This window comes from Anarhichas minor, unplaced genomic scaffold (genome assembly GCF_050575085.1).
Source record: "Anarhichas minor isolate MPS153535 unplaced genomic scaffold, ASM5057508v1 ptg000010l, whole genome shotgun sequence".
Taxonomy (NCBI): domain Eukaryota; kingdom Metazoa; phylum Chordata; class Actinopteri; order Perciformes; family Anarhichadidae; genus Anarhichas; species Anarhichas minor.
This window is the reverse complement of record NW_027466456.1, coordinates 16,253,647-16,390,334: the sequence shown is the minus strand read 5'-3', so window position 1 is coordinate 16,390,334 and position 136,688 is coordinate 16,253,647. Positions and strand designations below refer to the sequence as shown.

The window sequence follows — 136,688 nt, the reverse complement described above, 5'->3', positions numbered from 1 at the left end:
TAACCCTGCGTTCATACTGCAAGTGAGATAATCAGCAAGTCACATGGAAAACCATAAATTTCCTTTAGAGCTGAGTAACCAAACTTGGCTGTTGTGTGGATGTCACACAAACCCTTCAAAAAACAGAAAGTTGGCCACGGCGGAACTTCTCTGAATCAATGGGCCGTCAACAGCCAATCAAATTATCACACTTCGCTGTAACACCATCACTGTAATTTTGTTTCATGAACAATGGCGGGTGAAAAATGGACGAGAAGCTGATTACAACCATTCAAAGCTTCCCAGTTCTCCACTACTTTGATTTGAAGGGCTACAGAAATGAAGCTATGCTTGGAGAAGGGCTGCTTCCATCATTGAGGTCAATGTCAAAGCATAACTCGAGCGTGATTGAACATTTTGCTCATTTCCTGCTTTGTCCTCCAGCTTTGCATCATGACACAGTGCTTACTCTGCATCGCATTGGGGAGATCTCTTGTGTTGTTTCAAGCCCTGGTGGGATGCAATCCAGGAAGTTGTAATTAACAGCAACAGATCTGTGAGTTTAAACGCCTATCAGACAGCAAAACAGCAGTTTATGCTACTGAAAGACAGAATATCACAACCCTGGACAGTTATCCCGGTTGCAATCAGTTTCTTTCGGCGTGACGATCGGGAGGTAAACAGTGGAAATATGGCTTTTAACTGACAAAGTTATGTGCCAGGAAAGTGTATTCTTTGCAGGAATCCTCTGGCTTTCCAACGCTGCGATGTCAATGGACTGACCTCATTTTTTGAAAATGCAGGACTGACACGTTTGATCCAGCATTTTTGGAGATTGACCCATGGATACCCAAACCATTCTTTTAGGGTGATTTTTTTTTTGATGGGGTAACATTTGTAAAACAGAAAGCAGAAGTAAATCCTCCCTTATTGTCTCTTGCAGTGTTCTGACATGAGCATATTAATATGAATATCTTAAAGGTTTAGAAGACAACTAGCCAAACTGCATCTGCTGATGAAGATCATTTGATACGATCGACACCACAGCAGATCATTTCTCCTCTGGTTTATCAGCTGGGATGTATAACTATAACCTGTCCAACTCACTAGTCTGAGTCTGCCTTCAACAGTCAGAGTGACTCACTCAGGGTGGAGCTATCTCCTGTTGCACTGTTGTTGGTAACCCCTGCCTCTCAGGTGTCATCATTTGGAAAATCCCACTAAGGCTGTTGACTTGCCAGATAATAGGACTTTTAAACGACTACCACATGCTACATGCACTGCATATCACGCTGCTACACAACACAGCATCAGGAGATTATCCCCTGGCGTACAATGAATCCTTATCTCTACGTTGCAGTCAGGATTAGTTTGCTCGATGTTGTGGAGGCACCAGTAAGAAAGGAGAAAAAAAAAATAGACCGGACACGTACTGGAACTCTATATTACCAAATGACTCTCCAGTACACCCAAGTTACCTGCAATAACATTCGGCAGATTCATTTATTTTGTTGGCATGATACAGAAAATTGGCACAACACAAGCAGCACTGGATTCCTGAGCCAAGAAAAGCTTCTGCCATGGCAGCACATCAGGTACCACAGGTGACACAGAGACGTCCTGTTAATTTCCACAGCAGCAAGTCTTAGATGCCCGCCAAACACACACTGAATCCACTTGGACTGAAAAGACTGGTAGAAGTGTTTCAATCCAATATGCATAACATGCACAGGATAATTAGCGTATTTATCAACTTCTGTGCACTCATGTGCATTCTTGTGTGTATGTGTGTGTGTGTGTGTGTTGCACAGAGGGATTCTTGACTCCCAATAGATGTCATTATTTTCCTCTTGCAAGCTCTCATCTCAGCATGAGTGCAGAGGTATTTTCATTATTCCGTCTGTGTTATTTTGTGTGCGTGCTCATGCACACATGGATGAGTGTGTGGTAGAGGAAGGGAGGGAGGGAGGGCGGGAAAGAGGCATGTTTTTGTGTACGTTCGTGTGTGGGTGTGTGCTTCACAAAATTGATGTCTTCCAAAAAGTTACAGACACTTTCTGGTGCTTTCTGGTGAGCTGAAACCTGCGGAAAATCTAATTTCCAACTAAAATTCCTGCAACAAAGAAGCTATGGCGCATCAAGTGTCACAGTGTCAAGGGAATCGGTTCAAGTCACTGGCACAAATACAATCTTTCATCTCGTTCAGGAGCAAGCTTTTGAATTAACTCCGTATGTGGCATGACTGTCTATCAGGCTGGCAGGCTCAGGGCTCATGTGTTGGAGAGGGGGATGGGGTTCACCCCAGGAGAAACGAGATGACACGATCAATTACATCAGCAAAAAGCTTGCAGGAGGTGTTAAAAAGTGCTTTTGTGAGTGCTGCACCTGGATAAAGGCAGTCAAGCGTTGCTGTCAGCACCACGAACAGCACCCTGCTCGCTGCACCATGACCTGAGGTCTCATCACTGATATTATCTAATGTTTGATCAATTAGTCCATGTAGATTAATTTAAGAGAAATTTAATTAATGAATCTGAGATCTCAACATTGGACCCCGGCTGGTGCAGAATCGCCCCGCCTATAACTCGGATGATGTAAGTCTGACAAGTGGAGGGCAACTCAGGAGGTTGTCAGTTCTAATGCTGAAAATGTGGCTGAGTAGAAGAACTGTAACATTAGCACAGCGAGTCGAACCCGAGTCAAGCTGTGATGTGTTGACGCTGACTTGTTAAAAGGAATGGAGCTTTGAAAACTCACATTTCAATCAAAATGTCTTACACTGTTGAAAGCATAGCAGCACTATACAATTATATTGTAAATGCATTTCTTGCTATTTTGTTCAGGTCAGGTCAGGTTCTATTTTTAGCCTAAATTAAATTTTTTACTGTAATTGTATTCTCTGATTTTGCTTATTTTCAAAATTCACATTTCGTTATTTTTAATGATGCAGGTGGTTTCAGCAGAGTTAAGCAATTTAAATTTAAGACATTTAATACCACATAGAGTATTATAAAATACCTGTTTCACAACTATTCACAACTAAAACCACAGGGGACAATATAGCCTATAATGTTAAATTTGTTTTTCAGTATTTCTCATCTTAAATCATATAGTGAATTTAAATTAACACGAATTGTGATTGACAGGAAAGGGATTGATGCAATAATCAAAGTTTTTTAAATCATTCATTTAAGTTTTTGCTGATATATTACATTTGCATATTATGAGTAAATGGTGCCAACACCCCACATAAGATGATGTCAGCACACATTGTCCTCTGCAAAAACAACCCTTTTTAAACAATGCAATCAGATACAAAACAATTTATGTCTTAATTGCTGCCTGCAGCAGGGAAGAGAAAATATTTAAGATTTAGTCCAATTCAATTTAAGAGTTCTTTGATGCCTTTTATTGAGGAATGCAACGCTTTATAAGACTTTGCAAGACCTTAGGATAGCCTGTATAAAGATTTAAAATTTCCAATTCCTTTCCTAGTTATCAAATTTTAGCAAATCAAATTAGGTGAATTTCCTAGCAGACCAAATGCACCCTGTGCTGTCCTTTCTGTCAACTTGTATTTGAATCTTTTGTATCTCAGGCCTAATAGCTTAATAGTTTGTGCTAAAAATCATTCCCGCTTCCTGCCATACAAATTAAACTCTCTGGTTTCATTTCAGTTAAAGTCAAATCAAATTAATTAGGTTCCCTGCTTTTCACAGTCTTATGTTTATGACAGCGTCGGTGCTGACCATTTTCTATTAAAGCACCTCTATGATTCAATGAGTTCTTAACATTTTTATATACAGTAGATCTCCAGTAGTAGATCACATTCAACAGTATTTCCCAGGAGTGCAGTATGTTGATTTGAGTGTTGACTTTCACGACCCTTTTCTCAATAAAGCTGTTATTCTACTTCACTTTTCATCTTCATAAATCATTTGAAAATATAAATTTAGATGTGAGGAAACAGAAAACATACAGATGGGTAATGCCCTTTCACCATCGCCCTACTCTCTCCTCTGTTCCTCTCCTCTTTAGTTGTGAAAACTGTGACTAATTTGATGCTGAATACCTCCCTGCAGCATTGAGTGGGATAGAAAAGAGAGGGAGACAGACAGACAGACAGAGACAAAGAGAGACTGGGAGGGCAGAGAGATGAAGACAGGAGTCAGCGGAGAGAAAAGTAGAAAGTGAGACAAAAGAGAGAGGCAGACAGAGAGCGAGAGAGATATAATGAGGACAGACCAAGCAGAATATTTCAACACTGAAATATTTCACTTTTCACATAATATGTCATTCTTACCGTCAGATTCCTAGGTTTGAGATTCTACCCAGGGCGGACAGATTGACAGACTATTTTTCATCAGCCATGCTTTTCCTCCCCGGCTCCTGCAACAGTAAACCTCTCCCTAAATGACTGCCATAAATCCTCCACAAATCCACATATATTTCTGTCATATTTCTGGTGACAGATGATTATTTCTGCAGAGGTTAATGTGTGTGTCCACAACGACCAGTGTATTAATCTAAGTAACACAATTAAATCGATGGAGCCATCATCGCAATTGTGTGTGTTGATTCAATATAATAAAAAACAAAAGGCTCATTTAGAAATCAAAATAAGTTTCCTGACCTGAAAAAAACATAATCATTAATTTAAAAAGTTACTTCTTGATTCATGAAATAATATATTTAAAAAGGTAATAATTATGTCGGTCCGGCTATATTGCCCATTCATAGTGTAGTTACTTCATATATGCAGTTGACAGAGAAAACAATATTTATACGAATTATTGAAACCTGTAAAAAAAAAAGAAAAAGATCTTTGATTACGTCAGCCTGACTCCATGTGAATCCAAAAAGTCAACATGCTCAGTTGATGATCCACAATCTGGTCCTTGGCCTCACTTTAAACAGATACACTGTAAAGTCCACTTCTGTGGCCTATATCACCACCTTCCAAACCTTTTCCATAAGATGGGATTCACAAAATACAGTCAGAAAATATAAACATATGTTTGAGTTAAACAAATCCATCCATCATAATAGCAGAGTGAGATGATTATCATGAAAAGCTGTTTTGTATGACCTTTGACCCTCATTCTAGCTTTGAGGCCACAATATCCCCGGAGTCTTCATTATACCGCTGGAAGAGCAGCATTAGGAATAACTGTTTATATTATATGTCACATAGTTTTCTAAGTGAATTGCAGTGTTTCAACCTACGGTACATCCCCCACTCTCTTTCTGAGGAGTGGTGAGACCTTCATGACAGCGTCATGAAATTGTTTTGTGAAAAGGTAGCTCCTCTGCAATACATAGGCTACACTTGAAAATACAGGTGCTATTTAAACATCAGTCATCCTGTCTGTGCGACACATTCCCACGGCTGTTTGTGAAATAGTCATGAAATGCAATTTATTGGTTTCATGCTGGAATTTTTAAATTTATTTCATTTTATTTATTTTCGCTCAGCACACTTATTGATTGTGCAGATGATCAGGTAATCCGAGCCCTGCACCGTTGATGCTCTCACTGTAACTCAAGGGCATGTTTCCCAAAAACAGAAACTTTAAATCCTGTGAAGCAACACCTCCTCACGATAAAGACGATGTTATCTTTTACTTTACTGAAGAGGATAAACAGCTGGAAAGTGATTTTCCATCTATCTTCCACTCCTCCTACCATCTGCCTTTGTGATAAACTGAAGTGTTCATTCTGTTTGTGCATGAAGAACATTAATCTCTTCCTGGTTTGTGTCATAAACCAAGAAGTACAGCTCTCGTCAAATTTAACTGGGCAAATAATGTAAATTGTAGGCTAGCGTCCGATAGAGGCTGAGAGTTGGTGCACTCACCTGTGTTCTGGCATCAAAAGACCAAATGTTAGCCAGCTCTGGCCCAGATATGGCTGCCAGATTTGGCTAAGATGTTGCGGTGTAGGGTTCGGCTGAGAAACAGCTCCAGCACTCAGCTGGTGTCAACATCTGGAAAAGGACCAATGAATGAACCTGTGAAGAAACCAGGCAAACAGGATTTAAGCAGCTGTTGGTTCGGGCATTTTTGGCTACCTGTGTGTTCTAATGCAGTGAAAAGCTTCACATCTTACAGTAGCTTAAATACTTTAATTAAAGTCCAACTGAAATTATTTTTTTCGGGCCACAACAAAGAGATCTGATCTGTAAATCACATGTCCTGTGTTGTCCTTTGAGAAAAGATCAGAAACTAAATGAGTCATTTATAGTTTTCATTTTCTTTCTGTTTTTAGCATAAACCAGTCGGAAAGCTGCTGGTTCTCTGCCTACGTAAAAGCAGAACTTGTTTTCATCGTAAAGTACATTTCCTGTAAATGTATTTACTTTGTCTCCTGCTCCCCTGCTGGGATTCAGTTTGCCCCCTTGGCTGTCAATCAAACGGAAACGCTGTGTTTGGTTCAGCAGGAGAGAAGCATTAAGACCTTTTAATAATAGAAAAAAACTCTCAGTGATGTAGAAAAGAACTGCATTTTATAAGAGATGATTAATTATGTTCAATAAGGGGCATGATTTCTACAATGTAACTCATATTTTAGGCTATTTTAATTGAAATTGCAGTTGAACAGAGAACCACAACATGTGAGCGTTCTTCACTGGCCACCTCACAGTCGCTGCCATGCACTGCACTCGTACGACGATTACAGCCGATAATGTCGACCCAACCGACAGTGTCGTTTGTAGAGGCGTAGCACCCACCCTCCAGTTCTCTCTCAGGTAAAAAGTGTTAGCTTTGTCTGCACGATAGCCGCATTTAGCACCGTTAGCTATGAGTCGCCATGTTGAGAGCCGTCGAGAGGCAATCGAAATGCTCCCAATCTCGGATCTTGCGCCTTTAAAGTGTTTGTTATCTTGCATGGCAATGAAGTGTGGCACAGTGCTGAAGAACACAACAAGGGACCCACACTGCAACAATCAGTGCGTCTCTAGCCGTGCCCTTGGCTGGGCTGGTTAGTATGGAGATTTGTTGCCGAAGGTTAAATGAGGAGAAGACTTTCCTTTGGGGAGAAAACCAGGCGTCTGCTCTGGCTTCTAACCATGTGAAATATTAACAAGGCCGGGGACTGTACAGCAGCTGCACAGCCCTGGCCTCTGCCTAACGTCAGGACAGAGGTGGCATTAAAAAGAGACTTTGTTCTAAAGAAGAAGAATATAAATAAGAGAAGGGAAGCCACAGTGAACCGCTATTTTCTGAAGCTCCAAAGGCTGAAAAGAGCTAAAAGTGATAGAAGTACAAAGAAAGAAAATCTGTGAATACTTAATTGAGGATTCATGGCTAAACGGAGTCCTCTGATAGATTCCTTTACAGACTGAAGCGTTAAACAGGTAATCAATGACTGATTGCAAACGGATTATACTTTAAAGTAACCTTCTGAGCCCGACTGCTTGTGAGTCAGTCTGAGCTCAGCACTTAGATGAACTCCAACATGATGCAACAATCCTGCAATGGAGACACACACAGAGAAAATATGCAGACTACACAATTAATATATGCATGTCTTCTGTTTTTAATATCTTTCCTCATCATAATGTCGGTCGTATTAGTAAACCAGAAGACTCATTCTCGATGTAGCACAAAGGCTGCCCCCTCGAGAAGTTACAATGATGCTCATATCAGCAAAACTGTAACCTTTGTTAATCGCTGCAAGCAGAGACCAGAATTTAAATTTGCACACCAACAAGATGACTTGACATTTGTTCACTGAATAATGGGAAACAGGGAAAAGCAAAGATGGAGATATGGGTGAGTACGGGAGAAGAGGATATGAAATGCAAACAAGGATGCAAACTGAATTTCAATCTGCCAATAATTAATTCAACTTTGTCGTGTTTGTAAGTGATTTAGTTTTTTGTTTTTAATCTTGACTTTTCACCACCCGAGTTGCAACAAAGCATCTCACCACTTAGATATTTAATTTACTCTGTGAAGGGACGCCTGGACCTCTGCAGGAAGCCGCCTTTGACTTGAGAGCAGAAGTATTCATTGGTACACGAGGAGACAGGGGCCAAATGAGGCAGGCTGATTGCTATTCTGAAATGTGGCGTTGTGCAGGGAGAAAGTCTGTACCCTGACAAAAGAGGAAGAAGTGAAGGGTGTGTGTGTGTGTGCGTGTGTGTGAGTGTGAGAAGGTGTGGAGAGAGGCCACAATTACTGTAGAGATTCATTCTCATACTCATCTCTCTCTCTCTCTCTCTTGCTCTCTCTCTACCACCCACACCCACACACACACACACACACACACACACAGTGACTGAGAACTCTCTTCAAAGATGATTTAAAAAGATTAAAAGGGAGAACCAGATTTTTCTACCGACCTCGTTGCTACGGCGATACAAAATAGAGTCTCTCTCTCTCTCTCTCTCTCCTTCTGATGGTCAGATCATCAAATCAACATGTGGGTGCAGTCCTGAACACAGAGGCAGGCAAACTGCAGGGTGTGTGTGTGTGTGTGTGTGTGTGTGTGTGTGTGTGCTGTTGTTGTTGGAGCCTGAATGAATCAGACCGGTATGATCTCATGTTAGCGGACCTCCTCGCACCACCACTGCTGCTGCTGCAGTCGAAAAACCTCGTATCTCCAGAATGGATTTGCAATAACAATGAATTCCTGCTAAACTGGAAGTTATGGATCATAACCTCATGAAAAATATATACTGATATACCTCAGAGATCACCGATCAAGTGACAGCATGGACTGCAGTGTTTCTTTCTGACGTCTCTGTAGGTGACACTCTCTTTAGCCATGGTGATTGGTCATGCTAACACAAAATAAACTTAATTTTACTTGCACAAATTTTATGCTGAGTTCTGGAATATTCCCAAAATAAATTCATTAAATCATAGCATGTTTCCACTACAATTATATCAACATATTAAATGTGGCAGGACAAGAACACGTACTTATCAAGTAACTTTGAGACATGAAAGCATGTATTAGCTGTTTCTCACCAAAAATGGCATTTGAGGTTTTTTTTAAGGAACAGTTAAACATTTTGGGTTTGTAGCTTATTCGCTTTCTCTACAAGAGTTAGATCAGAAGGCCAATACGTCTCTTAGGCCTGTGTGTGTTAAGTTTGGCTCTAGAGCCAGGATGCAGTTGGCCTAGCTTAGCATAAAGACTGGAAGCAGGGGTAAAAAGCTAGCCTGCTACGTCCAGGGACAACCTCTCAAGACAACTTGCCTTTTTTTTTTTCTGTTTGTGAACAGATTAAACATATGAGAGATAATGTCAGCTGGAACACCTAAAGAATACAAAAATACAACATTTCTCATTTGTTTCTTGTGTTAATATCTGTATAAACACAGCTTCATAATAAATGCATGGGGTTTACTCACTTTTCAAACGATGGCCTATACAAATTACCTTCGTGGGTCATTCGGTGCTTCTTGCATATCCGTGTCCCCCTCCACCTCCCTCACTACCCCACCCATGGCAGCAAGTCGCTCATCATGGGGGTTGAGCTCCGGTGTCCTCCTGCCCCCGCTGTGGCACAATCACTCTTGCACACCTATGCACCTTTTGGCTTTGACTTTTATGTTGGACCACTTCTTTTATATTTCGGAGACGGTCCGACCTTCAGAGCTGGCAGAGGGCTATTCACTGCTTCCATCACATGCTGCCAAAAGCCTTTTGGCATTTGTGTCCAGCAAACAATATATTTTTCTTGCCTATACCTTCCCAACAAGTACTTCAATCTCACACTGGGTGAGGTGAAGGTGAAGGATTTGCCATCCTTCTCTGCATGGAGTCGGTATCGATTAATGGTTAGTTGGGGGCGTTTCACTTACTTTGTATGGGCATACCGAAAGGGTGGGGCAAGAAGCTCAGTCATGTGCGGCAATTTTCAAGTTGATGGGATCTATAAAGGGTATTCGGCATGGGACCTGGGTTATAAATCAGAATATTTGTGGGTGTAAGCACTTTTTAGTTGGGCCAGTAAGCAACTTGTGAATTCTAAACACAGTTTTATAAATGAGGCTCCAGGATAATTTGTGGCCATGAGACACCGAGAGAAACAGAAATATATAAAAATATCTAATAAAATAAAATAAAAAATGTTCCACAAGATGAAATTCAAACCTTTAATGGCTGAGTTGCATGCAGTTGGGCTGTGTTAGTTTTAAAGCAGAACTTGGTTTGGTCATGTTCATACTTTAAAATATCCTCAGAAGAAGACTCGCACCGTGAAAATAAGATTAAACTGAACTACTTCCTGCAAACACTAAGTGTGTCCTCAGAAGTAGTACTGATCCCTCCAGAAGAATCACTGGCTAAATATAAACTTCAGAGGCTTCAGGGTAGAAAAGAACAATGGGACGCAGGAAACAAAGGGGGGAGAGGAAGGTAAAGGGGGGGGTAAAGGTGGAAGGAAGGAAGAGATGAAGAGGCTCGAAGAGGAAAGAGGAAGAGAGAAGTGTGAATATGCAGACAGACCGTAGGATAGCATGGTGATATTTTGACCTTTGACACTGATTCAAACTTTAGGTTTTACTTGAGCCACTAAAAATGAATATTGCTATTAACTTAGAGTTATAAGCAGGTAAGTACATTCAAGGTTTAAATATTAATACAATCTTAATTTTAGATTATTCTCTCGGCACAAAGAAGCTGGCAGACAGTCTGTGCGGCATTGAACCACGTTGAAGACAAAGTTGTTTATCTTACCTCTGCGTCAACTTCAGGGAAGACTTACGAGGATACTAAGTTTAGATGAAGTTCAGAGAGTTGAGCATTAAAGTTACATTTGATCACACTTTTTAAAATGAAGGTCCTCAGAGCTGAAGAATGTGTTCATTTCATCTGGATGTGGTAAAACAGCAAATCTAGTCAAAAGGCAAGATGATACTTCCTGAATTCATTAATAGCACAGTGCAAAGCAAGGACAATTTAGTAATGAATTGCTCAGTCGTGCACTTTGAATATTAATTCTTTATTCTATGGCACAACGCACCCTGGAGACTTTCCAAAAACGATGTGTGGGATATTTTGTATATTATGGTGCAGCATTTTTTTGTTAGCCTTATTGTTTACATTGAAAAGGAATCACCATACTTGTAGAGAAAACAATGCATGATTCAAGAGAAGGCTACATTTTAAGACATTGCATACCAGGCCAAACGTATACTAAACCCTCAGTAATGTTATATGACCCTGCTGTGAATCACTGGAAGCCCTTTCTGTTCAGCTTTGACATGATGAGGTCAAAAGGGATTTACGTCACAAGGCAGTTCACAGTTCAAAGAGGCAGGAATGCCATAAACCACAAGTTATTGTTTTTTTTAGAACAAGGTGTTTACTCCCTGCTTGGGTCGAGGGCCAACAGACATTTATAGCACTGTTGCTGATGTTTCTGGAATTTCCTGGACTGTTTAACACTTGCTCCCTCGCCTTCTCCACAGAACTTCATCTGTTCTTTAAGGTTTGTCATCATGTTTGATATATATATATTAAAGCTGGTGTGATGATACATTGATTCATGATCATGATGATGATACATCTACTGGGTAAAGCGTGGATAAATGGTTGCAAGAGATGGACGGGATAGAGGAGGAAGATAAGAAAAGAAAGCAGACGACTGAAATTAATGAGAGAGAAATTGAGGTTGGAAAAGTCAAGAAACGTAGACGGGTCTTTGAAACAGACTATTTGGTCTGTTCACTGCTTTCAGACCTGATCATCCACCTGGACGAGAACGGTCTACGCTGTCATTCAATTAATGCACACAAACACAAATAAACAAAGAGTGCCTTCAGGGTTTTATGTTTGAGCAGCCAGGGAACCAACGGTCGCTATATGAGAGAAATACCTGTTGTTGCTGCCGCTCACAATCAACCAGCCTTTTATCTCCATCCAAATGTTAACTATGTAGCCTATTACACTCGTGTTTCTCTAGCTGTGTTGTCAATTGCTAGTGATATACTTTCTGTTATAGTATAGCTTGATTACTCAGCAAAGGGACAGGACTATTTTGTTACAGAAATGATATTGCTGGTAAGTGACAACAGCTCAGAAAGGTGAACAGATTCATATGTATTTATAATGTAACTGCAACATTGTAAGAGCTTTTCTTTTCTTTCATCTCAAGTCAGGTATACTAGAGAGTCCATGTACATGATTGAAAACAACTTCAACAATTGCCCAGTTAATGGCAATGACCAGATAAATGGCAATAATCACATCAATCTTCAAGCAGGCTTTCCACTGTGCCTGTGTGTTGATTGGCAACCATTCAGCTAAATGTCGCTGAAGAACTACATTGTTTGGCGGAAGAATGCTTCGTTGTTGTCAATTAGATTATTGCTCCGCGACGCCCCTTAGTTGCTTTAAAATCACTGTAAATCACGGCCTCTCGTGGCCTTTTGCGTAATTGTGGTCTGACTCTGTTCTATATTTAAAGAGCAAATTGTCAAACTTTAGAGCCCAAACTCCAACGCTGTGAATCTGGTTGACATTGAGCTTTCTGCACACATTTTGTATTCATTACAAATTAAAGTGATTAGCCTAATGGGGTGCAATAATTAAAGGTCAAAATCTTTACCTCAGACGTGATCACTCAAGACACTGCGGGTCTGACTTTGACAAAGCTTGCCAGGAATTCAAAAAATGGCCGTGCAATTACAATTTGGTCATAAGTACAGTGGCACGCTCAGTGTCATCATGTCAAATCAACAAGGCTGCTGGGCTGTGAGCGGATACAACACGCCATGAGACAGGACTTCAAACCTAACTCATTTCATGTTTACGAATGCAAGTTCTTGAACTAATCCATAACCAATCTCAAAAACCGAGATGGTCAAACATTGCAGATATTAATAAACAAATCGAAATAATGACCCTATGCATGTTCTGTTTGCACATGAAACATCAAACACAACTTATTACTCATTCACTTTTACATGATCACATACATGTTGATATAATTCCTGGAAATATAAGGAATTCAGAGCATATCTGTCGCCTCCACACTGCCCTCAACATGGCGATGGCTGAGTCGGCGGCTCACAGCTAACGGTGCCAACAACAATAAAAGTGCAAACAAAGGCAACAGTGCTGACGGAGCTAACATGTGGAGGAAGAGCTAACATGTGGAGGAAGAGCTAACATGTGGAGGAACCGGAGGCTGAGCCGATACGCTTGTGCAACGATGCCGTGGGTTGGGAGGGCGTTGCACTGGAAACATGACAAAACACAATAAGATCTGCATTGATTGCACCAACAGGGGACACCCTCATAAGACGGGCTACTTCAGAAAACAGCGGTGGCATTAACTTGACGATTCGCAGTAAGCATTAAAAAGTCAACGGAAAGTGCTTTCTATATACGCATGAATATATGAATTGTCTTTCTTCATATTAACCATCATTGTGGCATGTCCTGATAAACCTTACAATAAAGGAGTCAATACATCCTTGCGAAATAATAAATAAGGTCTGGTGATTCTTAATCACACGTGTTCTTGTCAGTCAGGAGGCGTTGGTTTAAATATTAATAGATATCAACAGTCTGTGTAGGCTAAAAAAAACAGAAGGCTAATTCTCCTTTACAATAATTCACTAAAATCAGGCAGGCAAACTTATTAAAACAATATTTAAGATGTCAGAGTGAAAATAGTGGCAGTAGAATGTGTCAGAGGCCACCACTTTTGGGCTTTTACGGCCCACTGCACCTCCTAGCTGGCTTATTCCCACTGGTTGACCACCACACACCCTTGTGTGTATGTAGTGAAACCCTGTTTATCAAAGTGGGGTTTACAATTTCATAATGGCATTTTTTGAAGGTAGCCTATTCATCACGTTTCGTCTCTCTTAATATTACTTGATTCCCTCTTACTCATAACACAGCTTCAGTGTTTTTAGGGAATGGCAGGTGTGTGATCATTTGTGGTGGACCTGTTTGGGCTAAGTGACATCATTTAATGACATTTATCAGAATTAGCGCAGCTCTCTCTGGAGCCACAAAACGCTTTATACAATTATTATCACATATGCATGATGTACTCCCATTGACCTGTGAATAGACTTGATTTGTAGAATTGACTTGAAGTCCACAAATCTGCAAGTGCAGAGGAGTACGTGTATATTTAAATTTACCCCTAAGATTGGCCTTCAAGCCAACACTGCATCGTGTTAATCCAACGACTTCACATTCATGTTAAGATCAGCCTCACACACCAGCTCCAGCCTCTGATGCCCAGAGAGGTGACATTACACGTTCTTGCCTCTTCACTGCCAAGTCCCACAATGCCCAAATCTGTTTCCTGATCCCAACTCTGTACCTTGCAGATGGCAACTCCACAAGGTAGTGAGTCAGTCTGGATTTTCACCTGCTAGTATCACCCCAAGGACTTGGCTCTTGGGCTTCTGTGTTCCGATGTCTGAACAAGGTTGTCTCTTCAACCAGTCAGAGGTGTATTTAGGAAAATCCAATGTCGCAAAATTATCTTCTATTTAGTGCTGTAAAGCAACAGTGCTCAGAAGCAGATAGGTGAACAGAGCAGGTCCTGTGGATTAAACTTAATTGAGGGAAACCAGACTTTCCTAGTTTTTAGGAGACATGTTACAGAATGAGCAAACTAATTAATTAGAAAGAAATAATTAAAAAAAGGGCAAAAGCAGCAGGGAAAAAACTAAAACAAGCAACGCAGGCAACACAGGGAAGAAGGCTGGAAAGCACCAACAAAGAGGCAACACAGCTCATCAGGTAAGCTGTAAGTTTCCACATGGAGAGAATGCTGTATATACTGCGGTAATTGACTAACAAGGGGCATGCTGCAGACTAATCAGGTGAATGACGACAGGAAGCTCATTGTAAGCAATTGCAGGACAAGTGGGGGACAGGGTCTAAAATGACTGGAGGAGTTAGGTGAAATAGACACAGTGGATTTAGGATAAGTCCAGTTCAAGTGAAATACTGCATCGACATGTAAATCTAAAGAAAGAGAAGCAAAACCACCTGAAACAGATTCACAATGGTGTTACCAGAGTCCCGTTCACTCACTCAGCAAGAGAGTTGTATCCAAAGACAAGCAAAACATGTCTTTATTTTCTCCATTTTTAATGTTGCCACACACACAAACATTTGATTTAGTTGCTTTGAGCTATTGTCTTGCTCGGGTTTTGCTTTTGCTTTGCTGTGTAACTCACGTGTAACTCAAGAGCACGAGAGGGCTCAGTTCAGATCTGTGCAAATCTCTCCAGTGCTGTGTCATATTTATTTTAGCAGCCTAGTTAGAGATAGCTGCTGCTGACTGCTGCTCAATAATAGATAACCATTCATTCCCTTTAAAAAAAGAAAAGAAATGCGCTCACTATTCATCGTTTTCCTGCAGAGAGCTCTGTGAGGGAAAGATAGAGGCGAATGGAAAGAGAGAGAGAAACGGAGCCAGAGAGGAAGAGAAAGAATCACGTTGTCTCATCTCCAGGAACAAAGTCGGGAGAGCAGAATGCCCCACACCAGTGGACCGGTGTGGGGTAAGAGAGAGTCAATTATGTATCCAGGGGGCTGTTGGGGGAGGAGAAAAAGACAGAAATGTGTTAGTGAGGTTGTGTGAAGATGACTCACTCTATGTCACACACACACATTCCCCTCCCTCCTCCATCTTCTGTCTCTTCACCTCCTTCTGTCACCCATTCTTTCCACCGGCGATGAAGTCATGCCACCACGCCCGGTGGTTGTGCCCCCCTCTTACATTGCCTGACCAGACTTTGGTTGTTACTACTGAAAGCTATTAACCCTCGAGTGTTGCGGCAACACGCACAGTATCATCCATAAAATATGAGCTCTGGGCCGCTTTTTCTAAACTAAAGAAGCCAAAGAGACACAGGCTGCAAATATGTGAAGAATAAATGAAGATGTAACTCTGGATTAAGTTTTGAATTTCATCAATGCAAGCTTAAAACAGCTGTTTGCGTCCTGTCTCTTAAAAGCGGTAGACATTGGTTTCCTTTAACCACAGAGGTCTAAATTATTCATTATTATTTGTTGGGGACTATTTTCAGCTGCGGATTAATACAAAAATCGACAGCATGCTCTAGTGAGTATTTAGGGCAGCAGGTTGGTGTATTCGACTCAAAATAAACCACAGCGCCCATGTCCACGGTAAGAAAGGATAGTGTCGCCAAGTGCAATGGTCTGTCTCATTCTTTTAGCTTTTCATAGAAGAAAAAAGCTGTTAATTGTTGGTTTTGATCTGTTCCTGAGATTTGTTGACAGTGTCTTATCCTTTAATCACAGGTGGCAGATCAGTTAAAGCATTTATGAGTTGTTTTTTAAATGGTTGTTTTAGAGGGCAGGTTCATATGATGTCGCTGATTAGCTGTATGGGTGTTTGACTTGCATTTTCAATTCAGTGCTTCAGTGAAATAAATGTATTTAATACTTTTAACTCACAGGCCACATTTTATTGTAATCAAATTTAATTTCCTGTCACTTAGCTACAGTTAACGGTTTTATGTCAATTGCGCTCCTAACGTGTATTTATGGCACTCATTAGCAATTTGCAATAGTTCCTGTGCTGTTAATCTGTTTGGTATGAATTGATGGGGCTCTCACTGCTCTGAATAATACACCGCAGCAGACTCCACAGTCAGGTAATGGCTTTCTTTTATAAGTGAATCTAACTTTAAATGTGATTCAATTTAGCCCGCCTCGTGGGTTTTTGAGCTTTTGTAAATCTTTTGTCAGCTCAGCTGTGTTGAACGCCTCGATAGCGCTCTGAAGAACTACAGTGGATCATTCAAAGTCGTCCTCTCAGGTTGTAAACTTTGCCATTTATAAAGAAAGAGTTACAGTCAAAAACACGAGACTCGCACATTTAAAAAACTGACTCACACTCCCATCAATGATTAATTTAGTCTTCTGGCATACAAGCGGAACTCATCACAGAGTTTTATTACCTTTTTTATTACTTTTCAGAATGCAGTTGTCTTCTATAATCTACGAAGGAATTTATTGCATAGTGTGTAAGGTATGAATGTGAATGTTGCCTCCAGAAGAGAACATCAAGCAAAAAATATTGAATTGCCCTTATTATTATTATGCATTATTCAAATTATTAACAATCTGACACACCCAGTTAAATGTGTAAGTGTCTAACACACTGATAGACTGCTTAAGAACTATTAAACTCCAAAAACAGGAATCTGATATTTGGGATTTGCAAGGGAAGTGCTGCTAAAGAAAACAAACTGATAATCTGTAGAGCAGATACAAATCCATTGTATTTTAGGTTTTTATAGAGCGTCTTTAGCTTCTGTACCGCGACGTATTCCCCAGTGAAACAGAATGTGGGCGGGTTCAAAATGAAGCGCAATACGGAGCGACAGAGGACCGAGACTCCACACACACTTCTCTTGTTGCTAAAAGTTGCAGATGAATTGATAGATGGATGTCATGATATTGTTGGTTGAAATTAGTTGATACCAGTTTACGTAATCACACGTAAGATGATTGGATCGGGGATTTGATCTCTTCAATTTACTCTTGACTTTAATCGTGTTTTACAGCTAACAAACGGAAGTAATGCATCATTATGAAATGTCATCTAATCAAGGTGATTAAACAATGTTAAGTTTGTCTTATAAGTTGTTAAAGAAATAGTTTGACCCTTCGGGAAATATGTTTATCCGATTTCCTGCTGAGAGTTCGATGATCGATATGTCTCTCTTTTCTGAACGGTAAATGTGAAGCTACCAAAGCAGCCGGTTATCTTACCTTATAGCATAAACACTTAAATACCAAAGCTGATCAATGTGATTGATTTGTCTTCTTTATTGACAAACAGTGCATTGTAAATGTAAGACTCAGAAAGTTAACAGCTACAAATTCACACACGCACGATGTACAAACATTTAACTGCACACTGAACAGCACACACACATTATATTACACACACACACACGCGCACACACACACACAAAAGATGCACAGGCGTGCGCATACTCACATTATATTACAGCATTATAATACATTACAGTGGGATGTTCTGACTATATGAGCAGTAACACCTAGAACAGTATTGTAGGTAAACAGAGAAAGGCAGACTACAGCTGATTACTGAGCTGTTTTTTTTTTTTCAAGAGAAACCAATATACATTACATACATATTGAAAAAATGGCAAGCAATATAAAATAAAATAAATAGAAATGTAATAATTAAAAAGGAGGCAAAAGAAGACTTTTGTGCATTACCAGAGAGCGTTTACAGCCAGACTGTTGTAGTTCAGGTTAGTTTGATGAAACATGTCTAAACACATGGATCGAAGGCTAAAATGAGACGACATACCCTTCATTTCTGGGTAGAAAAAAACCTTTACTTTCATAGTTTCATGATAATTGCTTCTGAAAACCAACAACAACACACTGCAGGTTTTTCTTTTGTGTGTGTAAAAGTGTTACTTTGCCAATACATCCTTAAAAGTTAAAATATTAAAATGTTTGTGAATAGTTTATCTAGGAATAAAATGAGTGCTGAACTTGCTTGCCTTTGAAACTGTGGAGATGCAGACTGGAAGCAGATTGAGTTGTACAGAGAGGTTGTGGGCATTAGGAGAAGAAAGAGGACAGCCGGGGTAGAGTAGGGAGAGAGAGGGAGACAAAAAGAGAAAGAGTAATCTCTCCACACCCAGGCTCATTTTTATTCAAACACCAGTGTCAAGCTTTGCCTCTCGCCCATCCCCCCCTCCGTTTTTCTCTCTTCTTTCCTTCTCCTCTGGCTCCTTCTATTACCTATTCCCTTTCACTTTTTCTCCTCTCATCTCCAACCTCACCTACAGTATCTATTAAACCAGAGAAACGGGAAAAGAGAGAAGCAGCTGAGTCCGTCCAGCTTTCAGAAAAGAGAAACTGCAATTAAAAGATAAATCCACCCTAAAGCAGGTACAGGTCCTTCTGGAGACGCACCTTTCATTTCTGGGCCTATTTCGTTGTATATTGGTATATTTATCCCGTTAGAGTGGTTGATTGGCCAAAGAAAATGGGACATCATGTTGATATATTTTCATCACAGTTACAGTGGAGTCTGAATGGAGTTCTCTATCTAACACATCTGCACTAAATCTGCAGGTTTTGGTGTCAGTCCCGAGCGAGGGCTTTTGTGTGCAGCTGCCATTTGCACCGCATTCAACAATAAGGAATTCATCATAGTCGTCCCCATTGACAGTAATCCCAGCAGACTAGAATGCATGAGTTTTTGCAGAGAAGAGAGACTGTGGTCACAGATATATAGGCCAACCTTTTTTCAGAGCAGCAAGTTCCCACACAACACTAAAGTAACATGCAACACATCATAACAAAATGTCCTAATGAACACCACGTACTACAAATAGAGAAACCTTAAAGGATATTCATAGGTGGATCTTTCCTTTAAAAGGAGTAACCCACCTAAAACAATGCAGTAGCTGTGTCCCAAACCGATACTATATCGGGATGTGAAGTGGGAGGAGCAATTTCGGTGCCTCTGGTTTGCAAGTTAAAGGCTTATTCATTTTTCCAAAAGACAATGACCCAAGTTCCACCGCTGTGTCCGATCTCAAAAAGAGCTGAGTGGAAATGCGACCGAGAACCATCTAAGAAAGATTGGAATGAGATTGTTCAAACCAACTCTGGGAGAAGGAGGTTGTCTCACTCATTAGGTTTTGGATGGTTGTTAGCTAACACCAGCTTAACTGTTGTTGTTGTAACTAACTGGCTGAAGTGCAAAAGTTCTTCTTAGCTGTTGGCAGTTACGAAACAGCTTCAGCTTCGTTACCACCTCCTTCTTGACTGGAGGAGGCCAGTTGATCTGCAAGTAGCCCAGTAAAACCAAAACAGATTGTGATCAGTGCAATTTAAAGTGTCTTGAATCACATCGGTGGTCAAAAACCACTCGTAGCACTATGGATTTATGTGTGTATGAGTGGTGGTTCTTTCTTCACATACATGGGTGACGTGATTCACATTCGTTCTAATGGGTTCACATTAATACACCAGCAAAAGGTGAAGAAGAAGAAGAAGAAGTAGTAGAAGAAGACTGCGTGGCAAGTAAACAAACAAACAAACCTACTGTGTTTTATAAGGAAAGAATTACTTTCAACATGCTTGTTAGAAATCAAGGATTTAAACAATAGGTTTTGGTGAGCAACACTAAATAGATGCATGCCAGTAAAACTGCAACTTTCAAATGTCAAATATCCATTAACAGCTCACAAATCAAGGTCTTTTTTTGAGTTAATACACGTTTTCAGTGTGACTGCACTACTCCATCTATAGAAAAACCTGCTAAGATTTCAGTATGTACTGTAGTATGGAATTAGGACACAGCTAATGTCTTAGGTAAATATTGGATTTAAAAAAAATCTGCAGTAAATTAGCGCAAGATATGTGTGTAAAATAGTTTTTAAAAAATAGCAAAGAATGGACTTTCACTGGAAGCTTGGTTATTTGTTATTTAACAAAAAAAAAAGCAAAATGTGAAACATTTTAAAAGCATAATGTCAAAACGTCTTACTTGCAATAAAAAGGATAAAAATAATCTAATTTAGCCTTGAACTAGAAAATGTGCCCAGAGATTCAGCACTGACATAATCAGAAAGTGTATTAACTCTAACTAATGTGCATTGCCCAACAGTGTATCTCTTTGTTTCTTTGTGTAAGTGTCTTGTCCACACACACAAATAGAAACCTCTCAAAGGATTTAGTCAAATGTTCCCCTCTTTTAGGGGCTTGATTCTGGGTGGATTTTACTTTTAATAAGCAGTTCAGAAAACTAACATCAAACGCAGTTTTCTCCATGAACTCTTAAAGCACTTCATCTTGTATTAACCTTTTCATGTAGTGCACGATTAAACAATAAACGACCCCATTTTATGCAGCAATGTGGACTTCACTCACATCAGTCGTGTTCCTGAGATATCCTCTCTGTGGTGTATATTTCTGCTCAAACCGATGCGTCATAGTATAAATACAAGACGTCCTTCATTGTCTTTTCACAAACACTGACACGGGAAGACGTAAAAAGCCTCCGAAAGCTCACATCTTGTAGCTCACATCTAATCTCGTTAGAAAGAAGAAAAACAACATGAAGCAAAGTATTGACACATCATATGTAGCTTCAAGTTACGTAATGTATTAAGAAGCCTCTCTGGGTTGATCGCTTTTTTTTTTTTTTTTACCTGCATGACATATTTATTAGATGGCGTTCAATATGAGCTTTTAGGCGCACACGTTGTCTCACTCTTTGTTAAAAACCCCCGAGCCAGCGCTGAAACATTTTTTCCACAGACATCTATTTACAACGAATTATGCCTCTAAACCACTTACGCCACCCCAGTTGATCTCAATACTCTCTGAAAAAAGGTTCAATAAGCTATCGTTCCCGGGCAACAAATGCAATTCCGGCCAGTTTTTACAAAACAGTGGAAAAAAAATGAAATGTTTGGAGGTTTTTCTCAATATCACAACGTTCATAAATAAAAGAGTTTGGGCCATCCCAGCAGTGGAGAGCAGTGGTGCGAGACAAATGTCCTGTAGGACATGCCAGCAGTAAAACGTGTTGAAAGCAAACAACTAAATACTGTCGCTTCTGTTATTGTGAGCACGGCTCCACGGGGGTGACAAATAAAATCACGAAATACAATGCAGGGCTGCAGACTGGTAATCCTTGGCATGTGGGGGCACACGCATGACCAAAGGTTTGGGCTAAAGGCAGAGCGGGCCTGCTGTTGTTTCACAACTGGTAATCAGCCCGGCGCTGAGATAAAAGAGATCTCTCAGCGCTTCTCCACCAGTGTGCCCCCCAGAGTAAGATCAGAGTGAGACCCCCCCCCCCCCCACCGCCAGCATTTTGTATTTCCCTATCTTTGCTTGTTAGATAATGTCTCTGCCATGTCTGAGAAATCAGTCTTTGTTGCTTGTAAATGGGTGTTGCGTAAGCACCCCATTGAAAAGGTTGCTCTCCACAGATGTGCGAACGTGGATAGGTCACTTCATGTCATTCCATCTGCAAACTGACAACAGTGTTAATCACTGATGTCAATCGGGAGGAGACGCGTCTGTCAAAACAGACTCCGAGAACGATGACATATTCAGCAGCCAATGAATACAAAATTGAATTGATACAAAGGCCCCTGCCCGCCTGCCTGTAGAGTGATTAACATCTGGAGGGCAGCCATACAGTTTTGACAGAAATGAGATTTGTTTCATGCGTGGACACAGAACACGAGCATTGGATTGCTGGTTTGTTCATGCGTTGTATTAATGCCTGACTGGCAGTCAGCTTTAGGATTTGCAGCCAAATCACAAGAACATTGGATGAGTATACCTTTTTCTGCCTTCGTGTGTTCACAACATTTGCCTCTCAGCAGCTAGTAACGACTCACTATCTACATTCTCTTAACATGTTTTTCCTTTTTCCTCCTTACTTTCATGTCTGCAGCTGCTTTATAACTTGGAAAAAAAGACTTATTACACTGCAATGGTTTCATATACCTTTATCTGATTTTGCTTCCGCTTCCTGGTCTGTAATTGCCTTTACTCTGATTGTTAAACTCCATCCATTATGAGTAACATCTGAATTAAGTATTTTAAGTAGGCCAAGCTTTTCCAGCTCTCTGCATGGAGGAGTTTATCTTTTCCTTTTGTTGCATGGAAAGTACAAAAAAATAGTACTATTAAACCTATTTGTTTCTATCTATTTTGTCTGCAGTCCACAGCACTTAAAAGTTTGCTCCAGTGATGAATCAGAGGAAGATAATCATAGAGAACTCACACAATACTCCAGTGGCAATTAACATGTCCGACGTTGTTGGCAAAAAGTGAAAGCAAATAGGAAATAAACATCCCATATCATAATATGTACAGACTCTTCAATATGAAGATGGATTCACAAAGTCCCATTTAACTGTTGGCTCTTATCTGGATTCAGATGTTAGCAATTCAGTCTCAACAAAAACATACCGGAGATAACAGCAAAGCCTGCGATGGGTCTCCAGAATCACGGTTTTAAATCACCTTTTGTCGAGCTTGTAGTCCAGTTTGTGTCCCTTCATATAACTGTCTGTTCAGTCAGTTTCCTCTTCACAGTAGCATGTTTGTGTGATTTATCCTTAACTAAAAACCAGGCTGTTGAATCAAACAGTCAAGCTGGTGAAAACTGGTCTGTCGAATTCAAAGATGGACGTTATCTTGCGGGGAGATTTTAGGGGAGAGGGATTGTAAGACCAGACACATCATGTCTGCCTTGTTATTCCTCATGCACGAACTCTGCATTGAATTCCCTCCAAGAGGCATTTAGTTCAAATCAATTTGCTAAATGTTGTGAAAGAAGTCTGTCCAATGACTGAAGGATGACCCGGTGACTGCTGAGGCCACGCAGACACACAAATGGCTACAGCGATTGTTTAAAACACGGTGGTTTAGATCTCCAAGAGCGGCACATTGTTAAGGTGTATGAGGGTAAAACAGAAGTGTAAAGGTGACAGCCTGCTCGTTCGGACTGTACACTTGTCAAATATTTCATACTGTGTCACTCCCCTCTGTGGTTACACAGATTCAGTCGGAGACTGGTCATCGATGTTGTGCCTCATCGATTGAACACTGGTCAGGATTTTCTTCTGGTGTCCAGCTAGAGACACTCCAATCCTCTGAAGATCTCTGGAAAAACACAGAAAGAGGCACAGATATAAGGTTGCTTGATCATCACAAACATGGCTACTTTTAGAGGTGGTATGTGACTCCAGTAAATCTCTACTACAGTCATCATGAGTGGTGCTTGAATTGGAATCAAAGAGGTACCTGTGCTTTAAATTAGCACAGAGAGCACATGCTGGGTAAGGACTGTGTTTGGTTTGATTAAATAATGACTCAGTAGTAACCTACGCTTAACTCACATTTTCTGGAGAGAAAATAAAAACATTATGGAATATTTCGCATAGTTCTGTCTTAGCTTTTTAATGTAGAGATTTATTTGTAAATAAACTGCTTCAAGGATTAAAAAGAGCAAAGAAATGTCTTATTTTTTCCTATTTAAATTTCTATTATTTTACTGAATTTGCTTTTAACCACTATGAAAAACAAACCTATCCAGCCTATATAAGCATAGGATCTAAAATGGGCCTGTATTTTAAAATATAATTAAACAACACATCATTAATTTGTCTTTCAATGCTTAGTCTATTTTCAGGAAAAATAAATCAGAAAGGTGCAGCGTCCATTTCCCCCCCCCCTGCATAGTCGTGTCTCATCCATTGAAAGCCTTTTGAATACAGTTCAGTGGCTCATAGCCAATTCTGTGTGGCTCTATATCTGCTGTCTCAACACTGGCTCTATGTTAAAACATACTTAATTAATCCCTGTGTGGAAAATGATCCTATATGTTTGACCCACAGTGACGTGCACAGGGACCAACTCCAGTTCTGAGGTTGGTGCCTCATCCAAGGATAATGGCAGGAGCAGGAGCCACACCGTGTAGCTCTCAGACAGAAGGAGAGGTGCTAATTTGCCTCCTATACAGGCTTGTTTAGGCAGGAAAAGCAAGAATCTACAATTCTTTGAATAGCTAACAACCAAATTCATTCCACTGTGCATTATACGAAGGAAATAAAGATAAACTCTTAGAATTTATCACAATGGCATATGGTGAAAGGAGTGAAATTCTGATTAAAACACAGTCATTAGAGTAAAAGAGAGAACAAACCACGAGCAGAAACACTAGGTATGCCTGGTATGGGAAATAGCTGCATGAAAGCTTTAAAGAAACAACAGCATCACACATAGATTCTTATTATTTTCACTGGTTCAAATCCTTTACAGCAATTACAGTTTATTTGACAGAGTTGTTTTAGTGTTTTGTGATTGTCATATCATGATAAAAAGAACTAACAAGACACTGACCACCGAGGAAGGTAGAGACAGACACACAAAAAACGGAGAGGCAGTTAAATGGGTGGACTTACTCGGCTGTGATTTGTGTGACGAGCGGCAAAGAAGTGAAGCCTGAGCCCAGGAAGGAGTCTCGATACTGGGTCATCTTCAACGCAGCCAGCCAGTCTTCCACAGAGCTCACCCTGCTCAAGTCTGGAGCCCCACGGTCTAACAAGGGATGATGGGAAGGACTGCAGAAAGTAGAGATTATAGGAGAGACAAGGAGGTGTTCAAAAAGAGAGTTTGTGTATGTAAATTTGTATCTGTCCTCACCCGGGGGCGACGATGTTGGTGCCGGCTTTGAGAGATGCAGGGTTGCGTATCATTTTGTCCAACATGCTGACAATATCGGCGAATTTGGGCCGTGCGTTCCTGTCTTTCTGCCAGCAGTCCAGCATCAGCTGGTGCAGCACTACCGGACAGTCCATGGGAGCTGGCAGCCTGAAGTCCTGCTCGATGGCATTAATCACCTGGGACACAGCGAGAGAGGGAAGGAAGGGAGCAGAAGCAAGAGACAAACCCACAGAGAATTAATAGCCGACTCTCAGCTCATTTATTTTGGTTTTACAACCCGCAACTGAAGTGTTTTGGTTCAGTCTCACCGCTCTCATTGGTACTTTGCAGGTCACCAGATATATGACTCTAAATAAAAAGCTAGTTGTTTCTTTGTAGCTGCTGGATGTGTAAATACAAAAACTGTTTATTAACACATTCATTACTACAACTTCATGCAAGATACGTTGTCAAAAATAGATTTGCAGAAAGAAAAAAGATAAGGATTGACATGCATTGGATAAAGAATGAGAACTGGAAAATGTGAGATGTCCAATGACTAGTGGAAGAAATGTTTTTGAAAGAAATGTGTTATTTGTGATCAGACATCAGTAAATTGCACTCAGCATGGTGCTGGTCTATGATGCTGAGGATATCAGACGGATGAAAGAGGCAGAAAGATGAAGAAGTAGAGACCTGCTGTCTCGCTGCTGTTTTCGGGGACACTATATCTCTCTCTCAAATTTTGATTTGTGACTTCCTGTTGGCAGAGAAGAGTTCAGTCTTCTCTGTTATAACTCCTTTGTGATGTTGGAAGGTGTATCTTTACAGAAGAATCCTGCCTCCTTCAGCTTTAATTAAAACTACAAAAAAAAAAGAAGAAAACTTGGATTAGTTAAGAGGATTCAATTACCATTTGAGAACTCCATCCTGACACAGCGTGCGGTCGCACAGTATATCCAGATATTCATCGCTAAGCAGCGGTGACGCCTGCTGCCGTCTCTGATGTCGAGGCAGGTAGTTTTACACCGAGGAGCTTTTGATTTCATTATGCCAACGCAGATATTGAGAATGATAAGCATCTGTCAAGGCTTTTCTGTGAAAACTTTTCGGCTGAACAATTGTATTGCAGAGAGGTTGTGCTAAATACGCCAGCATGCCTTTGAGTGCAGAATGTAATCATCCGGAACATCACAGCATTCAAAAACTCCTTTGACTGAAAGAGTAACGAGCTGCCTCGCCACACAACAACAAAAGAAAAGAAAAAAATTAAGGAAAGGAGAAAGTTCTGTGATCATTATCTCAAATTAGTCAGCTGTGCCAGGAATGTGTGAATATTCTTCTTAAATGTCACCCAAACTCTAATTATGATAGTTGTAATGTGTCAAACTCACATTGTTGTGTAACCCGATTGCCTTGCTTTTAACTTCTTCTGTCTTTGTAAAGACTTCAGATAATATTTATCTTTCATCTTTCTTCTTGCCCTCCACACTCTATCCTTTAGAGGCCCAATGCATATTTTTCATGTAAACAAACCCTTTCATAGCATCAGGAAACAGGGGGGCTGCAACACTTTTGTAATGACAACTGTCTGGAAGCGAGAGACGTGGCAACATCAGTTTCCTTCGATTGTAATCATGATATGTGTAGTATGGGGAAACACTTTCGAAAGTACTATTCAAACCATTCATTTATGTTCGAAGGAAATGTTCGACATGTTTGGATTATTTGCTTATTTGCTTTCTTGGCTAGAGTGAGATGAGACACGACTGATTGCGCTCGGTGTACAGTAAATATGAAGCTAACAGCAGCAGCCTGAACCCAGCCAAAAAATAGTCACACTCACAAACCCCCATTTACCTTTTACACTTCAGTTGTTGTACGTATTAACCAAAGAGATATAATGTGTTGACTTTTTTTTTTTTTTTATCTTTAGAGGTGTTGGGAGACAGCTTTTGTTACGTTTGAAGTCTTTGTGTGCAGCAAGAAAGCAAATAAGCTTATTTCCCAAAGCGTTAAACTATTTCTTTAAATAAATGTTGCCGTCACAGTCAGATAAGCCAGGAGTTATAGGAAAATGAGTTTAAGGTCAACACATTCTGGCTTTCCTACATCTTATTTGAATGTTTTCTGTCTGCCGGTCACTACCCTGCCATTCCCTTAGTTGTCCCCAGTGTGTTTCTCCATCACATGCACACATGCTCATTATTCCCTATTTAACTGATCTGAAGCAGTGCTCTCTCTATGTTGCCTTTTTGGGTCCACACCTCGCTTCAGACTGTGACTTTAGTTTCGAGTGCTGCTGCTGCGTTTGTAAAGACAGATTCTGCCTTTAACAAAGCAGATGGGCCGTTAAATTCCTTGAAATAATACTTCCCGCACTCCCCGTAAATTTAAAGTTACCAGCCCGTGTCAGTGTACTTGTAAGCCTACCTAACAGTAAGCTGAGGGAATGCGAAGCTTCGACTAAATTCAGCGCCGGGGATTTGTCTGCTCGCTGAGTGAACTCTACTTGACCCCGACACACTTCTCAGGCTTTGTGCCGCATAAATTCTCTCTAAGCACCGCTGTCAATCAAAAATAGCAGCGAGTGTAGTAAAACATCACAGGTCTCTTTCATGATTAATTCATGTCGAACACAGCACCTGTGGTGGCTTCTGCTGACAATCTCACCGTTCTTTGAAGTGTGTATGTGCCTTCATGCATGTCTGCCTGCATGTGTGTGGTTCGGCTTCATGTGTATAGCATGTGTGAGTTTAGGGTGTGAGGTTCATGCATAGTTAATGCCCCAGCAGACCCTCGTTAGCTATAGTGGTAACACACACTTTCCCCATTATTATATACTGTGTGTGCCATTATAACACCGTCTCTGTCATTAGACTGACTCTCTGTCATTACCGCTGCAGAGACGGCTTCCATTTCGGAGGAGCAACCGCAGGAGAACGAGGGGTGAGGCTGCAAGGGAGGAGGTGAGGAGAGACAGCAGGGGGGAGCCAAGAGAGAGGGGAGAAAGTGTGAAATAACGGGAAAAAGAGACGGTTTAAGTGATGTAGATGCTAATGCAGGGAAATGGTTTTCTGCTGACAAAAATGGGGGAATAATTTATTTCTATCAGTTAAAAATGTGTGTCTGTCTTACAGTTAGAAAGACATCTCGCTACTGATTACCTCCTCATCCATCGGACAGGTAACCAGAAAGAGGAAACTTCCCATATAGTCTAAGTTAATGAGGTCTGAAGCAGGTTAAACATTGCTGGAGTGGAGCTGTGTGTCTGAAAATGTTACTTTTTTGGGAAAGTTAAATGATGGCTATAAATAATTCCTACTAGAAAGTTATTCCGAATATTTTCCAGGTGATAAGCACGACTGAGGCACTCAGCAATGATTTGGAAGATTTTCTGAAGCAACAAAATTCATTTTCAAGTTTAAATTCAAGACAAACTGGAGGCTTGTAAAATTCCCTGGTTCCTCTGTGTCAGAGCTATTATATATATATATATACTGTATATATATATATATATAGTTTCAGAAAGCAAGGATTGAGATTTAGAGCCTCATTGCTTTGAAGTGGGTTTTAGTGCCAAAACTAACTATAATCTGAGTATCACATTTCTTCTCGGAATAGAAACCTAAAAATAAAAATGTCAGCAATCCGATCTTCTGGAACCTCCTTTTACATGTACGGTGCGTGGTCTCCCTTAGGCTTAACAGTAAAATTGAATACTCAGCCAAAAGAAAGGATGAGAGTGTTTTTTACGACACAGTTTAACTCAACAATAGCAGAGAAGTGAACACTTTAAAAAGAAAATAAATGCCAATCATTTCTAGCCCAAACCGCACAGGGATGAATGAAACCTCAAACCACTAAGTAACATCATTGAGATGCCAGCAAAAAGAAATAAAAAGGTATCAAAATGCTGCAGCAAATTGATCATACTGTGAAGTTAATTGGAATAAAGTTGTCAAGACAATGAGATATTCCCTGAAGAAAAGATCAGCTGCAAAACCAAAATCCTGATGCCTTTTGGTCTGATGATCCAGGAAACAAACATTTCTGTGACACTTAAATTGATGCCCTTATTTTCAGTGTTTTTCCAAGAACTGCAGACACCCGCTGTGAGAGACGGCAGAGAAAACGAACATGCACACCCCCAACCCATACCCACCCACACACACACACACACACACACACACACTAGAAAGGCAGCGTGTGACAAAAAAGGGTAAACGTATACATTCCAAGACAGTTTTCGAAATCAATGAGAACAGAAGAAAACAAGACAAAGACTCTCTTTCCCATTCTCTCCCCTTCCCTCCCTCTGTGTCCATCTGTCTGTCTGTCTGTCTGTCTGTCTGTCTCTCTCTTACACACACACACACACACAAACACACACACACGCAGTGACTCACATCTTGGTTGCTCATGTCCCAGTAAGGCCTCTCTCCATATGACATCACCTCCCAGGTCACGATGCCATAACTCCAGACATCTGAGGCCGACGTAAACTTCCTGTAGGCGATGGCCTCTGGAGCCGTCCACCGGACTGGGATTTTACCACCCTGAGAGAAAATGAAGAGAAGAGGCAAGAAGAGAGAGGAAGATAAATGATGGAAAGAAAGCAATGGAAACTCATTTGCTGTTTAGTTACACTCTGGAAATGAACACCTACACATGCATCTCACAGTACTAAGTCTGATAATGCCTCCTGTGAGACAATTTCATCTTGGTGTGCGAGTCCTTACCAGTGAGCTGGTGTAGGTGGGGTCAGAGGTGTCCTCCTCCAGATACCGGGATAATCCAAAGTCAGACACCTTACACACCAAGTTACTGTTGACCAGGATGTTCCGAGCAGCCAGGTCCCGGTGAACATAACTCATTTCCGCAAGGTACCTGTAACATAAACAAGATTTATTGTGTGGATGTGTGTGTTATCCATCGCCAGCTACCCGGGCTACAAAAATAAGCAAATGGGATTCAGTGTGCGGGCGTGTCAGTGTGTGTTATCACTTCCAGCCACCTTTGATGAAATAGGAATGGGATTTAATGTCTGTGCACATGTACACACATTTGTGTGCTATCACAGCCAGATACCTGCAATAAAACACAGATAGGATCTAGTGAGTGTGTGCGTGTGCATGTGTGAGCAGTTTCCAGCTGCCAAGCCAATAATTTGTGGCACTCCTATTGAAATAAATAGACTTGTGTTTGTTCATGTGTGTGTGTGTGTGTGTGTGTGTGTGTGTGTGTGTGGGAGAGAAGAGATATCTGCTGACAGACCAGACAGTGTACGATATCATCACTTGAAATCTCAATATCAAGCCTATTAATAGACCCTAAACCTAAATGATATTGTAACTCATTTGAAAGCCTTGTTCTTAATCTGTCACACCCAACCTTGAAAACACTACAGCCAATTCTATTTGTTACAGTGTTATTCTGAATTCCTATCGACATTTTCAGAGTTCTTCTCAAGTTTAGTCCTTAAAACAGATAAAGTGATTATTGAAGGTGATTTTAACATTCATGTAGACGTCTATAATGACAGCCTTAGTACTGTTAGTACTAGTACATTTATCTCATTATTAGACTCGATTGGCTTCTGTCAGAGTGTACAGAAACCCACTCACTGTTTTAACCACATCCTCGACCTCGTTCTGGCATATGGCCTTAAAATACAACATTTAATAGACTTTCCACAGAACCCTCTTTTATCGGACCATTACCTAAAAACTTTAGAATTTTTACTACCGAGTGTACGCCAGTAAGCAAAAGCTTCTACACTAGATGTCACTAGAAAGCACTCCCAAAACTTTAATTGTTATGCAGATGATACCCAAATATATCAATCGATCAAGCCAGATGAAACCAACCAGTTCAATAAACTTCAAGCATGCCTTAAGGATATAAAAATCTGGATGACCTGCAGCTTCCTGATGTTAAATTCAGTTAAGTTATTCTACACGGCCCAGAACACCTCCGAAATCAATTATCTAATGATCCAGCACCACTGTAAAGAATTTCTGAGTTATCTTTGATCAGGATATGTACTTTAACAGATAAACACATTTCAAGGACTGCCGTTTTTCACCTACGTAACATTTTAAAAAATCAGGCACATCCTGTCTCAAAGCCATGCAGAAAAATGTGTTCATGCATTTGTTACTTCAATCCTTCTCCTCACCTGCAAAGCCCTAATTGGTCAGGCAGACTCACCACATTTAAGAGTAGGCTTAAGATTTTCTTTTTGAGAACGCTTATAGTTAGGGCTGGCTCAGGTTTGCCTTGAACCAGCCCCTAGATGTGCTGCTAGAGGCCTAGACTGCCGGGGGACTTCCTAGGATACACTGAGCTCCTCTCTCCTCTTCTCTCTCTCCTTCTGCATGAATTCATGTCCCATTAACTCACATTACTAACTTTGCTTCTTCCCCGGAGTCTTTGTGCTTTTGGATCGTGGTTATACCTGGACCATGGTCGTGCCTCCTGCCGTGGCCCTGCTGACACCCACTGCTACTATCATCATTATTAGTCACATTTCTATGACTATTACCGATACCATTAATGCTTTTGTTATCATTATTAATATATTATATTCACTGCTGCTGTTATTATAAGTAGTCGTAATTTTTCCATCATTATTCTGCCTATTATACTCTCATTACATGAATCATTACATCATATGCATTGAATGTGTTGTAACTCTGTTATGTTGTTCATTCTGTACACATGACATCTATTGCACTTCTGTCCATCCTGGGAGAGGGATCCCTCCTCTGTTGCTCTCCCTAAGGTTTCTTCTTTTCTTTTCTTAAAGGGTTTTTTTGGGGGGAGTTTTTCCTGTACCGATGTGAGGGTCCTGGGACAGAGGATGTCACATGTTTACAGATTGTGAACCCCTTGGAGGCAAATTTGTGATTTGTGATTTTCGGCTAAACAAAATGGATTGGATTGAATATGGTAAAATTGGTATTGTTAAATAAAAAAATGTAATTTCATTGAAATGTTTGAAAAAGGTTTCTTCTTCATCTTTATAGTAAATATGGATTTCTGTAGCAGCAGTGAGTGTGAGTATGTGTGTGAGTATGTGTGTGAGTATGTGTGTGTGTGTGTGTGTTTTTGTGTGTGTGTTTTTGTACCTCATTCCAGACGCGATGCCCCTCAGCATACCAACCAGCTGGATCACTGGAAACTGCCCGTCATTTTGCTGCAAAACCATGAACCGTGACAGGATTATTTATATTTTTCCGTTATCAGACTTTTTCACTTACATGTAGTTATTTTGAGAAAGTCAAATATGTCAGCATTTCACATACAGGAGTTATAACAAACAATTTTGGGAGGAAAAAAGTACCTTTTTTTTCAAACCAGATGACAGCTACATGTTACAACATGTGGCTGTAATGTGATTAAGGTGACGTGAAAAAGGAGCATAGAAACACAGTCTGCAGATTGCTGGTAGTGTGGAAATGTGATTTTCATGTTTTAACTTTAACAAACAGTATTACATTTTAAAGATTCAATATACCACTTTCTATAATTATATAACTTATTATAACTTGAGAGACAAACTGTCGTGACAGTAGCAACTTGAACTTGTCACAGCATATGAAAGCCGATTGCTATCACCAGAGAGATAATTCATTCATTATTAAAACTGATTCACCAGATCGTGTGATGTGCTGATGGCTTAATTTCCAGTCAACAGCAATGAGTGAACAGGCTTGTGCTGTGCTGTGACTGTAATGCTACACAGTGGTTACGGAAAAAAATAAAAAACGATAGACGCTATGGCGTGAGGCGAGTGAGGGGGTCTGATTAGAGGGCATTAGCATTATTTTATTTCATGATTAGTCCCAAACGGTCGACTCTATCTCAGAAAATGGCCTCGCAAGATAATTAAGATTTGAGCCACTTTCAACCATGAAATGGAGATTTTTATAAATGTGATGAGAAATGTCAAAATGAACACCCGCATTGATGTGTTTCACCACGGTACAGTCATATCATTTAGTTTACAGCTTGAAAAATATGTATAAGTGTGCAGTCACTCTTTAATAATGCTGTTTCCCCTTGAAGAATATTTCAGTTGGCCAAAGATGTTTTTTAAGCTGGAATTATTAAACAGGGACTTTGATAACATTCATTGATAATCGTTCACTGTCCTAAAGATGTACAGTATTCAATATGATGTAAAAGTGGTTCATCCTATAATCTGAAGACTGGAAATCAACAGAAAATAAACACACATTTCGAGGAGCTGGAGGCTTGTTGTAGTTAGGAGACACGTTGACCTTTTGGCTATTTTATTCTTTTCACCTTTGGGCCAAAAAGTCTCTTATAAACATCCCTGCTGACATACTTTCAGTCGAAGGTGTGTGCGTGCGCCTTTTAATTCACTTTGTGCATCAAACCTCGCCTTTGATGCTCTTCTAGCCTAATCCTCTGCAGGCAAAACCTTCTTCGGTACACACACACACACGCATGCACGCGCACACACCCACACAAACACACGCATTGATCCTCTGGGTCTTGTGCCTGCAAGATGGTCACGCTAGGACAGCAACACCAGTGAGATCGATCATTGTGTGAGTGTGTGTGTGTGTGTGTGTGTGCATGAGTCAGCGGATGATTTCTGAGTCAAAAGGGGTCACGCTGTGAGAACCAAACATCAAAGAGTTTCTCTCTCTGTCTCGGCACCTCGGAAGGAGGCCAGGATCAAAGAGACGAACAGACTGACAGACAGACATCCTCGCAGGATGAGGAGGAAAGAGCGCAGGACAGAAAAGAGAGGAGAAAAAGAAGAGCAGGAAGTTGTTTCTGTCTTTGAGTCCCATTCTCAAAAAACTCCCTCTACTCCACATCTGTCTCTCCGTTTAGGTATCTATGTGTTTGGACAATGGGTGATTTTGAACTGAAGAAAAGTGTGTATATAGATACTGTAGGCAAAAACATCAACACATACGTTATGTAATGTTTCTAAGCTATTTTGCAAAAATGATGATATTGTTCATATTAAATAAAGTTCAGCAGGACACTGTTAAAATATCGAATAGACATGTGCGTGTACAGTATTTACCCTGAGAAACGAGTCAAGTGCTCCATTCTCCATGAATTCTGTGATGATCATCGTAGGCCTGCTCTTGGTGACGACGCCCTCCAGTCTGATGATGTTTGGTTGGTCAAACTGGCCCATGATTGACGCCTCGGACAGGAAGTCCCTCCTCTGCCTCTCAGAGTAACCAATCTTCAGGGTCTTGATGGCCACAGCAATTTCTTTTTTCCCAGCAGGCTTCAGGCGACCTCTGTACACCTCCCCAAACTCACCTGAAGAAGAAAAAAACCATTATGTGGCTGACATTAAAGCTTTAAAGCGAAATGAAAAAGGTACAGTTTACATTTAAAGTTCTTCAGAAACAGTATGTGACTCAGCAGGAAAATACAAGTCCATTATTGGGGATGGCTTTTCTTCTCATGCTTCTCTGAATTCAAAATGTTGAAATAAATTATTACATATTAAAATTGGTGAATAAATAATTCCATTTCAATCTCATTTTCAGATGTAGAAATGAGTCACCAGGCTGAGAAATCAGGTGGGCTGAAGTTCAAACTATTTGGCGACCATTCATTATTAAAAACTCTACATCGATCAAACGAGAAGGAGCACATTGTCCTTTGCAGCAGCTGAGTTGGGCAGTAGCGAGAAAGGTAAAGACATAAACACTCTCTCAGTCATGGGAGCTGCCCTCTGCGCCCTAATGGGCAAATTCACAAAGAATACATTGCGGCCACCAATAGCACAATGAATGAACCGCTATCTGCCCCCATACAGCGCAAAGACATCCATAAAGTTTTGCAGCTCAGTGCAATTTTCCTGTTTTTGCATCTGATTGCAATTATCTATGTGGCAAAGTATAAATGTTACCTTTGCGCTAAGAACACAGTAGGCAGAAAAAAGAGGCCTTCCTCAAAACATCAAGCAAGGATTATAAACGTGGCAGGGCTTAAATGTACTTCGGCCTATCGTCACTGATACCCGATCGAGCTATTTGAGTTTCTTTTTGTCTTATTTGTGCAGGTTTAGTGACTGCAAAAGCCGCCCCTCGGTCTCATACTGATGTCCTTTGAGCAGCTTTGCTCAAGCAGATTGAGGTTGAGGGCTTTGGTAAAGGGGACATTGATGGTATTTTTGTAGTCCGAAAGAACAACAAAAATCGAATCCCCTCAATAGCTCCTCTCGGGGGTAATAAGAGGTTTGTAGCAGGGGTGGCAAACAAGATAAAAGGGACAATGCCTTTATTATTGCAAAGGTATTTGGCTTTGCACACCACACCTTAAGTTTCCTCTCGCAGTTTAAACAAAGGAAGCAAGGTGACCTCATGGATAAAGAGACAAATGTTTATATGTTCAATCTCTGCCTGCAGTTTAATTTAATGTTGTAGGCTAAGCAGTTTTCTAAGTCTGTTCATGTTCCCTGGTGCATTCATTACCTGTACTGAGGTCCCTGTTGTCGCATAGTATGCCTTTTGTCAGCTTGGTAGGCTAGTTAGCTATTTCCCAATAATGACACCATCTGTTGTTTTTTTTGTCAGACTTTAAAAAAGATCCACCAGCGTCAAAGAAGACTTAAGGGTCGGGTTATGCTAAATTAGAACTAGATTGTTGTAGATAGTTGTACTGAACAGCCATCTAGACAACAGATGAAAAGATGGGTATCATAGTACCATAGAAGGGTGGCGATGTCATTTAAATACTGGAATTATGACGCACATTTACAGACATTCATAGTATTGTACTCGTTTGTTCACTGGAAAAGTGAAAGCAGAGTGAGAATGAGAAAAATAGTTAGAGGGAGAAATGAAACTGTGATCCAGCAGGTGTCCCATGTTATTTATGTTGAACTGACATTGAATGAGACACGTTCTCATTTGGATCTGTCAGTGCAATGTCCCACAATGCACTATGTTAAAAAGAAAAGCAACAAAGTGTGGAAGAGACTAATGCAATCCGGTGCAAAAAAATGCATGCTATGAATTGGTTGGTTGTAGTCGGTTACAAAGCCAAAGATATGTCTTGAACTTGTTCAATGTACAGACAATTTCCTACAGTGCTGGAGACACATATGTCTTTTGTCAAAAATAAATGCAGCCATATGCTGCTTTGGGACGTGAAAATTGAATATCACTTCAAAATAAAAGTCGTCATCTCAGAGATATAAATCATGTGTGAACAATGGATGAGTGATGGGAATTGGATGACAGGCTGTGTCGTCCTGTCTCACTGTGATCTCTGCTCCACATCTCACTGCTCATTAAAAACGATCTATTGTCACTGTTGTAAATCAACCTGAAGTAGAGATGGATGGAGGACAAAATAAGAGGGAGAATGGAAAGAGAGGATGGGGCGAGGAAGGAGGGATAGAGGGTGAAGAAATGAAAGAGCGATGGATGGAAATGAGACAGTATTTAAAATACGGGAGAAGATGGAAGGAAGTGTGGAAGGAAGAAGATAGAGGCGAGATCAGGTGACATGTCACTTCCTATTTTTCTAAAATAGAGGTGGTCAATGGGAAGATGGAGCATTACAAGAATTAGTCATTGGTTTTATTCTAAAATCTTGTCTTAAATCTCCTGTATTTCTAAACACAGTCTAAGTAAATTAACTGGCCTGTCAGGGGAGATGTTATCGCTCGTTTCTATTGTAAATTAAAGTGTTTCAGGGCTTAAAGTGCTTTTTATGAGGAACATTTACGAGTGATAGTAACAAGGAAAGAAAAGAGAGAAGTGTTATCACGGAGAGAGACAGAGTAAGAGAAAGTGAGGTGAGATATTTTTATCATCTCCTAAGGGTGCCTTCCTCTTTTATCTTCCCTCTTCAATCTGTTGTTCTGCTTTTTTCCCCCCTTGGTTCTTTGTTTTAGCATTTCTCTCTACGCAAACAAACTCTAAAACTCCACAGGGGCTGAATCACAGAGAGATATGAAAATAAGAGGAAGTATCAAAGAAATACAGAAGGAAAAAGAAAGGAGAAAGTTGGAGAGGGGGAAAACCATTGTGTGGATATATTTTTACTTTCTACCGCAGCAGAATGGGAGAGATTCAACAGTTTAAGGGCTCAAAGTCCAGCCACATCTCATATCACCCGGTTCATATTTTCCTCTCCCTACCCGTTGTTTTCATCCCTCCTCTGTCACCTCTGGCTGAGGTGAGAAACCTTCCCCTGAGAGAAATAAAGCGAGAAACGGAGGGATTACAGAAAGCCTCTCAGAGCGGCTCAACAGACCAAAGCCGAAAGCACATACTCACGGCGGTGAGGGTCTGAGTCTAGTTCATGACCTTTATCACCGAGAGCTCCATGGCCATTTGGGTTAGATTGGTTTTGGTCCAAAGAAAAAAAAATCATATTTGGAGTAAAAAGATTCCTCTGTTTATTGTGGATCGAGATATAAGACAAATATCCCTAATAATCCAAAAATGTGCTCAAGATGATGAGTTGTTTATTAGTTAAAAATGCACTGCAGACGGATGACGGGGTCGAACTTTCACTTTGTGTCAATTTTGTCTTTGCCTGTGGATGAAAGTGGTAGCGTTTCCGAGCACTAGAGTCCCTTTAGAAAACCTCTCATTTCTACTGTGGCAGGGTCTGCCAGTCTGCTCCGCTGACTCCTGGTTCTTCTGTGCCAGGAGTGCCGCGATGTCGGTGTTGGCTCCCGGCGGGGACCGGAGTAGCAGAGGGTCGAAGCTCTGCTCCTGGCTGGAGGAAGAGATGCTGCTGCTGTGCGCCGAGCTCTCCCGCTCTGGCCGGAGCTCTGACTGCAGGTCGAAGGCAGCAGCAAAGCTAGACCTGGGGTCTGTCCGCGGCAACCAAGTACCAAGGTTGTTCTCAAGTATTTTGCATTCTTGACAGACACATTTTTCCTGCATTTTGAGTGAAATGATTGAAGATGTTGCACAGTTGCAGTACTCAGGGATCAGTGGTAAAAGAAGGCATTTCATCTTAGCAACTTTAAAATATGTCCGTATTTTTTGTACCTTACTTCCATCTTTTTTCCCATCTGAAAGCAAAAACTCTGTCCCCCCCAAAAAATTCAGAGGATGCTCTGGGACTCCATTTCACATCCAAATTTCTCTATTTGCCAAACTTCACACAGCATTTTTATAGTTCAGATCAGATAGCCAAAGAGAATGCACGAAGGCAGTTTTAATGTATTCCTGTGAAAGTTTTCAGCATGAATAAAACATCTCTCCTGACTTCAAAGGGAAAAAATAAAGCAAAATAATAAACTAACATTGCATGTTTCCAGATCTTTTCCATTGACACAAATGTCTGGCACAGTTGAAGAAATGTATTAATTTACTGTAGACTATCTGCTGTTTCAAGTGACAGTTGGTCTCATTAGAAGAAACCAGGGTTTTCTTTTCTATAATTTCGATTTTGAGGCAGTTTATAACATATATGAACATGGACCGTACATTTGATTTTTATCTTACTCTTGAACAAAAGCTCTTGTGAATGAATTCACAGTGATAATTGAAACATACTGAAATAATCATCGATTTTCATTTCAGGTAGCTGTTGAGTTAATATTGAACACTTTTTAGAAACAACATGAGAGAGAAAAGAAGGGCAAGCCGTGGGTCAAAGACACTAAGTCTATGAAAATCTCTACCTGATCCGATGACCTCCTCTATTTTGACACAGGAGGGGTCGATTTCCTTGGCAAACTCCCGAACAGCCTCGTTGGGGTCCTCGTAGGTGAAGGGGTCGATGTAGATCTTGACCCCCGGTGAACTATGGCCTTCAGACATCGTGGGAAAGGTCACCGTGGGGGTGGGACCACTGAACATGTCAGGCCTCAGAGTCACCTCTGAGGAACATAAACGCTGTTTTAGAAGTTTGGTGTGTATAAAGGTAAAGTTCTATTAAAGTTTCAGTGCTGGTCGTATACCTCCTCCTGCGTTGTACTGCTGCAGCTTGTCACCGTACACACTCTCCTTACACTGCCTTCTTCTGCAGTCACAAACACAAACGGAGAGATTTGGGAAAAAAGGGCAAGCAGACAGAAATGTTACACAAAAGTTAGAAAAGTTAGATATGCTAATTGGTTGTGCTATATCTGAGAGGTCGTGGGGTCACAGAAACTCATTTTTGTGCAAAGCCATGTTGTCATTGTTCAAAAATTGCAATTTTAATAATTACAAATTTTATTATCAACTCATTTTAAATATTTGCCATGTCCAGCTTAGAAATACTTTCTCCTACAGGGGCATTTTCATCTGCATTATATTAAAACATTTTAGTGTAATGCATTATAACAGTAGGTCTTATTTAATGTGTACGCAAACAGTATCAATGACATAAACAATAATGTAGCAATAATAATGATTGATGTGAAAGTTTAACCTTGATCTTGGTGACATTATTATGGACAATAAAGCTCTTAACTCAAGGTGCACTTACTACCTGTCATCCACGTCTCACAGTGTTGCTTCTCATAGAGAAGGCTCAGTTATAAACTGACGGCCAAAGTATGTAGCTTCACATGATAACAGATGGTCGTGTGTTTGGGGCGGTGGGGATTCTACACCTGCTATCACGTGACTGAGCTTCCAGGCCGTGAGGTGTGGTTGAAAAAGCTCAGGAAAAAGCTCGTGAATGAAATCTGAATTAAGAATCATCGTCACAATTTGCGTCAATGAATGATGGGTGAATTCCAATTTAGCTGCTTCACTTTCAGGATTTGGGTATTGTGCATGCTGGCTCACTGTCACACTGCCAGGACGTGCTATGACACTTGAATAGAAAGGAGCCACAATGTTATTAGTAACACCTGTGCTTTGCCTACATGACAATCAAAATGTCCTCTGTGAAAAGGGCCAATACGTTGTTGGGATACAGAGTGTTGACACTGCAGATAGCCACATTTTCACACCTTGTTATTTTTTTATATGTGTGTGTGTGTGTGTGCGTTACCTGGTACAGATGATGGCGATAGCTACCAATGAGACGATACACACTCCACCCACTAAAGAGCCGGCAATCAGGGAGAGCTGCTGTCCCAGCTCTGACTTATACTCATCTGCAGAAACACAAACACACACACACACACACACACACACACACACAATCAGCCACAGTATTATCTTCCTATTTTTTTTTAGACTCTCTTACATAAACACAACTGAGTATTTCTGGAATGGAAAATATACACACAGTTTCTCTCTCTCTCTCTCTCTCTCTCTCTCTCTCTCTCTCTCTCTCTCTCTCTAACACACATAAATTAGCATTTACATGGCTCATTTTACATCACTGCAAGACCCAAATTCATGCACACACAAAGTAGGGCAGAATTGAATTACTTCACCACCAGATTTTCACTCTTGCTCCACCTCGAACATTCCTCCTCTCAGTCCTGCGCTCTCTTTCCTCTCCACCATAAAACCCCCACCAACACACACACACACACACACACCTCCACACACCACCCACCCACTTACCGTCGGTGAGCGTTTGGAAGAGCATTTCCTTGCTGTAGGATCCGTAGCCGGCCACAGTGCGGGCCCTCACCTGGACCATGTAGCCGGTCCCCGGCCTCAGACCCTCCAGAACAACATTGGGTGTTTTGCTCAGGACCACTGAACTGTTCTGCACTGACGACAGGGACTGAAGAGGAGGTTGAGAGAGGGATGAATATGTCTCACAGCAAGCCAAGACAGACCATAACACTTCATCAGTCACTGACTGAGAGGGACTAAATTTAGTACTCAGTTTTGGCCTTCAGCTAAAACAAGATTCATTATTCCAAAGATTTTTCATTCATCTTGTCAAACTATGCCAGCCTCTATCACATTTTTTTGTCATTGTCCATTTCCAACAGTAAAAAAGAGCAGTCCAAATACCCTCAGTCAATTTTGTTTCTGAGTGACTCATCCATCCATCCATTTGTCTCAATTCACACCTTAAAGGGTCAGTTCACACACTTACCCTTGGTTGTCAATTCATAGAATTATATTGGGTTTTATTTGTCCATATGGAGACATCTGCCTTCACACCGACACAATGTAAGAGAATGGAATTTTGTTTGTGGTGCTCAAATAAAAAAATAAAAAAATATTATAATTTCTTTTTTTTTTTTCAAAAATATTGTCCCAGTTCCTCAGAATAATCCACAAACCTCATCATTTTCTACTGAAGGAAAGTCATGAAGAAAACAGTTCACAGAGAACTGTGTAGATTATCCAGAGTGACATTTGACTCAACGTACTGGGGTGGGGCAGGAGTTTCAAGAAGGGGCATATCTTAAAACCTCGGCATATAAACACCACTGGCGTTGAGTGATAAAATATGTTTAATATTTACTGTCCTTGCTGCTTTAATGTTTCAACTCTGTTGCGCCTCTGCTCACATCCAGCATCACTGATGGGTGTGGCCAGAAGATTGCATCTGATACCACATCTAACAGTCATTTCGTGGTGTACAGACATAGGCAGGAGTTAACTTCTATATCAGAGCAGCAAGGTGAGAAACCACTGAAGAGACATGATTTTCAGCTCACAGCTGCTGGTAACTAACTCTATAAGTGGTACCTTGCCATGGTTTAAAATGGCTTTTAAAAAAACTCAACAGCAAGTTGTCGTTGCAGAAATATTGTACATCTTACTCCGGCTAATCGAGCCTTGGTGTGAAAAGCTTTCATGTGAACTACAGTCTACTAAATAAGTTGTTCCTATAAAAACTGGTAAAAGTAAGTTCAGAGATACAGCACACACTTGTATTCACTTCCATTTTACTAGAGTAGTGACAAGATTAAAAGCCTTTGCACCAAAACCTTTTGTAATGCAAGACACCACTTAAGTTGAAAATAAAATCATCAATCAAAGTAATTTTGTCCACAACTACTTCTTCATACTTTGAAAAAAACCTCTTAAATCTCGTCCTCTTTTACCCGTTCTTTCCTCCATCTCCTTCAGATATAACAAAGTGATAATTAGTTATTGCTCACAGACTCCTCCTCCTGAGGTAAATTTGGCATCAGACCTATCTGATGAAGCCAAAGCTACAACCTTTTACCTCTATCATTCCAGGCCCTCCTCCTATGCTTCCTCTCACCCATTCCTTTTAAATAAAAAAGGTTTGTATTGCAGCAAGATCAAAACTGTCCAGAAGGGAAGGACAGATATGGTGTGGTGATGGCATGAAAGGATGGCGGAGGGAATCATGCCGTGAGGATGAAGGAGGTGGAGGGGTCGACGGGAGAGCAAAGAGGAGAGGAAGAGAGATGATGAGGCGGAGAGTTCAGGAGGGAAAAGAGCTGAAAGAAAATGAGGGCTGGGGGTGGAAAGAGAGAAGAAGTGGGAGGGTTTTCAAAAGAGGACATGCACATGAATAAAAAGGGGTTAAAGATGGCTGAGATTTCATTACTGTTATCATTATAATTCTTAATAACATCGTCTTAGACAATTTGTTGTTCTTCTGGATTTTTTCATCTTTTATTGTTGCTTGTGGCTGTCTTTTTTGTTACTATAAAATATGAGATGTCTTGTGTCATGTAGTATTGTTACCTACAGCATCTTAATATACTGTATTAAACATCATTTTGCTCTGATTTCTTTAACTGCATTATTGATATATTTTTCCACTATGACCAGGCAGATTCCTACTGTCATAATTAGGACGCACAACACAGGGACAAGTACACAGTTTGCAATTTTGAAACCTGGGAGATAATAATAGTTATATTTGGAAGAGGCCACAGAAATTGGGGTATTGTGTTGGGGTGGGGTTTGGATTTGGAGATGTGTGTGTGTGGAGGGGGCTTGCCACAGTGAAAAGGTTAGAGGGCAACCCATCTGGGAAGGTCTGGAAGCCAGAGATAAGTAGTGGGGAAAAATCCAGCCTCACTGTGCCATATCAAATATACAACATTAAAACCTCATTATCTATAGAGTGGCTATGAGGGGAGAGGAGGAGGTGAGGGAGGGATGGAGGAGATGGGAGGGAAGGCAGGTGGAGAAAAGTATGAGAAAAGGAGATACAGCACAGCTGTCTGGTGAAACGCTCTCTTTCGCCAGGCTTATCAAACTGCTCCCCGAGGAATTCTTCACTTGAAGCCATGAGCTAAAATTAGTCACTTTAAGTGGTTAGCTTGTAAAATGCATTATTTCCCCCTTCATAAGATGTCTATCAAGGAAGAACAATGAAAAGAAGAAACAATGAAAGAACTTAACTGCCAGCTTTTGATTCTGGGTCTTTATTAGCTTCCATGTTAAATAATGTTAAAGCAAAGGCAGCAGCAAATAAGGCCGGCTTACAGTAAAGTCGCTGCCCTGATTTCGACAATGTAAGTGTTTTATCTGTGACTGTCAGACTGCAGCTACAGTACATCTCTCTAGTGCAGTTCTTCTCACTCTGTCCTAAACTCGAACTCGAACTCACTCTAATTGCTCTCCGCGAGGCAGAGTGTCAACTTTCTCTTTCTCTCTCTGTTAATCCCTGGAACTTTTACACAAACTGTGCAAAGTAGCACCATCGACGCTAGGTGCAGCACCCCCCCCACCCCGGGGCATGCGTTTTTATTCTTACATGTTTTACACGTCACACCCCTGTTACCCACAACATCTTTTATTTTTTTGCTATTATGTTAATTATCGCTGGAAGCGTGAGCTTTCTCGATGGTTTCCTATAGCATTGTGCACAGGGTCCGATAGATTCAGTCTCTGCAGCATGAACATAATATTCATGTTTGAATGCAGTTTTTATCCAACAGCTGCTCTTCAAAAAGCACGGCATTGCAATGAGTGGCGACTCGGTGCAGATATCTTTATGACTAAAGTACATGTCCGGAATTTGCCATTTTCATGTTGACATACTGACATAACCGCACCAGGTGCAGTAAAAATGAGATTTACAATGTTGCAAGGGCCCCGTATTGTGCTTTTTTGTTCATCTAATGTTCCAATATGTGATTTATTAAGTTTAATTTCCCTCTTTTACCCAAGTGGCTTTTACTGTGCACGATCATTCCAGCCCTTATGTGACAACAACACAATTGTTGTTCAATGCCTTCTAAAATGACTGTTTCATTATCGTCATTAGAGTGTATTCTGAGATGCCACCTCTATAGTTGAGGTAAAGGACAGAAACCAGTCTTGGCTGTTGGTCGGAGAGACTGTGGTTTCTGCTGACAAAGACAGACACTTTGCACAGCCAACTTTCCACCTTAGCTTCTTCCTAAAACAGCAAAATAATGTCAAGCTACTCTAAGAAAGGACAGTCACTGTTTGCAATCATCACAACAGTTTAGCTGTCAGGAGAATTCAAACATCATAAATGTTTAGGAGCTTCAACAAACAACAACGCTGCTGTTTATCTGGTGAGGACAGTCGACGCTTAATATTTGAACTACAGCGAGTTCTGCAATAGTTCTTCTCTGAACACACACCACATTCTGATAATGACATGAATGTATTTCAGTAATTGCAATAACAGTCAATGAGCTCTGAAAGACCTTTTTGAATCGCACTTCACAAAAGAAAATCAGTTACGAGGCTCGTTGTGAGAGGAAGACAGGAGAGAGCATGGTTTGAATATAATCTGTAATCATAAATGAGGCAATAAGGGTAACATATCTGTAGGATCAAAACACTATACGAAGCATACTTAATGCATATAACAGTATTAATAAATTATTACCTGATTTGGCTGAACATTGAATATTTACCAAAAGCATCAACATACATAAGGGCAAACTGAAAACGACACACGCTCTCGCTTTCCCTTGTGCAGCACAGTGAACCTATAGCCACACACTACACCGTGCTGTGCTGTAAAATTGGAATCTGTGAGCGAGCCCTCTGGAGTCATGGACTCTGGAACTGTGAGAGTTGACAACAGTCCCGAGCATTTACAGTTTGTAGTTATGATTGTATCGAAGAATTTTAGTGAGTTATGGAAGCACCAACTCACTGACAGCATGTATTAAAAAGAAAGAAATGAGCACAGGGACTAGCAGTGGTATCCCAAAAAAATGCCCTAAACTATTTTCTTCTGCTTTGTAAAAAGGGGGAAAGCTAGATGGCAGGAAATCAAACGTGGGCTGTGGATGAGGAGGCATGTTGTTCTTTTGGTGTAAGTCACACAATCCCTTGCAGGTGCTTTGCTCTTTGTTTTTAATCTGTCTGCAGTGAAAGTCTAGCTGTTATTTGCGGCTTTTGGCTCAGCTTCAGAACAGATGAGGATATTCTTATGTTTAGCTTTGGGTGATAGAGATATGCTTTTAATTTAACTTTCAGTCCTTCCAATACATTGCGACTGAATTATAAAGAAGACAAGATATGTCCTTTCTTTGGAGTTTTTTTCCTGTCCTGGAGCAGCAGTCTTTATTGGGAAAGCAATCAGGTCCTGCATGTTTCACCCCTGAATCAGAGGCCCTCATTGGTGCCCCGGGTTTGTGCAGGCTAGTTTGATCACTGGACCCTTGCAGTGAAGTGTTTTATGTCTCATTCTCCTGGTTCATACACGCTAGGACCTTGTCCACTACAGGACAGCTGGAGGCTTCAGTCAGACACTCTCACAGAAAAGCGTGGTAGGAGTTTGGATTTCAGCAGCATCCACCAGCGAATACATTTGTGCTTCGGTCTTCTTGTCTTTAAGTGATTCAGCTCGGAGGCGCTCACACATCTGGAGGGAGATCAGAGCAGAGTCGCTGTTCCTGTGCATTAAAAATGAACCAGTTGAGGTGGTTTGGGCAGCTGTTAAGAATGCCTCCTGGGCGCCTCCCTTTGGAGGTTTTCTGGGCACGTCAAACTGAAAGATAACCCCGGGGAAGACCCAGAACACGCTGAAGGCATTATATATCTCATATGACTTGAGAAAGCCTCGGGATCCTCCAGGAGGAGTTGGAAGACGTATCTGGGGAGAGGGGAGGTCTGGACTACTTTAACCGGCCCCGGAGAAGCAGAGAGAAATGGATGGATGGAGGAGTAGTGGAAGTGCCTCTTGCACAGTGGTCCAAGGTGGGAAGGATAAAGCTAACTTCCAAATAGTTTGGTAGAAGGACATAATGGCACTACTCAATAAGCACCTTTCTGTCCATCAGTCATTCAAGATTCATATTCAACACTTGACTCAATAATTAAAAAATCAAACCAGGCTTTTAGTTTAGAATTAAACCTTCATGTCTGTCTTTGACTATGGAGCTATTCTGTATTGCCATGCTGCCTCATCAACACATCAGCTGTTAAACCCCTTGTATCATCACTTTCAGACTCATCATTGTTCTCTGTATCATACGGTTGGATGGACCGCATGTCAGTCAAGACAGTCAAGGAGAAATAGCCATCTCATGTTCTTTATCTATAAAGCTCTACTATTCAAGCTTCCAAACTACCTCACTGCTCTTCACTCATTTAAATCTGGTACAGGACACAATCCAGTATCGACCTAGCCTTGGCTATCCCTCAAGTATGCACCAATGTTGGCAGAACTGGTTTCAGGTACTAAGCACCTTTTTAACCTTTTGTGCAAACTGTCCTCAAACTAGAGTCTGACATTAGCCTTGGAGATTTGAAAGCTTCATTATCTGATGTTTAATTATTATAATTCTTGTAATTGCTTTTAATTCCTGATTATTGTGTAGTGTAGTTGTGCTCCTTCTGTTCTGCTGATTGTGTTCTTGTTAATGCTTCTTGTGAAGTAAAAACATTTTAATCTCAATGAGACCGCCTGATCAAATAAAGATTAAATAAATAAATAAATAATCTGATGAGCATTGTCAATTGCAAAGAGAATAAAACTAGTCATTTTGGATATCTATTGTTTCCCTTCCACCTCAGCAACTTGAGACAAACAGATCTTCCTGCAGAGATGTGCTACTCTCTGTGGTGGTGAGTCTATCTATTTGGGAGGAAAGACTCTACACTTCATAAGTAAAGCTAACCAATCGGTGGCCTGGGATTCTTCTGGCACATAATGAGACACCGAAGTCAACACAGTGCGTTGAAGGCCACATCAACAATGAGTTGAAGAGTTGACTTTAAGAAATTTCACTCAACAAACAATACGGCAACATTGGCAGCTGCAGTCCACAAACACTGTTAACATTCCTCCCTGTGTACTTTGGAATATGTGCAACCATCAGCATGAAGAGCCTACAGTGAAGAACTGCATCCAAGCTGTTCTTATATAAACATAAGACTTATATTTATATAAAACGGCTATAAAACATATAGTTTCATCTCCTGCAGTCATCAACATATTTAATAATACAGCTAGGATGGAAACAGAAGTAAATGTTTTTGGTTTAATTTATGTTCGTCTATATCATTGCCCATAATCGTTTTTTTTTTCCGTCTTCTGACTAAAGTGTGGCCTTCACAAGTCACACAAGATGAGTTACTTGACCAATAAAATGGTTTTAATTGGATCTTCCGGAGCCAACAGATCCTAATTCAATTCCATATTGTGTGTTACAGCTTATGGAGCTTTGGCACCTCAAACTACATCAGTGGTTCATGAGAGAAACATACACAGTTTTGTAGAGTCAATAAATTAATACATGTTTCTTTCACAATGTAGTTGGAGTGATGTAGTCTTACAGTTGACAGAATCCCGCTGTAGACACTTATTAATGAACAGATTGCTGCATGACTCCGATCAACAATTAATGTGTGGTGGAATAAAGAGAGGCTCTGAAGATGAACATACCAGCACTGAGCGAGACAGCACGCAGGAGGTTCACTTTACAGTTATTTCAAGCTGAAGTACTTGACCGTGTTTGAAGCAGTGAGACTGTTGCTGCACGTCAGTGAGTCCTGATAACAGACGACTTCGATGTAGCCGATATTGATTCGCCCGTTTTATCGACTCTAATGGAGTACCGCCTGTGACCATAACACCAAAAAATCAGACGGACACAAACACACTCACAGACGTTCATCGTCCCACTCTACCTTGTCACAGTATCGTATCTCGTAGTCGAGGATAATTCCGTTGGGCTGCTCGGGCGGTGGCCATGACAACGAGAAACTGCGGCTCGTTGAGCTCACTTGGTGCATTATGGGAACTAGTGAGGGAGCTGTTAAAAAACACACGCAAGTACACACAATCAATTATCGATAGTTAGAAGATTCGCAAGCATGCTTAAACTCCGTAAATATGGAAATATTGTGTGTAATGTAATGACACATTGCCGAGGATTATTTACACCCAAAGGAGGTAAAATGTTTCCTCAACTCAGGCTCATGAAAACAAATTACTGCACTTGTCACTGATTGGAAAGCAAGAGTTATGTCTGCAACACATTTTCACCCATAATTTTAGGAACCAGCAGCTCTTGGCTATAACGTATTTCATGGTTTTTGCCTCCTAGATCTTTTTATGGGATGGTTTTCATCACATTTGTACTTCACGTCACAGCATACAGAGAGGAAGGAATCAAGACACAGAGATTGATACAACACCAGTAACAAGTATACAATTGATCAAAGTTATGTTGTGAAAGTATCCATCTTACACAGCTGAGTCATCAGGACACCATGGGGCTGCCATAATCCTCAGTAAATGCTGCGATACCTCATCTCCCTCTGTTGTCATAATTTGACAGAGTGAGCGCGCTGTACCTGGAAAGCTCAGTCATTTTTAATATTGCCACAATTGACATTTTATAGGGTTCTCTACATGTCGAGTGAGTTTCATATCCTACGGTCCCATGAAATACGCTAAAACCTATTGCATAATTCCCCCCCCCCCCCCCTCAATGCAGTCAACCTGAAAATAAATCAGTTTTTGTTGAGTACTAAAAGATTTCAGGGATAAGAGCGTTTTTGCATCCGCCAGTGGTAAAAAATGCGCTCAGAAAGCGGCCGGGTGACAATGGATCATGTTTCGATTAGGAATGAGCCTGGGTTGCTGTAGATGAGGTAAATGATGTGTTTTCCATCAGAGCAAAGCGGCTTTTAAATCTAAATTTGGGTAGCGGTGAAGATATCACTTGTGTCTGTCTCTATAAAGTATTGATGGAGCGGTAACTCGGCTCACTTTATAGTCTCTAAGAATTACACTGTCAGAGACGGAGAGAAGGGGGACATAGGGGGGAGGGCAGGGAGAGGGGATGAAGGCGAGAAAAAGAGAACAGAGAGAGAAAGAGAAAGAGAGAGAGAGAGAGAGAAAGGCAGAGGGGGGGAAAAGGAAAACAGGATGAAAGCTGTGGATGTGTAGGAAAGACAGAAAATGAGATAGAGATAGAGAGACAGAGGGAGAGAGATGACACGCTTATACCATGTTTTATGAATTAAAAAGCTGTAGCTCAATTTCCTTTATCCCCCTTGCCATCCCTCCCTCGCATAATCCGCTGTGCCCCAGGGTGTGCTTACACACACACACACACACACATACACAGATGCATGCACGTACATGCACACAGAGTTTGCACTCCCCACTCACCGGCCTGATTGGTTGTAATGTTGATTGACAGTTGCTGGGCGGGATAAGGGTTCTTGTTGGAGACTCCGTTGACTGCCTGTGGAGTAAAAAGTGTAATGGTCAGCTATTCCACCCGACAGACATTAACCCACATATTTGCTGTTGCTTGGCCTGTCAAGCTTTCTGTTCTCACACAGCACATGTGCACTTTACAATGTTACCGGTGGCAGATATCACACTCAAAACTCTCATAAATTCTGTAAATAGGCACTTGATTTCAGACAGAGGTAGACAAAAGCATGCTTCTCATTTCTAACCAGCAACTGATTTTAGCTGAACAAACAATTCAGTTGAGACCAGTGTAACTGGGGGGACTGTCCATTGTTCCGACGGCCCATTATTTCAGGACCCCAATAGCTGGAAAAGTGTCCCATTGGATCGAAAGCCCGTCTGTGCGTCAGCCTGTTATCCCCAAAAACAAACGCTCATTGTTTTCCGAAGGCCCATCGCTCCAGAAATACTTTTTATTTCTTATTATGGCGAAGTCATTACCTGCCCTACACTGCCTCTGACTGGCTAGTACTCGTTGCCTTTGTTGGTTAGGTTGGTTGGATTTAGGCATGAGGAGTGAGATTGGTAAGGGTAAAACATCGGGGTAAGCCAATCAGAGGCAGAGTAGAGCGGGTCATGCCTTCCCTCTCATTAGCATAATAATTAGCCATGTGTTCTGTTTGTTGCAGGGAGAGTGTGTAGTTTTGGAGCCATGGGCCTTCGGAAGTATAAACATTTTGTTTTTGGTACAACAGGCTGTCAGAAACATGGGATTTTGGTTGTTTTGGACACTTTTGGGAATATTAGGTTTCAGAATAATGGGCCGTCTGAACAATGGCATGGCACCGCAAATGGATCTTAAATATGAACTCAAAGGACATATTCATTAAAATTGTGCTAAAAGAATAAGGCTAAAGCTGCATGTCCTGTTGATGATACATGGAAATAAAGAAACAGCATTGTTCTTGTATTTCACTGTAAAGCTCTAGTTCTACAATTATAAGTATGATAAGGAAATGTAACATCAAACTGTTATTTCCTTTGCTTATTTATGTTTTATATTTTTCAAAAAATGTTTTATTTAAATATGACAAGCGAAATGCTTTTAGGATGAGTTTTTAAGTGGTTAAGTTTTACAGAACAAGACAGACTCTGACACTGCTAAGCTATGATTAGACAGTCGCTGTTCAGGGGAGGGATTCAACAACAAGTAAGTTTAACAGCAACAATGAGATGGTTTCAATGTCAGTATAGAGGCGCTGCCAATGTCTTTATCAAACTGTAAAGTCTCACCGTCTGTCTCATCTTGCCAACACAAAGACACAGTTAACAGGTTCCGAGTGCATTTTAAAGACCACCCAATTAGCTGCCTGATATTGTTTGTCATGAGCTTAGTTAATCATTTTGACGGCCAAAACAATGTCTTCAGTCACAGCAAATCATTAAACAAAGACGTGATAATTAGTGACGCTAGCTTAATGGCTTACTCCAAGCTCTAATTCTATGTTGTTTTCTTTCTTTCTTTCTCATTTCACATTTTATTTTGTGTCTTTCCTTTCCTTGAGATTCCGAAGATTAAAAAAATATCACTATTGGCAATATTTAAAAATGTTTTCTACATTTCATCAGTGACTATTTGCTAGATACACAAATCATTTTACTATCAAAAACTAATTTGGTAGGTTAAAGTCTTCAGAGGATTCCTAACTTTGACGGCACCATCCATTTTGTTAAAAGCAGTTTGTTATCAGTGTTTTCACTTGTTGGATAATTACATTTCTGATGGATATCTTCATGGATATTCAGCAGTCCTTAACAGTGACTGCTTTCAGTGAGCACATTGAATAACAATCAATACTTTCACAATCTGGTCATTGTTTAAGTCATTCATTCATACATCATTATTGATCCGCCCGTCCCACAACAGACTGCATTTAAAATGGATCAACTCATGTATTCCTTTAAAAAAGAACTTGTTTATTATTAATAGGTCCATCAGACTTTGACAGAAGATTTGGCCACATTTACATTCGATGACTATGAGAGATTTCCCAATCCAGGACTGAATGGGGAAGTAAAGTAACACACTTCCTTCCTTCCCTTAGCAATTAAAACGTTGGTGTCCTTGATTTGGACACCCAGCCTTGATGGTAAAGGCGGCCAATAGCAGGAGATTGAAGGTCCACCACCGTCCTGGCTTTATATTGCATCAGAGTGGCCTTGAGGTTTGATGGAACATAATATAACTGGAAACTGTGCATAAAAGCCTCCATGTCGGCAATCAGCTATATGTAGCCTCAGTATCCTTGAGGACCACAGTGAATATCTGACAGCTATTTGCATATTAACACAAGAATTGATCCAAACCTAACTACAGAAAGGACAAGTTGACTTTCAACACACATTTCAAGCCTACGGGCAGTAACCGTGTGATAGTCGAGATGAAGATTTCCATCTGAGTATTCCTTTAACAACACTGTACAGCAGGCATGTTGAATAAATGAAGCTTCGGGAAGGAACTTCGGTGGACAAACCTGTATTTCGAAGGTGTACGATGTGTGGGCGCGCAACTTGCTGATCGCCACGCTCGTTTCCTTTAACCCTTGCTTGCCCGAAACGAAGGCCACGCTGTCGTCACATGGCTGACACGCCCGGCGCTCGCTGCTGTGGCACCGGCGGCACACGACGTTATACGACAGGTCGTCGCGGTGCCCGATGTCCCGTGGTGGGTGCCACTCCAGCTGCACCGATGTCTGGTTGACGACTGAGACCACATTGCGAGGCGCTGAAGGGACACCTGGAGAAAGATAATGGCACGTTGCGGGGTTGACAACATTTTTGCAGAGTTTGTGTCAGTCTGTCAACTTAAAGTGAATCACTGCGCCACACCTGGATGCTATCAAACCTCATTACGGTAAGCACTTGAGAAAATAATGTTTTTTCATTAAGCAGTGCCTACTAATGGCTTACATATGGACACTATTTGTTTTTTACTATCACAGGATGTCTGGTATTTTATAGCTAAGCAAGCTGTTGTATAAGCAGCGCATCATTTTACCCACAATATTTTCCACAAGCAAGTCTGGCCCATTATCGAACTAATGTAAAAAAAATTCAACAAACGAACAACCACAGTACAGTTTGTGTCCCATGGCTCAAGATAAGATATACAAATACTCTTTTAAATTGAGGCTGACAAAGAAGAAACATCGCATTACTGACTCACCTCCAAAACATTTGAGGCGCAACTTTGTACAACCCGAAATATTTATCTAATGGCAGTATAGTTACTAGCTCTTTTTTAAATAAAGATTTGACAAAAGAACAAAAACGGTTAGTCAGTCCACAGAAAATGAAAAGGACAACAATCTTAATAAGTGATTATTCTTCAACTTTCAAACAATTCTTTAATACGGATATTATCATAAGCTGCACCCTCAATTATTCATACAAAACATAAGATTAATCTAAAGAAGCTAAATACTTCTTACACCCCTTGGGGCTGCAACAGAAAGGGGTTGGGCAATATATCAATATTAGTTTGATATGAGACTAGATATTGTCCAGATTTTGGATGTAATATTGCAATATGGCACGAGTGTTGTCTTTTTCCTGGTTTAAAAGAAAGCGTTTCAGTAAAGTCATTTCCTCTATGTTTTTTTGTAAAAGCAGCAATGGTCAACCCTACAATATTGTCGCAGATGTTGAGGTATTCTGTCAAAAAATATTGTTACATTTGATTTTCTCCATATCGCCTTGGCCCCAAGGCGATATGGGGCCTTGTGTATTTGTGGAACCCTTAATTCACTATTTACCAGGATTATATTCTGCATTAAAGTGCGGACAGTGGTTCACACTCCTGGCCATAGAAAAACTTCTAGAAAAGAGATACAGAAACAGGACATTTCTTCTAGTCTGACTCACCAGATGTAAACTTTGGTTAAAACCCTGCCATTGGTCGCCTATTTCAGTCGGCATCTATTGCTGCATTGTGGGCCAAGACTATTGTATTTCTTCAAAACAATCATAAACACGCCAGGGCATTTTTTTCCCCCATACCAGAATGTGTGGAGTCAGACTTTTCTTTAGCGCTGACACGTCGCTGTGGAGGTACGTCTGGCTATGCAAGAATAGTTTTCTGCACACTGACCAGTGAATATGAGGGTGATTACTTTACTTTTACCTTACTGGCAGTCAGTGCTGTAATAATTCAGCGAACCCTGTCTCTAACAGTCAGAAGGTGACCTAACAGCTCACCGCCAGCCAAAGAATCTCTTTATCTGTCGCTCTTCACTCAGTCAGTCAGTGTCCCTCTCTTGGTGGTTCCCTCTCTTTTCTGTCAGCTCATCTCTTTGATCTGAGGAGAAACTCTGGCTTTTAGGGTGTTATAGTGCGTCTTAAACGCACACCCAGAGTTTTCACAAGGTTAAACCTAGCGGGTTCATCTCTCCTCGACTGTTCACACACATCACACAGACCCGAGACCCACACAGACACATCCACAAGACATGCTGGAACAAGAAATGAAATGGGTATTCAACCTTGGCTTATGTTAAATCAAAGAGTCATAAGAAACGTCTAATATAGCCCTGTGGAATATGAATATGTGTGTATTACACCTACACTGCAGAATCAAAGTCAAACAATCAGTGACGGGTTGAGAATCTAAGTGGTACCATTTTATAAACAGAGATAGAAACTGTGCATTATAATCATACTCACAATAATCAACACCGATATTGAGTCAATCTTACTTTTGATGTGAATAGCATAAATCAAAAAACATTTTACAGTGTCAGAAATCCACCGAGTTCACAGCAAATACAGTGAACATTAAAATGCTAAACAAGTAAGAAAAGTCGTAATGATCATTTCTAATTGTCCGTTTGAACTGTCTTAAAAGTGTCTTTCGCAGAATCAATCTGACACAAAAATGCACTTCACAAAAAACAACACACAGATACAGTAGACACACACACACACACACACACACACACACACACACACACACACACACACACACACACACACACACACACACACACACACACACACACACACACACACACACACACACACACACACACACACACACACACACACACACACACACACACACACACACACACGTCCTCCGTACCTATGCGGTCAATGAGGCAAGCTAAGGGAATGATTTTCCGTCAGGCCGGTTATTCGCACACTGCACGCTCACGCTTCCATCTCACTGATCAGATTTTATATCGGATTTTTTTACCAAATAAAAATACATTGAAGCTCTTTCCTATTGTTAAAGTCTAACCCTTCTTTTCCAGTGCTTTTGTTTGAAAAAAAACTTGTGACTAAGTGTGTTTTTTCCCTTGAATTGAAAGTACCAAGTTAATTCAGAAAGCTGTGTAGGCTGAGTAAGGTGACACCTTTTCATTGGAAAAGTAGATTTTTTTGTTTTTCTTCATCTGTCAGCATCAATTTGACAATGTGCTGCTGCTGGGTTGAGGTGAGGCTTTTCATGCGATTTCTCTGTTGTCAGAAAAGGATAACCTCAGAAATTGTTCCATAACTACTGAGGCAAAATATTTGTTATGTTCCCTCTGTAATATACTGCAATACATCATCAGTATTGACACGGTTTGATTGTGCAATAACAGTAAAGGAACAAAAACTATTAACTATATAAATATTCCAGCATGTAGCCCCAATATAACAACAGTAAAATAATAACTTTAAACTGGAATACATCTATTGATGACAAATCACATCATTTATTGCCTCTATGGATTTTGTCATGGATCATTATGTCACTATTTTTAAAACAACATTGCTTACTGTGTGCCTCAAAGCCTATTTTCACACCTAACCTCTGGTGCATTTCAGCTGTTGGTTCAATTCATATAGACTGGAGAGGAAACTATCGATCAAACTCCGGGACAACTTACAAAGAGTAAGATTGAGCTTCTCTGTGCTTTGTTTATGTAGCCGGTCCGTCTGCAGGGGCTTTTAGTGCATGCAAGCCCATGTGTGTGCTAGCCTACAACACCAGGCTGCCGCTCATACGGCGGTAACCGCAGATATTGCCGTTGCTTGCACTATTCGTGTTGTTAGCGCCGTACTATGTTGAGAGCCGTGTGGAGGCAAGTTTGGTTATTGGTCCCTGATCACAGGGTGGTCCGCTATTATTAATATATGTTAATACTTGTATTGATAATAATAATTGTATTAATGTAAATAGTTTAGTTTTCATACTTGCTAATAACCAAACCTGCTCCAACCAGATCCCAACAGTAGACAGAGATCAAAACTAGTTCTAAAGTGGAGAAACAAAATGGTCGCCAATATTCACTGTCATAATTCGAACATTGCACACGTTCCTACACTGCAGCAAACAGTTTTCAGGTTACTTTTTATACATTCTCCTGTCAGAATGTTGCAAATTCATTCATGAATGTAAGACAGAAAAATAATGATCCGCCCACGAATGAACCAGAGCTTTTTATAGCCTTGAAAAACATTACGTTTTATTCAGGTCACCAGGGCGTGCACGAACACGGGCACGTACCGACACACCCAGACTATATACACACAGTTTCACAGTTTGAGACTAGCTACAGAGACAGTCTAAAATGATTCATGTCTCAACCTACTTACACCATCTCTCTGTGGAACACAGAGGCAGCGTTTTTCAAACTCTGTGCCTCGTCTTGCATAGCAATATAGCCTCTTTGACACACTAAACACATATTCACTTCAATGGAAAGCCTGAGGAGTGTGGCAGTGTTATTACTTACTGCTCCCCAAATCCCCAAACAAGGACGGGAACATTGCGGCACACCAGCTCTGAATGAGGTGCATGGAATTAGGGTTGGAATAATAAATCAAAGCCGATATTGGCCTTTAATTCAATGATGAGATATTGGACTGTCAGTGATGTCACCGGCTGTTATGTTGTAATATGTCAGCTATTGGTAACTTCAGTCCAAAAATCTGCCTTCACAAACCCGTCTCGGTCACCCTGAGGCATAACCACACTCAGCTATGCTCCTGAAAGGTTTATCGAGTATGCATTTTTGTTCTTTGTGTGCGTTTGTTCGACAGAGAAAGACAGACTCACTGGTGCACACGTCCTCCGGTTTGTCCATGTCTCCGCGGTAATAGCCGCTGCGACAACCGCAGATTGTGGCGGCCTCGATGGTAGAGCGACTGTTGAGCGGACATTGCTGACACAATCCTACCCCCTGGAAGGACTTAAAGGTGCCCTGAGGGCAAGCTGAAGAAAAAGAGAGAGAGAGAGAGAGAGAGAGATAAAACATTAAAAACTAAATAACCATGGACATGAATGAAACACAACTAATAAATGTGTTTGCGCCTTTTGTTTGTCTTGATTTCAAGACAAACTTTGAAATTTAGAAAGACCCTGCAATGGTGGAGTTATTACTGGTGGTATAAGGTTGACAACGCACAGAGGGGGATTCTCTGGGAATAGCAGCACATTATCTGAACAAGATACACAAAAACATTTGGTGCACGTTCACAGTGTCACACTGATTGTCTTCATTGTAGATTATAGTTTCATTTATCTGGTTCCTTTAACTGGGTCATAGTTGTTTACCCATGAATATTATTGAATTATTCTTTGTGACATGAAACACATATATGAATTCTTAAAGATGATGTTTCCCTTTAACCAACTGTTTTTCATCCAGGAATGGCTGATTCTGAGCGCACAGCATGCTTTTATACACCTTCATGGACTTTCATCATTTGCACTGCACTAGCATATTTCTGTTTTTATTTTTGTTTTGTACCTGTCTTTTTTATCTTGTGCACCTGACTGCAAATCAAGTTTCCCATCTGGGATAATAACGACTGAACTGAACTCATCTGGAATAAGACAAGCCCAGTAATAGAGGTTGGAGTCGGTGTGTCACTTCTGTAGAGAATGTAAAGGGATGCCTGTCTCTCATCTCCAGTGTTTAGTAGGCTGTATGAAGGCCCTCCCTTTCAGTTCATTACATGTGAATGCCAGCAGGTCTTGTTATGTGTCCCTCTGCTTCCTTGAATTTGAGGAAGAACAGCGCCCATTTACACATAGTTCTGAGCCTCTGTAAGTACCCCCCACTGGATCATGTGCATTTAATACCCATCTGTTACACAACTGCCAATTCACACCACTTCCTGTATTTTTAGTTTCTGGGATGTCACCTATGTGTATACATCATCCCCCTTTTTTCCAGCTGGTCTGCTGAAAGTACCATTGCATTTTAAATTTTTGGCATTCATTTTTTATTATTAGACCTTTGTCTGAACATAATGTCACAGACCAGAATCATGGCTGCTACTGTTTCGGTTAAATGTATCCATCTGTATCAATTGTACCATCTCTTTGATCAAATTAATCACAGCATGTTTGTAATAGTGCTGCTGTTAAATGTCATGTCTCTCTTGCCTCAATGATGTTTTCTGGAACTGTTTGCTGGTAATATTTATTTAAGGGTCTCTTGACATCAGGAAAACTGTTTTTCAAGCAAGTCCAAGCCAAAACAGTTTACAAATAATGAATGATGAATAGATAAATAAAAAACTTTCAGAGCAGCTACAATTAATCAATCAATTAATAAATCTAGTTCATGAGTTCATGCTCACTTTTCAGGCTAGATTACATAATCTTACGTTTCTTGTCCGAGGCATTTTGATAGTAGCTCAGGTAAAATAAACTCCTCAAAGCTCCAATTTGTGGAAAAACACAGCCACCTCAGCAGCACCAGTACAACTGACTGTGTGACTGACAATGTGTGCCAATTCTAAATAAACGTCTTACACCTAGTTTAAAGCTAAAGTAGAAAAAGATTCACTAAACAAATGAAATGCAACATCGTGACATGGTCAAACATCTTAAGTTAAATATATCACATTAAGTGAGAGTACTTTGCATCCCAGAAGGACACGTGCTTTTAATTAACACATGGGATTTCATAAGTGCCTTTTTTTGATGAGGGCAAACACATTCTGAATTATGACTACAAGTAAAATAGAAAGCAGAACAGGGAAACAGAAGTGTGAAATGAGAAATTAGACTGAAACGAAAGCTCTGCCAAAAGGCTGAGTAAAAAACCAAATGAGTTTCTTTAATATTACTTGTTTCCAGGTTTGATTAATCTTTAGCACTTCCTCCGCTGTAATGAATGTTCACTTTATCTCGGAGATGCTTTAGATGCTGTAAGACCAAAATGCAAATGTCACACAGATTTATGGTGGCGGGCGGAGGAGGATTGCACATGCGGGCTTTTACGGAGTCTGTACAAACTGGAGCCCAAATGATAACTGGAATTGAGGGGAAGAGGTAAATTAGACAAAGTGCCAGCGAGCTAAGAGCCTCAAAGTGTCACTTAATCAAACATTAAAGGATTTAAGGGTCAGGAAAAAACAAAAAGACGGAAACTCAAAGAGAAAAGACTCTTTTCTAAGACAGATTCTTTTCTGCTCGAAGAAATAGAGCAGAGCATAATAAAGGGAACAAAAACAAATGCTGTTATTCTTCGCTCTCAATATCACTATTTCTGCAGCTTTGCTGAAACGCTGTTATGTCATTTCTTGGTCTTGCTGATTCTTTTGTTCTAACATGACTTACAATGGAGGATGCTGTGCTCTGCCCCCATTTTTTTTACTGCATATTACATTGTGCATGAACCGCAGAGCTTGAAAAAACTACTCGCATCTCAGATATGAAGTACACTCCATATCATATGGCAGGACTTTATCAAGCTTGTATTCAATATGAACTTTCTGCCCCTTTTTTATCTGTATAAGGATGTCTAGGGATTCCCCCCGAAACTCGGTTCTAAAGGGGAACCGATAAGACAGTAGCAAATACCCGGAGTATCGATAAGGTCCAGAGTTAACGGTTCTACTACCGTTACTTTGGAAGTTACGGAGTAAGAAAAAAAAGCAGCGACCTCCCTTTAAACCTCCTCTCTCTGTCTCGTCTTTGCACGAGGGGCGGAGTTGTGCTTTACTCTGACACACACACACACACACACACACACACACACACACACACACACACACACACACACACACACACACACACACACACACACACACACACACACACACACACACACACACACACACACACACACACACACACACACACACACACAGACTCCGGCTCAGTACAGTGTGAGACACACATCATGGCAGAGAGAAGAAAAAGATCGAAAGTGTGGCTACATTTTACTTGAGTAGATGCTGATAACTGCCGTCGTCTCAAATGCAATAGAAGTAAGACGAGTATCATACCAGCAATCTATAAAAACCTTTGGCCAACAAGCAGAACATCAATCTGCAAAACTGTTTTCCACTGTTTGGCGAGCAGACGACCATCCTCGTCCACTGCAGGTAACGTTAGTTTTGCCAAAGCGGTTTGATAAAAAGAACAGTCTAACTGTTACTTAGCTAATGTTTAGCTGTGACTGTATTTTAAGGATTTAGGAACGTTCTGTAGATGCTGAGGCTGCAGAAATGACCCAGCACATCCCCCCCTCCCTCTACCATTAATTGTCTTTTTATTTCACAAAATAATCAAGCGTATCAATAAGGAACCGAGCCAATAGGCAATATCGTTAAGAGTACTAGTATTAATAAAAGCCTAACGATAACCATTTCTACTCTCACCACTTTCATACCGCATTTTCGGCTGTTTTAGCTGAAAAGCCCTCTGGTGAACGTAGTTGAGTATTTACGAGCTAAAGTCACATATTTCCCTCAGGAGTTGGTAGAGACCAAAGACGGAGCTAAATGAGAGTGGATATTGAACTTGTGTGCACCAGAAACAAGACTTCAAGTGAACAATAACATTGCTCTGTAAAAGCAACTGTTTGCTAATAGCAAACAGTTGCTTTTACAGAGCAATGTGTTAGCCTAACACATTCACCCTAACAACTTTATAAGGCGATAGTAAGTCCATTTTGTGCTTGTGGTTGCCGCTGCCCCAAAGTGGCCCAAGAAATCATCTATTGCGATAGTAAAAAGCTGTAGGGTGCACCTGTAGCTTAGGGGTTAAGTGGCGACCATGAACTGCAATGTCCCCAGTTGGACTGAGACAGCTGCAGCTCTAGATCCCTCCTTTCCTGTCATCTCTCAACTGTCTTTAATAAAGGCATAAAAATGCCCCAAAAATACTTTTTTAAAGTGAACAGCTGTGAAAGGCAGAGAGTCTCGTACCCTTGAAACCGGTTGCAAAGTGTGTGTACTGGTTGGAATTCAATTCAAGCCATTATTTCATCTCACTCGTTCAAATTATCTTCAGCTAGTTTTCCCAACGTTCCCCTCTAATCTCCCTATTTGTCAGACACACTTTCACTCCTTCTCCTCTGTGTCAGTCGGTGTCAGTCTCCCTTTCTATCAGTTCCTTTATATGCAGACCTCTCTCCGAGGTGTCAGTGGCCTGTACCTTTCTCTACCTGTTTGTGCCTTGAATAGGCAGATAGACATCTGGCTTGTCGAGGTCATTTATTCAACAACCTCGCTCATACGCGTGGGGCGTGTCACCATGGCAACAAGTCTCGCTCCCTTTCCTCTCTGTTAAATGACTCTCTGTAGCCGATAGTTATCTCTCTCACCTCGGGTCCAGCTCTCTCTATACGAACACTATACGTGCATGTTGTTACACATGAACGGCAGTGTACCATTTATAGAGAATAAAACCGCCAAAATGTTGTCTGACGACAGAGGGACTTTGTCAAAATCTGATCTGCCTCCAATATTAAAAAATTGAAAAGACATTTATTCATGTAAGATCATCAGAAAATATTTTGCATCAAAAGTATTCATACCGGCAGCGATAGGAATCTGTGATAGGCGCATCAATTAAAGGTTCAAATAGCTTTGTGCAGACAGAGGACCAATCGGACTGTTTAAGGTAAATTGATGTTGGCCTAAGACACAGGAAGCTGTTCTATTGAGGTTCCTTTTAGCAAAATGCTCTGATTGAATTTGCCTCTTGTTACGCAGCATGTACGTCTCGGGCTTTTAGTGTGAAAGGTAAGAACGGAAGGAGTGGATCTGCGCTGCCTTTGCAAACTTTGTTTCTCCTTTCAACCTTGACATTGTATTGAGTCTCCATGCTGTTGTACACTATAGTGTACGTTTGGGATATATCTGCTCTGCAAAACGGGATTGGTTGAAGCCTTTATTCCAGATGCAAAGTTAAAAAATTTGACGTTCTGAAAAATATTTCTGTCGCTTTTTAGCTGCATAATATTCACATACTGTGTGAAAGTACTCATAACAAAAAAACTGTTCAAAAAATGATATTGACATGCAAATTAATCACACGAAATAAAACCGTCCCTAGTGTGTGACGGCCTTTACATGCACACACAACCACTGTTTGAAATCAACTCTTTGGAGAGTAACATTCTAGGGGCACTAGTTGAACGTTTGTTGTTAAAATGTTTGATACTGAATATCAGTTAATGGAAAAAGCTATGAACCCCGTTACAAAAGAAGATAGTAGATACATTTACTCTAATTCTTGTAGTTTTATGTAAAATATTTGGTGTGGATAGAACAGACAAAAATGAAAAAAAATTGCCTTGGAGTTTGAACTGACGCAGCTCACAAGACAGAAAATCCATCATGCAAATGGGAGAAATCTAAGAATGGATGGTGACACAAAAATAATAGCAAAGCACATTCCAGAGAAAGAAAGAAGGGAAGAAAGGGAGAGTTAAAAAGGGTACAAAGAGAGAGGAAAAGATTATTCCCTCTGTTTTCCTCTATGCCTTTAGCCAGCTGTGTGGAGTCACACAGCGACCATGTAGATGACAATTGTCTAAAGTTGGCATACAGACTCACTGATCAATTATTTAAGACTTACATGTGTGTGTGTGTGTGTGTGTGTGTGTGTGTGTGTGTGTGTGTATGTGTGTATGGTGAAAGGCTGCAGATTTAAAAAACTCATCGTCGAAGTCCACAGCAGGGGTTGTTTGTGTGTATTCAATGGTTGTGCTGACATTTGTAGTGGTGCATTTGAAGTAAGGGTCTATTTAAATGTGTTTACTTTACTATAAGCACACACGCACGAGCACACACACACACACACACACACACACACACACACACACACACACACACACACACACACACACACACACACACACACACACACACACACACACACACACACACACACACACACACACACACACACACACACACACACACACACACACACACAGTTATTGTACTGTCGAGCCAGTTTTGCTGGATGGTTTGCACGATATGCTGGTTTGTTGCAAAATAAACACCATCTCTGTGGCCTGACACACACACACACACACACACACACACACACACACACACACACATTGAAAGACAACCATCTGTTCCAATAGTCAGTCCAGTTTCCTGCCAAGTTGTTATCAGCTGATTGGCAGAAGAGCACACCCAAAAGATGCCAGCTTGATGCAGACAGGCGGGACAGGCTCCGTCCCACGACATCTCAAATCACGGTTTAAGCACTAAAGCATTAAATGAAACACACAAGGCAGGTGTACCTGGGAACTGTCAAGACTGCATCTAGTATGACTTTCCAGTACAGCTGGGCCGTACAAACAATATGAACAGTTTTCACAATGGAACATTTTCTCTGTCAGAAAATTTGAAACTTTGATATAATGTCCATAAGTTACATTGCGTGACAACTTACAAATAACCCGATCCCAACACAGAAACAAAGCTGTTTCTAACCAATCACTTAGCAGTATTATAGGAACTGAAAAATTGGTTGAGTAGCTTAAAACACCACTTTCTTTTGATGTCTGGAGTTGGATGGGAGAGAAACACTCCCTTTGAGGAAACTATTTCATGTCGGCAGCCAGATCAGCAGCTACATAGTTACAACATGGAAAGATTGTGGACAAAATGTGGAGATACGCTGGCTACTTAATGTCCTGTTTGGTCGCGCAGTGGATGATACAGTATCAGAAAGAGCCCGGCTAACGCTATTTAAAGTGACACGAAGCAGATGGGTTAAGAAAGGGGAAAACCTGTGCCGTCATAGACAGGAAATACCATGACCTAAGTTCATCACCTGAAGCATAAGCACGTGCATTCTCACCAGCAATTAGACCCATCACCAGAAACACTAACAAACTGTAACATCAGTATAGTGTTGCCTCCGTTACTACATCACACATGCTGTTCTTTTTTTAATAGCAAAAGACATGGTGCCAATGGGTGCTGTCTAATTTATGGATCTAATTAGATATTCTGTTTTCTGCTCGTATGATTTTTTTGTGTCATGTTTCAGGTTGTGAATCTCCTATGAGGTCATTTCAAGCTGAAACGCAACTAATTTATACCGTCGTGAATATACAATTTACTCAACGTATCAACTGATATGAAACCTATTATTGCAATAAAATATTTTGTCATATCTTCTTTCTGGTTTGGTTTTTCAAGGGCAGCAATTGCAAGCTCGATGTCTTTTAAGAGATCGACAGAAAATGACTGGGAAGATTTCGCCGTAATTCCTTCTGCAGTGGCAATCAACAGCCCTGTAATATTGTCAGATTTAATCACTGTCTCCCATGAATCTTTTCTGGCTTTCTATGCACACAAATATGATGTGAAGAAAAAGTATTTCTGTGCAAAAGAGACACCGACACCAAAGGCAATGCTCAAATTGAACGCATTTCACTGGAGATAGATAGAATACTCTTCATCAGTCCCTTCTGTGTTCTCTATCTCTTTCAACTCTCACAGTTTTTACCTTTCTGTCCTTGGTTTGTCTTTTTTTTTTTTTTACTTCCTTGCCAGTCCAATTCTCCAGAGGGCTCTGCTGTACTTTCTTTATCTTCCTGGTTTCCTTCCTTCCCTCCCTCCTTCCTCGTTTCCTTCCTTCCAGATGCCCCTCTATCTTGTCGACACTCTCTGGCAGTTCAGGACTAATTTGCAGTAGACTAATCTGGCTGGAACACGCTAAAGTAATTAACATGGGATGAAGCGGCCTCACTTATCATTTCACCATATGTACATACATCACACACACACATGCTCACACGCCCACCCACCCCACACACACACACTCTTGCACACACACAAAACGGATGAGACTCTACAGGCAGAATAAGAAATGATGGGTACTACTTCGGAGAGGAAATGGGGAAGGAGGCCAGATATAAAAAGGAGGTAAATGAGATAGAGGAGCTATTTCTGTGCCATATTCACCCAAGTCTGCTTCTACTAATATTAACATATGGAACATCTCACCCTTGGGCAAAAATACATCTGGAAATGTATACATTAAACAGCAAGGACTGCCAGAAATGACACACTTACACATGATAAATTGCGCTTTCAACAGAATTGACTCAGCGTTATCGTCCACCATGTTTTGTAAAGCAGGCCAGCACTTAAATATGGCACATTTGTCTTAGTGAATGAAAAACAAAGAGAATGGATATGCAAATATTTTGTTCAAAATATAATTTCAATACCATATTTGTATCACGCACAACTTTTTATAGAATTAAGGTTGAAACTAAATTCTAGCATGCTTGGTGATACCTTTGTGTTGTGTGCTTTGTGAGATATTTGCCCGCTGCTATAGCATGTTTGCTACGGTTGATGAGAAGCATGTTTGCTGGATATTGATTTGCTGTCACAGCGGATCATTGACTTGTGCTACAAAACAATATGACATTTGTGTGCAGCGTGCAACAGTGTTTGCTGTAGCAAGGTTAACACAGCACACATGCCTCTTCATTTTTCACAAGCACAATTTGGACTGGCACAGCCTCATTAATGCACAGATTTACCTCGGCACACGTTGCCATTGTCTGGTTCATAACCCGCTCTGCAGCTGCAGCTGCCGATGGGTACCATCCACTCTCCGTCTCCGTTGCAGTAGAGCTTTATGGGCACGTCTACCTCCTCAGCGTTGGGGATACAGTTTCCTCTAGCGATGACTAATGAAGTGGACTCTGCTCCAGTCAGTGTCTGCAGAGAGTCAGAATCATAAAAAAATATATATACTTGAATGTCTGTATACATGCTGCACCAAAGTCTGATGAAAAGAGCACCACGGTTTTCAGTTAGTTCTGGTCCATACCTCTGGGAAAAAAGCAAAGTTCTGCACCACACTGGGGCATTTCTTGTAGAATACTCTGACAGCCAGCAGGGACATGCAAGCACCGAGATCCTGGAAGGCCAAGTGGAAGCCTTTGCCTTTGGACAGTGGCCCGAAACTCCGCACTTCTGTGTTCACCTTCATTAGCCTTCCCCCGAAATCAACCTGGGAGAAACTCTCATCTGCTGCGATGGTGTCCACCTTACAGTGACAGAGACAGACAGAGGGAAGGATGGGCGTGGCAAAAGAAAGAAAAGAGAATTATTTAAGGTTCTTCTGTCCCCGTTTCTTGGTTCTTAATTAAGATTCACTAAGTAACGTTTGAGTCTGCTGTATAATATTGGATAAATGCTGTATGACCACATACTGTATCAATTCATTATTTTAGAATTTAGTCAGAATTTAACCCTGATGATAGGAGGCTGCTAGGAGATTTCCAACACTTGGATGCTCTCCAACACTCTGATTAATCAACACAAACAGTGTGAAACTACACGGAAACTTGATTCAGTTTGGTTAATTGAAAAGCCGCAAACACACGAGGCAGTGTCAATTACATTTTTAGGAGATAATTATTACCAAAGAGCACTAGAAAAAACACATCCAATCAGTAAGTGTTCAATTCTAACACCTAGAGGAAGTTTGAACCTTGTAGACTTTGTTCAATAAAATCAGCATTTTTTGTGATCCGCTTCTGGACTATCGATACATTTTTGGATCTGTGCAGTGTTTTCTTTCGGATTGCATATTGTCCCTTTCCTGTGAAAACAATGTATCTCCAAAATTACAACTTTTCCTAGGCTAGGGAAAAATAAATCCTGGTGTAAACTCTGTGACGGAGACATTTTCAGATAATCTAATGGGTTCTCCAATCTAATATACTGAATTAGCACAATCTGGACTCATTACCTTAAGAAAAGGGGCATTGGCCCAGTACTCCACCCCTTTGATGCCCGCTGACACGGCCCTTTCAGTCTCCAGGTAGTACAGGTTGAACGTCTCTTTGCAGGAGCCCAAGACGCTGGGGATGGAGGCGCAGTCGCGTACGGTGAAGCGGATCTCCACGTAGATGCGTTGCGCCGCCCGCCGGTCGATGTAAGTCGTGAGGAGCCAGTTGTTCTGGCTGGGCTCAAACACGTTGCACACCTGGTACGTCCTGATGGTGTTGAGGTTCTCATCATAGCCGCTCACCTCCTCCCACTGGGGAATGTGTGAGTGTGTGTGTGTGTGAGGACGGGGCAGGGGGTACGGATGAGAGGGGAGGCCAAAATGATTAATGGGTTTACCAAGACCTGACACAAATTAAACTTTCTTTTTCCCTCCCTACCATTTTGTCTCTCTCTCTCTCTTCCTACCTCCCCAAGTCCCATCCTCATTCGCTTTTTTTCTCCCCGCTACCTTGTTCTTTTTTGAAGAGGGACAACCATTCATCACAATTAGAGCCGCTCACCTCAAACACACACACACAAACACACACACACACACACACACACACACACACACACACACACACACACACACACACACACACAATTGTAACGGGCTAGTAGCCAAGCCAGCATTTACAAAAAAATCAAAGGAGTTCAAGAAAGTGGGTGGAAGACTCTGTTCTATTTCCTCTTATTCCATTTTATTTTATCTATTCTATTAATTTGCAGACTCTTGTAAGCTACACCTCCCTGATCTATTGGAATCCATTCTGTTCTGCATCAATAGCGGTTAATTGGTGTCACCTTGCAACTGTAATTAGGATTTTGACAGACTCCTTATTAGAGCACTGTAAAGTGTACTCAAACTGCTTTCCCCAAGGGTACACAGTATACACATTCGTACGATTACACACAAGCACATCACAGCTCTCCACATTGTTCTTACTCCGTTGGCAGGGAACGATATCCAGCCAAGCTCAGCTGTCGCTGTCCTTGTATCCATCACTGTCTCTGTCAGACAAAAAGAGAGACAGACAAGGACAAGGAGAGAGGTGAACAGAGGGAGGTATGAGTTTAATTAACAGTCCGCTCAGACACCAACTTTAGCACTGCATAGTGATGCAGGTCATTTATATTCATAAAATCCCGCTTTACTCTGTTTTCTGTAATGCTTCTCCCCTTTTTTTTTTCTCCATCCTATCAAAAAAGAGATAATAGCCACAAATAAACCTAAACAAATAAACAAAAGTAACAAGGAAACAGCTTTGCAACAGCTGCAATAGTTGGCGACAACAGGGGACGGTTAGCAGCAGAGAGCAGTTACCGGCAACATTGTCTTACGTCAAGTAAAGGCCAACAGTGAGGGTGAAGGCGGCGGTAGTATCGTTTTAACACTATTTAAATAATAACTACATTCAGGATAAATCAGTCAGTGCCAGCAATAGCAATTAAATAGACAACTATATCATGTGAATGTGTGTAGGTAGCCCTCAGCTGATGTGGGTGCCGCTAATGACCACATGTCACATGTCAGCTTCATCTGCTACAGTAATCTCACATACTAACCTGATTAAATCACAGCAGGGAGACACACTGAGCGCTGCACACACACTGCATCGCTAAGCTAAATGTTCCCTCTCAGACGGCAACACAGATGAATGCAAAGCTAGCCGACTTGACAAAAACAGAACTCAACATTAGTTTCTGTCTGGTATGTGCAAAGCAATGCAGGCTGGAAAATTAGAAAATGAGAGAAATTTCATGAGAGAAAAAATGATTTACGCGCCAACAATGTCCATTCATATTAATGTTGAAATGGCAACCTACAGTAAAGTAAAGGAAAACCACATGATATCTAACATGTAGGATGGAGGTTATGGGAGACACTTTTCATTACATATTGGTAGTTCTAGTGCAGACAGAGGAGCAAGATGGCAATCCTTAAAATGTGCATGAAATGCTACTTCTCCTGCAACTAAAAGACGAGACGAAAAGTAAAAAACTAAATAATATTTGAACCACACAGGAAGCTGTTGTATAATTTTTAAACACCATTTTGCTCAGGCGGTTTGTTAGCTCTCCTACGTTACTTGTGGGTGAAATAAGCTGCTGTATGCAAAATTGACAGTGAGCGGACCGGCTGTGACGCTCAAGTCGACATAAGTTAGTTGGCATGCTGACAATACAGACCTCAACACATAGTCCTTTGTAATAAAACACAGTGAGAAGATTCAACGACATCACACCACGAGGCAGCCACAGGCAAACAGCCCCCTTGATTCTTGACATGCTCTCCTCCTCTTGCACCCTTTCAATCCGTCACCCTGCCTCTCATTATCTCCCTCCCTCCTCCTCCTCACATCCCCCCCACCTTCATCCTCTCCTTCACTCTACCTCCCCGTCTTTTATCTCACCCTCTACCTTGGGTGCTTCTTTTTCTTGCCAGCGAGCGAGCCTAATTACAGCAGAACCCAGTTTTCCAGCTCTCCCTTGGGAGAGAAGGTCGTTTGTGAATATAAAAATGCTTGTCACACGAAAATGTGGTTGACTATCAAAAGTCTTGGACCAAAGCTTATTCAAACGGTGACAATTGTCACCATCTAATTTGTAGCTTCAGTGCATTTAGTGGCATGTTGTCAACAAAGATTTTCAAACACCAATCCACAGCAGAATATAGACTTAATATAGTTTATTTCTGCCTTGCATATTTTGCTTGCTCAGAGGTCTTTGATGTTTGGGTTTAAAAAAAAAAGAAGAAAAAAAAAGAGGCTTAAAGAAAAATGGTAATATCGAGAGAAATACACAATGTTGACAGAGGAGATGTTGGAATAGCTCATGTAGTCTTACAAGCTATACCTTCCAGCAGAGAAGACGGGATTTGATACAGGGCTTTGCTTAAAGAATAGAACAATGGCTGTGCAGTGTCATACTCCACCACACCACCATATTTCTATTTCAAGAACAGGGTATTCAAGGCATATTCTTATGCACTTTTAGCATATACAAGCTGTGCTGGTATACGTATATATTGAAAATTGATTGCACCACAATGCCCAGGAACTCTTGGGAGACCTCTGTGATTCATCACTTCATGTTATTGCATACTGTTGTTGCATTAACAACAAGTGCAGGGAGAGTAATGTGGGTGTACACATTGAAAAGACTTCTTATCATATATTCAATAAATTAATGAAAATATGAAACTGATTATGTTTATTTTGTTGATTCATCTATTTTATTAAATCTCACATTGAACATTCAAAATCTCTTGTATCCTGACCATTACAGCAGCACCTCATCAAACTAAAATAGGAGGAGTCTCTTTCTGGCTGGCTGCTCTTTGATTTTCTCGACAACCGTTCATCCAGTCGACTTCATACTTCCAGTGTGTTGAGTTCCAGTGTCGAGTGTTATCTTTTGAGAACAACGAGTGTCTTATGTACACACATCAAATGACAAATGATGCAACGAAGAGGTTCTCGAGAAAGCTGTAAATAACAATCCCGGAGGCCAAGCAATCATTTCCAACCATTCGAAACGGGCACGTTTTGAACAGGCACCGCACTAGTTACCTATAAAACGTCAAGGTTTCAAACATGGAACATCTGAAAATGCTCCTCATAATTACCCAAAGCGCAGGGTAACATTCTTACACTGTTCGTGTTGTCGACCAACAGGAAAAAAACAAAGATATTTCATTTGCGATCAAAAAAAAAATTGTGTGCCCATCTGACCAACTAGCATCCAGTTACCCCCGTTATTTATAGCATTCCCAAAATCCCCAAACATCCTACAGAACCCACTCTCAGGCCAACAGTCTCAGGAAGAGGCTCTGTCAATAAGTACCCTATCTTGTAGACAGAAAAGATGTTCTGAATGTTCTGAGTGATTGCACTTTGAATGAGAACAGAAAACTGGTTTCCCTTGATGTAGAAAACGTATATGGTTGCATTCCCCATGAAGAGGCTTTGAACTCTACCTTTTATCGATCCGAGACACAAACAACCCAAAGTCCAACCAAAGCATTCCTATTGAACTACAACACCTCGTTCTGAGTCGCTGTGCTAATAATCTGTAACTATGCAATACAAATACAACTGGTGCCTCCAAGAGAAATGGACTGCAATGGGAACAGTGCCCTCTGTGGCGGGATTGGTTGGGGGAAAATGGAAAGAAACGGTTATACATCACCCCAAAAACAACCCATATCACTCAAAGACAAAGCTATACAAATGGTCTGTTTATGGCATTGTGTTATGTTGGGAGGGGGTGCAGGGGGAATAACAGCTCCAGTTTCCTGAAAACAACCTGTGAATACAGCACTGCCCAAATCAATCACTTGAACTTGACCGTGCAAGCAGATGAAACTGGAGCCATACTTCCATCTCCAGAAAAGACAATGCAACTCAATATCGCATGCTGCTAGCAATCATCCCAGTAAAATATAATCCCAGTTGGTCAATTTTTGAGGTTAAAACACAACTGTTCATACATAACATCAGACAGCCCTGCATCTTGTAAACACCACCTCTCGCTCTGATCTCTTATCTAATGAGCAAAAAAACAACAACAAAGAATTCAAGCCGGGCCTGTTTCTCTGCAGAATACGACCATGGTGCTTCACAGATTAAAGAGGCACTCAGGAGACACCGGCATGTGTTTCAAGCAGAACCACTTCTGCTTGAAACAATGCAAATCACTTGCCCTTTTACTCATTCAGGACAGCACCCACAATTAAAAGTATTGTCACGTACAACGATATGACTCAAAACAAGACCACATGGCTGACAGCAACTGGCATGTGTGTCCATGTGGGAACTGCGTCTGCTGCAGCAAAACAACAAGCACAGAATCGATCAATCTTCCCCACAAAGGGAGGAAAGTTCCCGTCCGCTAAACTGTAAATGAACACATCTGATCTATATGTTACTATGTCCCTGTGGTGTGGCATATGTCTGAGAAACTGAACAACGCCTGAAACACTGAATATCTGAGCATAAAACTGCAATCTGCACAAGCAGAATGGAATATGCAATTGCAAAACACTTTGCTGAAGCAAACCTACGCCGACTACAAATGTGAACACTGACCTCTTGATGATATATGATCATCAGTAATACCAGCCGATAATTAAACATTTTGAAAAAATATTTATTTTGATTCAAGTCTCCCCTTTTTTATTTGAACAGTAACACAAGTGACAGAAACAGTGTTTTGTGGAGCTCAATATTGTATGTAATGGTTTGGATCAAATTTGATTATGAGCTCGTGATTGGTCCCTGTATCTAGAGCCATGGGAAAAGAAAAGTGATTGGTTCCTAAATAATTGAATCCAACACTCGGCTGTGTTTTAACTCTGCCCTCGTGTTTATTACTGAACTGAATCTGTTTACATCAAGCGCTCTGAAGAAGGCTTCGTATCGAAACGTATAAGCATATTTTGAGTCAGTTAAACAAGTGAAATGCGAGCATTTTGTCCTTTTTTTGCAAAATGATCCATTGACTGACTCATTTTCTTTCGATCGACAATTCATTGGTTGATTTTCTTCTTATCTTTGTACAATTACAAGGAGTACGGGCACAGTATAACCAAACCATATCTGCAAACCTGCCTTGTGAATTCTCATTTTAAAAGAGAAGAAGTCTACGCTTGGCTTATTAGAGTGCACACTCATCAGTCTAATTAACGGCGCACAGCACACACCTCTTTGTGCATGATAGGGTATACTCTCCGATCAGCCTAATTACTTTTGACATATTGGAGGCTGTGATAGCAGTGTGCCCACCTCCCCCGCAGTGCTGCACCTCCTCAAACAAATCCACACACCACTGAACAAAACCAAAACCGTTGTATGGAAGAGGAAACAGCAGGTAAATCTGTACGATGTTGTAGCAGTCAAAGAGGCTGTTAAATCCTTGTTGTGGCCCAAGAGGGAGGAATAAAAGTATTTCCATCACAGACGCTGAATTAGAAGTAATTTTACTGTTTCACTGCCAACTCCTATTTCTTTTCTCTCTCTCTCTCTCTCTCTCTCTCTCTCTCTCTGTGTGTATGTGTGTGTGTGAGATGAAGTACAGGTGGTCAAATGGCAAGTAAGGTTGGTTCCTCTTATGCAAATTAGCCTAGAGTGTTCTAACCAGATTAGTCTACTGCTCAAAGACTGCAAATAAGTGCTGATTTATATGCCTCTGAATGTGTGTGTGTGTGTATATGAGAATGTACACAAGTATGTGTATAGCCTACATATATTTGATTTGTGTAAGTGCACATCTGCGTCTGAATGCGTGTGTGCACTTGTCCTGCCGTGATGCTGTGCCATTTCACTTTAACGCCTGATTGGTCAACGGCTGCCTCTGCTGGCGGCATGACGTCTTTCACTCCAGGAGGGCTTTTAGCGTGCGTTCGGCTGGTGTGCATGTTATTTTGGTGTGCTTCCTTAACCATAAATACGATGCTCCCAGGCGTACTTTTCTTTCTTTCTCTCAGAGGCACATACAAGATATGCAGTACACACACACACACACACACACACACACACACACACACACACACACACACACACACACACACACACACACACACACACACACACACACACACACACACACACACACACACACACACACACACACACACACACACACACACACACACACACACACAAATAAACTCTGCAGGACTCACACAGAGCAGCTTTTCTTTTCTCTCATTCCCCCTAAAATCAATTTTGAAGACAGTTATGAGGCAGGGCACACTGCTCTAACATCTAAAAAACTCTTTCACATATGTAACCTTTGCGAACATTTACGTATCTACAGGAAATTGCGCAATTATAATTAAACACACTGGGATGAAAACTAAAAAATGGCTTGGATTATAAGAAAAAAAAAAGAATAAAAGCAAGTATATAACAAGTCTAATCAAGTTCCAGCTCCTGTCAAAATGTTTTCTTGTATTAGGCCCACAGGAGCTCCGGCAGACTCTGTATTATGCCCCAGTGTCTCAAAACTGCTACTTATTTGCACGCAGTTCCCTTCCCTTCGGCGTCGGCTGGTACACAAGTCTCACCTGATAATTTTCACATTCAACAACAATCTGAAGCATACTGGCTAATGGGCTGACCCTGTTGTCTTAAAAGAGTCTGCTCAGCAGTTCAAAAACACATTGTATCAGCACAAAATAGACATAACTATGCAACAACGGTAGATTTACACAGGGAGTGTTGTGGACAAAATTACAATTCTGCTACAACACCATCATGTCTTGAACGAAGGACAGAGTTTGGTTTTGGGGCATTTTCTTCATTTTATCCATCAGAGTGAAACGAACACATGATACCTCTTTTATAACTGATGCCCTGATGTAAATTCAACTATTAGTAATTAAACTGTCAGTCAGTCTATTAAGTAAGTTATTTTCCATGGCTGCTGGTGACATGAAGCTACAAAGTGATGCCTGACACACTTTAAATCAAAGTTGGTCTCAACTTTTCGTCAGCGCTCCGATGACACAGTCAAGCGTCAACCAATCATGTGTTTGGTCCTCAACCTGTCCTGTTCCATCTAAAAAATAAATGCAGCTAGCCGGTTCCCAGTGCGATTTAAGCAACATAATACGTCAACGAGTGCTTCAGCAACACTTCAACAGCAGCCTGCCGACCATGTAGCTGGCCACGCTTGGCCATTTTGTTGATTTTGTCACTGATAGTGTGAACATAGCACGTAACCATAGACTGTATATAAGAAGTGGACGAAGTCATCGTGACTCATTGGTTTGTGGACTGCCCTTATGACGCCGTCTCCATCTTGGAATACGGCCATCGTCATCCTCGCTTTTTTGTTGCAGATGAACAGAAGTTATCATATTTGGAACGCAAAAGACTGACGTAGTGATGCCGGGAACGGCTCTGGTAGCTACAGCGACCCGTCAACCACAGTAAGCCCCCCCCCTTAAGCATACTCCGCTTTATGGTCTATTTTACTCTAAAAAGGGACCAAAATTTAAGAAATAAACATCATGCTGTGTTGAAGAAAACTTCAAACTAGCGATTGAGACAATTAACTCATGTTTACATCGTTACTCGGGTAATAAATCAAGTGAGAAGTAGAGTTTTAAGACATTTAAAACTTGCATCGGCTTCACTCGGCAGAACCCGAGGTTCCTTTTTAACTCGAGGTGATGCTTTATCAATAAAGGCGTCTTTGTGTCAAAGTTCCACTTGAGGTTGCTGAATTGCTCTTGTGGTGTTCAGCTTTTGCTCTCCGGCTCCGAGCTGCTAAATTAGGTGCTACGCCTCTTTAAGTATTTTTGGTTTCAGCTACTGTCAGCTCCACTCTTATTTATGCACATTTAAACTCCTTTTACCAAGAAGGGTAATTCAAGACTCCAGCCCTGCTAACACAGACTATGGCACACGGACCATTCTGAATAGAGCAGTTCAGTTGAACGACATGCGATAAATTATGAAGTCATATCATAGTGTTGTAGTAAAACAGGTCAAATGGGAATAGCCAAATTGGTCACTTGATATATAAGTGGGCCCACTGCAGTGACATATTGGTTCTCTTCTTATTTCTGAACCATAAAAACGGATAATAGGGCCTGATACAAATGATTTTATGTGTATGCCCGTATCAGTGTTTCAACTGCCACTATCATTTAATATAAGTAGTAATAAGATACTACTCCCCCCCCCCCCCCCCCCCGCAGAACACATCTTGAACTCCTCAAATTTAAAACTCCTCCCTCAGCTGATCTCCGCACACATGACAGCATTATGCACCAATGCACCATGTTGATATACTGTCATGCTGTTGTGTATGCGACATGTTGTGTGATATATGAAGGTTAAGTATATATAGGTTGTTATTTATCATGTGATGTTTTCAGATTTGTGCTGTTACACAGATTCCACCTGTGTTGAATTGAATTGAGCTGAATTAAAGATGCACTAGTAAACATTTCATATTACAGTAACAATGCAGCAAATGACCATGAGAAAGAAGTCGCACACAGTGACAAACCCACAGACAATTACCGCCAGACTCAACAGTCCTCCTTAGCTCTGTGGAGCATTTTAGCATCTTTCGGCTCAGCAACTTTTTTTTCCAGCTCCAGCAGACAGCTGTTTGCAGCAAAAGATACTTGGATTAGCCCACCTTACGCTGCCACATATGCCCAGCACCAAACAGCAAAACAATGTTAGCGACTAGTGGGTGAACATCGTGGAGCATTTAGAAGCTAAGGAGCCAGATGTTTCCCTCAGGTGCTGATGAAGACCCGACAGAGCAAAAAGGAGAGTGAATGTCGTACTTAAGATCATCGAGTAATGAGAAGAATGGGTCCGAATGAATGCTAATGTTGCTCAGCGTCTGCCAGATGTGTAAATAGGCAGCTGTTCCGCTAACACACACACACACACACACACACACACACACACACACACACACACACACACACACACACACACACACACACACACACACACACACACACACACACACACACACACACACACACACACACACACACACACACACACACACACACACACACACACACCATACCAGGTTAATGAGTTGATGTCAGTCTTGTGTTTATAGATTGTTCAGCTCCCCACAAGTGGCCAAAAACAGTTATATGACTCATATAACACAATATGACTGATATATCTTCAAAACATGTGAAACTTTTGACCCTTCCATAAACCCAATCCAAAGCAGCAGCATGAACAACCTGACCACAGGTGATAAACAGATAATAAATGGACACAGATTTAAAGACATTCCTCCACCCATCCATCCATCATCACACTCATTGTAGACGTTTTCAGGCCAAATGTGTCCACAGAGCAGTGTGCTGCTGTCACAGCTACAGATCTGTAGGATCGGATGTGAGCACAAGTGTAACCAATGCCTTGTCTTATCAGGTTGTTTTTCTCACTGCTGACACGCTGTTGTGAATGGGAGCTGGGTAAGGCGCAGGGCCACTGTGTTAAAAAGAACAACCAAGCTGTCACACACGAGCATTTATCTGTGTCGCAGTCTATTATTGAACAAGCATCCCAAACAAAAACACACACACACACACACACACACACACACACACACACACACACACACACACACACACACACACACACACACACACACACACACACACACACTTTCAGGCTCAGACTTTCTTTCTTTCTCTACCGTGTCCCTCACCCTCTGATTTCACCTCTCCTCTTATTCCCCTCTTCCCTCTGTTGTTAACAGCCTCGACCTAGAAAATTTGTGGTGTCACGATTTCGCTTGATGAAAGGAGGACATGCTCGTCACTGTTGGAAAAGATATCCCATCATCGCTGTCCTACAGACACCTGCAATCTGAAAAAAGGGCCGGTTAAATCCCCCGATACCTGTCCGTTTGAACAACTTACAGCTTTCTTCATTGCTTCTGTCTAGAGAATCAAGGTTGAGAAATGCTGGCACATAGCTCCTATAATGTTGGATTTCTTTACAATAGTATAGTTTGATGACTTGTCACAAAGACATATGATATGTTAGATAATTCAATACAACGCAGGAAAACAGGGCAGACCTGTCAACAAAATACATAACCTTTAAAGAAGCCGGGCAGGTTTGTGGCTTTAAAACACAGAAGATGTATCGTGGTCCTCCAGAATATGATTGCTTGTCAAAGTAGAGGCTTGTCACTATAAATACAACTGCAGCATATTGAGTTTTTAGACAACAGGGTGTGCTAGTCACTGTAAAATAAATATATAACTAACTTATTGTCTTTTAGAAAAGTGGCACAACAATAAAACGAGAACATATTGGGTTCGTATTTTTAGAGCCGAGTCCTGATGATGCCTCTCTCTCTCTCTCTCTCTCTCTCTGGAAGAAAGTTTAACATGAAATTGTCACTACCACAAAAAGAAACACGCACACACACACACACACACACACACGCACACACATGCACATACACCTACACAAACGTGTGCATACGCTCACTCAGAGACACAAGCTCTGTGTGAAGCATCCAGTCTGTCAGTGTTGCAGGATCCTTTGTGCCTTTGTGACTAACACAAGGGGAACAGGCCTCTAACTGACGTGCTCTGTATTTTAAGGAGAGCGACGCCTGTAGACACCACATTAAACATTTGTTAACGTGAATGTTGAGTGCTTTGATTGGACGGGTAATTCAGAAAGGCTGCATGAGTGGGCACCGGTGAGGCTGAGGCGCAAGTCAAAGTGTATGTGCTCACTGTGGAGCATATGGATGAGTGGGATGGGCAGCCATTTGTCCTATTTTGTTAGATGGGTATAAAAACAGATTAAAAAATTTAAAAAATGGGAATGTGTGATGGGGCTAAAGGACAATGGATATATACTTTGTTAGTAGGTTTGATTTCTGGTGTGCCTGAATAGAGTGTGCATGAAGACTGTCAGCATACATCTGGAGGCATCGGAGTGAAAACCAGGCGAGAGAGGAAACAGCTGTTGAATGCTGAAGCAAAGTGATGCCCCAATTCTGATACAGGCCTTATTTAGGAGACTGGAGATACAATGTGCTTCACAATGAACGCATTTCAATGTGACTTTTAACTTGTTAAACCTGAGGTGTTGACAATGATATTGTTACAGTCATAGATACAGCCTGATGTTTCTTCACACGACAGAGCCACATGTGTGCAACGCAGCAGGGAAGCATTATAATGATTAGGGAAACAGGAACAACATTGGTTCGGATAAGGAGTAGAGTAGAGGTTCGGTATCTGGATTTGAATCGCGAGAGAGCAAAGCCGGATTGATACATCCCAAGCTGCTGCTTGTTGTGTGATGTTTATCTGCGGAATAATATTTGACACTTGAAATGCACTGTAATCCTGATCAATGCAGCCCTCAACATGTGCTTCAGTTGCGTTCGATAGGAGATGAATGCTTCAAAAGGTCAAATCTAAAGCTAAATGGGTATCTCAGTGATTTAATATTGCACTCTCATAAAGTTGGGGAACTAATAAGAGACAGATTAAAAAAAAGGATTGGTCAATATTGAAGCAGAGACATCAGGATTTTTAGTCCCTAATATGAGTCGAGTTCCAGAAATGATGAATCACATTTTTCATGATACAACCAACATCATGTTTTTGGTACACCCCTCCCTTCATGAGCCCAACACCCACACCCACCCACATCCACTACTACTACTGCATTTAATGGGCTGATAATGATTATAATTGTCAAGTGAACTTCTACTGGCATCTGTTTGATAGCCAGAAACTTTTTTGTTGTTGTCATTTTTGATATGACATCTAGAGAGTACACTGTGAATGATACTACAACTTCAACTTTCACCAAACTCACAAAACTACGCAGCAAAATCCAGCAGGGCTTTAAGAGCATCAAGAGATTTCCAGTGTTTCCACTGAGTGTGTCGCAGAGCTGCCAGTCAGAAATGAAAGATGAGTGGGACACGAAATCAGACGAGGCAGAACTGAGAGCTCCACATTGAAGCATTACAGCTCCAAACGCCAACATTTAATCTCCATGCCCCCCCGACATCAAAGCCCTAATCCCCCACATTTCTCATCAAATCAATCTTGAGTAAATATACTCCCATTATATACGTCTTTTGCATTTTGACATGTAAACTGACAATAATTTAGAAACCCACTGGAGTCCATCAAAGTGGGGCGTCAAAATAATTGTACATGTGACTCAGACAAATCCTGATAGAAGAGGACTTGGTAGCTGAATAGAACGTAGCTGAAAGGAAATGGGCCACAGTGTGCATTGTGTGTCTAAGTACTGTACATCTACAACGCGTCTCAAACAGCGACAAGATCATCCTGTTCACAAAGAATACACCCACAGCAGCATTACAGCCTCTTAAGTTTATATAAGTGCATTCAGGAGGCAATGTGGATCGTGAAAAAGAAGTCAAAAAAAAAAATGACACATCTTCAGCGTATTGAAGAACGCAACAAGCCGACATTTTCATCCGAGCCCACAATTACACGTCTTTGTCAGAAGAAAGAGTTCCTTTGAACTGCGCTGAATGTGGTCGCGTTCTTAAAATAAGCTAGTTGTTTTAGCAAACATTAGACATTGGAGAAATAATATAAAAACATACTAGGGCGGCAACTAATGATGATTTCTGTAATGAAAATTATATTATTGATTAAATGTATTCTCTTCTTCTGAAGTAATCAATTTATTATTTGTTCTGTAAAAAACAAAATACCATAAAAGAAAAAACCCAGGCTGACATATAAAAGGATATTCAGTTAAATATGATAGAAGACAGAATGAAAGAAAGCTGGCAAACTTTGCATTGGTTATTCCTTAAAAATTGCATAAACAATTGTCCAATTTTAAAAATAGTACTTTTCTATAAATTAACTAATTGATTTATTAACTAAAAATGTACTAACAACTTCAAAAAAGACTAAATAGAGCTTTGATTGACATAATCAATAATGATCCATTGTAATTGACACATTTCTTATCTACAGTATGTATTTGTTGAGTCTAGCCACAATAATATGTATATGGTGTCAGAATCAACTTATGTTTTCAAAGACAGCATTAATTAATTCATGTATTCTCCGTGTCTTTTTCATCAGTTGACATATTTGACTCTTGCCTTGCCATACATGCAAAAAGCAACAAGGCAATTTTGGTGTTGAGTGTTAATTATAGCCGTCATTCACTCCATAATCATAAGAATACTAAACGAGGACAGAAAAAGACCCGTTAATGTATCACAATAACGAAAAGTGAAAGCCCTTCTCTCAGCTGAAAATGTCAACTGTCAAAATGTCAACTGTCATTAATGTTCCTGTGTCAGTATCATCACCATCCTCTGAAATTCTGACAGCAACTGACAATGAAAGCATGACCATCATATTTTTCTTTTTCCTTTTCCATTGTCTTTTGGGTTGCCAGGTAAGATTGAAAACAAGGTAAAACTAAGTGATCTGTAAGTGCAGATTTTATTGTTTTTTTAGGTTCAGGGAATCTACGCTGGTTTTCCAGTTGGCAGGTATGTTGTTTGTTTAGGAGTAGGGCTGGGTGATATGGACAACATCTCCTATTCATAAATATGTCTTTTAATATCTTGAATAATAAATTAAATAACCACTCGGTAAAGCCTATTTTTGTATACCCCCTTGTGAATTAAATACATGACAAATGAAAAGTATTTTCTTAGGTGCAAAATGAACAGGATCTCTGTTTGTTTACGAGTTAGTATGTGCTTGTCATTATCAATTTAGACGACCTAATTGTGTATCATGATATCTCAATATATGATTCAATCATGATATGATTCATTTAAACATGAACATGTTCTTTAATTTACTGACATTATACACCAGCACAAGCATGACCCGACAAGCCAATCAATATTTCCCAAAAATCAAAGCACATCACCAAGCCATGCCAGTGTTAGTCGTATCCCATCCCCCTCCCATATCTGGGATACAAGAAGATAATTACAAACAAGCAGACTCCAGCTTTAAGCATGAGACTGCTAACCTTGCTTTTCCTTGCTTGGCATAAAAGAGGTTGTCTAATCGTCTAATTGGTATTCATTTAAGGCAGACCATTAGTCACAGATCTGTTCATCACACGTCAGCATGTGTCTCCGCTTGTCTCCCTGGAGACAGCCAGAGAAAGACAGAAATGAAGAAAGAAAGAAAGAGAAAGATATCAGCTGACCACATGCCACCATGCCTCTGCTGTATCTCCCCTGACAGTCTCACTCTATCAGAGGGCTCAATCTGTTGACAGATGTTCTGCCGAAGCCAGCCTGGAAGACATCCGCTCGCTCAGCGAGACACCTTGCGCTCACTCGGAGTGTGCAACATGTCTGAGAGACACATGCTCGCACAGTATGAAGCTTGGTCCAGTCAGCGTGGAGCTGCACACACTACCAGGCTCACTGTGGACCACAATGTGAGGGTGGAGCCCTGAGAGGAAGACACCTTTGTAGATCATGAGGCAGCACTGGGTTGGTGTTGTCTATATGTTACTAATGGATATAGAAAGTCTACTATTAGTCTCTCTTCTCATGCAGACAGATAGCTTTGGTTGTATATGTTGAGGCTTTGAGACTTCTTCAATTTGTGCATTTTCCACCAATAAAATGGATGTGAGATTAAAAGGGTTTGTGGTGCTCACATTGAAAACAAGAAACCCACAGCTAAAACAAATATTTCCTTTTTCCTTTTTTCAAACCAAAATTGTCAGATATTCTCAGAACTGCCTCTCAAATGTGATAAATTGCTGCTTTTCTCCATCTTATATCAATGTTCACTAAACATCTTTGGTTCAGATGAAAACAAGACATTTGAAGACGTAATCTTTTGTGAAGCAGTCATTTGTGAATCGCATTTTTCCCGAAAGACAACACGATATTACAATATCCAAAAATCTAAGACAATATCTATCCTGATATCCAGACATGGACAAAACACAGATATATTACCCATCCTAAATCGGTGTCTTTATTTTAAGAGTACATAAAAGATTCAACCTTTGAGGATTGATTTTGGCAGAGAAACTTAATCATGATCAACAGAAAATCAAAAGACGTCACACATTGCTGAGCAAACTGTGGATTACTAACCAATTATTTTCAAAGGATACTGAAAGACAATACCCACCCTAGCCACAGCCTGTTCACCCTGCTGCCGGCTGGCAAGCGACAGAGGCATCAGCTGCCGTACCACCAGACTTCAGAGCAGCTTCTTTCCTCAGACTGTGAGACTCCACCTCATCCTCCACACAGCATTAACACAGAACTTTCTGTTGTGCTCGTTTTAGACATTACCATACCACTACCTTTTGCACTATACACTCATTCCCACTATAAACCAAAGTCTATATACCATCATTTAAAAGACTTCTATTACTCTGACACATACTGTACACACGTTCTGTGTTTATACATGTATGAATGATCATGTACATAAAGAACTGCATGTGTTGTTTTACTTTATTCAAATCAACGTTGACGTCTCGTATCACATGGGGAACAAACACCGATCTCCTGGGTGAGAGATTGCCGTTTTTGGACCCATCCACCCGCCCTGTGTGTGCTTTAGCAATCTTTTTACTTCATCGGTCATGATTGATCGATAACATACAAAATAATTTCGTGGGATATCTACGAACTACGACGCATTTTGTTTTTTGTAAGTGTAGCTACAAATGCTGGATGAGACACTCGTACAATTGAAATGGAAATGACTTTAGTCTTTAGGTAATTACACAATCACTTTGGCAATAAAATAACACAATATGCAATACCCCTCCCCCCCCCCCCCCCCAACGTAACACAGTAAAAAACAAGAACAACGTAACAACATGGACATTTTTGTAAAGACTTAAAGAATTTAGGATAAAGCTACAGTTTATTACGCCCGCCACAACTTGTAAATCAACAATATGAAATAGTCTATGAAATAGTAGTTGCAAATAGATTCCTAACACATTTTTACTAATTTATCATCACTGTTCCAAACAGTGGCATAGACATTTTTCGATTGCTGTATGAGATGCTTTAACATGTACCATTTCATATCTCCTGTTACTCATTTAAATTCTGAGAGGCCACTTTAAACATTTTGGAGAGGTGCTGCGAAATCAAGTGCCAGCACTGAACAGACATGAAAAACTCTTCAAAATCCATTTCCCTGTTCATAAACCCACCAGTTTTGTGTCACGGAGGTGAGGGGAACAGATTTAGACGTGAAGATATGTAATTTAAGAAGCAGAGTTCGCCCAAAGGTGGCCTGTACCGTGAAATGCCACAGCTATTTTCTGAGTCAGTGACGATGGTTATGTAAATGCTGCATGCGAGCTCAGGTAAACCAAGCATACCTAAACAATTTCAGCAATGCGAGAGACACGTTTGGCCGTGGGAGCAGAGCGTTAACTTTGCTCCTCGAGGTAGAAGCCTTCGGAGGATGAGTTGCTGGTGGGGGTTTGAGGAAGGACAAAGTTCAGTTCATCTCAGAGAAAAGATCACACGTTTGATAATAATCAGCTTCAGATATCACTCAGATTTTAACCTTGTCTTTTTTTCTCCGAGTTTAGTTTTACCATCAGCAGTGTTTCCACGTCACTTTGATGGGTACCAAGCTCATCATCTGTGCCCTGAAGATGCTGATGGTGTGTGTGTGTGTGTGTGTGTGTGTGTGCGTGTGTGAGGGTTGTCAAAGTCAAGTGTTGGAGTCTAGTCAACCGCATTGCTTCGCTTGAGTGCATTTATACACATATATGCACACAGTTTGATCTACTGTAATAGAGATGAGCCTGTGACTCTTCCTGGATCCATCCTCAGGGCTGCAACACAACAGCTGCATCCAACTCCACTTTTCTTCTGTGAATGTCTGCTTCCCTCCCTCCCCATCTCCACCCTCTGCCTCATCACTGCTGTCTTTTACTTTCGGAGGGTCTTGAAGCGCAGCTTGTCAGTGTTCAAGTATAAATTGGGTCCCCGACTGAGTGCAAGCCTACTCTTTGCTGTGGCCTTCCTAAATCCCTTAAATATATACTCTACACTCAGAGAAGCAGTGTAGAGCAAGTGATGTACAAGTTGGACTGCAACACATAACTGACGTTATGTTTTCCCTGACAAAATATTAGGTAAATATTTGATCAATTTCACCAGTCAGGGCGCGATTATGTTTGTCAGACAGACTGCTTAGTTCAACAAAACACCTATTACCATTTATTTTTCATGTGTCTGGTAGTCATCAGCATCTTGGCAAAAATTCTACTGTAAACAATGTGACAGAGTTGCAATGCAATTTGTCCTAAAATGTTCAGTTTGTTGAGAATACGTCCTCTTCCTTCACCGTGTGTGTAGGTTCACAGTTATGCAGCAAGTTAAACATACTTCCAATAAAAGCTGAAGACTTTTGAAGAGTTTGCCTTTGAAATGATGCATTAATTATAAATGTAGAAAAAGATAAGACACCTTAAACACTTAGTTAAATGCAGCACAGTAAAGGCCTTTACACAACCCGGGGGGGGCGTGGCAGATAAACAACATGAAAAAGCTAAATACTTCACCGCAAATATTTGGTATCAAAACCCTTCATACCGGCAGAGATGTGAATTTTGCTACACGTTAACAAAATAATTTGTTCAGGCAAAGGACTCAACCGGGGTCAAACGCATTGTACATGTCTGGGCTTGTATTGTGAAAGGTAAGACCGGAAGGAGTGGATCTGGTATGCGCTGCCTTTCTCAAACTTGAAAAGGGTTAAGGTTAGCCGTCTTGGTCCGGACTATGGAGCCTCCCTGTTGTTGTACACTATAGTGTACATTTTTAATAAGTCCCTTTCACACAACGTGATTGGTTGATGCCTTTATTCGCAGTATGAAAACCAAAAAAATGTATTGATATATGAATTAATCCCACCAAAAAACGCCCCCCCCCCCCCCCGCTGTTAAAATGCCTACTTTGTGAGGAAAGGAGTAAGCTTCCTGGCAGACTGACTTTCTCTTCGGCATGACAGCTCACCGTTAGCGTACCGATGGTTCCGTCAGAAAGAGCTGCAAGAGTCATGAGCTTGAAGAGCATACACCAAAGAGGTCAGTGTCCCAGTGAAGGAGATTTTCACCAAACAATCAATTATACTGTACGTTACTGTGTACTCCAGGCCAGGAGCCACATAAAAAACACATTGAGGTGAAGAAATGTGTAAGAGCTCAGAAGTGTCCAGGTGGACCATTGGCTTAAAGCACACACTGTATGTTTGCAATGTAGCTGAATGTTTGCAGTGTGGATATTGAATTTGGCTCACGACCAACAGAACGTTGCACGCATTGTACCTCACATCTCTTCTATCTTTATCTAAGACGATACCTGAAAGAACAACAATAAAAAAAGAGGTTGCTATATTTTGCTTACTTGTGTATGAGTTCACAGCTTTAAAATGTTAATTCCACAGCAGTCAGAAATTGCAAGTCTGGATTACAAGGCTGCTAACAGCCACTCAAACACTAAGAGCTTGTTAAAATGGCTCCCCAGTGGGAGGGACCTGACACTTATTGGCTCTCTGCTCCATATATCAAACTGCAGACGGCTAACCACCAGGTTCATCGTCTCTCCATTGATGTCTCTTTCTGTGCTTTAACTCGTTTTCGTTCTTCCTCCATCCCTCTTTTGTGCTCTCCATCTCTCAGGAGATTTTCTATCAGAACTGATGTCACGCAGAGTAAAACTGTCAAACTAAAATTGTCCTCCGTCGCCTGTCTGCTCTGCCCTGGTTTTTGCTTTGCCCCTGTTGTGATGAAAGTTTAGTCGAGAAGAAAAAGAAAAAAGCCTGAACTGTTGGGTCTCGATACGTGCACTGTTCAAGCATGTGACATTTTGCCAGATAAAAGCCGACACTCAGAGTACACATGTCGGACCTGAACAGTAATCTCTCTTTTTCCTGCGGTCAGTTTCCATCTATTCCAGAGCAGAATCACTGAATATACCCACACAGCTCCAGCAGAGCAGCTTATAGCGGTCTGGGGCAGCCTGTGGCTGTAAAAGGCAGGTGTGGATGAAACCGAGCAAGTGTGAAGCAGCTTTAAAAGAGCATGGGCGCTTGGTCAACCTACCGTGAGTTGATGAAGTTTAAACTGAAATGGCAACACCGGATAATATTACCTGTACTCGGCGCAGGTAGAGAACTACAACTATGAACTGATTTTGCTTGTTTTGTTTTTTAATACTTTCTGACAGCTGCTGAAAATGGGAGATTTCAACGAGACCGTTGATTCTCCAGCTTCTCAATTGTGAGGATTATCTTTAGGTTGTTGCCTGCTGGTTGACATCACCTTGATCATGATAGACTTTTGTTTTTTTTACTGTTTTTGACTAAATGTTTAAAGGAAAGATTCACAGTTTTTCAAGTCCATCTTAAAATATTAGTCAGGTGCCCATTTGAATATTGAAAGAGGTTTTCCAAATGCACCTCCAATGTAGTTAGTGGTGATGCTCCACAAGCACTAAGGCTGATTACTTACCGCAGCAGCCTGGGTTTAAACCTCACCCGTGTCCCTTTGCTAAAAAGTGCTTAGTGGATATCTCTTCAGTCACAGCCTTTATAGAAAAGAACATTTCTTGTTTTCCTCCACTGCAGCTTAACAGTGAAACACAGAGAGGGAATCTAATTGAAGGATATCAACATTTGTCTAACTCCGAATGCTGATGCCTCATATTAACTTCAGATAAAGCTGTTTCCCACTGAACGAGGGCTGTGGATTTCGTCCCCCATTACTTAGATTAGAAGCACATCACGAGGGAATACAGCCCGTATCAACAGGAGGAATGAATACAGCCGGCAAAACATACTTTCAAATCCAAAACTGATTCAAATTCCAGATGAGGCACTTTCCTCCCCCCCCCCCCCCCCCAAAAAAAAAAATTTTCAAGGTGAGGCGAATTCACTGATGTGCGTTGTCCCACCCATTATGTTCTCTCCCCATTTTCTTTTGCTTCAACACTCACACAGTCCTTAATATCCAGCATGGCTATCTGTGAGACCCATATGCCCACAGCAGGATCCCTGAAGATGCTGGCAGAGAGCCCACTCTCATCCAGCAAATAAATAATGGGCCATTATGTTCAATCATATGCTGAGCCATAAAGGTCTAAAGCTCAGAGCTGCAGTATGCAGCATACAGAGGGAAGAACAGGAAAGAACACAACCGAATAGAACCTTCAATAATACTCCGATACTACTGTTAATTACTCAACAGCAAAGGTAATTTGTGACGTTATCCCACTCGTTACATTACTCAGTCCCATCAAGGATGCTTTTTAAATGACTTCAACACCTGCTCACCCACATGTTACACATTCTGTGTTTAACACATGTAAAACGATGGGGTTGAACCATTTTCAGTCTACAGTTTGGAGGTATATCCATGAACATCTAGCTTATGTCAGGACACTTTGCGTTAGACCCGGTCACTGCACACAGGCTGTCCGCTCAGTGAAGCTAAGGGACCGTAAACACCTGCCAAACCTGAGCAACCCTGTGATTACTGGTTGAAGGTTGCGACGTTGGCAAGCTAACACAAAACAGCATGTACTGTAAGTGAGACAACTTGGAGCTACCTGGAGAAGCATTTTACCTCGAACCGCCTCCCCACACCTCGAGCTAAGCTGACACGTCTTGTCCGCTAAACACTAAGAAAACACAAAACAAACGCCACGCTGCCGGTGCGACAGAGAACAATCCCCAAAAATGTCAAAGTTACTGGGATTAGTAACCAAAATGTTCATGAATGTCAGACTGTTCAGACTCAGTTATGGCTTACTGATTGTATGCAATTACTCTCTATCAACAAATTCAGGACACGGTTTTGGTATCAGAGGTTTCTGCTTCAATCAGGCTTTGAATGAATGCAGGTAAACAATCAGCATGGAGAGCAAAAGAGGCAGAACGCATTGGCTGAAATTCAATCTTGGAACACACCGGCTATCATCTGATGATGATTTAGCTTTTTATTGGTTTGAAATGAGCTCGTTAACTGGCTACTCGTGAAACAAACGTACATGTTGTCTCTCAACTCCAGTCTCACATCTCAAGTTGCTTATCCGACTGGAGACAAATGAGCAGTGCATGGAAAAGGAAGGCTTGGCCCGGGTATCTGCTGGCTTTCACCAGAACCCCAGAAATACATTTGAACATTTTTATAAACCATGCAGTTATTTCAACAGATAACAGGGATTGAGCGACAATGTAGAGGATAGTTAGTTACAGCCATAATATAAAAACGTGTTCACATTCCATCCAGGTTTGACCTCATTGTTCTTGGATGTAATTGTGATATTCATTTTTTTTTTTTTTAAGTGTGTTACTTAACGTTCTGTATACTTCAAGCCAGCACCACACAAGAATATGCATGTAACACTTCTGAGGTGGAATAATGGTGCTGTGCCATCACAGGAGATCTAAAAGAACTGCAATCTGGAGCTATCTTTCCTTCCCATTATGCCTGATTTGCATTCAAAAGAAGTAAATGCATATTTCAAATTCTCTCATTCTCCCTGTTTTTTCTTGTCTACGGCCGGCGGGTATAGAGGTCAGCGAGAGGCCTGAGGTCGAGATGAAATAAGGTGTTTATCTATTGGTGAAGTCTACTGCAAGAGCGGAGAGAAATGGTTTTACCTTTGCCTGAAACAACATTGTTTTGCCTTAGCCTGAAACAAAGGGCAATTGTTGCTATCGCTTACCTTGCATGTGGAGGAGACAGAACAACTCCAGGAGCATGCCATTTCCATCTGTCTAGTACGGCGATGTATTGATGTGACTCTTTGAGCTGCAAATTAGTTGAAGTGACAGCATAATGGATCCAAGTGAAAGGAAAAGAGGGAATTTTAGGTGAAAACAAAGGATTCTTTCATTCCTTTTATGCCCACCAGAGCTCTGTATCAATTATAGTCTCATATCTGGGAAATATAATCTATTTAGACCGGTTTGTTATGCAAATAACCTGAGGAGTTTGGGTGGTGAAGTGTTTTATTATGCACAAGCCTTCTGCTTCTCTCTGCAGCTAAAATCAATTTACGCTTTTTTTTTCAAACATGTCAGTGATGGCAGCTGTGGAGGAGAAATAGTGATTGGAGGTAAATGTTTGTAATAAAGGTGCTTAGATGCTGATTGACTGTTGTTAATATGAACCGTATTTTGACTGAGCAGGTTGCAGCACTTCTTAGATGAGCTAAGACACCGGCGCAGATTTTCCATGTCAAGCTCAAAGCTGCTATATGATCCCCTCAGCTCTACTGAGAACTTTAGTGTCTCTCAGCTCATTGTTTTGGTCTTTTGGTTCACTCTAAATGCTCCACCTTATTTCCAGCAGGCAGCTGCAAAAAAAGCCCTGATAGACCGACAGTAGACTGCCTAGATTCATCAGGTGAACAAAACGACGACTTTTAATGAACGCTATTGTTGCTCTGTAACTGATGTTTAAATAGGCAGCTGTTTGCACACACTTAACATGCACATCGATCTTATCGTAGAATTGTTCCGATACCTATACCAGTATCAGAAGTTCCTCAGATACAGCCTGAAGTACTGGATTGGGTATCTGCAAGTCCACAAGTCCATATGCACTGTTCCAATATCAGGTTATTATATGGTTTATCAGATCATTGGATTGGCTCACTCGTTTGTTACTTCCATCGTCAGCTCTGGAAAAAAAACGATCGCCGAGTCCAAAATAGTTGTTGGAAGTAGCCAACGAGTGAGCCGTCTCACGTCTTTCTCCTCTCTGTTGAGAGTTGCACGTGCGCTGTACCGATCAAGCAAGTGCTAGCGGAGAGTGTGACGTTACAGCTAGCAAGTTGTCAGCAATTTGAATTGGTATCGGGAAGGAAGAAATAGTGGTAGCGGACATCTTTACTTTGTCAGGTGATAATGTGCAAATGTTGTGTTTACAGATTGTTTTGCTGCCCTGAAGTGTGCAAGAAAATGTATTCAGCAGGTTAAAGGTTTCCGTTGTATGTGCAGACCACTGATGCATTCTCTGCAATTTAAGATCAATTAAGGACTTTTGGAAAGTTGTAGGATCTAAACCTGTAACCTCTACATAGTGATACTGTGGATGCGCTTCAGCTCTCGTGCAATACTATGATTTTTATCTTTCTTTTTACATTCTGTTGTTTACCTGAGTCCTAGACTCAGTCACTAGTCACAATAGTGCGAGCACAAAGTGCCAAATAAGGTCTCTGTATGTAATTCAGTTACACTGTACTGGTTTTGCTACAGCCAGAACTTTAGACTTGAGGACTTGGCAGCGAAAAGAAGTTTACTTTTCAACCCTCACGTTTTGCATTGTAACATTCTGTAATGAAAGACGAATGAGAAACTAGCTGAAAAACTAGCTAAAGCTGCAGATACAGTATAAACTATTGCACATCAAGTTGCACAGATCTCATCCACAACCCACATTAGACAGAGGTGTACATTGTGACCCAAACATTTGGTATAGAAATTCTGCCAACAGTACGCATGAACAAAAAGCTATCTTTCCTCCGTAATTGACACGACTGACTTATCACAACAAGTTCTCCCTCGAATGCTCGAGGGACTGTCGAGTTGTGTGAAAATTCACAGCCAAGCCTGTGAAGATACATAGTCAAGGATATCTTTTCACACTAATAGAAGTTATTAATCACACCTCAGTCAACATTGAGCATGTTTTGTTGGAAATTACTTCCTGAACTACTGAAAGCTGTGATATTGCGGTCTGATAGCCCGCGTGGGATCAGGGAAGCAGAGTTTCCAAAACCAGACTCACTGATCAGAAATAGATTCTTGATGCCCAATTCACTGTGGGAAGCACACAGCACCAAAGCCCAGGAATCTGAGTCTCTCAGCAGAAGGTAAATATCCCCACAGCTTCCAAGTACCTTACAGAAGAAAATGTATTCTGAAACAATTTGAATGCTACATGGAAATAAATATTTTATACTGACGGGAGGCCCTGAGGAAAGATAGACTGGGAAACACTGGAGCAAAAAGCCTGAGGACCGGTGTGAAGGATCTTCTTCCAGGCTCCTACTTTTCCCCAGTTCAACAATCTGTCTGTCACATTGAAAACCTGTCACCAGATGAATATAGAAACCACATCTTTAAAACATGAGCTGGCAGAGCATGGTGCAGGGTACAGTATGTCTGCGTGTGTGTGTGTGTGTGTGTGTGTAGGTACGTGTGGCGGCAGTGCCGTGTGCGTGCAATGTATCATCTGCATGTCTATTTGCAATAAGTATGTGATGGGTTTCCCTGAGGAAATAATTTGTTCATCATTAGTTGCAAGCACACACACACACACACACACACACACACACTTGTTACACGTTAATAGCAGCATAAACAAAACGGATCTACGATATTTAACCTTTAGCGTTCCCAGAAGATGACAGATGGGGCTCGACACGTACGTGTTTGGCTCCGGGGGGGGGGGGGGGGGGAAGGACCAAAATAGGTTACGTGTAGGAGCAGAATGATATGTGCAGTTAATCATACGTGCAGTGCATTTTTTACATGGAGTCATGCCGCACCAACAAACAAATTCAGGATCGCTCATTTAGGCTCCGACTACAGTAGCAGCTCTTGCATGGAAAAAGTCGAAAGAAATTAACTCCTCGACCTCTCAACACTCAACACTGACACAAATCAGCAATTTCAGTGGCAGAGCCTGCTGCTGACTGAGCGTTTGGTTCAGACACAGATGACTTTGCCGCCCCTCCCAAGGCTTGTTTGCGGGATATGTAGCACTTATACCGAACAATATCCCCTGGGTCAGGGTTTGCATTGACTTTCAGAATTACAGGGTCAAAATATGGATTACTGTACTGCATTTTGGGATCTACGAAAAGGTGTAAGCCCCGAAGGAATGTAAAGGTCGCTGTATTTGTGCAGGCAACGCAGATGACAGCAAGCAGCTATAGCCAGACGGATGTTTTCATCATACTTTCATACCTGAGAGCAAACGTTTCCAGTATTTTTGGCCCAAATCTGCAAAGACTGCCTTACTTTAGGCTTTCAAAAAGCTGCTGCCGGGTACATTTGTAAACAACAGATATGATCAAGACAAAAATATTTCAAATCAAGCAACGCACTCACTTCATACACAGCAGTCAGCAGGGTTTGGAAGCAGAAAGAAGATTCGAGAGAAGCAGAAAAACACAGAGGCAAATAGAGAAAACACTCAAGTATGAATAATACTGGATTTTTAAAGTGAATGGCAATCAGTTTTTGAGATTCACAAAGAGAGTGCATGGCTTCTCCATCGATTATTTCATTTATCCATTAACTATTGTATCTCTGAAATGCCGTTCCTACTTAAGCGGCCTTAATGTGTTAGTTTATCTCTGTGTACTGTAGTCTGGAGTCCATTTAAAGTGAAGAAGAAAAAAAGGCACACTGTGCCGGTTATGACAGCTGATTCTATACCTGTAGTGTGGACCTACAGGCACAAACTTTCAACAAACTTTTCAAAAGATTGTTTCCACAAGCTCTTCTTGTTTTGGGTGGGCTGGGTCTGAGAATCACAACATGAAGCGTCAATTAACTGAATATTGCACCTTTGTGGACTAATCATTTATCTGTGGTTCGGTGCGCGGGCCTCGGCAATGCCAAAATATAAATGATAAGACATTTTATACTGTTTGCAGATATATATCTTCATATCGCCCAGACTTCTGGAAAGTTATGAAGGACATTTTTCCACATTTCCATTAATTGACCATTTAAGAAGATAATTGGCAGACAGATTGATAAAAGAATCTTGAGCTGCAGCCCTACAACGGATTAAACTCCGATCAATACTCATAAATCGATGCTGATATATCTGTGAGAGGCTAATATCAGCCAATAATATCGGCCCGGTGAATGTATTAATCGGGCTCTTGCAAAAAAACGTCTGAAAGTTCACAGAGAAGTGTGAAAGAGTTCACAGAGCAGAGATAATAGCAGTGACTGTGTCAGCAGTGGGTTCTGTTTTACACCAACAGACTCAGATCAGCTTATGCATCAGTTCATTAAGCACCTACTTACCATGAAAAGGCTACCGTGACCACAAAACAACCCACCACCCACACTGTACCCATTTGTCTCTCTTCTCCATCTTAACCTCTTACCTCACTCCCACACACACACACACACACACACACACACACACACACACACACACACACACACACACACACACACACACACACACACACACACACACACACACACACACACACACACACACACACAGTGTTCTGTTTAATCAAAACAGACCTGCTCATTTACATGTCTCATAATGTTGGAGACTCACTACGGAGCCCGTCATTACGCGCACCATTAAAACACAGCAGTAGACTAATCTAGCGCTTCCGTAAGGCACCAGCAGCAGCAGCAGCAGCAGCAGCAGCAGCAGCACCAGCAGCAGCAGCAGCAGGAGGAGCAGCAGCAGGAGGAGCAGGAGGAGACGCGGTAGAGGACATGGGTCCCTGTCTCTCTGACAGTGCTTTAAACTGGCTTTATTCATACATACACGGTAGAATTTTTTCTTGTTAGTCTGGGCGATCATGCAACTGTGAGGCATGACTTGCTGGTATTGCACAAGGAAGCTGTCTCGGCCCCCTGCTGTTTCCTGATATATGCTTCCATCAGGTGACATCAGCTACAAGTTCAATCCAAAATCCAACGGCTACACGGATGACACACACATATACATGTTGGTTGAGCAGACTAAATCAAAATGACCGTCTGTTTGGCCTTGATGCAACAATGGATGAGTGTCTATCCTTTTAAACTAAACTAAGATACAAACAGAGGTACTGCTACTGGGACCTAGAAGGGGGATCTTGTGGGGGAGCAGCAGTGGCGGGAGCAGTAGGAGATATGAGTGGGAGAGGAGCAGCGGGAGGAACAGATATAGGGAGGATGTCGGAGCAAGGAATGCAGCTGGAGCAGCAGGTAAAGTGTAAGAAAGAGCAGCGGGTGGAGCAGGAAGTGATGCATGGCCGGCAACAGGAAGAGGAGATACTTGCAGAGGAGCAATAGGAAAAACAGTAGGTGATGTTTGGGGGAGAGAGGGATAATTAGTAGGAGGTCATGCTTGAGGAGGAAGAGGAGGCAGGCAATCGATGGATCGATTCTTGCATGGGGACGAGCAGGAGGACCGCCAGTAGGAGATGCTTGGAGAGGAGCAACAGGAGAAGAAGTAAGTAATGCTGGCAAGGGTGGCTGGAGGCGGACTTGGTTATTCTTAAGGAAGAGGAGAAGTAGTATAATTGGATGTTTGGAAAGGAGAAGCAGGAGGTGATGCTTAGGATGAAACAACCCAGCGATGCTTGGGAAGAAATGGCAGAAGGAGCATTAGTAAATGCTTAGGAAGGAGCAGGAGCAGCTACAGCTGTCAGAGAGGGAGCAGCAGGAGGTGATGCTTTTGGAGGAGCAGTATTCTGGGCGAGGAGCAGTGGGGGCTTCGTAATGCATTGAGAGAAGGAGCAGGAGGTCACACTTGGTGAGGTGCAGCAAGATAATTGGAGAGAGACGCGCTGCCAGCAGGAGATGCGTGAGGAGAAGTAACAGAGGGAGCAGTTGGTGATCCTCGCAGAGAAGCAGCAGCAGCAGTAAGATATGCTCAGAGAGGAGCAGCAGCAGCGGGAGGTGCTTGTGGAGGAGCAGGAGCTAAAGAGCAGCAGGGGCATCAGTGATGCTTTGGGAGAAGTAGCAGGAGATCATTCTTGGAGAGGTGCAACAAAAGAGGCAGCAGGTTATGTTTGGAAAATGGGTAGGAGCGGGAGGAGGAGGAGAAGCAGGGAAGGTGGCAGCCGCCACTGCTACTATACAGCTGTGAGCTATAATTATGATTCACGTTGCCACTCCAAGTGTGCAGCAGCGAGTGTGTTAATACTCCAGTGCACTCAGAAGGTAGAAACACAATGATGTTACGAAACACCACACAATATATGCTTCAGCATCAGAGAACATTACAAAATTTGATTATGGGTGAGTACCTGGTGTAATTCAAGCCTTTAATTTCATAATAATGCATAATTATATATATATATTTACTATAGAAGACAATTAGATGATTGTATAAATGCAGAATAAACATTTCCAGAAGAGCATGCTGGAGCAGTAGCACACAGAGCCTGTAGCTTACTTATTTTGTAATTTCATATAATACAGAAATGTGGGCTGTGACTTCAATAAGCCACAGCTGCATTCCTGTACAGTCCAAAATGCCACAGTTGAGAGGTAAATGAACCCGATATGAAACCCGACGCACCCTGACCAACAAGGAAAACTTACTGATAAATCCTACAGAAGTGTCACTCAGACTAAATGTCAAAATGTAAGTTCATGTTAGAAAGTTAAAGTCCATGAGAATATAACAAAGAGAATAAGAAGCAGGTCAGTTGACAGGACAGCTTTTTACCACAGTTAAATTCATTCAAGCCGTCACCCTGCACCATCGGAACAGACAAATGTCCCCCTCTTTGCACACTTACCTTCCACTGCGCACACCGAAGTAATCACACAGAGAAGCACCGCAACCCAAGTGGCCCGCATGGCCAAAATCACTCCCCGGCTGTCCTCTCTCATTAGCCGGCTGACAGTACCAAAAAAAAAATCCCACAGAAACAGGCTGTATTCCTCTGGTTGACAGTCACATCTCAGCCCCCAATGTGTGTGTGTGTGGGGGGGGGGGGGTGCGCGTTGTATGTATGTGCTTCACTGGCAGAGTCAGCGGGGACTGGAGCGGATACACTCGCTGGTGGATCTCCGGCGCTCTCTCGCCTCTCGCCCCTTTCTGTCCAATCAGGCGACAGTATGGCGGATCGTAAACCAATCACCCGTTCCCTTCCACCTGACCTACGCTGAATGCCCAATGGACAGGTCTCCCCCCCTTAGCCCTGGCGTGGCGGCTTGTGTGACGGGACAGCGACACCCAGCGGTCAAACGGCAGTAGAGCAATTCAACTGAGAGGACCACAGTCTATGAAGAGGACACGTCTCGTGCCTAAAGACAGGAGGGGAAGTTGCAGTCTTTAGGCACGGTGCAGTAATATGAATTGTACGTGTTCTAGTCCACATACAAGAGGTAAACTGACTTTTGACAACTTACTACACAAGTCCATCAGAACAAAACCACAGCACCGCTCTTCATCGATACACTAGACTTCATTCACCAGACCTTTTTCGGCTATGCCTTCACCAGAGTTGAGGTTTCTGTTGAGGCAATTAATGGTGATCTATAAGTCACATTATTACCAGCATACCGATAACAGTCAGACACCACTCTGATGAAGGCAACACAGCTGGAAAGTCCTGGTGTACTGGGACAGACATGTATTAAAGTTGATTAAATACTAAACTAAACTAAAAAACATAAAAAAAATAAGAATTGTTGTGTTTTCTTAACATTAGAATGAGCCCTTTATATGTGCATGTGGAGCGGGTCCTCTCCAGTAACCCAGAATGGACAAACCAACACTTTAGATATTTAGGGCCAACTGTGTCTTTGCATTTTCATGTCGGCCGCCGCAGTTCTACTTCACACTTGGCCGGCGGGAGAAGTTTCAGTTTGCTGCGATCTGAAACCTCACTGCTAGAAGTCCGCAAATCCTCCACAGTGCACCTTTAACCTTCCAGTCTATCAACTTTACACCTTTAACACCCATTTCCCCTTTGGAGTCGGCCCATTTAAATGAAAACCCCAAAAATATTTTTTATACATTTCGACTTGAAGTTTTTAAAGACTTATTACACTATTGGACTGCCCTGGATTGTGAGTTATTTTTTAAAGTAACCACAATTACGCCCCCCCAAAAAAATATCCAACACATAATACATGCTCATATTTACGTAACTTGTAATTCTCAGCATCCCACAGGCAGAACAGTGGGTGGTGGTAAAAGGTTAATTTAATGAAGCAGTATTTTCTACTAGGTGACATTAAATACCGTTTATTTGTGAGTGTCATCATGAATTTATTCTTTCCAGTCACTCACAGTCATTCACTCACGACTGATTCAGCTTTTAGTGCCACAGACAATCACCAGCTTCACGCCATCTTACTTAAAAAACGATTTAAATCGGTTAAATTTGGGGAAAACACAGCATCTGTCTTGGATTGGTGCTTTGAGCTACTGAAATTGGTAACAGGAGAGAGAAAAAGTAGGATAGGTGCATCCCCAATAGTATTATTGTGGAGCAATGAGTGAACAGGAAATAGGAAAAAGTTTTTTTGGCCCTCTGCAACAACAAGCTAAAAGTTGAACTTAGTTACATGTCAGCCCCTGATGGCCTTGGATCAATTTACTCTTGAAGTTTCTGTCCTGTCTCTCGCCCCCTTCATCTCCTGCAGCTTCCTGTCTCTTACTGTCTGTATAAAGGGGAAGAGCTGCTGAACAACACGACAGTTCAGATCATTGCTGTGACACTGCATTTTCCAGTTCAGACAGTTCATTTGCTGGGCAGACAGTACATTTCACTTGTCAGTAGCTTCCGTGTCACTACACCACGACAACAATCCCCTTTATTCAGTGGCTCTCGCATCCTTGTACACATTGACCAGTATTGTAGAGTTGTCTGTATGTCTGTGTGTAAGACAGAGGCAGACAAAGAGAGGGAGATGCTTCTTATCTTAAAGCCGGCAGTCGGAGGCATTATAAATCGTTGGAGACCCAGAAATCAATTCTAGACCTGCCGGCTGCAACACGAGCAGAACGATTATGTTTAAGCTGTCTCCAGAGTTAAGTTACATTCCTTGAATTTGTGCAGCAAGAGTTGTGGCATCTTTTGTTCAGAGGTAAGTCTCACCTGGGGGACTCAACATGGCGATCGTAGACGGACAGCTTGACTCTTCGATTGCTAAGCGTCGATGCATCTTCGTGTCTAGACAAGGAAAATCAACAGCAGCGGTAGACTGTTACTGCCACGTGTGTCCTCCCACATCTCATTGAATCTCAGTTCAGATTTCACTTTTACTTCCACATCATTCACAATTACAGGACAAGATACAATTCAGGAAAGACAGATGTTCAGATCAGGTGTTGAGAAATGAAATTTGAGCCCTGTACCCTAAAAGATGTCAGACTTTTCCATCATTTAAAGACAGAAACTTGTTTGTGCATGTGCCTGCTGCTCTGCTTCATTCTGTTGCACGCATCAGGAAAATAAATCATTCATTAACTCCAAACCCCCTGACTGGTGCAGGATTGTCATCCTCACACACACACACAACACGTGGCCCCGTTTTTCTCCAACAGGGCCACATGAGGCTTGTCAGTGCCTGTTACAAAGAGTTATGTTTATTTATAGCCGTAGTGCAGCTGGCAAATTGAGCTTTTCAAGAAAAAGAGCGAAATCAGGGAGTGAGTGGTAGATCTGGTGGCCACAGAGCATCAGGCACAGGCAATGTGAAGACAACAGCAACTGGTGCTCGGTCATATCTCTGTGGCTCATGGATAGATTCCTGGAGACACAATGAAAAGCTGGATCAGATGACTTTTCACTGAGAGGAACAGAGAGAACTTATAGGGGTACTCCAGTGATTTAGTATTGCACCTCCTTAAAGTTAGGGGAACTGGCAAGAGACCTTTGAACAACATTAAGTGTCCATGCTACTGTGGCTCTGTGGGGCCGTACACGGGCACAGTGGTACTTTGAGCCGAGTGTAAACATCAGCATTTTAACATGCTCGCAATAATGTTGCTAACGTACTAAATGATGCCACGCAGGCATAATGTTTACCATGTTCATCATTTTAGTTTACCTTTGGTTTACGCACAGCTGAGGTTCATGGGAATGTAATGCGGTGTGCAGGTTTTTGGGCATAAACAAAAGTACTGGACACGTGTACATTTTGACCCGCTGATGGCGTCGGATTAAAAGTTAAGCGATCCCAAAAGTGATTTGAATTAATCCAGCTGGCTGCATCCAATAGTTGTTGAGATATTTCCTTTAAAACCACAAATGCCGACCTCATTGCGGTGCTATTGAGGAAAAGTCAAGGGCATCATCAAAGTCATTAGGATTCATTCCTGCTGGCGAACACTAATGTTATGGCAATCCATCAAAAGGTTGCTGAGATATTTCATTTAGGACCAAAGTGATGAACCAATTTACAGACGTGCTTCTAGTGTGGTGAAAAAAATGGTACAAATTGAAGCAGCAGAGGCTCAAGTCAATCATTCTGTTTGACCCTCCATGCCTGGTAAAAACCCACGTCTTCCAAATCTGATGTCCCAAGTTTACAACACACAACATTTCTGTTTTACAATTTCAGCCTCCAAGCCCAAGCTGATGACTTCCCAAGGCCATCTCAGGCTTATCCAGAGCCACAGAGCACATTATACAATTCTGACCTTAAATAAAGAGCTTCCTTCTTATTAATGGATGCTAATCAGAAACAATCAAATAAAAATATACATGGCAAAATCCACTGCAACAATCAAACAGAGTTTAATGAATGAAATGTGTGATTAAATACAGCGATGAATAAAAATCTGCTTCATACACAACCCCAGTGTGTGTGAATGTGTGTATGTGCAAGAGACTTGTGTGAGTCAGGAGTCCCATATGTACCGGTATAGTAGTGTAGACTGCAAGAAAGGCATGCCGAGTAAATGATGTATCACCAGGCAAATTGTACACACGACGTCAATATTCTGCACATATCCTGTACTGTTTGTACAAAACATTTGTTATCTTAGTGTTGATATTTCTTCTTCTAACATATGCAGTTACAAAACATAGTGAAAGGGTTGTCACTAGTGTTCAACGTACTGGGGGGGGGGGGGGGGGGGGGGGAATGTCTGATGTCAAAACATTTAAACAAAAAAAGTGTTCAGTGAGACAAGTGCTTTGGTTTGACCTACTGTATATCAGCCACTGTGTTGCTTGGACTTCGTTTAAAGTTATTTAATGCAGGTGTGCGTTCAACAAGGAGTCCTCTCTGGCATTAGTGGATTTAAGGAAACTGCGCGTCTGTGCTCGTTTACGAGGGCTTTCGTGACACTGCGCGTTTTGTTAGAAAGGTTGTCATTTCCTTTTTCTTCCGAGATGGTTAGGTTGAGGTGAAATCACAACGTATCATACATTTCAGGACTGGGATAATTCATCTGCAATATTTGAAATGAATCCTAATGAATGTTTATGCCAACACACACCAAAACATCTGGACGACAACATCACAGATTGTGGGGGGGGATTCATTGCCTATATAGTATTATACTGTACATTCATGGCTCAATATGGTGCCAGTCTTTTAGCTAATGTACACACACATTTACAACGTACACAATGTCTGTAAAGGTAGACAACCTCGACTTGAGTTAAAAAACAAAAATATAAAAAAAACAAGCCTTGTTGAACGCACCACATATCGGGGAACTAAACATTTTTTCACTGAGCTCTGCCACCTCCTGACTGGAAAGTTAAGGTGAATGGACCTGATAGAGTGTCAATAAATCAATATCACCATCATTATCGTCATCGTCATCCACAGCCATCATTCTCTTTGTCTTCATCTCCATCGTCTTCCAACAATCCATTGAAACCAGCTCAACAAACTGAATCACACCCGAACTAAGACATTAAAAAACTGAGCAAAACGAAATAAAAGAATATTGTCACTGTCAAGTTTTCCTTCTCTTGCTCAAAGAAAATGTCGTCCATTCATTCTCCAAAATTGTCATTTTCATTTTTTGGCAAAGTTATGTTACTAATCTCCCCCCCCCCCCCCCCCCCCCCCCCCCCCCCACCAAACCCCTTTTGGTCCGTCCCGTCGTTCAGCCCTCCTCTAGACTTTAGAGTCGGATTGGAGGCAGCGGCGGTCCATCATCGCTGAAGCAGCAGGATTGCCAAAGGGAGCAGGAGTAGGAGGCCACAGAGGCGGGTCTGAGACGCGGCTGCGCCTCTGACCCGGTTGTTGTCTGGCGAGTAGGCGTACAATCCCGGTCTGTTCCTAGAACACTGGCCACCTACGCACATCCCGCTTCCTGAGCCGCTGATGTCGTCACCTATAGGAGGTCATCGGAGTGAGACGGAAAACAAGAAAGATGTCACCTTCAATAGCTCCTGATAAGCTCCCACTTTTCAGTTTGCAAGTGTTGATTACTGAGTGGGCACCATTTGACCTTCATGAATAGAATCAATGCTCTCATTACATTGATCAGTCAGTTGGGAGTATTTGGTCTGGTTTAAAATGAGGCATCAGACCATTAAATACTATCATACAGGGGTATATGTGCGTGTTTGTGTTTGTGAAAGGCAGAAACACAACAAAAAAGGTGTGCCGTGTACGAAATATTAACACTATCTTTCATTCAAATATTAGAAAGAGACCCACTTGCATCCTGGAAGTCCACGTCGTTGCCATCCAGTGCGTTTTTCAGCCTGTTGCTCATGATTTTGAGCTGCATGATCTGCTGCCGGATGGTCATGTCCGGCTTCGTGATGTCAAGCTCCACTTCTGGGTTGTTGATCTGATTGGCCAGGCCGTCACCCATCACCTCTGGAAGGTACCTGATTGGAGGAGAGCAGGGATAGAAGGAAAAAAAGCTATAACAAATCGATATGGTTATAAGGGAGAAGGTCTGGTTAATGAAAGGGTATATGCTTGCGCTCACTCTGCACAGCTGTGCTCAATTTGATTAAATAAGATATGTCATTTTGTGCTGACAGCGCCTGGTCAGCAGATAGGCTGAAGAACACAAATAAAACTCACACAAGCAAACAAACACACACACGGATGCTTGTGCTTCTGCACTCGTGAGGGCCCTTACTGACAAGAGTGCTCCACCGATTCTACACTCCCACAACACTGTTTGACCCCCCAAGAACAGGATCAACATCAACAACATGCAGCAGAACCAGACATATTGCCTGTCTTATTCCATGTTTTTTTCTTTCTTGTCAAACCCTGGTGCCTTCATTACCCACAATGCAACTCAATCACTGACAGTTCGAGCGGAGAGATTCGGGTGTGTTATGCCGGTAGCCTCGAGCTGATAACCTCAAGCAGAGATAAACATCGAGCTTTTGGCTTTTTCATTGCTTGAAACTTAGAGAGTCTCTATACAATATTCAGATCAATAATGTTGCATCAAACAACTGTTTGTCATGTAAAGAAATAGTGCAGTAACGTCTACCGAAGCAGAGAATCCAGTCACTCTCCCTCAGTGTGTTGTAATCTGAGCTTCTCTGTGCTCCGTTTAAATAGCAGCATCTGGATTTAAAACTCTTTGTCCTCACAAAGGTAGAGGTACAAACACACACATACACATTTACACACAACACGTGCTTAGTGATGAGATTTTAATTTTTGTTCTTGCAGCTGCTTAAGAATTCATGTAACCCTATTTAAACTCCATACTTCAGCTACATTCCATCTTGTATCTTAGAATTTATTAGTTATAATTTTGTGTGTGACATTTATTGAGCTCTTAAGAAATCCACGAGATGTCGCTGTAGAGTCTCAAACTGCTACAATTCACTCTGCCACACCGACACACTCATTTCTGTTATCTGTCAAACGCAGTCAGTGATTCATCCATATTTCATGGCCCTTTTCACAGTCACAGACACACACACACACACACACACACACTGGATTTGAGGAGCATTTTGATTCTTGGAGAGCAGGTAGGCTGCATGTAGTTAGTGCTTGAAGTCATAATTTAAACCGAAACAAGCTTGTGATCAGTCAGTGATGAGCAATGTTTTCCTGGAGCAGGTTTCTTCCTCACCTGGCTTTGGTGATGCCATTCCAGCATTTATCCTGACCAGCACCTCCTGCTGCCAATTTGCTGCAAAGTGCCATAGGGAGCTGGGTCCAGTACTGCCGCATCTCCCTCAACTTACTGGACAGATCTGACACCTGAGGACAGAGACAGTGTTGTTTTCTTACGTCAAAGGTGAGTCTCAACTCCCAAATCATATGGTTTGGGTATAGAATCCAAACAAGTCATAATGGGTTTTAAATCTCATTAAATACCCTTTCTAAATGTAATCAGGAAAGGATTACGTGTTGTACACAAAGTGTAGAATCCATTGTAATGCATTTGACAAAGGCACTCAAATGCAACATAGTCTCAACATAAGACACTAAGTGGTTCAAACATAGCCAGGAATTCCAGGTTTTCTATGACATAATGCATCTTTTCTTTCACAAAAAAACAGAAATGATACAACGCTTCTAACAATAACAGACCCTTACATTCACATTTACACTCTTCTTTGTTTAGTGTGCCTTCAATAGTCATAATATCTCCCCATCCACACAGGTAGACACATGCACACACCTGCATCTCCAATCTGAGCCCAGCGGTTGGAGAGGGTTTGTACTCAGATGCGGTCAGGGAGCCGCTCTTCTTCTTCTGCTGCTCATGAAGAGCGGGACTTCCTGTTCCTGGTTCACCTGGAGTTCCGCATGTCTGGTACACCTACACACACACACACACACACACACATAAACATACAGATACACAGACGCACATCAACACAAACACGTACTTGAAGCGGTGAACTCTGAAGTTTGATATATAAAATCACACCTCTAAAAATAGTTTGGTCTGTATTACAACATTTTGTAAGAACTAAAAACATCCACTAGATGTCGCCATAGACGAGTCTTTCAAACTGTGAGGATTTGGTTTGGTTGCCATGCGAGCAACCATGTGCTATGTGTCCAATAGCATAGCATTGATGTTGCCTACAGTGATAAGTATTATAAAAAGCAGATATAAATGGAAATGTTACACTTGATTCGACATAGATGTGAAAATTAAAGTTAACACACTTGGAAATAAACTGCACTTAACAAAGTGAAGATCAGAGCGGCTTGGCTTTAAAAACAAGGCCAAGACTGTTCGTGGCTGCACTCACTGCTTGTCTCATGAATGGGCATTGATCTATTCTTCTGTAAAAGTATGAAAGCCATGCAATTTAATTGAGAGTTAAGATTGCAGAGGTAAAATGGCATTTGATTGGAGATAAAAATGCTCCCAGGGAAGTTTTTGTCAGTGACGAATCAAAGTGAGATGTTTTACTCTTGCTGTGAAGGTGTCCATGTTTTCCTGCAGGAAGTGAACAGCCTCATAGATTCGAGCCGGGATGGAGGAGAGAACCACATCGAGACTGGGCTCCGTGCTGAAACTAGAGGCCACCTGGATCATGGTGTCTGAATGGAGAGGGAGAAGGATTTTTGGGGGCACAAAACTTCATATGCTCACAAGCCTCTAAATCAAAGTTCACCAGTACATATCAGATACATTTCTATGCACCACATTAAAATGCATGTTCAGCTTTATATCTAATCTTAACGTCATTATGACTTACACTCAGTGGACCTCATGCAAGAACCTTTTCGTATTATTATCTTAAATCTGTCATACTTGCTTGTGCAAGACTTCCAAGCAGAATTCCCCAGACGCTTTATTAACTGGACAAACATGTCAGTAAATCGCTTAATTTCTCCTGATGAGGACGTGCATGTTCCTGAGATGTGGTCACTATCATCGCTGCTAAAATTGCCATATATGGATGGACAAGTTTCATTGTTGGGCGCAAAAGAGGATGATACGAACAGTGACCAGCATAAGGTACCTGAAGTAGCTGTTGAAGGGAGAGAAATATCCTGACAATTACTGCAATCTACCGTGGTGAAATAGGCCAAATGCTCAGTAAAAAGAACGCTCAGTAAATGGAGAAGACATAATGATCGTGATATGGTGAATAGAATATTCGCACAAAGCTTGTCTTAGTTATATATTTGATTTTTTTATGATATCTTGACTATGAATTAATTCAGATTAAGCCATTATAATTGTAGCTCAAAATGAGGACTACTCATTAATTCCCAAAGGGAAAATTCAAATAAACTTATTGTCAGTAGAAGAAAATTGGTGAATTCCACAAATTCTCTTAAATCATTCGTATGTGCCACATTAGAATGAATCTGTTTGTATTCGAGTGGTTCTTGCATGAGGACCAATGTTTGTCTGTACACTAAGACTAATAAGTACATCTGGATGATCTAGCTTTACTCCACAATGTCTTGGTTTAGGGTCTGATACTCACCTATAAGATTCTGCCACTCGGGGTTCAGGTCAGCTTGGTTGGCCAGGCAGCCCTTGATGACGTTGGAGCAGTAGTTGGAGCAGGGTTTGACCGAGGCCATGCCGCGACAGTGGGGGCAGTAAACCATTTTCATCAGGGCCTTCATGCACTCTGGACTCAGGTGAACCTGCGGAGGTTCCACAGAAAAGTTAGCATCACAAAGCAGTAAAAGAAGGGAATTTAATATCGCAGGAGTGTGTTCATACAAGGCCCTGTGTATTTAACTCCACGAGGGTCGTGCATAATGGCGTAGAAATAGCTCAAAGAAAAGGACAGACAGCAGAGGGCGGTATGGTAACACTATAAGGAACACAACCTGAACAAGAAAGCAGCGACAGCCCTCCTCGTCTTTAGAAAGTACACGGTTTCTGTTACACTGTCAGCTTCTGATTATGTTCGCTAGTCATGAAAAGGTGTCCAGTTCCACAGTGGAGTTATTTTACCACTATCCTGCACAGATGTGATGCAGGCACACCTCCAAAATGGGGGCAGGGAGGGAAGGGATCACACCAGTTAGTTTGCAAGATTTCCACTGCATTGTGGCGACTATTCTAAAATCCATGCTACACAGTTTTACATATTTGGATGCATTTATTTATTTTTATAGTATGAAAAATTGTCTACAGACTTGAGTTGTATATAATCCCTCACTGTCAACATCACATCTGCATTATTTTGTGTCAATGTACCCATGATTGATCAAATATGATGAATCATTCTATTTATATGTAACAACATTGTTGTCATCCCTCCAAATGGCAGCTTTGTTCTGAGTCTGAAGCTTCATCTTTGATGATCTTTGTTGTTTTTTTTCATATTTAGGGTGGAGACGTTTTCTCTGACAGTTAGGGTGTGACGACCACGCATCCATCTGCTTTCCTGGGACTCAGCCCAGCAGCCTTAGTGTCACTCACACACACACACACACACACACACACACACACACACACACACACACACACACACACACACACACACACACAGGTTTTCTCCCACTAAGACACAAACACTGACTCTTGAACTCTGTCTCTGTCACACCAAAAACTCACCCTGTCTCTCTCTGTCTGACTCACTCCCTGTGTCTCTCCTTACGTCTCATGTACACACACACACACACACACACACACACACACACACACACACACACACACACACACACACACACACACACACTCTCACCTGTGAGACCTTCCTGACCACCTCTCCGCTGACTATCAGCCCCAGGACAAACGACCTGGCTGTGACAAAAGCCCGGATCAGCTTCGCCTTCGTGTCCCGTGGGATGTCTCCAAATGGCCGCAGCGTCTCCTGTTGCTTAGCAACACATTCAAGGTAGTCCTCTGACAGGCTGACCTGCCAGACAGGAGGGTGACAGGAAGACAAAATGTTGGTGAAGAATGTTACAGTTTTTTGTAGCTGCAAGAAACATCATTTCTGAAATTAGAGCACTCTTTGTCAAATCTCAACACATAAACAGCAAAAACAGACTAAATACAAAACATCTCACATCTCTAGAAGAAAACACTTTTAAACTATATGAACGCTTCTAAAAATGTTATTTCTGCATCGCAACTTTGCATACAAACACCATATAAATGTCTCTTTCTATATGCCAACAGCAAACTGATGTGTTAAATATGAAACACTATTATCTAGTGTCATTCTGTAAATATAGATTATGAATACAGAATGCAATGGAGAAACAAACCAATGTGTTTATTCTCTCAGAACCAGACATTATTGTTACTTAAGATGACATGAACATTGTTCCTGTATTGTACTGTAAACAAAACACAATATATTACAGTTAGTCGTGGTCAATACATGATTTAGTGGGAGCAATAATTGTGCCACAAGTACCAGTTTTTTGTGTTTTGGCAATCACAAAAAACGCTATTACCAGTATTATTTTTGGCCTGTTTTTCCGTTATTAGAGAGCGTGCATTAGAGAGCTGACGGTACATGTAGGGAGAGACAGGCGGAGGGTGACACGTAACAAAGGTCCGAGGCTCCAGTCCAGGACTATTGTGATTACATGAGCAGCCACGTGAACCTTAAAAAGTAGAAGAGATTACAAAATGCATCTACTTCATACCGGTAGAACATAAATCAGCTCATGGTTTTGCATTTAGTAATAATAACAGATGAAAATAGTTCGCGTGATGCATCTAAAAATGGAAATGTTGCATGTTTATTCTCTTTGTGAGCCAGAACAGAAGCAGGAACTGACGAGAGGCCGTTCAGCCAGCAGCTGAATGGATCAGGAGAACTAGTTCACAAAATCCTTCCATCGTGTTGCCCCAGCGCTTCCTCGTGGGGAAATGTTTGGTTCCGGAAATGATAGAGTACGGTGTAGACCTGCTCTATATGAAAAGTGTCTCAGGGTAACTTCTGTTATGATTTACGCTATATAAACTGAATAGAATTTAAATTGAATATATTAAAAAAGCATTTCCATTCGAACATATTTTTGTATAATCTGATGGTTTTAAGGGTGTTATTAAACATCCCAAATACAACTGACACTGTCATATTGTGACCTAGCATCTCATCACTCATCTCAGTTATCCAATCAGCACTCTGATTTCTGCTTTACCGTTTTAATTATTATCTTTTCATCATTCTGTAAACCAGTCCGTCATTCAAAATATGTCAAAAAGTTGAAATTCTATACTCACATCTGTGGGAACAGAGATTTTAAAGGTGCGCTCCAGGAGGCGGGACCAGAACTCAGACAGGGTCTCGTCCAGGTTGAGAGCGGAGCCCCGGTAGTACTGTCGCAGGTCAGTGTAGAGATCTCCGTAGAGACGAGTGTTTTGGGAGTACAGAGGACCGAGGGGAGACAGAATCTCCTGGAGGGAGCGCTCAGAGCGGCCATGCAGCTCAGTGAAATAGGCTGGAGGCGGAGAGAAGACAAAGAAAAAAAGACAATAAACAAAGGAAAGATAGAGGGAGAAGAGTTGATAAGCAGAGAAATAAGAGGAGGAGGAAGGAGGAAGAAAACCAACTCCTGAGCTGCTAAATGCTCCACGATGCTCCCCAGGTAGCCACTACCTTTGTTAATGTGCTCTTTGATGCTGGGCACGTAGGGGGTTTATCAGAGCTGCCTGTTACCTCTGTGAACTTCACTAATGAGAGCGGAAAGGTCCAACCAAAACGAAAAAGTTGTGGGCTGTTAAATCAATACTCAAACTGCAGAGTTGGGAGATAATTCTCTGTTTGTTGCTATGAGCCCCTTTCACATTAAACTTACTTGAGTGTCATTTTATTTTATAGAAACAAAATATACAATAACAATTGTAACACTCATGAAGCATAAATAAATAAATAAGGAATGAGATGGTATATAGAAAATGGCTTTGGATGCTATGTGGTTACATTTCTGCCCATTTATTTAACATTTTTAAAGGTTTCCTTGAACTTTCCTTTGCAGCCAGATGGATACAAAGTGATGGAGAGGTCAAACAGAAAGAATAAGGGAGTCAGCTTGCTGTCTCTACAGTATATTGGTCTGGGCTTTTTCCCTCATGCTTCAAAGGCTTTGGACCGGTGCCAGCCTGTTGTAACCACAACCAGATGGGCGGCCACATTACTGCTACTGAGGTGGCCTGCTGCCTTGAGTCTAATACTACTGTCCTCCTCCTCCTCCCCTGACTTGTCCTCCTCCTGCTCCTTTTTCTTCTTCATTTCTTGTTTTGACTCTTTCCTAGCTTTCTTTCCTACTAATGACACTTTTCTCACTCGCTGCATTTGTCTGTCCTGTTGTTAGCTGTGGCACTTCTCAGTTTTTCCCTTCTTTTCTTCCTCCCACTCTCTCTGATGTGCAGTGATCTGCAGCCTCGGCTCCTCAGTGGGTCAACTGCTCATTAGCTGAACCAGCCGCTGCCTAAGGGGACACCCCTCTGTTTGTGTGTGAGTGTGCATGTGTGTATATGTGTGTCCTTTCGAGATCAGGGGATCGGCTTATCACGTTTCATTGTGTCTGGCTGACTCCGCTCTCATTATAACTCCCAGTCAGGGGTCCCCTTGACGCACCGGACACAAACACATCCTCCCTCGCACACGCACGCACGCATGCACGCACACGCACACGCAGACATATTGAAGCTGCAGTATTGAGCGCTAAGCACAGCCAGAGCTTGTTCCAAACACAAATTCACAAATACCAAACATACTAATGTCATACTCCTCTGGGCCCACTGCTGACACTTTGGTATTGAGCGCAGGCAGTAATGAGCATCTGTCCTGCAAACACACACATATCGTACTTACTGTCGAAGGCCCTGTGGAGAGCGTTGAAGGCAGACTGCAGCGACCTGCCGGCCTCTTTAATCAGTCCCTCGGTCTCTCGGGCGCTCAGACCGCCCAGGTTTTCCTCCATGGTGCTGGTGCAACACGTTGGACCCTGAGGACACATCCTCAGATGTTCACCTGGCGAGGTGGGGAAGACACAGCGTTAATTGTTTTAATTAACTAAATGTATATATCTTAATCACTGCATATGTCAGCTCTTCAACATGTACATTCACCACCAAATCAACACCAGGCTTAAATGAGCGGAAGATAAAAACTAAGTAATTATAAATGCAGGTGTATAGTTTTTATTATTATCAACATCAGTGGCATGGCCCTACTGTATGTATCTATACTATCTTTTTCGATGGACTGCCATTAAATTCTGTCCAGACATTGATGGTTCCCAGAGGGTGAAGCCTACTGTCTACTTATTGCATTGATCCCCTAACGTTTTCTCTAGTGCCACCAAGAGGTTGACATTTGTGGCTTTGATTATTTTTTTGATTAATTTTTTCTCAGACATTCATGTCCCCCCCCCTCGCCTTCTCATCAGGTCATCCATTTTAAGGTGTCCTATACTTCTAAGTATATAGATTTAAGACTAAATACCTTCAAAGCTCCCATTTGCCTCAGCTGTACTTTGTGTTTGGCACTAATTTGCAAATGTTATGCATGCTAACATTCTAAACTAAGATGTTGAACATGGTAAACACAATACCTGCTTAACATCAACATGTTAGCATAATCACATTAGTCTTAGGCTTTAGGCTGTGCCTGTAAGATGCACTGTGTGACAATGGAAAACATACTCATACTCATAAAACCAACAGCCGACTGTGTATCAGCTGATGTTCTTTAGTGTACATGCTCAATTCTCCCACCTTTTTATAGAAATATTCAGATGCAAATCTACAAATCTCAGCCCTTTCAGGAACTACAATATGAAAAATCCGCTTTGTTTTAGCATCAGGACAGTTTAAAAGTAATGTAGAAAGTTTAAGAAAGGGTAAACGTTGACAGAACATTTAAACAGCCTCTAGAGCAAAACGTTTTGGTGTAATGTATGGTGTAACTTTTTCTTATTTACTTTGACTTAATTACAATTTGAATGCCGGACTGAAGTGTCTTTCCAATGTGGTTCTGCTGCTTTTCAAGTAAAGGATTTGAGTGCCTCTCACACCACCGCATGAATCATTTATTGGAATCCTTTTATAGTTACCAACCAGAAAAGCTCTCTGTACAGTAAAAACAGTCAACTTGATTTAGCAGCCATGTTTGTTTTTCAGCTGTTTGTCTCTTTCTATACTCACTTACAGTGTGTTCTAGGTCATTTAGTTGTATGTGTGTGTGTGCGCTTTAAATAAATGTAGTTGTGTAAAAAGGACAAAAGTATTAAGTAGCACAAAATATATATAGTCAGAGTGGAAGTACCTCAGATATGTACAGTGCAGTACTTGAGTATGTGGTTACATTCCACTTCTGCCCCTCTTTTCTTTGAAAATATCAAAATAAAGACCCAAATGTCCAGAAATTAATAATAAAAGTAACTTTATCAACCTTTACATGTGCAGTTTTGTGTCAGTTTACAGGACAAACAGTTTGTTCGGCCAGAATTGTTTGACGGGAAACTGCAGGGATGATTGCTGACAGTAATGAGATTTTTATTGTTCACTGACTCCTTTAACCCTTAAGCCAATAAATAACACCATCGTGACACGCAAAACCTGAACCTCTGCCCTAATTTAGAATATATAAAAATGTAGAATAGGAGGCTAGAAAATTGCTAACCTAAACATGTTTCTTTCTATTCTTATGGGGGATACTTCTACGGGGGAGAGTAGAAATAATGATTTTTTTCAAACACACACACACTGAGTCTGCCAGACAGCCTAGAAAGCAGTCTGCAGCATCAGTCTCTTGATAGACTGGATGTGTGTCTCGGTGTGTAGGTGTGTGTGTGTGTGTGTCTGTGTGTCTGTGTATGCCCACGCCGGAAGGTTAAGGGTAAGTAAGTACCCCACAGCTGTGTGCATCACTGCTCTCCTTCTTTTTAACAGGTCCTGTATGTGTGTGTGTGTGTGTGTGTGTGTGTGTGTGGGTGTGTGTGTGCGTGTGTGTGTGCGTGGGTGTGTGTGTGCGTGTGTGTGTGCGTGTGTGTGTGTGGGTGTGTGTGTGAATGTGTGGGTTGGGGGCAGAATTTGTCCACCAGGGTAAGTGGAGCAGAAGAGGAAACGCCTTAATCATCACTCCTGCATGAATCTTTCATTGGCACTGGCTGGTGTGTGTGTGTGTGTGTGTGTGTGTGCGTGTGTGCGTGTGTCATAGTAGTCACAGGAAATAGCAGTTTATGTTCCATCTTACTTCTTTTCTCACGTGCCATTTTGGGATATTTTAAGACGTCGTTTTTTTGCCTCATCACAAATACAAAAGGACAAGTGGAAGAGGAATACAGGTCTGGAGCTGGAGTTGAAACCTCACAGAAACACACACACACAAACACACACACTCCACAGATCAACCACGACACTCGTTTAATATTCTCGTTTCTTAAGTAATCCTCAAGTGTCAAGTGCAGGTCAGCCAGTCTGAGATGAGACGCTTCACTCCTCTGAAGCCAAACACCAGCAAACAAAATCACTTCCTGCTAATCACACCTGTTTTCTACTGAGCTGTGTGTGTGCGTGCGCGCGCGTGTGTGTGTGTGTGCATGTGCGTGTGTGTGCCAGTCTGATTATTGAAAGTTGGAAAGAGTTTTAAAAATGTAACGGCCTCTTCACACTTTGGCTGTTCATTTTCACAGGACCAGGATCCTGTAAGTTTCCAGAGAGAACTACTGCATCACCTCTGTGTTTATCAACATCTGAGGGAAATCTTTAGTTTTTCATAAATACTACTGAAATCGGAAAGCAGCGCCTGTACAATCTCATACAATCAATCACAGTAACCCTACAATAGTTCAATGATATTGTCACTTATTCCTCAACTTCCTTCTTCACTAAAGCATCCTGTTCATTTAGTAAATGATGGTCCTACTTAGAGTATGCTTTGGGGCGGGTTTACTGTGATTGACAGGTCGCTGCCGCTACCAGAGGCGTATAAAAAGTCAAGATGGCGACGGCCAAATTGCCGAACTCGACGCTTCATAACGGAAGTCCACAAACCGATGGGTGATGTCATGATGACTACATCCACTTCTTACATACATTCTACGGTCATACAGTGAATATGTGGCCCTAACGGTCTGGGGACTGGTTGGTAATCCAGCCTTGGTGCTTCTCGTTGCAACGCCAGTCCTAAAATGTCAATGGATCATAACGTGTAACACAGCTGAGATCTGACGTGTCAATCAATGTCATTTTCTTTGATCAGGTCAATGTCTCAGAGGGCTTCACAGAATGAGAACAGAGTCCTCTGCTGGGGTTTCAAACCACACCATCAGGGTCACACATGTGGGTCAGAGACAGTAGACACTCTCTTTGTACGCTCATGTGCTGCAGCTAATGTTAGCATTTAGTTGTTGGTTTGCTTACCAACCTCGACGACGCAGGGCGTTTACCACAGACACATGTGCTTTACTGCATTCCTGTGTTACTGGGTAATGGAAGCAGCTGGCATCCTGCTATAAAAATGTACTTTGCAATTTACTTGGTAAAAGACAGAACTGAACACAGTGGTGACACTCTAACACATGTTCAAAAAGCAAGCTTGGCAACATGCTAATACATGCAGACGGACACATCACAGGAGTTGAAAGACCAAAACTTATTGCAGGCTATCTCACAAAATCTGTGAATGAGAGGGCTTTGTGGTGGGAGATGGAAAGCCTTTGGGCAACAATCTTCTTATAGTGAGAGGGTGAGATTATCACAATGGTGGAAAGTCCTTTTAAGCAAAGCCTTGAAGAGAAAACACAGCTTTTAAGTGCTGCATGGAAAAAGGGTGTAAACACAGAGCGGAGAGGAGAGGAGAGGAGAGGAGAGGAGAGGAGATGAGATGAGAGGAGAGGACAGGAGATGAGATGAGAGGAGAGGAGAAGAGAAGAGAGGAGAGGAGAGGAGAGGAGAGGAGAGGAGATGAGATGAGATGAGAGGAGAGGACAGGAGATGAGAGGAGAGGAGAGGAGAGGAGAGGAGAGGAGAGGAGAGGACAGGAGATGAGATGAGAGGAGAGGAGAGGAGAGGAGAGGAGAGATGAGAGGAGATGAGATGAGATGAGAGGAGAGGACAGGAGATGAGATGAGAGGAGAGGAGAAGAGAGGAGAGGAGAGGAGAGATTTGGGTCAAATAAAATCAATTTCTAAAGGTGATTTGGTTGCGCACATTATTTTTTCCCTCAAGCTTCAGTACATATTTAGTAAAGTCCACATCCCGAGAGGCACACACACAGACACAAGCTTGTACCACACTTGCGAGGACCCTCATTGACTTCAAAAAATCCCTTGTGCCCAAGGCCTCATTCAGATGAGAACAACAAGACGCTAAGAGCATTGGAAGAGGAGGAGATATCGTGAGACACAATAACAGCTCGGTGCTCAAACGTAGTCCAAGCTGATGGAAAATGTTTGCCCGATGTTGAATTGTTAATGTTAAGACGTCGGCCATATTATCTGAAAAATGCACTACAGGAATGCCTTACCAGTACAGTTAGTGACAGTGTGGCCTCTATGGTAACAGCAGGGGGCGGGGCTAAGCGAATGGTCAATTGCTGCTAACGTGGGAGTGAAAAAATGTAATCACAACTATACTACTAACTCTTACCCTAAAATCTGGAGCTTCTCTTATCCCCTCAACAAAAGATTTACCCTGACCTCAAATATTTCCACTTGGTCACCTAACCCCCGACCATCTTTATGGAGCACCTCAGGATCTTATCCCACTCACTGACCTCACCTAACATTGCTCTTGGTGCCCTGTTCCAAACTGATTTGTGACATGGGGGACAGCATTACTTTACCAAGTTTTAACATATATAAAGAGCACTTTAAAGAAGTGAAAACCAGAAAAACAACTGTTCTCCCTCTCGAGGTCGAAAATGGAAACTGGTCAGCACAAAGATAGGGTAGAACTACAGCAGCACAGAAACACACTTAGTTATAAATGCAGAGCTTTATTTTCTGTCCAGCAGTGATAAGACAAACTCCTTCTGGACTATCAGTAAGAATTATGATAGTGTGAGGCTGACTGTGCATTCACAAACTGTTCCTAATGAGTAGAGCTGGATCCAGCACTTTTTCTCTCGGTGGTCACATCATCAGAGAGCTCCGACTTGTTTTGCGCAGCCACTGCGAAAGCTTCTATAGTTGAAATCATCCGATTCTTTCAGAAAGGCGCTAGTGTCGTCACAGTGGAGGAAGTGGGTCCCGGTGTGAAAATTTGGACCTTTTATTGCTTCCTAGAAAAGACCTGGTCAGCAGAAGGTCATTTCCTGCAGCACTGTAAACAAAGATGAAACTTGAGAGTGTGCAGCTAAAGAAGAGAGAGACATTTTGTGCATTGCAATGCCCATACTACTGTACTATGGCAGGAAAATGTTTAGTATGTCCCAACACATATGCCAAAAGCAGCATTGCATTTTGCAGCATGGCTTTCTGACTAGTCTGATCCACAATCTTCTGCGCAGGGTCCAATGTTAGAGAAGTAGTATGTCCTAATTGAATGTATCCTGCATGCATTATACTTTGTAAGGGGAGCTGCACTCAAATTGAAGAGATAAAGTATGTTATTTAGAACGCAGTGAGTGCCTCACCTCTGCCTGACATGAATTTGACTCTCCTGCCCAAACAATGGGTTGAAGAAACAAAAGCAACAAGAAGTAATCTAACTTAAAAACCTCTTGTACAATCATTACCATTCATATTTTAAACATTTATGTATCCAGGAAAGGTCAGCTGGGCTCCTATCCAGTCAAATCCGGCTTCTCGTTATATAATCATCATCACAATCAACCCCGAGTGCTCCTTAGTTCAATCGCATTCTTCTATTTTTGGCCACTGCTCACTCACTTTCTCCTCTTACATTTCACCAGCAGCTCAGGGACTCAAACCGACAACCTCATGGCCTCTGAGTCAAAGGATGTAGTCGAGGTAAAATCCATTTAAGCTCAGATCACCCTGCTGATTATTTGCAGAATATAGTTTATTCACCTGGTTGAACTGGCATGAATCCTGATGAGGTAAATTCTTTAGTATTGATTATGTGGAAATGTCTGATGTAATATTAATGTGTATAAATTCATTAAATGCTGCATATTGTGCCAAGTAGAGATCACAGCTTCCCACAGCCCTGCTAGAGCTGAGTGCTGCTGTAGAGAAACTGCAGAACCTTTTTTGTGCACTCAATCATTAGTAAATCCATTTCATTCAAAACTTGTTTTTTGGTTTTGCCTGCAGACGTTTAATAGCTTACACGGGTCGCCATGGAGACCACATCAAGACAACTTTGCTTGGTCATTCATTTCCTTTTTCCCATCAAAAGCATCTGGCTCTCACTTTCTTCTCTCCGTCACACCCTCCTGCTCTGTCTCCCTGTTATTCGCTGCATTCCTCGTGGCAACCCCGACATACCTGAGCCCGTCCCAACAAGTGAGCCGGCAATCGGCACGCGTGCCAAGCAGGTGAACAGGGACCCGGCACCGCAATGCAGGTCGACAGGAAGCCATCCAGCAACAAGAGCTGAATCAAAACCACGCTTTCTGCCTTCTGCCTTCTGCCTTCTGCCTCTTGTGTCAGAGAAACATCTATAACCTAGACACCATTACCTTAAGCAGAAGTAAACTGAAACTCAAATTAAACTCCCATCAAGTCAAACTCTCAAATATGTCAAATATTCTAGTTTTGGCAACACCCAGATTCAATAAAAGATACAGGAATTGATTAAAACGCTTGACAGCAGCTGTCTCTTTGCTACTATCTGACACATTAATTATAATGTTGTTTCGACTTATGGTGTCTTGCTGCTGACTGATAATTGGTATTTCCTCTGCGGCAAATTGAATTTTTAATGTTCATGTTTTTGCTCGACAAGTTGTTTATCTTTGCTTCATGACATGGCGAGCTGACTACACAGATTTTGGTCCAGCAATCACCATGGACTGGAATTTGCTTGCAAAAACATCACACATTTTCTGTAGCTGAGCTCAAGTGAATTGTTTTCGAGTGCAATACACTGACTGTGACGAACTGCCCGATTTAAAATAAAGTCCAGCATCTGTCAATAGGAATGGTTCGTTAGATGATAAGATCTAAATCACTCTCATGTTTTTTTCCTTTAATACAGAGTCAGAGGAGGCAAATTACCTCGTTTAGCACAAAGCTGTATAGATTGGCTCCCTTTAAAACCACACATTATAAATGAGATTTTACTGTTTGGTGTGGATTAAACAAACGAGTTATATCTTAGTGCTCCTCAGAGATAACGCACCTCCTTATCTCGCTCTCCGAAAGAAAGCGCAGCATTTACCAAAATGTTGACGTGTTTCTTTGAAATTCATACTTTTTAGTGAAAAATATTATTGACGCGAAACATTAAAACAAAATGTCAACAGAAAAGACTGGTCTCTGACTAGCTGGCTGTGTTAAACTAAACCTTAGGTATACTGCAGGTAATACGCTTCACTTTACTTCCCAAAAGCTTTTTTTAATCAGGACAGGTTTGGATCCTCAACATCTTACAGTCATTGAGTTTATCTCTTTGTTGAATCATAAACCACTATATATATAATGATATATATAATGAGCTTAAGAGAACACACACACACACACACACACATGTGGCTCTTCTTGTGGCCTTGATTAGGTGGATCAGGGTCACCAGACACACAATTAAGAAGATCAGGTCACTGTATTTCATAAAGCATGCACACCAGTTATTTAAATTATATGTGTAAGCTTTTATCCATGGACACACACACACACACACACACACACACACACGTACTAACACAAAGGTAGACATTTAATGTTACAGACATAATACCCTGAGGCTGTAGGTTACGCTAAAACGAATGTACACACAAGATAATCTCTTATCTTTTTAAAACAAACACACACACAAACACACACCACAGCTTTGAATATGTTCTGTAAAGCCATTAACGTATCAGTTTTTGGTGTTTCATAAACTGTGGATCACTGCAGCTTCAACAAAATGAAGATCCTAATTGATTCCCCGATGTTTTGAATTAATCAAGACAAAAGACTGCCAGACTTTGCAATTATAACTTTAATCATAACAAAGCATCTAAATGGCTGAACTTTGCTGAACTGGTTGAAAGTTGTTTTTGTTTGCACAGTAATGAAAGACTATTTCTGTGCCATGAAAAATACAAGATCAATTTGGTTTTACTTGAGAAACTCAAGCAATGTTTCCAATATCTGGGATTGTCGAGGCATCGAGCAGGTTAAATGAGACGTGTAAATCCAATTACAGTCTCAGCCACAAAAGTGCTCCATCACACATCTAACCTGCACCAACACTGCAGACCAATCTCTCTCAGAGGTCGGACAGTATAGTGCTGAATCAGCGCACTGTAAAGCATAGCCGAAGTCTCTCAAATCACTAGTTTCCAGATGTTAGAACATTGCTCAACGTGTTTCAGCTGCTGACAAAGGAATAAACGTGGAGTTTGACAAACAGCTCTCCTGTAGGGTGGAGCATCGCTGTTGTCCATTTAAAAGAATGAAACAATTCCCCTAAAAGGTAATTCCAGTTCATCACAACATCAGTCACACGTTTCACATTTTCTATCGGAGTTACTGACATCGTGTTCACCAGCTTTATGGTGCAGTGATCTGGAAATTTCGCTAAAATAAGTCAGTTTGTCGATAAGTCAGCAAGAAATACAAGCACTCAGTATTTACGACATATTTTTAAACAAATGTCCACATTAACCAGGCGGTCACTTTGAGTTTCACCTTCAAATAAAATGGTTTAGATTATCTGGCGAAAGAGTTTGGTTTATGTACAACCAGTTTCTTACCCTTTTGGACTGCTATGCAGCAATGTTACTGCGTCCTCAGATCTCAGTAATTACTTTGGTCATAACTGATAGAAATGATGGCAAAAACAACAAAAACAGGACTAACATTGTAATAACACAGAATTATCTGCGCCTATAAAGAGTGCTTGAGTGTGTCTAAATACATGTCATCATCTAATATGTGTTCTGAAGTTATGCTGGCTACAATATGTTGTCTGTAAAATACACTGTGAGGTTGAGCAAACGCTTTGGGGCGAAACATGCTATCATGCTCATAATGACAATGCTAACATGCTGTGATTTAGATGGTACAATGTTTACTATACATCTTATTTTAGCTTGATGCTAACATGCTTACACATGTTTACTGTTGATGGAAAGTTATTACAATTCATTCAGAGGGGGTTGTGGATATCTGCACCACATTCAAGTCAGTTGTTGAGACATTTCACTCAAAAGAAATAAATGTTAACCTGTTAATGGTGCTAGAGGGAAACTCCGGGTATCACCAACATTACCAACATGTCTGTATAAAGGTTCATGGGAATCCAGAGAAATTTCAGTCCAAACCAACATGGCCCTTCCTCGAACTGCACCGCTAGCTAGCTAAAAGTGTATATATAATATGATGGATTGAGTCTGAAATACATTGTTGCTTATAATAATCATCGAAGTCATTCATGGCCAATGTCATTCCATGTCCCATATCGTAGAATATGACTAGACGGACTCACAAACAGACTACCAACGCAACAAGTCACCTTTGCACTTTCTTTTAGGCTCCTTGTTCGATCCAGTCATTTTATTTCCTCTAATGTCATCCACCCATTCCTCCTGTTCTCTGTTCCTCCCTCTCTTCTTCTTCTGCTGAGACGAAAGTTTGTCACGGGAAGTGACCCAGCACTGTGTTACCGCAGTAACAGTCCCGTCTCGTAATAACTGATCTGACCTCTGACCCTTAAAGCTGTAAGGACAGACATATACACACAGTCCAGTGCGCACATACATGATACATGCAGAGCAAAAATATCACACGTTATACTGTGATCACATTACATGTTAAATGTACAGTCATTGTTAGAGGACATAACTACAACTAACACACACACTCACACTCACACTCACACGCTCTGAGTGTGCCCCAGCGCTGGTATGACACACCACATCAAAGCGGCTTATTGCTGAGCAGTAAAAGTGGTGCACTGGTTTGAATTTATTCCCTTCAGTCAGACGTTTATTCACTGCTTCCCTTTCTTAATGAGCGTCTTACAATAACCCCGTCACTTGCTGCGGCAAATTACTGCTACCTAAATGAGGAGCTGATGGGGCCTATGTGTGCACGTGTGTGCATGTGTGTGTGTTTCCGTATCACACTCTCTTAAGGGCACCTGCATGTGATTTAACGTTCCACATGGCCTTCCTCCCAAAGTACACTTTTACCTTTTTACTATCCAACGAAAAGCGGGGGGGGGGGGGGAGGGGCGGGGAGCTGTAATGATGAAAGGGGAGAGAGATGGAGGGATGAGAATGCAATAAAATGGAAATCAAAGGAGAGGGAGAGGCGGGAGAGAGGAGTGACAGATCATCGGTGGAGACTGAAGTGGAAGCAGAGAGGGGGGAAAAAAGGGAATATAAAGCTGTAATCTACTTCTAAGTGTCTAATAAATCTCAAGTTTACATCTTTTCTCTGTGACATTGTGATTTAAAGTCTTTGTTTTGGCTTATTTATTCACAGTTTCTCACAAATGACTGCGTAATTGATAGACACTTCATTGAACACGATTCTCCATCATCACAAAAAAATGACTGACGCTGCAGTTTGTGACGGTTCATCACAATCTTCCCTCAGCAAGCAGAGCTATTCGAGAAATCTGGTCAACATGCAGATCAATGAGCAGTATTTGCATGTTTACCACAAAGAATACTGCCAAAGTCTTTTGTAGATGCAAATTGTACTTCAAGTCAGGGTGAACTGATTTGTCAATATTTTGATGATTAATTCATCTCTTTCTCTTAAACTCTCTTTCAAGCAACAGTGCTAACTCAAATGTGTGTTTTTTTTTCTTTTCTTTGTCTTATGTGATCATGAAATGAATATTTTGAATTCCCACATCCATCTCATGGCGTGTCTGAAAGAAAAGATCCCTATTGTACCTGAACGCATCATGTACTGACACATATGGAAGGCAGCTACTCTGCTCACATGCTGCACAGGCTATATAAATAATCGTTATAGTTGAAGCCTTCATTCAACAACTCTAAAAGTCGACAGCCATGCTAGCAGCTCTGTGAGGCTGTACTTGGGCACCGTGGTGCAGCTATATGCTAACATCAGGATGCTAACATTCTCACAAGAAAATGCCATTTTGAGATATTTCAGTCTGAATCAAAGTAGTGGACACGAGTACTTTTTAAGTGCCACCACTTGTTTTGCTGATTCTTTATACAACGCATTAACCATGGTCAATATATAGGAAATACTGTGTTCATTGTTGCCAATATAGGCATGTTTAATGAGAACAAAACAAACATGCAACACAGAGCAATGAAAAATGTAATTGCTGATGCTATTAAGGTCTTGAGACCAGACTTATAAAAATGAAATAAAAAGGGAATGAAAGGGTGAAAGACGGAGTAAAGAGGCAGAGAGTGGAGGAGAAGGAGGTGTAGGCTACCAGTGTTTTGGGTGAAGCTTTCCTTATTTTATACAATTACTGAACTAGAAATACCCCACCGCGCCACAGTCCAGCCCTGTCTGCTGCCCAGCAAGTGTGTGTGTGTTCACATGGCACCAACTTCACCATATAATACCATAATTCTATGTTATTTCTCGGAGTACTTAAAGGCTCTTAAACTAACTACTACTTTGACTTTCCTTCACTCAGTCAACTGATGTGTGCCACGCTGCGGAGAGTCGGTGTCTGACGGTGCATGTTTGTGCGAGTAGGTGGATAAATCAAGCATCAATCAGCTATCTTTGACTGACGGGATTAGTCCTTGGTTACAGTTGGGCGTAAATAAGGGATTGTGTTGCCCTGTGATTGTGTTGCCCTGTGACTGTTTCTGCAAATGTAAACATGCTGAAGGGTCAAAAAGACAGGAACAAATATGCAAATGACTCAGTGAGATTGTGTGTTATTCCCTCCGTGGCAAGGTCAGTGCATTATAGCTGTCATGCTGTGAGCGGAAAAACTGTTAACACATAGATTAACAGGCTGGGATTAGCAGCAGATTAGACATTAGGCTCTAATCCAAACGCACAGTGCTGGTGGTGGTGGTGGTGACGGTGAGGTGGCAAATAGAGGGGTGGAATATGTGAATGTGTGTGTGTGTGTGTGTGTGAAGTGAGATGAGGGGTAATGGGGGCACATCAGAGGCAGATTCTCCGTCCCTGCTCTTTCTCAGCAGGGAACATTAAATCTCTGTGGTCGGGGGAACATTAGGTCACAGCCCCAGGTCAGCCGTTTCCAGGTCAAGACTTCAATGACAGAACAGTGGAGAAACTGAATGAATGTGGCACTCGCCGCCTGATTAGAGCTGCTGGGAGAACAGACACGGGATTTTGGAGGGAGCTGGACGGAGATGTGATCTGACGTTTGACTAAATTTGAAACTCTCTTGTAGCCTTTGATGTGATACCCTCAAACACCATCTGGATCTCTGTACATCTGTATGCAGTTGTTAAAGAGGGGTTATTATTTAAAACAAGAACTATCTGAAGGTAATTCTTGCAGTTAGAGCAGTTACTATGGTGCTGATTACAAGTACTCCTGGCTACTTTGCCAAATGTTCACTGCAATGAGATTGCATCATTCAAACAAGCTAATATGAGCTGAAATTAATGCAATGTTACCACTGGAAAATATCAAGGTGTTTGGCATCTTCTGTAACTTCAAATTTAGGGTCTGAAACAGGTTTGTAGGCTGCTCGATGTGATCATTCAAAAGGAAAGTTAGGAAAATGCAAAGCAGCTCTTTAAATTTCATCAGGAGCACTTCTTCTTCCGCTTGGAAGTCTATTCACAGAAATTCATTATTATGCCTCCCATGGTGCCTTTGGGCAAGGCTCTGTAAGAACTGTGCTGGATCTACTGCACAAAATGTGATACGTTTTTTAGAAACTCATAGGGACACCCTAGTGTATCGTCAGGATTATAAAGCACAACGCGTCTTCAAAATGTTATGAGCCAAGGAGCCGTTTTTATGCAGTTCGCCACCTCTATCAAATAAAATGATCCGTCACTCCCGATGGCAAACTATCTAATAAAGCAGAAATGCCATAAAAATAACAATAAAGAATAACATGAAATAGCCTCAGGAGGTTCAAATAATACAAAAAATAAAAAAGTGAGAGGAGAACTGGCTGTACGGAGCACAGTAAAGCTCATAGAAACACAAACACAGCATGGAGTTTGGATTTTCGCAGAAACATGTCTAATTATAGGCCTCATATCTGAGACACGCATGAGAAAAACACACTGCGATGGATCCTTTCTTTAGATGCGGCATTTAGTATCACGTTCTCGATTAATTTACACATCTACTGATATCGCAGGGGGCGGTGACCAGCAGCAAAAGAGCTTACACTTGGACTCAGGTAAAAGCTTCAGCATGATCCTTTATTGATCCGGCTTTCATCAGCATTAAAATCCATCATCTTTTCACTCCACTAGCTTGTAACGTGTCACGATCACTGCCCTCCGTTGCTATTGGAAACTGCTGCCAAGTTAGCTTGTAGAGCTGTGACAGATACACCTGCCACAGACGCCCCAATCACACTCAATGAGATCTGCCTCTGATAAGCACCGGTCAGTGATCCTATCAGTGCTCTGGGTGTGTGCATGGTGCATGTGTGGTTGTGACTTCCTTTGTAATGTCACGAGCAAAAACATCCTCTATTCCACGCAAAGCACTGAGTTGCTTTATATTTCCTTCTTCCGAGACCGTTCAAGCTATAAAACAGATAAAAACCCTGCTGGGGTTTGAGGAAAATACTTACAAGCTATGTAATTAGTGGGAATAAATGTAATGTCTCCCCTGGTGGCTGTACAGTAGAGCGAGTCTAATTGACCGTTACATATTCTTGGCTGCTGATTTAATAGAAATTATCATGTGAATACATTATGTTTTATGGTCATTTTCTTTCATTGTTTTTACTTGACAAAGTTGACATAAATTGTGCTTGACTGATTTTCAGCCATTTTCAGTTGCCTCACTTTCAACTGTCTTACTTTGTGTTGCAGTAGCAGCTTGATATCGCCATGAAAACCTTCAATGCATTGATGTTTGACTCATCACACAGCAGTCCTGCAATAAATCCGTACGGTCTGAAACAGTGGTGTTTCAAGCAGGTGGTCCTTTTATTTATTTTCCACCCCATTTATATCAATCAGGGCAGGCTGAATACCAGAAACATCTCTGTGTGTCCTGCAATAAATCCTCCTTCACGACAGAAAGATTTATGTCACCAGAGTTGTATTACACTGCATTAGTTTTAGCTCGTGTGTACCTAATAAACTGGCAACTTAGTGTGTATTTATACAAAACAATTGAAAAGAATCAGTTCATTACACAATGATGAATCAATGTCATGGAAAACTGGACTGATTATGTTTCATCTTATCGGCATTTATTTTGCTGCCAAGACTTGAATTGCAACAATGGATATCAATCCTTGTAATAGCCAATTAATAGGAATCCGGCCGTCGGAGACTTTGTAAAGCCTCGCTACATTCTCTAATACCGCATGTAGATAACCCACTGAGGAGACTGCACTCGTGTCCTTCCCTGAAATTACAAACCACCCATTGCATGACAGCTAATAAGCAGAGCTGCGAGCTGCGAGCTGCAACGCCGAGTGAACGCACTAAGCCGACACATCTCATCCGTTCCCGTCCTGTCGATTCACTGTCATGAGAAGTTATTAAAAATGCTTCAAGTGCAAGTGAAGTTACTACACATCTATATATAGTGTTGCACTATATTACGTAATGAAACTCATCTCATTATTCTTTTTTAGCAGATGTAGATAATGAATGTGTCAATTAAAACACACAGTGAAAATTGAACTATTTGCTGAACATGAATTAATCAGTGATGAATGTAGGGCTGCAAGTAACTTTTATTTTCATTATGAACTATTGTGTTCATAATTGTTTTCCTCAATTATTCAATTAACCAGAATTATTTTGTTAAATTATTCAATTTATCAACTAATTGCTATTTGACTGCATTAATGTAACCTAAATATCAGCTCAGAAACCACCAGTATAACCAGTTCATTTCACTATGTAAATGCCGGTTACACCAATAAATCTTCATCCCACACACACACACACTCACACACACTCACACACACACACGCACACACAGTGTATAGGGCCCCGTGGAGCATATGCATGAAGAGCGTTGACTCATAAAGCAACCAAGCAACCACCGAGTCCACCACATCAGACAAACTGCGCTTCTTTTCATTTGGAAAACAGATGGACGCTCGACTCCCAGAGAGGGGGAGAAAGATGAGAAGAGGAGGACTGGGGGTAGGAGGAGGAGGAGGAGGAAGTAAAAATAGCGGCTGATAAGAAGGAGGAAGTAAACATTCAAAGGGAGGAGGGAGAACAAGGAGGAGAGGTGTGAACCAGAGCGGAGGGAGAGAGAAGCAGAGGTTATCGAGAGACGATGCTGGTTTGTACCACATTGATTTTAGGTGCAAAGATTGATGTTACGGCATTGAACGGTTTGTGCTTTTGCTCCTCCGTTCCTGTTTTTTCCCTCTACCTACCACTCCTTTAATATGTGATCCTCATGGAGACGCAGGAGGGCTGTATGACTCTTACTCTTGCATTCATGACTTTGACTTGATTATATGTTGGCAATGGAGGAACTGAATCTATTGGGCCTTTCCCCACAGTCATTCTGGGTAATAGCTATGGGAGCACCCGAGCCACGATCAGTATCGAACTATCAAACCACTTGTAGCGACACCCATCTCATGTCAATGAAGGAGAGATGACAGGACAGAGCCTCCACCCTTCTTCCTTTTGATCTCCTCTGCTCACTCCCCTCCTCCTCCTCCTCCTCCTCCTCCTCCTCCTCCTCCTCACCTCTATCTCTGTCCGTCTCTCTCTCTCTCTCTCTCTCTCTCTCTCATGTCGCTGGATCAGACATCATGAAAGATTCACAGCTCTGCTTTTAACACATCGAGCCAACCACACCTCCCGTCCTCCTCCGCTCTCTCACAAACACAAGGCAATCCTCCTCTCCTAGATCTGAGCCTGTCTTGGAAAACAATGCAGAGAAGGAAGCAGGAATAAGACAGACAACAAGGAACAGGGGCAGGGATGAGTGCAAAAGTGATAACGAGATTGTGTGTGTGTGTGTGTGTGTGTGTGTGTGTGTGTGTGTGTGTGTGTGGACTGGATATCCGGCGTTCCACTTGGTGGCGTATGCTGTGAGCGCCTGAGTGAGCATGTGATGTGTGACAGATGACGGACAGTATCAATTTCCTCTCTCTCACACACACACACATACATAAACGCTCACACACACACACACACACACACACAAGGGACAGACAGACACAGTGGACAGATATGAGCCGGCATCACCGGATGCTAGAGCAGGTAAACTGGCATAAATTCGCACACACACATTTGTCATGGGCTTTGTAGTATTGCAGTATTCTCACAGGTAAAGTAAACCATAAAAACACACAGAGAGGAAATGCTCTTCGGGCGCTCTTAGGCAGGGAACCTCACAGGTTCTTCATCAGAGCAAAACTATTAGCTGTTTGCTTTTCTCTGACCAGCAGTTTCACCTTAAGGTTCCCAGCAACGTGCGAAACTGACCATTTGCACCTTTAGCTGTGTCGTTATAAAATGCTGCGCACAATTTCTCTCTAAACATTCTTTATATAATTGTAAGTCTGCAACTATGGATCCTTTTCATCATCAATTAACCTATCAATTATTGTTCAAAGTAATCAATGGGTTATTTAGAGCCCAAACTGACATCTTTGTATTGTTTTTCTGTGAAAATATGCGCTTAATTCAGAAGGAAACCTGAGTGATATATTGAATTATTCCTCAGCCTCAGGTACAGTGCATCTAAAGAAAGGGGATTGACATTGTGTGAATGTAAATGAATGGAGGCTCCCTAGCTGACTCAGCATGGTTAAGGTGTCATTGACTGGTAACCGAACCAGTAATGTATCATAATCTACAGGTAACAAATGCTCAATATGAAGGCTACATAACCCACACGGGCGTCCAAACTCACCACCTCCCAATGCAGAATATGAAGCGTGCAGGACACAAAGTCTCTCTCTGTCCTGTGTCATACGATCACATGGGTGTGTGCTGCTCTGCATGGACAATGCATGTGTGAATGAAAGTAAGTGTCTTCCCTGGAGAAGGTATTGGCTTTCACTGACTTTTAAACACACAAACATACATTCACACACATGCACACACACACACACACACACACACACACACACACACACACTATAGGAGGAGCTAGTCTTTAACTATTGACCAGGTACAATGTGAGTGAGCTAAAAACGCTCGCAGGCACAAAGACAGACGGGTAGACAGCAGGAAAGACGACTTCCATTCACATGGTGTTAAACCTACGGGACAAAAGGTGTGAGAAGAATAGAGGCTTTTTCCTAAACTCTGCGCAGGAATTAAGAGCATCGGCTTGTCAAATTCCACACTGTTTACTTTGGTGTCATGCTATTTATCATATCCACTGACAGATAAAGATCTCACAACCTGTTTACACCTGGCAATAATGTGCATTTCATATCCAGACTGTCTTCTGCATACCTGGCATTATATTGTGTTTCATTCCTTCTTTCCTTTGCAATTGGCTACAAGTATACTGAGATCCTACACTTCCTTTTTGAATCTGCGAGCAAATTTCTAGCTACTATGTTTTACTAGTTGGTAGTAGTAAAAGTAGTCCGAGTAGTAGTAGTAGTAGTAGTAGAAGGTGACAGTTGCCAAAATTCACCTGCAAAAATCAAAATTTATGAAAAATACCCTCACCTAACAACTTTCTGCACACAATTTTGTCATGTATTACTAATTTTCAAAGCACTTTTGTTTGACATTGAATCACTTATCCGTGAGGCTGTTTGAATGAAAGTTTGTCATTTTCGTTGTGGAAAAACTACTGTTTTGGTAATGAGATGCAGGTATTGGTATCAAAAGATTCCAAATCAATAGCCATCCCTAAGTATTATCCTGTATATTCAGGGATTTGTCTCCCAGTGGAGTGAGTAAAAACAAGTAACCTTCCGCTATTGTGCTCTGCAGGTAATGCTAATCATGAACTCCTCTTGACTGGCAACAGCTGGATCTTGTCCCAAATCATTAATAACAGATTGATCCTCCGAAGACGAGCCTGCATGAACAGGACGGACTGAAAAATCTATATGTATGTTTCCAGTGCTGAGGGATCAAAGATACATCTAGAAATCAAGCAAGCCTGAATGTTTTGCTTTAATATAACTATTTTTGCTTCTAATGTTGATTTTTCACTGATTTGACACATAATTTCCCTTCAGTAAAACATTCTTATGTGTTTATTCTATTAATATATCTATTAATATATATAACTTTATTAAGCTTACCCTGTGTCAATAGTGCAGGCAGGACAGACCACTTATGATTTACAAAATCACACAGTCATTAAAGTAAATAAAATGAGTCTTGTGATGATTTTGTAACTAACTTACTGATTATTTTAACTACACAGTCTTAGATTTAAAAAAAAGACATTACAGATCAGTTATCCTTAAAAAAACATAGAGTTGTGAATGGAAACTATGTACTTCTGAGCACTTCTTTTTACCACTGCATGTTAGCAAAAATAAGGTGGGTGAAGATGCAAAAACTATAACAATGAAGTTGCATCTTCCAAACAAAGGTGCAGAAAAGGCATCCAAATGAACGAATCAGCATTTCAGGTGCAAACATGAGCCGGTTGCACCAAATGGTATAGTTTGTGTGAGGAACCCTGCTCGACGCTAACACCCTCCAGAGTGACACTGACACAGGAGTGCAGGGGAGTCTGTTTCTCCCTGAGCGGGGAAGAAAAAAAAGCTAAATTTACCAACCTTGGGTCTCTGGGATGAGAAAGATTGAAGAGGCCCGGTTCCTATCTGGTTGTCAGTTTTGTAATGGGTTCTGGGAAGGAGGAAGTCTTGCTCAAACAACTAGAGCAGATCAAGGTCCAAGTGACTGAAGCATTGTGTTTTTCATCTGTCAATAAAAGATGAGTTTTTAATGGAAAGGGAGGGAGGGAGTCGTGTCGGGTTTGACTGAGACCTTGAGTGACTCACTTGCTCGGTCTCTGTTAACCCACCTCACTGTCTGTCTCTTTTTCTGTCTGTTTCTGTCTCCACTTTTCTTTGGCTCAATCTTGTCTTGTTTCTTGGTCTCTATTTCAAACACACACACACACACACACAAACACACACATCCAATATTAATAACTCATCGGCACACATGACTATTTTCATTGACACAACAGGAAATGACCTTCAGATCATACACGCTGTGTACATACACACGCCTCAGTCTCACCTCTCTTTCATCTCCTCCTGTACCTCTTTAGGTGAAACAAAGGAAGAGACAGAGAGTCAGACCGTTGCCTTAAAGGGGGAAACAACTCCATTTCCACAAATCCCATCTGCACTTTCCTCAAGGCCGTGACAATTTAATCAGTATGTGTGAAGAGTGGCGACCAGAGAGATGAGCTACGGACGTCTGGTAGACTGACTGACTGAGGGTTGAGCTGATTGATTAATTGACTGGCTGTCTGACTGAGAAGGGTGCCACGATGAAACAAAAGAATAGAAAAACAATCCCAAATCTTACTGTTTCCAACTTTGTGACAGCAGGTTATGCTGCGAGCCTGCTGAGCGGTGCTTTTTAGTATTAAATGAAATTATTAGTTTCTGCAAATGGGAAAAAAAACAGGCCATTTCAGCATCTATTGAGTCCCACATACGCACACATAGACACATACACACCCCACGCCTGCAGTCCAGAGCAGAGCAGACAATGAAAAATGCCCCAGAACACATTATTCTGGTTTAACATGGAGTTACAGTAGACAACAGCAGAAAGCAAATCCATATTCTCCTCTTTTGTTTATATGAAAATCTGTTCACACCTACAGTGCAAACAACCATAAATGCCCTGAAAAGACCACAACAGCTCCACAAGGCACATTACTCACACCCACCCATCTGCAACCCTGACTTCAGCAGACAATGAAAATGCCCCCAGAAAGCACTGGGATGTGCAGGAGAGCATCGGCTGGGAGACACCTCACTTAGGATGGGTGCATTGCTCAGTGAGGGAAATGGGGAAAAGAGAGAGGGTGTATAAAGACAATGCCACAATAAGAGGCATAAACTGAGATGTAGCCTAATATAATCACACCTGCCTTTTGCAACGATGAAACATGTTATTAATGCAATTTAAAACTTGGCCAAGCAAGCATTTACACTGTTGCCATATAGGAGATACAAAACCCCACGATGTCCGAGAAAAGTCATCGAACATTATATCATAACATCCTGTTATATTTGAGCGAGCCAGCTATTTCCTGTTTTCATCATAATTATAAAGACTGATTTAATAAGTGATGCGAAGTGAAAGATCTCCACAAGAACTCACCGGAGATCTCTGTCTGGGGGACCTCCACTAGAGTGAACCCTTTCCCGGTGTAGAACTGCCGCAGGTCGGTGCAGCTCCTGTCCGCCCCGGCCACCGGGCCCGGTGCCGCAGACAAACACAGCAAGACACAGAGAAGCACCGGGAGACGCATCTTCTGAAGTGTAGTCCCTTTTTTCTTTTTTTTCTTTGCTCACAATCAGTCCGAAAATCCGGAAGATTTGTGGTCCGAGTGAATCTAGCAGGAGTTCTTAGGAGACCCCCTGTCTTCTGTGTTGCTTTTTATATATTGTTAAGAGTTTTAAGTCTGTCAGGAGAAGCAGTGTCCTCCGTCCAAACTGCACAGAGCTCCGGTTAACTAACGCACGGACCAACCTGGCGAGAGAGAGAAAAAAAAGGCACCCGTGGCGGGCAAGTCCTGTGTGTTTCTGCGGGAGAAGAGGTGCGACGCGCGGTTGTAGGTGTCAGGTACACCCCGCTCCTCCTCCTCCTCCTCCTCCTCCTCCTCCTCCTCTTCTACAGCGCTGCTGGCTGTGAGATGCAGAGGTGTCAGAGACAAAAGAGAGAGGAAAGGAGAGAGAGAGGGTGTGTGTGTGCCAGCAGGTGTCGCTTAGTCAAAGCGGTGCAGATCGACCACGCGTAGACCACCGGTTCATGATTATGGGAATCAGCCCGTTTAGAGGGAACAATAGAGCAAAAGCCGGTACTTAATTGAGGTTTCAGACAGGAGAAGAACTGTGCGGTAAATCTCTCGTTCCAGTCTTTGGGACAATGAAATGAGATGGTGTCTCTCTCTCTCTCTCTCTCTCTCTCTCTCTCTCTCTCTCTCTCTCTCTCTCTCTCTCTCTCTCTCTCTCTCTCTCTCTCTCTCTCTTTCTCTCTTTGTGTGTGAATATCAGTGCGTGTCCTCTGCTGCAAGGACCAGGGCCTAAACAGCGCCACCTGCAGGTCCTGTTATTAGGGGGAAGGCGTAAGAGAGGTGTTCCAGGGAAATCCCCATCAAAATTGTATAATATTTATTCTCATTAATTGAAAATGACAGAGTAGGCTACACACTGGTTTCATTATTCCTACACACAGTCCTCAAAAATCAAGGCTGAAAATTAGAATAAATCACAAATATAGAAAAAGTTTTCCATTGTATGAAATCAAATGGGGATCCATGTTTTGAATCCCAAGTAGCTTCAGTATTCTTTGCATGAAAAACTCTTCAGCCAGAGCAATGTGTGCAAATGCAAGTTATTTTGATTGAAAATAAATGATAAAACCTTTATGATTTGCTTACATTTTAGTTTTAAAAAATACAGCATGTTGTATTGACCCTAAAATCACGAGAAGCTCTCAAATCTGTTGTCTATTCTGATTCATTTTACGCTAATTAAACATACAATCAACCAATTAAAAATTTTAAAAATGGTGTAGGTACTTTCCATGGAAAATATTTTCTGTACTACAATTAAATAAAATCAAATATTAAAAGTACAGGGGATGAAATAGAATAATGCATATTACAACGTCACTGTCGGGGTAACAGTCTCATGTAAACATTTTTTGAAGTGATTTAAAAGTTGAGTTTGTAAGCTAAAGGGCTCCAGACTGAGTTATTCTTCAACCTTAGTCGGCCTGCAGCATTGGAACATCAGTCAAAGCTTTCACCACGCTTAAACAATGATATCGAGGTCTGGATTTGAGGTTCAAGGTCACCCTTTCTTCTGCAAGTAAATATATGAAAAGGGAAAGAAAGAAAAGAAAAATATTTGTTTTATAACAAAACCACCTGACACACACAAACACACACAAAGCTGTAGACACGCTGTGTATCCCTGCAGGGAAACCAGCGTCTGGTGAGGATTCAGTGCCTTCCTCTGGCAGTGTTGATGGACGTGACCGATGAGCTGTCAGCCGCTCCCCAATCTTCCTACATCCTCCCCATCAGCAGGGAAAGGTCACAGGCAGTCCTGAAATCTGACTCACACCTCAGAAATGCAGCGGAAATTAAATCAATTGTAGGTGAAGTGAAATCCACAAAAGGGTTTAAAATGCGCCCTAATTACTTTTAAATTGGATGTGGCAAAAGAGAGTGAAGGCAACAGTGAGCACTGCTAATGCTTCAGGCACAAGGTTAAGGCATGTTAATTAATAATAACAAATGCTGAACATTAGGAAACTCGGTGTACTGTACCACAGTCTTTACTTCTTTGTCACAATATTCTTGTTAGAAACTCTGATCGCGAGGAACTATGTAACGCTCAAGACAATAAAAACGCTGCTGAACCAAACCAGTTTGGTTTTGAAGAACTTGATTGGCCTGCTGAGAGGTAGTGCAGTGTAAACTGAACCCAATAGATAAACCAAGAATTTAAAAAAACCTTGTTGTAGTCAAGACAGAACTAAAATATCCTTCTTTTGCAGCATACTGGACAATACATCTTTTTTTTCTACAGCAAACATTTTGACTTGTCATAGCAGGAAAAGCAGAGGTGTCATTGATAACACCAGCAGTGGCTCTGTAGGATTTAGGTGTCCCACTAAGCCCTAATCATGTGTCGGTGGGCCAGCATGCAAAATACCAGGACTCTGAAACAGAGGAAGCTAAACATAGAACATCATTCATTTTATTATTTTCACCTGTGCATTTCCTGCGACGTGTGAGAAAAAGGTCCATGGTGCACTCGGCTGGTCCTCGTCAACTCGTTTAAGTCAGGAACGTTCACATGACCCCTCTGTGTATCATGGAATTAACTAAAGACCACTTCGTTGGCTGTTTGAGGACAACTTCCAGGTCAAATACACCATTTCTTTTTTGGCTGGAATATCTAATTTTAGAACAACAGGTTCAGCCACATCTTTAGGTCACACCTTCATGGGCCAGCTCATTCAAAGAGAACTAGAGCCCCACACATAATCCCACACATGCTCCCCTCCATACACACCTATGGAGTGTGAGGGCAAGTGTTAATCCAGCCAATGATTTATTGCCTTTGGCAGGCTACGTGCCTCTGGGATTAATGTGTTACAAGAGATTGGCACATATACCAGCCACTTTAGCCTTCAGGGAGAAAGACGTTTTATATCAGTTCTCAGTGAGTAACATGTCAAATAACAGCGTCTCTCTCAGACTGCACCTGTCTTCATGGCATCTTCCTGTCGTGGAAATGTATTGATGTAGCCAGATTTTGGACGAGGATATTTTTACGAGACAGCCACATTGGTATTGTTCTCACCTTGTGAGTCGGTGTGTGTGTGTGTGTGTGTGTGTGTGTCATCATGGTAAAATATAGTCCTGTAGACACCCACAGCAGCAGGAACTACCACAGAGGAGGTTACTTTGCCAGGTTTCTGTCTGTCTGTCAGATAACATCCCAACTGGCATCTTGTCAGAGACATGCAGGTTAGCTCAGTTGAGGACTTAAGGATTCTAAATTACCCGTAGGCCTGTAGGCGTGAAGGTGAGCGTCAATGGTTGTCCGTCGCCATGTGCCCTGCGATAGTCGGGCCACCTGTCCAGGGTGTACCCTGCCTTCGAACAGTGTCAGGTGAGATCGGCTACCCCCCTATACCACCCTGAATAGGATAAGCAGTTCGGATAATGGTTGGATGAGTGGGTAATCCAGCATGAGTCAAGGAAAAGGTTATTGAGCTCCGCGTCAACAAAAACCAAAGATGTCACAACTGGAAACTTGTTTGAACTCATATGAGACAAATATTCAGTTCGTTAATTCATGCAACAATGTGGATACTGTCTGTGGACGAGTCAAGTGTTACCTTTCCTTTTTGGCACCACAGGACTTCACTGTGGGCCGCTCAGCCGACGTTGTCAAAATGTTGTTAGTGTAGGAAACCGGTCTTGACAAACTATAACCCTGTTGTGCTCAGACCTATAGCAAGAACATTCCCTCCAAACGGAGTCTCTATCTCTGCTGAAGACTTTATATGAGGCAAGTCAAGCCAGGTCATTGACTCTCACTTCCATTAACTACATGACTGAGTTTCATCGGCTTAGCTCAGTCTTTTTTAAACTCGGCATCAATCTTGTTTTCTTCTATTTTCTCTTCATCTGAACTTCCTGCACTCTTTCATCTGCCCCTAACTAAGCCCACACACTGTAGAGTAGAACGTTTTAATACTTTAATACTTTTCAAGTCTATTCCCTGTTCGCCATCTTTGCACCTTGCTCTCCACACACACTTGGCCTTTTATGATTTTTTTTTTTTATCATGCAGATACATTTAAGGGCTCATGCGTTTCCAGGTCCATGCTTGAGAAGCAGCAGAGCATGAAGATGCCAGGGAGAAAAAATAATGAAAGACAAGACAGCTTAGCCTGCTATGACCTGTAATGTGTTGCACTGAAGTGTTTTTCTGTTCGACTCATTCTCCCTTCAAGTCTGTGAGACAGACATTTCCTTCTCAGAAGATTTTAAACCATTGGCACTCTTGACTCCCATGTCAATCATTCTTGGTAGCAATAAATCATATATGATGACATTTTAATAGCTCACCTTGCAAACTTGATCCCAACTGTTTGTTAATTAAGATAATATCTCTGAGCATGGGAGAGAACGACTGGCTGGCATCCAGATCATTGTCAACCTGCTTCAAACTTAAAAAGCGCATGAAGTTAATGCTGAAGGCCAGAGTCAGTTAACATTAGCGTAAAACGTAAGGGAACGGACGAGGGAGGAGCTGGTGATGAGGCTGTTTGGTCCAAACGGAAATATCTCAACGACGTGTACGAACAAATCTTCAACACAGAAACTTCCAACTGAACTGACTTTACTGAATCAGGGCAGCGTGAATCATGCTCATTTTAAGGTTCATGCTTGTATTTTGGGTTTCTTCTAAAACATGTTGAAATGTTTTAATGTTAAAAAACACATTGTTTTTTGGTACTGTATGTACCTGTATTCACCCTCTGTCGGAAACGCTCTTTTTTAGCACCAGTCTCTCCAAGCCCCAAACAGTGAATGCCCCAGAGTTTATCGTGATGTTTTAACTCTGTTGTAAATAGTCAGATGCTGAGCTGTTAACCCTTATTAACAATGCTTGTGCAGGCTAGTTTTGTACTGAACTTAACGCAGTGGATTGGACCAGCAACAGAACAGTGTACTTGATTATGTTAAGGCAACAAAAGTACTTTGTACACATGGGACACAAACAGCAGTCTCCTGGGTCTCTATCCATCACCCCAACCTCCTACCTATGCAGACTTCAGTGGACTCATTTGAAACTTCTTTCTTCTACGTCAAAATCTGAATAAACTTAAATCACAATGCCGTATCACTGTGTGGGAACATTTTAGGAGACAGGGCTGATGCTGGATGTGTAAAGAGGCAACTTTGCTCACTCAAAAGGTGATAATATGCCCAAACATTTAAAAACAAATCTGTAGTTGCTGGTTTTCCTGGAAACAATTAGTGGTTTAGACTGGAGCATACAAGGAACGATTGGGAAACTATGGGCGTGTTAAGGGTAGTTAGATGATTCAGGGCTCTCCTTTCACACAGAAACTAACTGATGTGTCAGCAAGACACTTGATCTCTGATTGCTTCAGCAGAGCTGCTCTATGTTGGCATCATAGACTGTGGATAAGGAGGCTGCCAACCACTGTGGAGCTGATCATCTTTCAGGGTTAAATAAGTCCTAAAAACCTGATCCACAATTATTGCCACACCACTGCCTTACAGATTCCATCAGCAGTCATTGACATTCAAGGGTCATTTATTAACCCAGAAGCTTAAGAAAACAATTGGCTTTTCACAGTCACAATAAAGTAATTAAAAGATTTGAACACCTGAGGGATAAGAGATCCAAGGTTGGCTAGTACAGTTTATTCCACTTACTTATTGAAAGGTAAAAGAGCTTGTTCTTCAGTATAAAGAAGTACCGACACATAACTTGAACTATACTTGATTCGAGCAAATCGGAAAAAAAAATGCTGTCCAGTGCAGGGCATGCATTTCCTAATTTGACATTTACAGTTTTGTCATAGCCTTAAAAATGTATTATAAATCCAGCTGTGTAGTTTTGTGTTTTCCCGGGGGATCACCATACCGTAGAAAGCCTCTGGTCATATTTCTATAGCTTCAAACTGCTATAAAACCATGCGGAGCTGCAACATGTACACAATGAGTAATCTGATAATGTGTGTGAAGGCGGCAAACACTGGCGAGGATAGGATCATAAATATGATTTAAATAGCACACACCTCAATTCTAACCCTTGGGCAGGGTTAAAATAATCAGAGGGTTAGGGTTAGGGTTAGGGTTAGGGTTATTAGTGCTGGCGCAGAGGAAGGATATTATTCAGCAGAGCAAAGCTCAACAGCTTGTTGAAACAACATCCTGCAAATCTCCTGTCTCGCTCCTTATCTCTGTCATG

At 41.5% G+C, this 136,688-nt stretch overlaps 2 protein-coding genes across 2 annotated transcripts; both read right to left on the bottom strand.

Annotated features, from left to right (window-relative positions):
* Window positions 1–23,525: 23,525 nt before the first annotated feature.
* LOC142946834 (ephrin type-B receptor 1-like) lies at window positions 23,526–95,827 on the bottom strand. Its single transcript, XM_076088411.1, has 20 exons — window positions 95,734–95,827; window positions 67,649–67,713; window positions 66,683–66,973; window positions 65,756–65,974; window positions 65,463–65,643; window positions 56,750–56,905; window positions 52,179–52,441; window positions 49,615–49,690; window positions 48,123–48,247; window positions 40,671–40,836; window positions 40,147–40,252; window positions 39,122–39,183; window positions 38,843–39,040; window positions 34,253–34,500; window positions 32,313–32,380; window positions 29,922–30,069; window positions 29,589–29,738; window positions 25,180–25,376; window positions 24,939–25,097; window positions 23,526–23,637 (listed from the first exon to the last, which is right to left on the bottom strand). Exons 1-20 carry the CDS (start codon window positions 95,825–95,827, stop codon window positions 23,526–23,528), a joined length of 3,084 nt encoding a protein of 1,027 aa, XP_075944526.1.
* Window positions 95,828–101,067: 5,240 nt separating this feature from the next.
* On the bottom strand, window positions 101,068–130,568 carry LOC142947032 (glypican-1-like). Its single transcript, XM_076088679.1, has 10 exons — window positions 130,312–130,568; window positions 109,621–109,779; window positions 108,027–108,244; window positions 106,528–106,701; window positions 105,310–105,475; window positions 104,280–104,410; window positions 103,533–103,673; window positions 102,978–103,108; window positions 101,579–101,754; window positions 101,068–101,249 (listed from the first exon to the last, which is right to left on the bottom strand). The coding sequence occupies exons 1-10, from the start codon at window positions 130,460–130,462 to the stop codon at window positions 101,068–101,070; spliced, it is 1,629 nt and encodes a 542-aa protein (XP_075944794.1). The 5' UTR covers window positions 130,463–130,568.
* Window positions 130,569–136,688: the final 6,120 nt, after the last annotated feature.

Coding starts and splice junctions, on each gene's coding strand:
- LOC142946834 (XM_076088411.1), bottom strand. CDS start 95,827: ATGAGAGAGGACAGCCGGGGAGTGATTTTGGCCATGCGGGCCACTTGG. Junction 56,906..65,462: donor CAATGGCAACGTGTGCCGAG/GTAAATCTGTGC, acceptor CTTTTTCTTCAG/CTTGCCCTCAGGGCACCTTT. Junction 39,184..40,146: donor ATCGCCATCATCTGTACCAG/GTAACGCACACA, acceptor TTGTGACTGCAG/AAGAAGGCAGTGTAAGGAGA.
- LOC142947032 (XM_076088679.1), bottom strand. CDS start 130,462: ATGCGTCTCCCGGTGCTTCTCTGTGTCTTGCTGTGTTTGTCTGCGGCA. Junction 106,702..108,026: donor AAATCTCTGTTCCCACAGAT/GTGAGTATAGAA, acceptor CCTGTCTGGCAG/GTCAGCCTGTCAGAGGACTA. Junction 101,250..101,578: donor CGTGGACTTCCAGGATGCAA/GTGGGTCTCTTT, acceptor GACCTCCTATAG/GTGACGACATCAGCGGCTCA.